This window comes from Lutra lutra, chromosome 9, assembly GCF_902655055.1.
Source record: "Lutra lutra chromosome 9, mLutLut1.2, whole genome shotgun sequence".
Lineage (NCBI taxonomy): Eukaryota > Metazoa > Chordata > Mammalia > Carnivora > Mustelidae > Lutra > Lutra lutra.
This window is the reverse complement of record NC_062286.1, coordinates 115,924,722-116,066,119: the sequence shown is the minus strand read 5'-3', so window position 1 is coordinate 116,066,119 and position 141,398 is coordinate 115,924,722. Positions and strand designations below refer to the sequence as shown.

Sequence of the window (141,398 nt, the reverse complement as noted above, 5' to 3'; positions counted from 1 at the left end):
TATAAGGATCGCCCAGTACATATCAATTACTGCTGTTTTAATTCTCACCCTTGGAAGTCAACAGGATGGTCCTACTTGTGGTTTAGGACCCTGAGATCAGAGACAAGAAGGGACATGTCCCAGGTCACTCATTGGGAAAGGAGATGGTGGATGTGGGACTCAAAACCAGGTCTGTCCAGTACCCAGGCTGATGTTCTTAACCATAATGCCACGTGGACCTCCAACGGCACAGGCTTGGGTGGGCCAGTGGAATTTGGGGTCCAGTTCTTAGACACAGAGCAGAGAAAAGTCAGACCCACTGACCAGGCCAAGCTCACTGTCCAGACCACTGTCTTCATCTGATTTGTGGAACCCTGGGCCTTTGAAAACTCCAGAGAGAGAAAACACCAAGGCTTCAGGGGAGATGGGATTGTCCAAGGCCATACAGGGAGAGACAGAGGTCAGGCTGGAACTCCCCATTCCCTGCCTCCTCAGATCCTCCTGCTTCACTGCCCTCCGCATAGGCATCTATCCCAGCACCCCCTCCTCTGAGAAGCTCTCCCAGACTGCCGCAGCCCATGTCCCCATGCCTTGCTCCCTGAAAGTTCTCCACACTCACTGGCATTTCAAACATGCTCTTTGGAGTCAGGCCGACCTTGGGTTTGAATCCTCCTTTGCCACTTTAACTATATAATCCTGGGTTCATTTTCCCCATCGCTGAGCCTCAGTGTCCTCACCTGTAAAATGGGCTTTTTACAAAAGCCCATCTCATGGGGTCAGCATCAAGTTTCAGGGGAGGTCAGGGCTGAGTACAACCTGGTACAGCATCCATCCCCTCCCTCCCTGCCTCTATGCAACATAACTACTTACATGAATAATCTGAAATAAAATGAATAAGGACAATGGGCAGAAAAGAAAAGCACAAAGTGAAAGCTTTTTATTGAACTACACACACATATATAATTGTGGCAGCGAAAACTAACAAACTAAACAAATAATACAAAATTATACTTCTGTAAATAGAAGAAGGAAACAGTAATGAATTAATACTTCTAAGCCACATTGTTGTTGTTGTTGTTGTTATTATTATTATTATTACAAAAGGAAAAAGAGCACATTAAGAAACACTTGCAGAAGAGCAGACCTGGGAGATTCAGAGCGTGTGATGCGTTCGAGCCAGAGTGAGGCTCCGGGAACCTGGCTTCTGCCTCTCGCAGTCACACAGCTGTCTCGCCATCGCACAGCTGGTGATGCTTGTCCCTCACCTGCTGTTAAATACAGGGCTATGGGGAGCACTGGACGGAGCATCAGAGGCCGAAATTGAGTTTAACCATTCCAAACGGTTACCAAACTTGTAGTAGTTGAGTCTGGACATGCTGGGAGCGGAGGGTACAATGAGGTTTTCTGGACGAACTTCCGTTTCAACCCCAGTGTTCATCATAGTTAACGTCACCTTTCGATGTGCAGATCTCTTAGTAACCTAACGGGAACGGCAGCAATTGTTCAGAACATGGGATAATGAAATATTTGGGCTGGGAGGAGTAATTTCCTCACCAGCTTTGGTGAGAAGGGCCAGTGCAGAGTGATAATATAAAGCAGACCGACTTTTAGAGGTTTCGTTACTGCTTTTAAACTCTGCAGACGCTGCTCCCCTCACTGCTTGCACGAGGCAGAACGACCTCTGCTCCCTGCCTCTGTCCTCCACTGTGCTCATCTCATGGTAAGTGTTATTTCGATGATCATAACATGATTTAATCACTGGGCATCCCCAGGAAGAGGTGAAGGAGGGAGGGAGGGAGGGAAGGAGGAAGGCAGCTTGGAACAGGGAGCAGTGGCTTCTGAGTCCTAGGCCTGACTCAGTTATAACATGCTGTGTGTCTTAGGGAAGTCACACCCTCTCTGGGCTTCAGACAGGATGGGGCATCCTTCCCCATCTTCCCTCAGCCTGGACAATAGAGATGCCAGGCCCAGGGACAGAAGCACACGACAAATGCATGCCTGGCTCTAAGCCTGGACCCCTCTTTCGGAGTCAGGCCCGCCTCCCCGGCTGCTACCCCTCCTGCCCCAGCTGCCTGGCTGTCCTTAGGCTGTGACTGCTCCACAGCGGCCCCTCACATGAAGGGGGCTGAGCTCCAGTGCTCTGCCCGCCCCTGACTCCCAGTGACCTCTATCACTAGAGTTACCTTGTGGTGGCCACTGCGGCCACCCCGTTTCCAGCCTATAAGGAAGGCCTTCCTAGTGTCCAGCTGTTGCAGAGGCCCCACTGCCCCAGGCTGGGGCCCCAGGCGACATCTCTCAATCCCGTCACTCAGCCGTCTTCTTTCCAGTGGGCTGCATTACGGTAGATCTTGGTTAGAAAGCAGCCTCCTTCCCTCCCTGGGACCTCTGCTCCCTGACCCACTGCAGAGCTGTGGGAACACTGGCCTGCCTGGAAGAGGACACACACTCCAACATACACCCCCATGTCACATCGATTTAGCCAAGGGCACATCTCATGGGAGCAAGGTGGCCACAGGGCAAGGTGGTGGCCCAGCTTCTCCAGGTCCTTCGGCTTCTCTGTGGGACCTCACAGCTGCTGGTTCTTTCTCTGAGTAGGTAGCTCCTTCCAAAACAGAGACAGAGCTGAGTTCTTGCTATGCTACCAAATCTTTTATACTCAGGTTTCATCATCGTCCAGGAGAACAGCCATTAACAATGTAGGCAGGTTCTCAAAAGGAATGTTGACCAAGGTCGAATTCCCTGGTTTCCGAGTCTGCATTTCCAGCCCTCCGGTGACCTTCAGAACTGTCTCCCCAAGCTCCCTGGCACTGAGGGATCCTCCATGTCTTTTTGTGGCTTGATAGCTCATTTCTTTTCATGGCTGGATAATACTCCATTGTCAGGATATAATGAAGTTTGTTACCCACTCGCGGATACAAGAACATCTGGGTCGTTTCTAGGTTTTGGTGATTATGAATAAAGCTGCTATAAACATACACGTTTTTCATGTAGATGTAACTTTTCTAACATTTTATTTATTATTTGAGAGAGACAGCGAGCACACTCATGTGGAGGGAGGCGCAGAGAAAGAGGGAGAGAAGGAATCCCAGACAGACTGCACTGAGCGTAGAGCCTGACACAGGGCTCGATCTCACGACCCTGAGAACATGACCTGAGCCAAAATCAAAAGTTGGACACTCAACCACCCAAGGCCCCCAGGTGCCCCTAGACATAACTTTTCAAAGCAATTGGGTATGTACGAGCGCAGCTGCTGGATTGCATGGTAAGAATGTTTACTTTTCTAAGAACTGCCAAATTGTCTTCCAAGATGGCTGTACTAGTTAGCATTCCCATCAGCAATGAATGAGAATTTCTATTGCTTTTTATCCTTGCCACTGTTTGATATTAAACGTTTTGTGGATATTAGCCATTCCAAAAGGTATGAAGTGATATTTTATTTTGCCATCCCCTAATGACATATGATGTTGAACATCTTATTTGCTTATTTGTCAAACCTGTCTATATTCTTTGGTGAAGTGTCTGTTCAGATCTTTTGCCCACTTTTGAATTTTTACTGTTGATTTTTAAATACTCTGTATTTTGGGGGTACCAGTCCTTCATCAGATATGTTTTGCAAATAGCCTCTGTCTGGAGAAGTGGCTTATCTTTTCTATCTAACTTTTTTTCACAAAGCTGAAGTTTTTTTAATAAAGTACAACGGAATCATTTTTTTTTCTTCTATGGATTGTGTTCTTAGTGTTAAATTAAAAAATTCATTGCCAAACCCAAAGTCACTTATATTTGCCCTTATGTTAGCTTCCATAGGTTCTATAGTTTTGTATTTTACATTTAAGTCTAAGATCCATTTTGAGTTTACTTTTGTAACAAGTGTAAGGGCTGAATCTAGCTTCACTGTTTTGCGTATGGATGCCCAATTGTTCTAGCATCATTGTTGAAAAGAATATCCTTTCTCCATTGAATTGCCTTTGCTTTTTCGTCAAAAAAAAAAAAAAGTTGACTTTTTGTTGACTGCATTTGTGTGGGTCTATTTCAGGGCTCTTTATTCTGTTCCACTGCTCAACCTGGGTATTGCTGTCTTGATTACTGTAGATCAATGGTTAGTCTTAAAGTCAGGTAGTGTGAATCCTCTGACTTCATTCTTCTTCCTCAGTATTGTGTTGGACTTTCTGCCTTTTCATATATAAAGTCAGCTTTTGCCTTTTCATATATAAAATCAGCTTGTCAATATTAAAAAAAAACTTGCTGGGTTTTGATTGGGATTTAGTTGAATTTATGGACGGAATTAGGGAGAATTGACATCTTAAAAATACTTAGTTTTCCTATCCACGCACATGAACTCTCTCTCCATTTATTTGTATCTTCTTTGGTTCCTTTCATTGGAGTTTTATAATTTTCTTCTTATAAAGCCTGTATCTGTTTTATTGGACTTATGCCTCCATATTTCATTATTTTTGCTGCTAATGTAAATGGTTTTGTTTCCAACTATTCATTGCTGGCAGTGGAAAGCAATTGACTTTTACATGCTAACTTTATATCCTGTGACCTTCCTATAATCACCTATTAGTTCCAAGAGTGTTTTTGGTCTAGTCTATGGAATTTTATACATAGACAGCCATGTCCTCTATGCACAAAGACAGCTTTATTTATCTTCTCCCCTCTCCATATGTATATCTTTCCTTTTCTTACAGCATTAACTAGGACTTCCAGTCCAATGTTGAATAGGAGTGGTGAGAGGGGATATCTTTTCATATTCCTAATTTAAGGGGAAAATGTCCACTGTCTCTCCATTAAGTATGATGTTAACCATAGGATTATGTTAAACACCCTTCATCATTAAGTTTGAGAATGTTCCCCATTATTCCTAAATTGTTCAGAGTTTTTATCATGAATGGGTATTGGATTTTGTCAAATGCTTTTTCTGCATCTACTGATATGATCATGATTTTTCTTCTTCAGCCTGTGGAGTGATGTGATGGATTATATTAACTGGTTTTAGAATGTCGAATCAGATTTCCATACCTAGAATAAGTCTCATTTGGTCATAGTGTATGTCTTTTTACACATTGTTGGATTTGATTTGCTAACATTTTTTGAGTATTTTTGCATCTACATTCATGAAAGGTATTGGTAATATTCCTCTCATAAATACCTTAATTTGGTTTTTCTCTATTTCTTTAGTAAGTGTTAAACTATTCAAATTATCTAATTCTCCTTTTGTGAGTTATGGTGGTTTGTATCTTTCAAGGAATTGGCCCACTTCATCTACGTTAACAAAGTTATGGGCATAAAGCTGTTCATAATATTCCTTTACTATCCTTTCAATGACTCCTCCTTTACGTCCAATATTTATAATTTCTTTTTTTTTTCTTGGTTATCTTGGAAGGCTTATAAATTTTTATGATATTTTTCCCCAAAGAACCAGTTTCCATTTTGTTGATCTCTGTTGATCTCCTATTTTCAATTTCATTGATTTCTGATTTAATTTTTTATTACTTCTTTTCTTCTGCTTATATTGCTCTTTTTTCTCTATTTTTTATTTAAATTCAAGTTAGTTAACCTATAGTGTAGTATTGGTTCCATACTATATAATACCCAGTGTTCATCACAGGTGCCCTCTTCAATGCCCATCTCCCACCCACCTCCCCTCCAGCAACCGTCAGTTTGTTCCGTATAGTGAAGTCTCATGGTTTGCTTCCCGCTCTGTTTGTATCCTATTTTATTTTTCCTTCCCTTCCCATATGTTCATCTAGTTTCTTAAACTCTGGTTCTTAAACTCTTAAACTCTGGTTTCTTAAACTCCACATATGAGTGAAATCATATTTCACAATCATATTTCACAAATCATATTTGTCTTTCTTTGACTTATTCTTATTTTGCTTAGCATAATACCCATGAGTTCTATCCATGCTGTTGCAAATGGCAAGGTTTCATTCTCTTTGATTGCTGAGTAACATATATATGTGTGTGTATGTATGTATGTGTGTGTGTGTGTGTGTGTGTGTGTGTATGTGTGTGATGAATAGCTAAAGAAGATGTGGGGTGTATTTACATATATGTGTATATATACATATATATGTGTATATATATGTATATACACCCCATATCTTCTTTAGCTAATCATCAGTTGATGGACCCTTCTAGTTTCTTATGTTGGAAGCTTATTGATTTTAGATTTTCTTTTCTGATATATATATTTAATGCAATAAATTTCCCTCTAGGCATGGCTTTTCATACATTTTGATAAGTTCTGTTTTCATTTTAACTCAAAATATTTGTAAATTTCTTGAGACTTCTTTGATCCATGAATTATTATCCAAATACATTGAGATTTTCCAGCTATCTTTCTGTTACTTATTTCCATTGTGGTCTAAGAGCAAACCTTATTTGACTTCTATTCTTTCAAATTTGGTCAGGTGTGTTTTATGGCCCAAAATGTGGTCTATTTTGATGAATGCTCCACATGAGCTTTCTAAGAATGTCTATTCTGCTGCTGCCCAGTATTCCATACATGTCCATTAGATCGAATTGAACTTTGGTGCTATTCAGTTCAACTATTTCCTTACTGACTTTCTGTCTGCTGGACCTGTGAATCACTGATTGAGAGGTGTTGATATCTTTAACTGGTAATAGTGAATTCATCTATTTCTCCTTGTAGTTCTAGCAGTCTTTGCCGTGCGTATTTTGTCGCTCTGCTGTTAAGCGCATGCAAACTAAGGATTTTCATTTCCATCTTTTATTATTATATAATGCCCCTCTTTATCCCTGAAAAATTTCCTTGCTCTGAAGTCGTCTTTGTCTGAAATCAGTACAGCTATTCCAGCTTTACTTTCATTAACATTAGCAATGGTATATACTTCTCCGGCCCTTTACTTTGTATCTACCTGTGACTTTGTAGTTAAAGTGGGCTTCTTGTAGACAACATGTCATTGAATCTTGTTTTTTATTCACTGTGACAAGGGATTTCAATTGATCTTTTCATTTAGACCATTCATATTTAAAGTAATTATTGATATAGTTGGATTAATTTCTATGTCTGTAACTCTTTTGTATTCATTACATTTTTTCTTTGTTCTTTGAATTCTTAAAACTCCCCGTCTGGCAGGTTTTCACTTTATATGTTTCTATTTTCTCTCCTTTTGGCCTATCAATCACTTCTTTAAAAAATTGTTAGTAGTTTCCCTAAAGTGTGCAATGTATGTTTACAACTAATCCAAGTCCACTTTTTAAAAACTGACATATAATTGACATACTAATTTCAGATATGTAACATAATGATTTGATTATCTGCATGTACGTACACTTCAAATAACACTATACCACTTCCTGGGGAGTGCAGGTGTCTTGTAACGGAGTAGCCCCAAATTCCTCCCTCCCATCCCTTGTAACATTGGCTGCCACTCCCTTCACTTACCCGTGTTATAATCACCCAGTTCGTTGTTGCTATCATTACTTTGAACAAAGAGTTATCTATATGATTAGGTAGGTATACAAATAGCAAAGATTTTTTTTTAAATTAGGCTCCATGCCCAATGTGGTCCTTAAACTCAGGACCCTGAGTTTAATTCAGGAGCCAGCCAGGTGCCCCTATTTTCTTGTAATTTGAATATGATACACATATGTGTAGATTTTTGATATTTGCTCTGCTTGGTATTTTCTGAGCTACCGGAGTTTGTGCTCTGGTGTCTATCATTAATTTTGGAAAATGGCCATTACCACTACTTCTGCTTTCTCCTTCTTCTCCTTCTAGTGTTTCCTGTTTTGTGTACATGACAATTTTTCTTCTTTACCATATAATTATTATTTTTAAAGATTTTATTTATTTGAGAGAAAGAGCACAAGCAGGGAGAGCAGCAGAGGGAGAAGGAGAAGTGAGCTCCCTACTGAGCAGGAAGCCAGACTCGGGGCTTGATCTCAAGACCCAAACAGTCACTTAACTGACTTGAGCCATCCAGGCACCTCTATATAATTATTTTTAATGTCCAGAGTTTACAATATGAGGGCCAGAACTTTCTCCCCAACTCAAGTTTATAAATACTCAATTGGCTTGTGAAGCCGGTAGGGATACTTTTTGTCTAATTTGATTTCCAGAAGACTTCATTCAGGTCCTCAGTGGTCATTGGATCACATGGAATTATGATCATTTTCTCTAGCTCTTTTTCATATTCCTCAATCTTGGCTTTTGAGAGAGACAAAAATTCAGCACAACTTTTCACGTCTTCTTTTTCTTTAGCATCCACCTGAACAGTATATTTCTCCTCTGGCAGAGGAAACTTCAGGGCATTAAACTTCTTCTCAAAGTCATCTCCCAAGATAGCCTTTGCCACACTGGCCTTGTAGTAAACCCAGCCAACAGCAGGTGGTTTCTCAGGGAGAGTAGCCCACCTGGAGGTAAAGGTCTCATTCCAGAATTTCAGAAGTTAGCAATGGGCTTCTGGTTTGGGGGTATGATTTCCCCAAAAGCTACTCAGTCAATGGCTTTTAGAGCAAGTTTTGCCCGGCCATCTTGAGATCCTTCACCAAACCCAGCAGCCCACAGTCCACCTATGTTACACTTTTTGTAAATGTCCCACAGTTCCTAGGTATTGTTCTAGGTTTCTTCATCATTTTTTCACTTTTTATTTTTTTCCAGCTTTATTGAGATATAACAGATAACACTGTGTAAACTTAGGGTGTACAATGTGATGATTTGGCATACTTATATATTGCAAAATGATGCCCACGGTTGGGTTAGTTAACACCTCCATCATGATTACTATTTCCTTCTTCTTCTTCTTTTTTTTTTTTCTGGTGAGAACATTTAAGATCTACTCTCTTAGCAACTTCCAGGTACGTTATACAGTATTGTTAACTATAGTCCCCTTGCTGTATGTTAGATCCCCAAAACTTGTTCCTCTTCTAACTGAAAGTTTGTAACATTTGACCAAATATCTTCCAGTTTTCTTCATCCCTCACCCTTGGAAACCACTCTTCTACTGTCTCTATGAATGTGGCTGTTAGTGCATACTATTTTAGGATTTTTAGGATTTCTTGGTTTGGGGTTCTTCCAGCTTCTTTAATCTGTAGGTTTATGTCTTTTGCCAAATTTGGGGAGCTTTTAGCCATTGTTTCAGTATATTTTCTGAACTGCACTTCTTTTCTTCCTATGGGATTCCTGTGACACACATGTATTTTGGTATTTTCCCACAGACCCGTGAAGTTGTACATTTTGTTCATTTGTTGTTTCTTTGTTCAAGTTGTAGAATTTTTAGTGGTCTATCTGCAAGGTCACTGCTTTCCTCTCTCATCTCCAGTGGGCCACAGTGCCCACCCAGTAAGTTTGTTGTTACTGCATTTTTCGGGTTTAGAATTTCCATCTGGTTTTTCTTTATATCTTCTTTTTCTCTGTTGAAATTTTCTTTTTCTGTTTCAGGTCTATTCATGGTTGCTCACAGAAGCTTTTCTTTTTTTTCCTTTCTTTCTTCTTTTTTGGGGATAGCTACTTTAAAATCCTTGTCAGATAATCCCAACATCTGTGCCATCTTAATGTTAGCATCAGTTGTTTTTTGTTTGTTTGGTTGGTTTTGTTTTGTGGTTATTTTTGTTTGCTTGTTTTTTTAATTAAGGGAAGCGCTGTGCCCAATGTGGGGCTCAAATTCATGGCCCTGAGATTAAGAGTCACTCACTGGGCTGACTGAACCAGCCAGGCACCAGCTGTTAGCCATCCCTTCATTGTCCTTTTTCATTCCAGTTCAGGCTTCTTCTGGCTTTTGGTATGACACATACTATTTGATTTTATCCTGGACTTTTTGGGTATTATATTAGGAGTCACTGGTTCCTTTTTAAAACTATGTTAGTATGTATTCAACTTGTTCAAGTTCAGAATGAGCACCATGGCTCACTTTTGTGGTCTGTGAACTGGAATGTCAGTTTAGCTTAAAATCAGTACGATTTTGGTCTGCTGTGCTGTGTGCTACCCGGAGGCTGTCCTGAAACAGTACGGTATTCCACATCGTAGTTGAGTTCTCAAGCTTTCACTATGTTAGTTCTGGTGGGTTGCACACATAGGTCACTTGTGGGTGGGTGTACCCTGCACTTCATATACAAATTGAAGCAATCTCTTTTTGTAGCTCCCTCTTGTCTGTAATCCTCCCCACATGCTCCAGCTGTGAGAGGGTGGGTGCTGCCTCTTTGTCACCTTTGCTTAGTGCAGTGCAAGGATGCCAACAAGGCCCTACCCTGCTGTCACAGCACTCCATGAGGATGGGAGGGAAAGGGGATTCTCGCTGATCACACTTGTGCAGAGTGGGGCTGACTGACAGAGCTCCACATCACAGTCATCACTAGAAAGGAGAGCGAGGACTACCCAGACAGTAGAGCACAGCTGGGATGGTGGGCAAGCTCCACACCACAGTCTCCCCAAAGCCTGCTGGAGAGGATGGGCTGTAGCTTATTTCATGGTGTTTGCCCAGAACAAAGCAAGCATTGTCAAAAAGTCTGTCTTTCACTGCTGTCCCTCCCAGCCCTTTGACCCCCTAGAAAGTGGGCTTTCCTTGGGACTTTGTGCTTTGGGGATGGTTTTGGGTTTGGCTTTCTCTGGTGCCCAGGCTGGGATCTAGTTAAGTAATAAAGCCCGCGAGGACTCCCAGCTGTGTCATCGCTTGAGACCCAAGTTGTCTACACAGTTCACCTTTTTCCTACCATCATGGAAGTCCGATAGTTACTTTATGTATTTTGTCAAGTTTTTGGTTGTAGTAAGTGGAAGGAATAGGGTAGAATCTACTGACTCATCTTGTCTGGAAATGGAAGCCCCATGTACTTTTTTAAAGTCAACTTTTTTTTTTTTAAAGATTTTATTTATTTATTTGACAGACAGAGATCACAAGTAGGCAGAGAGGCAGGCAGAGAGAGAGAGAGGAGAAAGCAGGCTCCCTGCTGAGCAGAGAGCCCGATGCGGGGCTCGATCCTAGGACCCTGGGATCATGACCTGAGCCGAAGGCAGAGGCTTTAACCCACTGAGCCACCCAGCGCCCCCTAAAGTCAACTTTTTGAGGTATAATGTACATGCAATAAAACATACCCATTTCAAGTGTACATTTCCTTGAGTTTCAACAAAGGTACATACCCATGTAACCACAGTCAAAATATAGAACATTCCCATCTCCCCAAAAGGTTCCCTTGTGCCCCTTCCCAAGCAATCCCCCCCATCCCAGGCCTCAGACAAACACTGATCGATGTCACTATGGATTAGACATGTCTTTTTCAGAGTTTCAGATAAAATCACACAGAATATTTTTTTTTAAGATTTATTTATTTGAGAGACAGTAACTGAGATACCAAGAGAGAGCACAAGCAGGGAGGAGAGGGAGACAACCAGGCTCCATCCCAGGACCCTGGGATCATGACCTGAGCTGAAGGCAGACGCTTAACTGACTGAGCCACCCAGGTGCCCCCAGAATGTATTTTTTTGATAAAAGTCTGCTGCCTTTTGTTCAGTTATCTTTGAGATTCATGTGTATCACCAAGTGTATCAGCAGTTCATTCCTTCTCATTGCTGAGTAGGGTTCCATGATATTTTTGTGTATGCTTTTCTTCAGATTGTCGCCCTCCTCTGCTCTAGAGACAATGGACCACAGTACCTCCCTGCCACAACCACTGCTGTGTTTCTGCTCTCAGAGCTCCTTCTCTTTGATCCAGGAGAGGAAAAGCTTGATGCATCACTTAGTACTTACTTTAAGGGATTGGTAGGATATTATTTCAGGATAAAAAGATAGTTTCTTCTGGATTTAGCTCCATTGATCTACTCTGTCATACACTTACTAATCACATGCTCAGACCAAAATATATGAAAACAGTCATTGTCCTGGCAGGGCATTTTAGGGGTTTGTAACTTTGGTCTTATATTGCTGTGTCCTCTGAATTAGTAATAGGAATATGGACATGCTTTTCATTTTATGTAAGGATAACTATCCGATCACAGTGATGCGTAACTAACGCCATCCCTCCATGTTGAATTCCTGGTGGCTTGTGATGAATTGGGTACCTCAGCAAACAAGTCTTATCAATATCCTCAGGTTCTCGGTTTTTCTGTGCAACCCATGCACTCATACAAATCCATAAAAGAAATTTGGTACTTTAGGCAATCAGCTGATTCACTTTGTGATGGCAAGGGACACAGTAGCTAAGGGATGATCTGTAACCTGATCTTGTAGATTTTCTCCTGGCTAGTTACATTTACAAAGTGGATACATGCTTTCTCTGATGGCTGTCTTCTCAAAATTCTGCATTCAGACTCACAAATGAAGTGCAAAGTGGTTTTTATTATATAAGAAAACAAGGCCAATTTTCTTTCCTACCAGGGCAAGTTTGGAAATATTCTTTTAAAAAAGATGACTGAATATTTCCCATTTAGCAAAGTCTTAAGGTAAATAGATGGTTACCAGGTTTCTAGTTACACTGGTTTCTGCACTATCTATCTGTTCAGGCACAAGCTCCTTTTAAAATGTGCCTAGTCAGAATTTCTTCATATACTGCAACCAAAACAACATATTGCAACAGATGGAATGCAGAAGTAGATGTGAGAACTCAGCTGTCTTCTATTAAGCCAGGCATTAAAGAGATTTGCAAAAAAAATGTAAAATAATGACACTCTTTTTTATTTTTTTAGAGAGTGGAGGGAGAAAGAGCATGGGTGGGGGGCACAGAGGGAGAGAGAGAATCTCAAGCAGGCTCCAGGCTCAGCACTGAGCCCAATACAGGTCTCAGTCTCCCAATCCTGAGATCATGACCTGAGCTGAAATCAAGAGTTGGACACTTAAGTGACTGAGCCACCCAGGCGCCCTATTGCTAGTCTTTACTAGGTTTTGTGAGAAAATATATTTGAGCTGTCAGAAAAATAATTCAAGAAAAACTTTCAAACTACATTTTCAGATTAAAGAGACTTTCTTTTTTAAATTTTTTTTAAAAGATTTTATTTATTTATTTAAGAGAGAATGAGTGAGAGAGAGCGTTTGAGAGGAGAAGGTCAGAGGGAGAAGCAGACTCCCCAAGGAGCTGGGAGCCTGATGAGGGACTCAATCCTGGAAGTCCGGGATCATGACCTGAGCTGAAGGCAGTCGCTCAACCAACTGAGCCACCCAGGTGCCCAAAGTGACTTTCTAAATGCTCAGTATAGTAAGTGCAAAAGAGGAGGAGATAAAGGAAAAAAAAAGAAGACCGACACATGGCCATATTATGAAATTTCATTATACCATAGATTAGCAGAAGATCCTGAAAGATTCAGAGGAATAAAAGCAATCACATATAAGGAAACAAATCAAAATGGCATCACCCTTTCCAACACCACCAGAAAGTAGAAGACAATGCAGAAATGCCTTCATTCTTAGGGAAAATAATAAGCAACCTACAATAATATTCTCAACTAAACTATCACTCAAGCATGAGGGTAGAAGAGAGACATTTTTGGATATCACGTGGTACAGTATGATAGTGATGGTCCCCAGCAAGTCACAACTCCCTTTTACCATACCCCTTTGTGATGTGACTTTGCTGTTCCTCCCGGTGACAGGAGTCTGTTTCTTCACCACTTGAGTCTGGTCTGGTCGAGTGACTTGTTTTAACCAACAGAACATGGCAGAAGTGATACTGTGTGAGTTCCACAGCCAAGGCTTTAAAGACGACTTCACGCATCCCCTCTCATCTTCTGGGTCAGAGATCACTGTGGAACTGACACCATGTTGGGAAGGTGGGGCACACCTACTGAGGATGAGGCCACATGAGAAGATATCTAAAAGTGAGGCATCAAGACAAAGCAGTCTAATGCGAAATTCTTAGAACACCTTAATGGTGTCTCCTAGTAGACTTTTACTTCAGAATTGTTTATATATTATGTATTATTTTATGTATTTATTTTGTTTTTTATTATAATTGTTTATATGTTATTATATATTTAATGTATGAGATTTTAATATTTTGCAAATATTTTCTCTTCATTATTTTGGTTATGGTGTCTTTCAGGATAGTTTTTTTTTATGGCATATCTATTAACCATATTCTTTGTCTTTATGTCCTTGCGATTTTTTTTTTTAACCTTATTTATTTGACAGAGAGCACTAGTAGGGGGAGCAGCAGGCAGAGGGAGAGGGAGAAGCAGGCTCCTCGATGAGTGGGGAGCCCAATGCTGGGCTCAACCCCAGGACTCTGGGATCATGACCTGAGCCAAAGGCAGATGCTTAACTGACTGAGCCACCCAGGTATCCTGTCTTTGGGCTTTTCAAAAAAGATTTATTTATTTATTTGATGGGGGTAGGGTGAGGACAGGCTGAGGGAGAGGGAGAGAATCCTCAAGCAGACTCCCAGCTGAGTGTGGAGCCTGAAACAGGACTCGATCCCAGGACCCCAAAATCGTACCTAAGCTGAAACCAAGAGTCTGCTGCTTAACTGACTGAGCCACGTAGGTGCCCCCATATTTTTCTTTTAAAGATTTATTTATTTTAGACCGACAGAGATTGAGAGAGTGGGGGGAGGGGCAGAGGGAGAATCTTTGAGCAGAATCCCCACTGAGCACAGAGACCAACGTAGGGTTTGATCCCACAACCCACGAGACCATGACCTGAGCCGAAACTGAGACTCAGATGGTTAATCAACTGAGCCACCCAGGCGTCCCTTTGTTTTTTGATCCTCACCACCACCACCAAACCCGTATAAGCAATTGGTGCAAAATGGTGGTCACTGTCAAAGAGAGAACAGAGAATTTTAAATAGTTGTTTCTAAGGAGTGGTCTGGAGTTAGGAGAGCCAGGCAAGGACTGCTGCTTTTCTACTGACTTTTCCCTCAGTCCAGGCTAAGTCACACTGACAAAGTGCACCCTGAACTGGACTACTGACTAGCCTCACTTCTTCCAGTCTGGTCAAGGCCTCTATTATCTCTGGCCTAAATGATCCCAACAACTGGCTCACTGGTGTCCTGCTTCCACCCCTGCCCCCATTTCAGTTATCCATTGCTAGGAAATGAACTACTTCAAGACCAGTTTATTAAATCTCATAATTCTTTGGTTTTCCTGAGCTGACAGAGGTGGTTCCTCTATTCATGTCATGTTGCTGGGGCTGTGGGCACTTGTGGGCAGAATATCCAAGTGGCTCACTCATCTTCTCTGGCAGTTGGTCCTGACAGATGGCTGGGTCCTCAGTGGGACTCTGGGCTGTGGGTCTCAATTCTCTTCCATGTGGCCTCTCTGTACAGAATATTCCTTCCACTGTCTTCTACACGTCAAAGCAGCCACAAGTAAGCCCAGAATCAAGGGGAATGGAGGAATCATTGGGGGCCATCTTTGGAGACAAGCTTTCATGATGCCCCCTTTAGTCTATTTTCCACTTTCCAGAGACATCTTTTTTTTTTTTTTTCTTAAAGATTTATTTATTTGAAAGAGGGAGAATGAGAGTGTGTGCATGTGCATGTGGCAGGGGCAGGAGGGAAGGGCAGAGAGAGACAGAATCTCAAGCAGCCTCCCCTCAGAGTGCGGAGCCCAACACAGGCCTTGATCCCATGACCTGTGAGATCAGGACCTGAGCCAAAACTAAGAGTCAGAAACCCAACCGACTGGGCCACCCAGGAGCCCCTCCAGAGACATCATTTAAAAACAGATAGACATCACTCCTCTGCTGAAACCCACCTAATGACATCATCATGCTCAGGATACCTGACACGTTTCATGCCCTGTCTTACCTGGGTCCTACCCAATCCTACCCATACTTCTGCTCTCCCCATATTTGGTCCTTACCATCTTCCCAGCACCCCTAACTCATCACCCTGAGCTTTTGTACTTGCTGTTCCATCAGCCTGGAACAGTTTTCCTCTAAGACTCACTTGGCTACTTCACTTCATAGTTGGGATACCTGACATTATTAACTTATTCATGCTTTGGGTCTCAGCTAGAATTTAAAGTCCTTGCTGGCAGTGCCTTTCTTGGTCCTATCCTGTATTTATTCCTCACACCTAGAAAAGCATTAATCATGGGGCTGCCATACCATAAACATAACCTGTAGTTAACTGAATTGATTTCCCTAAATCTTGAGGATGTACTGCCTTCAGAAATGTATGAATTAATTTTAAAATAGGCAAACTACAGTGGCAATTAGCACACGGATCCAATAGTGTACCCACTCTATATACCCACTGGCAAATATTTCTACCTTCCTAATGAAGCTGACAGCTGCCTTCTGTGTGCCGTGTGGGTCAGCTGCTACAGCAAGCCCAGTCTCTGAGAGGTCCGTCATCAATCCGCCCTGTGTGTGCATGGAACTCAGGGAACTCAAAGAGACTCATTAGACACACTGGGCAGAAGCCAGGGGAGGGCTACCGTCAGCATTTTTATTTTGATCCATTTTGGTGTCAGCTGTCCCATATTAATTCACTGAATTTAAGTAGAGGGTTGAATGAGAACCCTTCAACTATGGCATCTAAGTGACCACTGCAGTCCAATACTGTCAATCAAAGTGAACCCACATATATCCAGGAAGCAGGCATGTGTTACAGGGGGTATGCTTACAGACACACATCCCACATGTCAGAGATAAATCTAGGCCCAAAACAATACTAACAAAGCTTGTTTATTCAAGCAAGAGAACCCTTCTGCCATCACCCTTGTTTCAGCAGGCGTTCAAAGGTGTCAGGGAGTATATTTCATGGAATTAAAAGGAAATGCTGTCCCATTGAAAAGCATTCTGCAAGGGTAGGATTAGTGGAGTGAGGGAGACTCACTGGTCTTCCAGTACATTTGGCCATCTTTGGTTAGCTGCAAGGGGGCAAGTGAGAAGTTTGGGGACATTTCAAAAGAGGAAAGGGCGGAGGGTTTTCTGTGGCCAGCCATTTCCTGGAACAAGTAGGGGTCGACGAGATGCTTGTCTGTAGTCAAACTGTCATCATGGTTATGGGGCAGGGGGTGGCTGCTTTCCTGCAGAAAGTTTCTCATGTGATCATTCCATTTAAAATAATTATAATTTTAGAGTTGAACTTTGACTCACTACCCATGGTCCCACCCCCCCATGTCTATTCAATGAATGGAAAACCTCAGATACAGGGTAATTTGGTGTTTAAGCCTTAGTTAGCAATGGTCAGAAACAGAATCAGAAGTTTCCCTGAATCCTAGGGCTATGGATACAACCACCATGCTTCTCAAAAATAAAACAAGTAAAACAATGAAAATACAGTCAGCAGCAACAAAAACCAGTTCTAGCCAAGCTCAAGGATACCCTTGCTTCTGTAACAGAACCCTGACCCTGTCTGTTATGGAGTTCGGGGGCTCTGGTTTTCAGGGGATCCTAAGCCTCTCCCCAGTACTGGAAAGAGTCCTCAATCCGTCCAAGTCAGTCAGTTCTCCATGGATCTTTTTCGCCAGTGAACAGAAGGGAAAAGTGGGTGGGCGGGGGGTGGGGGTCAGGGGAACATCTGGAAAAGAAAGTTTGAGGGTTCTTAAGGACCCACAGAAGTGGTATTTTCTGCGGTGGGACATGGGTGGGGTTTGTTTTCCATGTGTGGGAGAAAGGTTCATACAATTTGGCAATGTTAATTGAAAGTCAGAATCTCTTTGACCCAACAATCCCCCTTCTAGTATGTTATCCTACACAATCAAGGCATTTAGGAAAGAAAAAAATTAACACATTCAAAGACATACTGGTTTTTTGTTCTAATAAAACCAAAGAATTGGAACTACCCCAAGCATCCAACAACAGGGCATCAGGAAACAGCGTGAGAGACTTTGAAACAAGTCCCCCCAACCTGCCGGCACTTAACAGAGTGCTTTTAAGCTACTTGATCATGATGCAAATCGAGGGAAACAGATCATGCAGGTGATTCCTGTCGATACATATGCAAGTTGCACCATGTAAAGTCCTAAATGTAACTGATTATTATTCAGTAGATACTGGCCGATTCTGCCAGCTATGTATCTACTAAAGCAAATTTTTCAGCATTCTTACTGGGCTAATTATATTTTTATTTGTTCTCTGGATTCTCCTTTGAACCAATTAAAACATCTTAACTTGTTCTCTCATTGATGAACAAATAATACCTTTAACATGTTTTGTATTTGAGTCATGATTTCATTTTCTAAAAACAGAACTTATCCTTCAGCGAGGTGGTTAAGTAAATTTAGTACATTCATTTGATCTTACCTACAGCCCTCTTCAAAACAGTTATAAAGACAATATAGCTGGGTGCCTGAGTGCCACAGGTGGTTAAGTGTTGGGCTCTTCGTTCAGCTCAGGTTGTGATCCTAGAGCTGTGGGATTGAGCCTCGTGTTCAGCTCTGCGTCAGTATGGAGTCTGCTAGAGATTCTCTCTCCCTCTGCCCTTCCTGCTTGCACTCTCTAAAATAAATAAATAAACCTTAAAAAACAAACAAAAAACTTATACATTAAAACTAAGAGAGGGGTACCTGATGGCTGGGTAGGTAGAGCCTACAACTCTTGATCTCATGGTTGTGAGTATGAGCCCCATGATGGATACAAAGATTAACTAAAAGTAATTTTTTTTTAAAAAGATTTTCTTTATTTATTTGAGTGACACACAGAGAGAGAGCATGAGCAAGAGGGAGAGAGAGAATCTTAAGCAGGATCCGCGCTAAGCGCGGAGCCTGATGTGGGACTCAATCCCAGGACCCTGAGATTATGACCTGAGCTGAAATCAAGCGTCAGATGCTTAACCAACTGGGTCACCCAGGTGCCCCTTCAAAATCTTAAAAAAATAATTTTTTTAAAAAACTTAAAGAGAAACAAAGGCTCCACATTAGTTTCCTCTTGTTGCTGTAACAAACTACTACAAAGTTCGTGGCTTAAAAACGACACACATTTATCATCTTCGTTCTAGAGGCTAGAAGTCCAAAATGGGTCTCACTGGGCTAAAACCAAAGTGTTAGCCAGGCTGGTTTCTTCCAGAGGCCCCGTGGGAGAAGTGTTTCCTTGTGTTTTCCAGCTTTTAGAGGCCACCACAGTTCTTGGCTTCTAGTCCCTTCTTCCATCCTCAAAGCCAGCAAGCAAGGCATCTTCAGATGTTTTTCAGGAGTCTTGTGATTATGCTGGACTCACACAATCCATGAAATCCAATCCTGAAATCATCTCCCCATTTCAGCGTCCACCACATAATCCTATCTGCAAAGTCCCTTTCTCCTTGTAACCTAGTCACAGTCCCACCTAACTTTAGTAAGTTTAGTGAGAACTAACAGCACCCCTGTGTTTCTGAGTGAAGGTATCACTCTGGGTGCTGAATGCAAGAGCTCCTAGTACAGAGATCTCCTTTAAATCTAATTCGGAAGTAACAGGCAATACCAGAGTAGGAAAACAGAACGACTGCTGACTCTGGGGAGCGAGTGGGGACTGAGAAAGGGCATAAAGGAATTCTCTGAGATAGTGGTCGTGGTCTCTATTCTGATAGTGTTGTAGGGTGCAAAGAGTATAAACAAATACTAAATTCTAACAGGTATTTAGAGGAAATTGTGATGTCTGCCGTCCTGAAATGTGCTATAGAAGGATTAGGGTTAAGGTTAGGGGGGTAAATAGGTGATAAGCAGGCACAGTAACATATTTATGGTAGAAGCTAGGTGGGGAGTACACAAGTGATCACTATAAAAATCTTGCGTTGTTTGACCATTTTTATAAAGGAGTTTTGGAAAAAAGGAGTGATGACTCCGCAATATCACTCCAGTGACTTAAATGAATAAAGGGATGGGTTGTGTTTTGACAGGTGCGGGAGTACTACTGACCATCTCCATCACAAGGAAGGAGGGGAGTATTACCAGCACACACAGGGTGGGGGCCAGAGAAGCTACCGGAACTAACTAGCCTGCCCACATGACAAAGAACTTCTACACCAATGGCACCAAGGAACACCAATTCAAAACCCCCATCTTCCCTGCGTAACCCTCTCAGTTTGCTGCAGCACATCTCCAACCGGGTAGCAGCTCATTTCTTGAGAGCCGGTTGCATCTCCCACTTCTTGCTAACTCCAGAGAACCCAGCAGAATGCTCTACCTAGAACGCACATTTGAAAAACATCTGATGATGGGGAGTGGGGGGCGGGCCTGATAGCTCCTCCACCAGAGAAGATGCAAACCCGCCCCACCCCGACCCCGCAGAAGGGCTCACAGGGAAGGACGTTCCTGCTACAGTTCGCTTGCCAAGCCGCAATCTCCGGCACGACATCCCCACTGACACAGCCCCTAGCCCACCCCTATACCAAATGGCCCCGGGGGGGCACCTGAAAGTAATCACGATCACACGGGGCTGAGAAAAGCCAGCATAAAGCACTTTTATTGCAATAATAAAACTTGAAACTCCTACGTAGTGCGGGGAGGTGGGGGAAGGCGGGTAGGCAGCAATAATTTCTCTCACCAAATCACTACACAGGACAGCAAAGGGGTGAGAGGGGGAGGAGGAGAAGCCAGGAAACTCTGATTATCAGCAGGGGGAGCCGAACATCAAAAACCAGAAGATGCTGAAGCTGTGATGACCAGCATCATTTTCTCAAGACAACACTCAAGGGTTTGTCATGATGGCTGGGCTTTCATCGGGTGTTAAGTGTCTACAAACAGCACCTTCAATTTAAACTTTCGATTAAAGTTCTTAAAATTTGGGAAGTGGAGCTTGGACAGCTATGAGATTACAAAAGTCCTGAATATCCATTAGAAAAACCACAGGATGGGGAGAGAAAAAAATAATAAAATAAAAGCCAGGCCACGAAGAAGGCTTCGGAGGTCCCTGCTGGCCTGGGGACAGATACCTGTAGTGTCCAACATTGCAGTGAGAACGATTTGCTTTCAAAAGGCAGAAGGTTTAAGGGGAGGCTGGGGCGGGGCAGTGGAGGCAAAAACTCTCCCCCCCGCCACCACTTCAGTTTTAGGTCGGGCTTTTAATACAACCCAAGGACATCTCTCAACTGGGAGAGTAATTCGGCCCTCGACAGCGCCTCAAATCTGCTATGGCTTTGCAGCGCAGCAGCAAGAATGTTTAATATATAATAGATAACAATTTCATCCAAAAAAAAAATAAAATAAAATAAAGATTCTTGCATTGACCCCCACCCCGACACCAATTCCTATTCTAAAGTTAACCCATTACTTGTGCTGTTAATACTTGACTAATACTTAAGTGGAAACCTAGATCCAAAAGATTGAAACTGAACCTTCACCCCAAAACAAAACAAAATAAAATGAGTAACTTGAGGTTTATGGCATATAGTTTAGGTCAACACACATACGAGGAAAAAGGGAAAGAGCAAAGCCGGGTGACAGAACACATTCAGTCGGGGTCGATGTTTAGACAAAGAGTGTAGTGGAACATCAGGAAAAGCTCCGTCCGGGTTCGCGTATGCACGTCTGAGGGCGCCACATCCCTCCGCAGCACATCTGTTGGGAACAGAAAATCCATCAGTTCCAGCAACACGGTGCTCTGTATGCACGCTGGGGATAGGCATGGGACGTCAGCCATTCCAAGTCCAGGGAGCTGCAAGGTCTCACCCGGAACAAGCCACCTCCGTTCCAGCTGGGGAGAGCCTGCTGGGCTTGGGCTGGCTTCCCAAAGCAGTCTCCTTTTTTAAGCTAAGGTGCCGTCTACCTTGCTGAGGAGAGCAGTGACGGTCCAGTTCCCCATTATCACCGCGTCTCCCAACGTGGCTGCACATAGGAATCACTTGGGGGCTTTAAAAGCATGTCCTGCTGGGCTCCCACTCCCAGTGGTTGTGGTTAACTGGTCCCAGGTGTGGCCCGGCCATCAGCAGTCTTTGAACTCAGTCTTCCTGCGTGACTTCTGTGTGCGTGGCACTAAGTTGGTACATCCCTCAGGTTGAAGAGATTTAGAAAGCGTCTGTGCTCTTCATTCATTTATTCAAACCTACGACTTTCTAGGTCTGGCCTTGGGCCTTCTCTTAAGACCTGTGCAAGAAGCTCTGAGATGTTCTTTGGCGATGTGGGGGGAGGCTTTGGCCAGAGTGACTTGTAGCCCTCTCTCCCTGCCTTCCCCTCCCTTCATCCTATCAGATTTACAGAATGCCTGTACCCAAATCAGCATAATTCCAAGGCTCCCTTCAAACAGTTTTATGTCCAGAGGATTCAGCTCTCAAAGCAGGAAAGAGGGTTTGGACTAGGTGTAGACCTTTGGGCAGACAGAGGCTCTGTAAAATGTCAAGAGGTCCCTCTTGGTGAGAATGACAAGCAGAGAAGCCAGGGCCATCAAACCTGACCCAGGTATATACGGTTCAAATCAGAGAAAGAAAAAACAGCTAAGAATTTAAAAAGCCCTTGTATTTAAAGAAGTCCGTAGCAGCACAAGGTTAGACTATAAGAGACAGGCCAGTGGCCACTTGTCACAGCTTTCAAACAAAAGCGTTCTCACCCAGCCCCTGGTTGTGAGTCCTCTGGTTCCAGGGCCAGGAGGGGGGCAAACCTAGAGGTCTGGGGCCAAGTGGAAAGAAGATGGCAGCATTCATGTGTTTTATGATACTGATACCCACACAAAAAGTTATGAGCCATTAAGCCACTGAGTTTGGCTTCCCAGAGAGGAGGGTAAAAGGACGGAAAACAAGTCCAGGAAGGGGAAGCAGGAGAGGGGTTCCAGTCCTAGTCCGCCACTGCCTGGAAGTGACCTCGAGTGACCTCAGGTCCCTCACCTGTTACACAGGAAGGCTGAGCAACCCCTCAGATCTCTTCTTAGGACTGAGGGCACCTCTATATTTCACAAGCGCCCCCCCCCCCCGCCTCACTCTTCCAGCCACAGACAGTAAGTGGGCCTCTGTGCTCCAGTGTCCTGGGCGTGGCCCCAAGGCAGCTGGCCCAGGTGACAGTGCCTCTCTCACAGCCCCTCAGGCAGTGGCCTCGCTCTACATGGTGAGGGGGCTGCATGCACTACGTCACTGCAGGCAGTCCTCAACAGCCTTTCTTCTAAAGAACTAAAACGCTGCCATTATAAATTCGGCCACAGTTCTGGTTCCCAACTCCGTTTTAGTTTCTAAGTTAAATATAAAACATCCTTCATTTAAACGGCTACCATCAGCTGCCCCATCCCAATGAGTTTTTGGAGACCATACGCCATCCCTTTCCATAGCGTGACCAACTTTTACATTCAAGATATACACTAATAACTCAAACTGAAAGTCTACCCAATTGAGCAAGAATGTAGGGGGGAAGAAAACCCATGGCATTTTTGGTTCTGCTACCCACCAAGCACTGGGTGTAACATGGGAGGTACAAAGGTAGGAAGAGACCCTTCACATTCACTGCCTTACCCAAGAATGGGGAGCTCATGGAGGAGGCCACTCCTGTCATTCCAGTTTCAGAAGCTCCACGTCAAAGACGAGAGTGGCATTTGGCGGGATGATGCCTGGGTGTCCAGTAGCACCGTAGGCGTAGTCTGGGGAGATGGTCAGTTTGGCTCTCTGACCCACACTCATCTGTGAAAATAAAAAGAAAGACTCAAGCGGACACACTCCCCAACTGTCTCTGTAAGAAGCAGGGCTGCTTATTGGGGTGTCCTTTAGCCAGCGTCCCAGGACTCAGACATGCCAGTGACTGTGTGGCTGGTCTGGGGGTGGGCACCTCCCAGTGCAGAACACGGAGGCTGGCCAGCAGGCTGCACAATCCCTGCATCTGGCTCTGCAGAGCCCAAGCCCGATGACACGCACCTTCCTGCACAGGCCTCCCTGACCTGACCCCAGGCAGCTGATACTGTGCCAGTGCCACCACTCAGGCCTTCAGCAGTCTGTCACTCAGAGCACGTGTTAAGTGGCATCCATGCTCTTAAAAAAGGAGTACTTTGACCAAAACTCCGCTTTAAAAGAAAACATATACACAGAAAGTAGCATTTGGGGTAGTCTACTCTTCTGTACTTTCCATATTTTATACTTATGCTCCTACAGAAAAACTTAAAAAAGACAGATTCTACAAAGTATCATGTATAGTAGGCTACCATTTGTATGAAAAAGAGGGAAACATTTATATATTTGCACCTGGCCTATATAAACAGAAAACACCTTTGGAAGGACACAATTCCAGCATTTTTCCATGGGGAGAATAGAGTACAGTGGCCAGGGTGGAGGGAAATACTTGACTTTTAAAATCCCATTTGTACTGGGGCTCCTGGGTGGCTCCGTCGGTTGGGCATCGGCTTCAGCTCATGTCATGATCTCAGGGTCCTGGGATCAAGCCCCATATGGGGCTCCCTGCTCAGCGGGGAGTCTGCTTCTCCCTCTCTTCCCCACTAATGCTCTCGAATAAATAAAATCTTTTAAAAAAAAATACATTTGTGCTTTTTCATTTCCTAATCAAATATATAAATACGTTTCCATATGTATTTTCTGAATGGTGAGCAGGCACTCTGCTGTGTGTCTGTCCTTCCAGCACTCTCTGCTCAGCCTCCTGCTGTGTGCTCCTGACTCTCTGACCTGGCCCCCTGACCTGGCCCCGGAGACAGCGGCTAAGACGGAGCCATAGGCTATGCTCAGAACATGATGTGACTTAGAACCTGTGCTCCCCACATCTCCTTTCAGAAAGCAGGACACACTGGACCAGGGTGGTAGGGCAGTTAAAAGCATATGACTTAATCTAATGAAATTCAAAACAGTCATGTCCTTTTACCCAGCAATTTCACAGGCCCATCTGCACCATGGGTCAGCCACCAGAAACAACACAGCAGCCTTAAGTGCACTAACATGGAAAGAAGGCGAAGACACAGAGGGGAAAGAAGCCAAGCAGCACCTGTGGCAGGACCACGCACCTGTAAACACGTAAGAGCAAAACAACAACGATATCAAAAGGAAGGGAAAAGGGGCACAAGACAAACCCCCTTCTTCCTGTGCTTTTAACTCACTCAAAGAAATATCCTGTGGAGTTTCAAAGGTGCTCTGTGCAGGTCTCAGACCACCCAGACTTCTCCCAAGTGACAGGCCTGGGACTGACCCCCAAGCACACTGGGTCCAGGGGTAGACTGGGCATCTCCCCAACACCCGGTCAGGCCTCGCCAAGCCTGGGATGTAAAATAGGCTGATAACACTATCTCGGTGGCCGCCAGATCTCTTGGAACACAACGCAGTTATTGTTCCAGTGTCGGAAGCGCCACAGAAGATGGCTATGGTGTGGACAATGGTTGGCACGGTCGTGGGGGATGGGCTACAGACCCAGAGCTAGCCAGACGCAGGCGGGGACAGAGGTTTCCAAAGGGAAATGAACCACAAAGATCCTCTCGTTCTTGTACTGCCAACCCTCTCCCCTGCAGGAACAGAAATCTAGACACTTGGGAGTGGGATGGCTTAAAGTTTCTGCAAGTTGAGCAGGTCACTGGGAGATAAATCGGTGATGGTTTCTAGAGGAAGCAGAGCAATGTGTATTCTGGAAATGAGAAAGACAGACCTCTTTCTCTCTACTTCGGTTACCCCTCAATTCTCTTCAGTGGGAGGGAAACAGACTGATGGCCCCTCACACAGGGCTGACTCTAAAGCCCCGCGTCTCAGGATGCCAGAACCTGGTCGGTGCCAGGAGAAAGCCTCCTGGGCTTGATGGAAGGCTGGAACCCAACTGGAATTTGGCACCCCTGGGTCCCCTGTTGTCCACTGGGAATTCTGTTGTGTTGGCAGAACAAAACCTGGTTACACACATGGGGAGGAAGGGCTGAGGAAACAGACGCAAGACAAACAAAATGCCTCTCTCCATGAGCATGAGCTCTCAGAAGGGGTCTGACACAGCATGGCCAGCAATTAGACAAACGCAAGTTAAGACCACATCAAGGTAACATTTTCCCCTCACTGTATTGTCCTGAATCCAAAAGTTGAACAAGACGCTGCTGGCGGGGCTGGGAGGAGACAAACACCCTCACAACACACCCACTGGTGGCAGCTCGGGGTCATCCCTAGGGATAGCGACTGGACAGTATGTCAAAACACAGTGCACATAGCTAGTGACTCGCTCACCCCTCCTTCTGAGAACCCGCCTGTGGCAAGACGTACACAAATGTAAAATTCAGTCCACATGAGACTCATCACTGCAGCACTGTTTATAATAGCAAAATACTGGAACTGACCATCAACAGGGTACTGTACCGATGAAACAAATAAAACACGCCCACCTAAGGGCGTGTGGGAGGAGAGTGTCCTCCTCTTATGTCCGGATATATAAAGTGTGAAAGATTAAATGAAAACGCAAAGTGTATAACACTGTGTGAGACTACAGCAAAAAAAGGGGAAAAGTATGCTTTCGTAGAATGCTTAAGGAAACTCTACCAAAAAAAAAAAAAAAATACCATGAGTTGCAGGGGGTGAGGGGACTGGCAAGACGGGGTGAGATGGAAGTGAAAATTTCCACTCGCACCTTTTATTTTGTTTGTTTCTGAACTGAATGAACGTCCTACCCACAAGCATCATTTAAAAGGCAGACACCAGGAAAGAAAACAAACAAATGAGAGCATACCTGGGCAACCCCTTCTTCCCAGCCTCGGATCACCTCCTGCTTGCCTAGCATAAACTTAAAGGGCTTGTTTCTGTCCCGGGAGGAATCAAATTTCTTTCCATCTTCAAGCATCCCTGTGAAAAAGGGCAGTTGTAACATGAGCAACAAGGAGTGATGACGTGAGGTGAGTCAGAAGCCGGCAGCAGAGCGCCCATCCCGGATGCTGGCGCTGAAGGGCCTAGCAGGGCTGCCGGAGGCCTGAGGAGGAAGTGCGGCGTCCAGGGAGGATTTCCTGTGTCCTCAGTGGCCCTCCACAGAGCGGGATAGTCCCTCTACCCCGGGGCTGTGAGTGTTCTGCCCGACTCCAGGCAGCAGGCTGACCACCAGAGGCGGGCAGCTGTCGACCCTGGTGTGAGAATGGGCAAGTGCGCACGCTCCCGACGTCGATTTCCAGCACGGTCCCAGGCCAAGAACAACTGTGGGCCCTTTAGGCACACGCAGCGGCTGGTAGTCACACGCGGCCCAGAAGCAACAGGCCCTCCTCAGTTCACCCATCCCCTTTTACAGAAACGTGGGGAGTGTCAGAACTGAACTGAACGGTTTGGACGTTCGGATGCCAGCTGGTATCAGAGAATCAGGGAAGGGACAACAGAAAAGATACTGAAAGTCTCTCCGCGGGGAACTCCCAACAACTCCAGCAGAACTGTGGGCCGGGCTGCCACTCAGAGTCAGGGACTTTCCATACATGAACCTACTCAGTCCTCCCCCAGCACCGTCCCCATTTCACAGAAGGAAGTGAGGCAGAGGGAAGTGAAGCAACCTGCCGAGTAGTGAAGCCAGACTATAAATCCAAAAGCCATGTTCGTCCAACTTCTCCAGTGTCCCAGGAGCCAGACAAAGCACAGGGGCAGCCTCTACTGAAAGGGGGACTTCCAGAGATGGAGATACCAGACGGTGAGTGCCACGAGAGAACAGATTCCTGCCACTCCTCGCTGAAAAAGGATTGTTGTGGTGGCTTCTCTGGAAGCCAGAGTCAGCCAGTCACAGCCGTCACTGAGGTCCTGAACTGTCAAACCACCGTCCCACACTGGAAGGGGTAAGCCAGGTGTCCACCTACAACTAACACAAAGCAGATTTCCCTGGAGGCGGAGGATGAGAGCCCACGATGGTTCTAAGTATCACTCGGAAGACCCAGCAAAACACAGAATTCTGTTGTGTTCGGATGTTTTTAGAGCAGGAGGGAAATCCTAACATAAACCCTAATGTGAAAAACAACGTCAAACTTGCAAGTGGGATGGGGAAGCATAGATCAACTGAGAGCTTTATCAGAGCCGCCAGAAGAGCTGAACTTTGACAAAATAGGAAATGGGCAGTGGCGGGGACGGGAACTGCTATCCTAACAGAACAGGAAGGCAGACAGATGTCCTGAGCAGAGTGGGTGCTGACGCCGCCTGAAGTCTGGAGCTGGGGGCCGAGGCCTGAGAGGTAGCCAGGAGGGCGGGGATCCACCCCTGCCAAGTCAGTGCAGAGCCAGGAACTGGTGCCCCACAACTAGTAAGCTGGCCAGTGTACATGGAGCTCATCTCTTTACCCGAATACAATCATGACCTGATAAAAGAAATGACAAATGGCAACACCTGAGTAGTTTTCTATAAACGAGCAGCTGGGAGAAAAACAGGTATCCGCCCTCCACAACTCTCACAGTAGTCCCTCCCCTACGAGCTCTACTGCCTACACTGAACCTGACCTTCTCGAACCCTGCATTAAGGGTGAGAGTAGGCCATGAGCAGTCCGGAGTCTGAGAATCCTTTCTCTGACCAGGCAGAAAGCCCTTCCAGCCACGCACCCAAGCCTGCTTAAAACAAAAATAAGGAAACCAATTCCAAGGCTTAGTTAACCTGCCCAAGGTCAGAGTCAGTGCATAGTGGGGCCTGGCTCTGGCAAAACAAAAAAACAAAAAAGCACCAAATAAAACACAAAACAAAAACCCTTCCATAAAAAGAGAGTGAAGAGACAGAGAAGCAACACCCACCACAGCTACAACATGGTTTCTGAGACATTGGTCACAGCAGTAAAGGAGAGCGATCCCTGAGGGGAAACTAACAAGGCCAGCCTGAGGACCGCCCAGCTTACACCCTTGGGCGTTTTCAGGGAGAGGGACCTGGATGGAGCTCAAGGGATCTGGAGTCCAAAGGACACAAACCAGGAAGGACAGAGGTGTAGAGTGAAATCCCCGGAGATGTGCAGAAGGTCCCTCTATTTAACAGAATACTAATCAGCACATGTGTCTGAGGAAACTACTTAAGGCCAGGAAAAGAACTATCCAAAATTAGAACAGTACCCAGTGCTTAAACAGAGCTGGGATCAATGACTGCTCCAACCAGGCAGACTGGAGAAAATCCTGGTTTATGAGGCACTGGGTAGGACACCCAGAAGATCTCATCTCAGCAGTGGGGACTAATCAGCCCCAAACTAAACACTGCTCCAGACCCACCTAACAAATCATAAAAGACCCAAAAGGATCAAACTGTTTCCAAGTAACTTATGTGCTTCCAATTACAAAGCTCAAGAAGATTTATAGGAATAAAAATATCCAGCACCCCAAAAGGTAAAATTCACAATGTCAAGCACCCAAAATTACCAAGCATGCAAACAGGAGGGAAAACACGACCCAAAATGAGGAGACTAATCAATCAACTGAAACCACCCTGAAACTGACAGAGAGGGAAGGACAGAAAGAGTCAGACCAAACGTGCAGACATGACAACTACACTGGGCTGCAACAACTGGATACCCACAGGCCAAAAGTAGAACCTTGGACCTGCACTTCGCATCATCATCAAATACCAACCCAAAGCAGGTAACAGACCTAAACATAAACATAAACCTATAAAACTTCTAGAAGAAAACACAGGGAAATAATGTCTGTGACTGTGGGTCAGGCAAAGACTTCTCCGATATGAGGCAAGAAAGCACAATCCGTAAAAGGATCAACTGAACTTTATCAAAGCTAACAACTTCAGCACTTTGAAAGATACTTTTAAGAGAATGAAAACTCGGGCCATAGACTGGGAGAAAATCTTTGCAAAAGCACCTATCTGATAAAGAATTTGTGTCCAGAATACAGGAAGAGCTCGCAAAACTCAACAACAAGGAAACAAATAGCTTAATTTAAAAAGGGCAAGAGATGTGAACAGATACTTCACTGAAAAAAATAGCCAAGTGGCAAGTAAGCACACGACGAGAAGACGCTCGACAGGACTAGTCATGATAAAAACGTGTATGAAACCACTAGGCGATACGACCACTACTTACTAGAATGAGTACAACTGAAAAGACTGAGCATATCACGCTCTGTGAGGATGTGTGGAGGAACTGGAGTTCTGACACGCTGCTGATAGGACTATAAAATGGAACGGCCGCTCTGGGAAAGAGGTTGGCCACCTAGGTTAAACAAATACCTTCCATATGACCTGACCGTTCCATTTATCCTGGATAAAGACCCAGGAGAAATGACAGCCATACAAAGACTTACATAGAGATGTTCACAGCAAACTCACTTGGAATAGCCAAAACTGGACCAACCCAAACATGTGCCAGCTGGTGAACATATAAACAAGTACACCCATACAACAGGAAACTATTCAGCAGTGAGAAAGAACGAACTACTGATAACACAGAACGACCTAAGAATCTCAAAATAATTATGCTGAGCAGAAGCAGCCAGACACAGGTCTATACACTGTACAATTCCACGTATACAAGCTTTTAGAAAACACAAACTCTGCTGAGAGAAAAGCCGGCCAGGGGTTGCGGAGGATGGAAAGAGGAGGTTTCAAAGAATGGCAAAGACACATATCAAAACTTAGGAAATTGTACCATTAAATATAAGCAGGCTATTGGATGTCAATTATGCCTCTACAAAACTGGGTTTTTGTTTTTTTTTTTTTTTTAAAGAGAAAAAAGTAAAAAAAGTGAGATTCACTAAAATCCTACACGTTTACCTCCTGCAGCCAACCCGGCAGTGGGCGGTGAGGTACTTCCTCTGTAAAGCGAGGGAGCAAGCGAAGCAGGTGGCCCGTCAAGTCTCAGCCACGGCTCCCACTTCAACTCCAGACATCTGTGTGCCAAGACCTGGAGCCCTTGAACAGCAAAACCACCTGCCAAGCTAGTGCCATCATTTCCTCGAGAAAGCACGCTCTGATGAGAGAAGGCAACATCTCAGTTATGTAATCTCATACAGTTCAGACACGACAGCTGACACTCCGAGCTCCGGAGGCCACTCTTAGCAAAACCCATCACCAGCGTGGCCCTCTGTCAGCGGCACGGATGGATTTCATTTCTGACCACACGCAAACCTGGGCCTCACGACCCACAGACTGCCTGGGACCGCTCTGTATTCTCCATTTTGAAAATGACTTTTTTGTCTCTCCTGACTGAACACAGCTTGAGGCCAGAGAGCGGGCCTCAGAGTCCAGCGGGCCTCAGAGTCCTGCGTCCCTGCAGCAGTCACCTCAACCCCAGCCCCCGCTGTGCTGGTGGCACTCGTGCCCACTTTGAGACGGGCTTTGCCTGCACGACTTGTAAGAACCAGCAGGACAGCATGAGGCTTCCATATTTAGACTTCTTCCGTGTGGTAGGAAGAATCGGAGGGGTAATCCCAGGCTGACAGTTTTCATTTTCAGCACCTTTAAATGACTAATCAGTGAGGAAAAAAATGTGAAAACTTGAGGGCCTCTAGCTAAAAGCACAAGGACCATAAGCTATGGTTGCGCGAGGGACTGTGAAGCAGCCTCTGGCGGCGAGACCATGGATGTCACCTTCCTCTGAGTTGCCTCCCCAATAATTCAGCTGTTCTTCTGGGGAAGAATCAGACTCCAATCCTCGGAGAGGGAGAAAAAAAAAAAAAAGATGTGGAGAAGAATCTCAAGTTCACCTCCCCCACAGTAGCCTACTCCTTCCTGCTCGCTCAGAAGGAACCAGCAAAGGCAGACCTAGCCAGGGGATGCTGAGCAAAGCACCCATGGCCTATGCTCCTGGTACTTGGTCCAAGTCACAGAAGTAGTGGTGAAGACCCAAAGGCAGGTTCTGGAGACTGAAGAGGACCACGGGGTTATGATTTCACTAAGAATGCAACAGCGCATCATGGAAGGCAGAGAGCCCCGTTCCCTCTCCAGCGTAGGGAGGGAGACCACAGATGGACCTGTCCTGAGGGCTTCACACCTGCATCTGTGGCACCTCCAGTTTCTGACTCACAGTTTCTGACTCACGCTGTGGTTTTCAGTTGCTGATGGAATCTCTGCAGGTGGTTTTCACAAGCAGCATTTTACAGGGTTCAAGCTACCAAGAATCTTAAAGACAAAAAGCCCAAACCTAAATCCAACAATGACAACAACAAAACAGAACATCCCACACTCTAAACTTGCCAAAGCTTTTGCTATTTACAGCTGAAAGGAGGAGAAAGGACTTCTGCTTTCCACTCAACAGGTATTTTCTTAAGTACAATGATTGAATGGAGGAGGGGGAACCAAAGTGAAAGTCCCCGATCTTTCTAAAGATTTACACTTTAAGCCACTTGGAATACTCCCAAATGGATGTGCTGACCCAGGTGCAAATGGGCATAGTGACCCAGGCCGGGCTGTTTCCCTTCCTCCTTATCACATACAGAAGCTCCCTCAACCTTTCACCCAACTGCCTCGCCAAAGACTCCTACAAACCACAGCCTGCACAGCTCCAGCCCAGCAAATGAGCCTTCAGTCCTGTCTCCAGTACCCGGATTCTTCTTGCCCGTGTGCATTGTATCCTTACCAAGGGCTGGTCAGCTATGTTTACTCTCAGACTCATTTATGTCAGTTATACTTACTGAGTACAGAAACAGAAATAGTGGGCGCCTGGGTGGCTCAGTGGGTTAAAGCCTCTGCTTTCGGCTCAGGTCATGATCCCAGGGTCCTGGGATCGAGCCCCGCATCGGGCTCTCTGCTCGGCAGGGAGCCTGCTTCCTCCTCTCTCTCTGCCTGCCTCTCTTCTGCCTACTTGTGATCTCTGTCAAATGAAATGAATAAAATCTTTAAAAAAAAAAAAAAGAAACAGAAATAGTATGCAAAGGAATGAAGTAGGAGTGTAAACAGAGAAAAGAGTGGTCCTAGCTGGCCCTTTGGAAAGACTCAACAAAGGCAAGTCACAAAAAATACTGCTAATGAATAAATGTGTGTCAATGAGACTAATGTATGTTTGAAGAAAGAAATCTTTTTTGGGGCACCCGGGTGGCTCTGCTGGTTGAGAGTCTGACTTGATTTCGGCTCAGGTCATGGTCTTAGAGTCCTGGGACTGAGCCCCACGCTGGGCTTCTCATCTACTTGAGGATTTTTCTCTCTCTCCCCCTCTGCCCCACCCTCCGCGGTCTCTAAAATAAATAAATAAATAAGTAAGTAAGTAAATCCTAAAAAAAAAAAAAAAAACAAAAAAAAAAACCCAGAATGGTTTGGCACCGATATGACCTCATAATAGTCCTTACCGTCTTGACTTTAAAATAATATAAAATTAGATTTTTGCAAGAACTCTGATAGGAAACGCTACGAGAAGAGCCATCCTACAAGAAAGACATGGCCTTTAGCAAGTGATTCATGTTTGGATTTGAAATAAAATGAAATAAAATGTTTAGAGAAGCCATATCACTTTTATGATCAGCTATCCATTTGTCCCCGTCATGATGACCTGGAAAGAGATTTTCCACCCTGCGGGAGCTAAGACATACATATCCAAAGCTTATGTCTATGCTCCATTTCCTGGCCTCTGTGGTTGCATTCCCTGGGCAACCTTCCTCAATTGGGAGTTCTGAGAACCCCATGCACGTGGTATGACCAGAGGTCAAGTGCCTACCCAAAGAGGGAGCCCACTTCTTTCTCCTCATCTCACAAACCGAGTGCAAGAACATAGCCCACCTCTTACCTGGAAATGCTCCTAACCTTTTGCTAAATCTTTTTCGATTCTGTGACCAAAAGTGCATTTTCAAAGGATGTCCCATGAGGGTAAGAACGCATGGGATCCCAGAACACAAACCAGAATGCATGACCTTGTGGGCATACCTTGCCATTTCCCACTTTATCACAATACAAATAAAAGGACAGCCACATTATACGTCATGGGGTTGGGGTGGGGCAGGGAGGGAGACCCACAGAGGAAAACAATACTTAATAGTGGCTATGTGGTAATGGTAGAAATATGCATGATCTTTCGCTTTTCTTTTTTCCTGTTTTCCAGAAAATGCAGAGGCGGGAAGCCATCAGGTATAATGGGTAAAAGCATGAGTTCTGGGGCTTGGCTCCAGATGATTATAGTAATCCCCTCCCTGGTGGTCCTGCTTCTGCCCTCTTTCTCTTACAGTTTAAACTTGGCACAGCAGCTAGAAGGACATTCTTCTAAAATACAAGTCAGACCCTATTACTCCCCTCTGCTTCAGACCCTCCCATGACCCCCTATCTTACTCAGAATAGAATCCAAAGTCCTAAAAATGGCCTAGAAGCCCTGGAGAGGCTGCCACCCCACACTGGCATGCCGCTGACTTCATCCCTGATTACTCTCACACTTTCCACTCCAAGAACACGGTTTCCTTCTGTTCTCTGTAGACACCGGTAGAGTTACTCCCACCACAGGGCTTTTGTCCCTATTGGTCCCTCTGCCTAAATGCTCTTACGGTAGAGCCACGTGGATTACTCCCTTACCTCCTTCATGTCTTATCTTAAGTATTAGTTTCTCATTGAGGTCCATCTAAAATCTCAGACTTCTCCTGCCCCCTCCTTTGCACTTACTAGCTTATGTACAATATATTTTTGCTTATTAATCTATCTGTTATCTGTCTTTCCAACTACAGTGTAAGATCTGTGAGGACAGGGACTGTGATATGTCTTCTTCATTCCTATACTCTTGGTGCTCAGAACAGTGCCTTGCACAAGATGGTCAATAAGGACTTGCAGAAAAACCAAAGGTACCCTTTCCCCCTCCGGGCCTTTGCACACACTTAGCCAGCTCTTTCCTCCCCAGCCTGAGGCATACACGTCCAAGACCATGTGGCACTTCTACCCCAGGTGTGGGCTGCTCAAGGCACCTGTCTTGTAAAAGCAGGCACAGGGGAAGGCACTCCCTTAAGGTAAGCACCTCAAGGGCAAGGCCAAGGCTTTCCCCAGTTCCTAACACATCTGTTGAATGACTGAGGGAAGGGCTTGGTATGCTGGCCTGTGTGTGTAGTAGGTGTGAGAGGAAGTAGACGTAATATTATAAATCCACAGTGATGGGGGCAAAGTCCAAAACATAAAAATTCTCATTCTTATTCTAACTTAAAACGAAACAGAAATATTATACCAAATATAACATGAATGTGGGCTTTGTTCACCTCTGCTAGAGTCCTGAGTGACTCCATGCCAGGCACTGATGCGGGGGGCAGAGATCCTGGAGACCACCACCAGTGTGAGTCTGGTCTCCGGAGGCCTGCAGTCTGCTGGGGAAAGAGTAGAGACAACCAGTCGTCCACAGCCTGACTGCAAGGAAGGCCACAAAGGAAAGGGACGGGCACTCTGCTGGACAATCAGAGGCATGCGCTGTGAGCATGTCTGAAGAATCACTTTAGTCAAGGGCCAGTCAGGGGACACTCAATGAGGGGCGCCCTGGATGCTGTGAGAGAGAAGAGCCTGCCTGTGGCAGGGAGCGGTGGCCCTGTGGGAGCTGCTCCGCACAGGGCCAGAGAGCAACCTCCTGGGAGGGGAAGAGTAAAGGCAGTGAGAGCAGAGCAGGCAGCACCCAGGAGTGGATTATCCCCCACCCCATCCTCCTCCTCCTCCTCCTCATGACAAAGTTAAAGGGAGCTGGGGAAGGAATACAAGGACTCAGCTGAGTTCTTCAGTAGGTAAAAGAACAGGAGAGGAAAAAAGAAATAAAACACAAACATCACCATGAGCACCAAAGGGAGAACTGGATGGTACACGCCTAAGTTATCCAAAATACCCCTGGCCTTTTCCAGGGGAATAGCAGTTGACAATATTATTTTTGGAGAAAATCCCAAGGCAGACAGGTGATCCCTAGTTTACAGCTACAATGAACCCATCAGCACTTCATAAAACCAGTTTGTTTTTAAGTAGGTCTCCACACCCAACATGGGGCTTACCACTACACCAACATGAAGAGTCGTATCCTCTACCGCCAGGCGTCCCACAAAATCAGTTTTTAACCACCAAAAACATTCAAGTTAAAAAGCCTCTGGATGAATGGGTAAATTTTATGGTATATAAATTATATCCAATAAAGCTATTAATGAAAAATTTTAAAAAGTCCATGAGACCCACTGAAAGGAACCAGAGCTTTCTGGAGAGACGACTGAGGCCAGGACCACAGTAGGGGAACCAAGGAACTGATTAAGGAATAAGGGAGCCTATCAAAAAGGTACTGGAGGCAGCCCAAAGGGGCTCCTACTGGCCAAATCTGGGACAATGTGAGTATTAGAAAGAATAAGGAATATCAGTTATTTTAAGCCCTGAGGGAATTTATAAGTCCCCAACATACTAACAACAAAAAACAAACAAGTTGATGGGGGTGGGGAAAGCCATTTGTCACCACTGGGGAAGATGACAAAACAGATTTCTCACTTTAACATCTGATAATTGAAGGAAAAGAATTAAGCTTTTACCCTATTTTACAGAACAGCAGCTGATAAATGTAGAAGGTATAAAGGAATTTTAAAACTGCCGGTCTGTAAATGCCAATGAAATGGTGTCTTCCGGCAAGAATGATCAGCAGTGTCAACGCCAGAGGTGGAAGGTAGATGAGGATCAGGCACACGGAGAAGGCCCAAGAACCCCAGAAATGGCCAGCTTCCTGCAAAGGGGAAAAGGCGCCTTTACAGAAAAGATCCAAACAGGGGTGTTCAGCACAGCGTGCTGGGCATCACATGAAGCATGGAAGCCGTCCCCAGGCACGGGAGGGAGTCCCACAACACTGGGAGCAAACCATGGGACAAACCAGGGGACAGATCAGGGGACAGACAGTGGACATTCAGATGGTAACAAGCCCGCTCTCTTTGAACACCCAGGGTCATTAAGAAAGAAAACCAGTGTGAGGATTCTGCTAGGTTGATACCAGACACAATATCCAACTGCAATGAGTAAACCTTGAAAGAATTCTGGCTACAAAAAAATAAACACTTTAACGACATCTGGGGTGGTTTCAAGATGAATTTGGCTTTAGCTACTATTAAATCATTTCAAGTTTTCTTAGATGGACCAGTAGGAGGGTAAGGAGGATACTCTCCTTCTCAGAGCACGCTCGAGTGTTCAGAGGTACGCGTCCAGCCATCTGCAGCTGGACTGACTTATGAACAACCCAGAGACTGTGCGCACACGTGTGTCCCCTCTGTGAGAAGACAGAAACGCCCAACAGGATGAAACGCCATACATCAGAGAATCCAGGTCGTGGGTACAGGGGTATTGATTTTTATTTTTCTCTACATCTGAAAAGTTCACAAGTAAGAGTCACACATACAAACATGCTATGGGGTCTTCAGTTCGCTCAAGCGAGCCTTCCGCTCTCACCTGTGCAAGGAGAGAACAGGACACCTGCGTGACTGCGTATGCTGCTGATCACAACCCCAGAGGAGAGAAAAGAATGCTTCCACAGCAAAATCTATTTCCAAAATGTTAGAACCCCATTTTGTTCAGGAAGCTTGAGGAGAAAAGAATGGACGCCGCCGGACGGCAGCGCTGCCAGCGGGGGACCCAGTGTAAAGCACAGACTTGCTCAGTCGCTGTGCTGTACACCTGAAACCAATGAAATGCACGTCAGCGATGCTTCAACTAAAAAAAAAAAAGGACCGGCACCTCGACTTACACAGCCAGGCTCTCTTGTGCCCACTAAGAAACAAGAAAAGGGAAACAAATGCTAACTACCTCCCTCGGTAGGTACAATTAGCATATCAGCTGCAACTTTCTTAGCCAGTATGTTTTATTCTGTAGGTAACGTGCAGGCCTGTTTGAACATGAACCTTCACTCAGACGTGTCTCTTATCAGTGTCTATTTCCCTACGGGTGAAGGAATGGAGGCTGGGGCTTGGCCCCAACCCTGTCCTGCGTCAGCCTGGGCCACTCCAGGAGCTGAGTGCTGACACCTCTCTCCCACTCTAGGCATCCCAGGTGATGCCGGCTGGCCAAAGGACCGGCAGGGACACATCACCCCGTGCCTCAGGCACAAGCAGCCCCGTGAACGTACTCGCCCCTAGAAGGCGGTTACTCCCATTTGAGGATGGCACACGGAAGCTGAGACAAGTGCAACAATTTGCCCAAGCTCTCCTGATCTGTTACATGGCAGAGGCAAGATCTGAAACCCAGCAAAGAACCTCACATCCCCTTTGGGGTTCACTGTCCACCTAACCCCACCTGTTCCCTCCTGGCCAGGCTGGCACACCGCACACCCAGGATACAACCAGAACCCTGTTTCTCACCCTGCCCTCAAAAGTTCCATGATCACACAGCAGCCAGAAGGGAGGGGGCCTGTGAAAACGCAAGTCAGCTCCTGACCCTCTAACGGCTGCTGCCTCACTCAGAGAGAAAGCCGATGCTCTTCCAGCAATCTGCAAGGCCCCACCATCACCCCCTTCTCCCACCGCTTTCCTCTCCCAACATCCAGTCCAGCCACCCTGGTCTCCTTGCTGTTCCCCAAGCACAGCAAGCATGCCCCAGCCTCAGGCCCTCCATCTGGAAGACTCTTCCCCTGGGCAGCACACTGCTAGTGTGTGCCACTTAAAATGCCACTTTGTCAGAGGCCTTTGCCAACCACCCTCTCAAAAGCAGCACCCCCTCCGCAGGCCTGCACTCTGCTTTCACCTCTCCCCAGGGCTTCTCGCCACCTGACACACCTGAGAGCCAGCAGCCTCGTCACCCCAGGGAAGCCCCGCCAGATCTAGCCTTTGCCTCTGTAGTTCGCTGGCCATGGCCCCCGTGCCTGGCTCGCTGCTGCTGCTCCATAAACACCTGCTGCGGGAAGGAAAAGGAACAGGACAGCCAGTCTGACTGAAGACACCGTGGCGTGGGGGTGGGACCAGACCCGCCTGAGGAGCCTCTGCTGGGCGTGAGCCTCCTCCCAACACCGGATCAGCCAAGAAATGCGCAGCAGCGGGGTGCGTGGAATAAAGCCGAGAGGGGAGGGGACAGAGAAGTGAAAGAAACGCAAGGGGTTGGAGACGGGGCTGCAGAAGAATGGCCCCCTCAGCTGCCCTCCAAGGGAACCCTCTGAGGAGGTGAGGCTGAGGGACGCCTGGTTTTTTCTCATTTAGAAGCCAGGCTACTGACAACTTAAACCCAATCCCAAGGGCGAAATGTCAACTATCTTTTAAGAGGATAAAAAAAGAATTCCTTCAATCCACTTGAGGTTGCTCTGACAATGGCAGGCATGTGGCCTGCTGACAGGAGCAAAAGGGACATAAGCCTAGCTGTGTGTCGGGACAAGCTTGACAATAACAATGACGGAGCTACCGGAGGCCAGGAAGGAGCTGTGGAAATCCACTTGATCCTCAAGGCACATACTTGGCAGGCTATCCCTCCACCTCCTTCCTCCCACCTCAGTGCCTGTCATGCTACTAGGAGGTCCTTGGCTGGGGACAGCAAAAGTTTTCGCTTTCCCTTCTGGCACCACAGAGAGGTGAGGCAGGCCTTTCTCTGAGGCCATGTGCGTGATGTGCTCTGCTAGAGGCCACAGAAGGCACCAGAGGGAGCCTTGAGAGTGGCCTCAAGGCTATGACCGGCAGCCACCAGCAGCACTTAAAAGGTCCATGTGGTGAAAGTCGGCCTGTGCTATGCCCACCTCCGGCGGCTGAGAGGGGACTTTGGCTACCTTCCTTCCACTGTTGTTTCTTTGGACCTGCCCCGGGAATCAGCAGCAGTGGACAGCAGGCCAGAGCAGGCCGGATCAACACTGTTTGACCCAAACCTGGGTCAGTCAGATTCTCCCTTCTAGGAATTGTAATCACTGGAGTCACACGGCCAAGCAATGTGAGAAACCGGGCATGGGGGTGGAAGGGCACGCAGGGGACTTCCAACATCTACCACTTGGGAAAAGGCAGAGAGAAAGAAGTCTGACAAGGGAATACTGACACAGCCAGGCAGAGAAAAACAGGGATGAAAACTAGGAGCGTTATGAGAATGTCTTCTTGTTCTTGAGGCCCAGTGGGCTTCCGGCCGTTGAAGACCCTCAAGTCCTTCTGGTGCTCCCCCACCCCCGTCATGTTGCCCCAAGATGAATTCTGTTCCCACGGGCTTGAAAGCCTTTGCTGCTACAGATGAAATCTCAAAGCGCCTACCCATTCCTCTCACGCCCCCACAGGTCTCAAACAGGTTCTTCCTGGGAGGCTGGTGGCAAAGACCCGCAGGAACAAAGCCGCCTGCCCAAGAACAGCCTATTCTGTGAGCAAGAGGCAGAGCTGGCTTCTCACTGAGGCGCCTTTGTAGAGCTTATCAAAAATGAAATGAAAAAGAAAGCTTTTGTCCCAATGCATGCCAGGGTCCTGCTGCTGTTCTGGGAGCGTGTGGGTGGGTGCCACCCTCAAGGAAAACACAGACTTGAAGAGGCACTGGGAGCCCTGATGGTGTTCTGGGTCCCACGACCAGCTGTTCTCTTAGGAAAGGCTCCAGACATGCTGTGTGGGGACGTTTCACCAAAAAGCACAGTGAAACATGGTTCAGGCTATGGATCCAATCCTGCCGTCAGCACCATTAGATGGGCAAGCCAAGGATGAGGGGCACAGACTCAGGAGTGAGAAAGATATAACCAATTATCCTCATGTGGCTACTTATCAAATGGGGGTGGGAGAAGTCACCTCCTCACCCGTGTCCCAGTGTCTGCCCCAAGTGGCTGTGGGAACTAAAAGAACTGCCCACTCACCCCAGCACTGTAAAAGGCAACGCTTACTCTTTTCATCCCACTGATCAAAAGCAACCAAACTGACAAGATTTCCTCCATTAGAGCTCCTAGGCTCAGGTGCTGACCATGGCCTACAAAGAGAGCCATTTAAAATGTCAAAAGCACTTTCCAGTTTCATCTCACAGGCATGAGAAAGTTCCCTAAGAAGATGGGTTTCAATACTTCCTCCTCGGGTAGCCTTTTAAAAGGTTCTAGTCCTTAACTCCCTCTACCCCCTGCCCCCATTTCTGCCCCTGGAGAAGAGCCAGAGAAATAATACAGCCAAATAAGTAAAAGGGCATGGGAAGGGAGATGTTAGGTGTCATTCCCTTCCTTCCCTATGAAAGTCATTTCCCTTAACAGAGGGCTCCCCCCCATAATCTGGGAGAGAAGGGTAGGAGCTTATCCCTCAGCAGCCTGGTCCTAACTGCTCACAGCTTACTACCCAGGAGGAGGAGGAGGAGGAGAAAGAGGAAAAGGGAGGGAAGGAGAAGAAACAGAGGAAGGGGGAGGAGGAACAGAGGAAAGGGTGGGAAGGGGGAGAAAGGGGAAGGAGGAGGGGGAGGGAAGGTTATTCATATCAACAACTGTGGCTACACCAATCACCACCCCCCCCCACCTCCAGCCCACAGCCACGGAGTCTCCGCCTGCTCAGCCTCCACCTCCCCCCTCCTCCCCAATACAACCCAGGAGGACCTTGTAAGGGCATGGAGTAAAAGATGGTCTCAAGGCATCCACTCTGAAGTCTGAATTCCGGCAAAGTCTAATTCTGGCTGAAGGTCTACAGGCTCCTTTGGTTTACATTACTGTTTGTTACTCTAACTGAGCCTCAGTTTCTTTCTCTTTAAAATGGGCGGGAGAAAGCCTAGTTGTGGGCAGGGGAGGCTAAATTACACGTTCAGTCAGCCTGGGCCGTCACCGCCACTGAGGCTTGGATTTCTAAGTAGCTCAAAAGTCAGAAGAGGAAGGAGACCGTGCGGATCTAGCTCCTCCAAGGCCAGGCTGAGCCAAAGCAGCGCCTTAGGAACCCGGGCGTTTCTCCAGCCGCGGCGGAGGTACGAATCTCGACTTCGAAAGAAGCAGCTCCAAAGAGTGGAAATTACTTCGCCCTTCTTATCTCCATCCAAGGGAGAGCCGGAAGGATAGGCAGGGTGTCACTCGGGGCACAGAAATGGTACAAATCCTTTCTCATGGTCCCTGGCCAGGGCGCTGCCCGTTCTGGAGCATGTGACCTTGCGCCAGCAACTTCACCTCCCCAAAGCCTCAGTTTCCCCATCTGTGCAGTGGGCACAGGACTGCTCCGAAAGCGCGAAAGCGCCGGCTCAGGCCGTCCCGGGTCCGGCAGGCCAGAGGTCGTCCCCTCCGGGGCGCTGCCACCGCCCAGGCCTCCGCCTTGGGCCACGCGGGCCCCGCCGCCGCCACCACGCCCCGGGCCTTTGCCCCCAAGGCCGCCGTGGCCAGCCGCCCCGAGCCGAGACCTCCCACCCCGCGAGCCCGCCGACTCACCCGTGTAGTGCACCACGCAGGTCTGGCCGCGCTTCGGGAAGGTGCGCCCTAAGGAGACAGACAGGACAGACAGACAGACAGACGGGAGCGGTGAGCGGATGCGCGCGGCGGCAGGGGCACTCCGGGCCCGCCGAGCGCGCCTACTCACCGTCTCCGGGTGAGATGGTCTCCACCTGCACTCCCATGGCGGCGGAGACGGAGGCGGCGGCGGAGACGGAGGTGGCGGCGGCAGGGGACGCTGGGCGCGCGAGCGGGCGGGCTGCACGGCGGGCGGCGTGGACCCACAGAGGACCTGGCAGCGCTTCCCCGACTCTGCCTCGGCCCTCGGCGCCTCGCCTGCGCACGCGCGCGCCCCCGCACGCCCCGCCCTGCGTGCGCGCCCCACACGGCGCGCACGTCCCCGCAGCCCGGTCGGCGGGCTGGGGGACCGGAAGCCCGGCGGCCGGGAGGCCTCCGGATGCAGGCGTTTGGAGGGCGGTCCTGGTTTCCCCCCACCTTTCCCTTCCCATGCTCCCCGCCTGATGGGCCTCCCTCTCCCCAGGTTTCCGCATCTGGGAAATGGGATTAATGAGTGGGGGCCGGCCGCTTACCGGCTAGGTGACTTTGAGCAGGTTCCCACTTTGAAGTACACGCTTGCGTAAACAGCAGGGTTGTGGGAGGTCGGCGCCTCTGTGCACTCACGTTAGCGTGCACCGCATGGCTCACGATTCTGAGCTTTGCTTTTCTTCGTGGGAAGAGGAGTCGGTATTTACACTGTCGGTATTTACACTATTTACACTGTCGGAATTTCACTCATTCATTCATTCACTCATTCATTCATTCGTTGCTTACATCCTTAGGTTCTTAACAAACGCCTACAGTATGCGGTGCACTAGGCGCTGGGGAAGCAACAGTTGAAGGAGACAGATTCGATCTCTGACCTCGCAGAACTTAAGAGTCTGGTGAGGGAGAGACCATCAAATTGTCAGAGATCAATGTAAAGTTTCAAATTTGTTCGTGCTGTCGTGCTGTCGTTGATCCATGGAGTTATGCTCCGAAGCACGTACAACAGAGATGGCTCACTTAGTCTGGGGTCTGTGTGTGTGTCTGTGTACCTTCCGTGAGGTAGCCAGGTTTAGCCAAGGTCTGAAGGAATTGACCCACTGTGTGTTTGCTGGGAAAGAAGGAACATGCAAAGGCACTGTGGCCCCAGGGAACATCGTGACACCACACAGGGTGGGAAGGCGGCAGATCTGTATAATCCATCTCTGGGTCTTCATGTACGTGCTCCTGAGATATTTTAAACATGACCTCAAAGTTCTTGGACACTTCCCATCATTTGTGTCCCCTTCCCTAGAATCTCAGGAAGAGGGATGCCTGGGTGGCTCAGTCGGTTAAGCATCTGCCTTTGGCTCTAGCCATGATCCCTCTGTCATTGGATCCAGTCCTGCATCAGTTCTCTGCCTGCCACTCCCCCTGCTTATGTGCTATGTCTCTCTCTCTCTCTCTCTGACAAATAACTAAAATCTTTTTTTTTTTTAGATTTTTAAAAATTTATTTATTTGACAGACAGAGACCACAAGTAGGCAGAGAGGCAGGCAGAGAGAGAGAGGAAGGGAAGCAGGCTCCCTGCTGAGCAGAGAGCCCGATGCGGGGGGGCTCAATCCCAGGACCCTGGGATCATGACCTGAGCCGAAGGTAGAGGCTCTATCCCACTGAGCCACCCAGGCGCCCCCCCCCCCCTTTTTAAGAAGAATCTCAGGACGTTTGTGATAGCTTTGATAATTTTTGTATTATTTTGGATATGGGCTTTAACAGAAACCAAAGTAACAGTGCCTGAAAGGAGACCAAAATTGTTGCCTCTCTCTTCTAACAGTCCAGAGGCAGGCAGTTCAGCTTCACAGGCTGATCCTCCTACTTGTGCCTCTCCATCCCTAGGATCCTACTCCCCGATGCATGACCCAGGTTTCTCTACAGAATGTTTACGTCCCAACCAGTGGCAAGGGGGAAAAAAATGGAATGAAGGCAATGTCTCCCTCCTGTAAATACATGATCTAGAAGTTGCATGCATCTGTTCCCTCACACCTCATTGGCTACTACATAGGGAAGAATGTATATTAAGAGACAAAAATGGGGCGCCTGGGTGGTTCAGTTGGTTAAGCACCAACTCTTGATCTCAGCTCAGGTCTTGATCTCAGGGTCATTAGTTCAAGCCCTATGTTGGGCTCCACCTACTTAAAAAAAAAAAAGACAAAATTAAAAAGGGAGAGCTCACCAGTGGCCAGGACTGCCCCCCTACCCCACCCTGCCACCTCCACAACCACCTGAAGAAAGTCAGACTGCAGAGTTCCCGGCCAAGCCCACCCTGAAGCCCAGCAGCCTGTGGCTTCTCTCATTTTCATTCTGTGATCTGATGGTTCTCTTGTGGCTCTGGACTGGGCATCAGTTCAGAACATAGACCGGTCTTTGAAACAATGTCCATCCCAATCCACAGACAAAAGAATTTGTTTACCTTTTCATTAGGGAATTTGCCAAAAATCTCAGGTTTGCACCCCTTCTCCTTCACTGTTTTGGGGAATAGAAACATGTGACTATATTTCAGCACTTTGTAGTCCTGAGATGAATTGGCCACCAGGGCAGATGTGTGCTAGGTAACACAAGGGACACTTATTAAATATTTGTAAGACTTTTAAAATCACTGGGAGAGTTCCTTTCCAACCTGGATTTTTTTTTTCTTTTTTACTGAAGTAGAGTTGCACAGGATGTTCCTTGAGTTTCAGACATACAACGTAGTGAACCGACCAGTCTACACATTATGCTGTGCTTGCCACACAGGTAGCTGCCACCGGCCACCACATAATACTATTACAATACTGTTGTCTGTATTGCCCATGCTGTACCTTTCCTTCCTGTGACCTATTCATCCCATAATCAGAAGCCTGTACCTCCCACTCCCTTTCACCCATTTTCCCATTGGCCTGCCCCCTCCCCTCTGGTAACAATAGGTATGTTCTCTGTATGGGGCTGTCTCTGGTTTTTTTGATTTATTCATTTATTTTGTGTTTTAGATTCCACATATAAGTGAAATTGTATGGCATTTGTCTTACACAGTCTGACTTAGTTACTCAGCGTAATACCCTCTAGGTCCATCCATGTCACAAAAAACAAGGTCTCATCCCTTTTTATGGCTGAGTAATATTCCACTGTATATGTATATCACATCTTCTTTATCCCTTCATCTATTGATACACACTTGCTTCTATATCTTGACAGTTGCAAATAATGCTACAATAAACATAAGGATGCATACATATTTTCTAATTAGTTTTGTTGTTGTTGTTGTTGTTGTTTTCTTTGGTTAAAAAAAAATACCCAGTAGTGGAATTATTGGATGGTATGGTATTTCTATTTTTAATTATTTGAGGAACCTCCATACTGTTTTCCCCAGTGACTGCACCAATTTAGATTCCCAGCAACAGCACAAGCTGGTTCCTTTCACTCTACATTTTTGTCAATGCTTGTTATTTCTTGTCTTTTTTATTCTAGTCATCCTGACAGGTGTAAGGTGCTATCTCATTATAGTTCTATTACAATTCCCTGATGATGACTGATGTTGAGCATCTTTTCATGTGTCTGTTGGCCATCTGGATGTCTTCTTTGGGAAAATGTCTATTCATGTCATCTATCCGTTTTTAATTGGATTTTTTTTTTTTTTTTTTTTGGTGTTGAGTTCCAAGTTGGTTTTGGTTCTATGTTCATACATAGCCTAGTTATTACTTTTTTTTTTTTTTTACAAAATTGTTATTTTCTTGTAAGACTTAATTGGTTAGCTTAAGTCTAGTTATTCATTGATAAAAATGTTGTGTTCAAATCCTTTATTTTTTTTAGTGTTTTAAAAAGATTTATTTATACTAGAGAGAGAGTGGGGGAGGGACAGAGGGAGAGGGACAGAAAGAATCTCAAGCAGACTCCCTGCTGAGCGCTGAGCCCAACACAGGGCTTGATCCCACAACCCTCAGATCATGACCGGAGCCAAAATCAAGAGTCAAATGCTTAACTAACTGAACCACCCAGGCATCCCAGTGTTCAAATCTTTTAAAATCAAACTTCGGCAGCCAGAAGACCTTAAAACAGAAATAGTGAGTGACTCTAAGAGGTGGGACTAGGAGAAAGGCAGATTAAACTTTTCATTTAATGTCATCCTGAACTGACTGAATTTACTGTAATCTCTGTGTGTATTATTTTCATGGTTTATAAAGGACACATGAGGTCATTTAAGTCTCAAGTTATAAGCATCCCTGATGACAGGAGAGGTGAACATTCCTTGGCGCTCCGAAATCTGAAAAATGGGGCTTAGATTTCTTTAGGATTATCCTGTTTGTATTTCATTCATCTTCTTGAATGTGTGTGTTTATATCTTTCACCAGATATGGGAAGTTTTCAGCCATTATTTTTTCAAATGTTTTTCTGCACCACTATTTCTCCTGTTCTTCCCAGATTCTGATGACATAAACATTCACTCTCTTGGAATTGTCCCACCAGTTCCTGAAGTTCTGTTCATTTCCTCCCAATCTTTCTCTGTGTTGTTCAGATCGGATAAATTTTTTTCTTTTTTAAGATTTTATTTATTTATTTGAGAGAGAGAGAGAGACCATGAGGGGGGAAGTTCAAAGAGAGAAGCAAGCCCCTGCTAAGCAGGGACCCCAATGCGGGACTCAATCCCAGGACTCCAGGATCATGACCTGAGCTGAAGGCAGTCACTCAACCAACTGAGCCATCCAGGTGCCCAATTTTTTCTTTCTTTTGAGAAAGAGAGAGAGAGAGAGCATGCACACACAAGTTGGAGGGAGTGGCAGAGGGAAATGGAGAGGGAGAATCGTAAGTAGACTCCACGCTCAGTGTGGAGCCTGGCATAGGGCTCGATCTCACAGGGCTGAGATCATGACCTGAGCTGAAATCAAGAGTAGGAAGCTTAACCAACTGAGCCACCCAGGTGCCTCCAAATTGGATAATTTCTATTTTTCTGTCATCAAGATCATTGACTTGTTCCTCCACCATCTCCTTTCTGCTAGGCACCCATTCAAAGAGCTTTTAAGTTTTTGCTTATTTTATTTTTCAGTTCTAAGATTTTCATTTTGTTCTTTATATGTTCTATTTATTTGCTTAAAATTTCTATCTGTCCATTTGTTTCTAGATTGTTTGCTCTTATTTGCTGGGGCATTTTTATAGTAGCTGCTTGATTTAAAAAAAAAAAAGATTTTATTTATTTATTAGAGAGAGTGAGAGAGTACAAGATGGGGAAGGGACAGAAGGAGAAGCAGGCTCCCCACTGAGCAGGAAGCCTGACACAGGGCTCGATCCCAGGAACCCAGGATCAGGACCTGAGCCAAAGACAGATGTTTAACTGACTGAGCCACCCAGGCACCCCTATAGTAGCTGATTTAAAGACTGTCAGATAATTCCAACAGCTGTGCCATCTCAGCATTGGCATCTCTAGATGGTCTTCTCCATTCAGGTTTCTTCATATGTCAGGTCATTCTGGACTGTATGTAGACTTTCAGAAAATCATCTTATAATACTCAGAGTCTTTTAAAAATCATATGGAGAATGTTGATATTTTCTTCTAACAGGTGATTGACCAGATTGGTTCAGGCTATCGGTTCCAACCAGCATCTTGTGGGTTATAGCTTCGGGGTCATTTCTATTTTCAAAAGCCTCTCCCATGGCATTTGAATCCATCCTATGTGTGCACGACTTGGTGGTCTGTCTAGGACCTGGGCAGTAGTCAATCCTATAGTAAATTCTTAAAGTCTAGGTCAACTGTTTAGTGTTTAATTCATGTACCTGAAACAGGGGAATGGGCCCAGAAGTTTATAAACAACTTTTTAGGTTGCTTTCCTGAGCTCTTCCCTGTCTGTGATTGCATCAATAAATTTTTTATTTGCTGGGGTTCCTCTTTTAGGTCCTCCAATCAGAAATCTGGGAACTTATTTGCTTCGTTCATACTTATATGTGGCCTCTTCAAAGGCCATTTGGCTTCCTTACCATGTGGTGGCTGGATTCCAACAGGGGGTGCCCCAAGAGAAGCAGGTGGACTCCCTATCACATTTTAGGACCTAATTCTGGAAGTCACATCACATTACTTATTCCATAGTTAGCCCTACCCTCACACCAGATTAAAGGAAAGGAAACTTAGACCTCACTTCTCAATGGGAGGAGAGTAAAAGTCACATCATGAAGAAGAGCAGGTGGGATGGAAAACTCTGTCATAGCCATTGATGGGACATACAATCCACCACAAAGATCTTGGTAATTATTAAATATTAAAATATCTCCAAAACAGTTACTAGATAGCAGTGCCCCCTGTCCCCTGTTGCCTTTCTCCCTTCTCTTCTCTGGGGCACCATTTTCTCAGACCTCTCTGTAATCTAACAATTGAAGAGTTGATAACTTGGCACAACAGGGACCTCCAGGAACCTGTTTCAACCTGGGGCCAGTCTCGTGATCGGTATTGTCCTACTAGTTGTTAACTCTTTCGAGTATCACCTCTGGCACTGAGGTCCCCCACTCTGGCAGCTTCCTCAGCCTGATCTAGAAGTATGGGGAACTTCAGGGAACCTTGTAAGCCTCACCTAAGATGTGGGGTTTTATCTTCAGGTGTGACCTTCTCCAGTGCTTTTGACTTTCCCTTTAACCTAGTTAGCTCTACCTTTTGCAGGATTTGTGCCCTCAATGGGAAGCCAGTGCACACAGATTTCTACCTACCTGCCTCCCCCCCCACCCCACTTTGTGACCCCATCCTTCACCCATGGTGGCATCTTTTTTCCCATCTAGCATGGCAACAGGTGGCTGACCCCATAATACCAGATGAACCAAACTGACCAAAATCATATAGCAAAGGCTCTAACATCTAAACTGTCATTGGAACCGCAGTCCACAAAAATGGTCCAGGACCTGAATGTTAGACCTAAGCTGAGTGCCTGCCTGCTGAAGTAAAGGGCTTCAATGGGACTTGGCATTTCCAAATATAATAAATAAAATGCCCAGAAGACAACTGAAGATCACCTGTCCTAATAAGAACCAAGAACATCACAATTTGAACGAGAAAAACAATCACCTGACTCCAGCACTGAGATGAATCTGATGTTAGAATTATCTAAGAAGGTCTGAAAGCAGCCATCATAAAAATGCTTCAACAATCAATTGCAAATTCCCATGAAATGAAGGAGAAAAATAGATAATCTGAGCAATGAAATAGACCTTATAAGAAAGAGCTGTAAAAAGAGCTGTCAGTAAGAACTATGTTAAATTAAATATAGATACAGATGGTTACATACAGAAATATTTATGGATATGTGTATATTACAGATTAGTATATACACATGTATTTCTTTGCTCTGTTGGCTGTCAGGGACTAAAAGAAAGACATGCAAAGAGCAAGGAGCCCACTTAGCACCCAGATCTCAGTTTCTAATATCATTCTCCAATAAAAGGAACCAGGACTCCTTGAAGAAATAGCCAATCTAGGATCGGGGTAGGAAATATACAAGATGAGCCTGAAGCATCTTGTAGTGATAGGAAATAAGAAAGCGCTCAAAGAACAAGCAAGCAACTAACCAACCAACCGACAGTCCAAGGATCCTGCCAAGGAAGCTGGGAGGGACAGGTGGTTGAAAGCAGGGTCTCTGGAAGCCCTGAGGGGCCAGTGGACACTCTATGGAGGCTACTGGGAGGACAAGGGGCCAGATAGTGGTGGTCTGGAGATGTTGGTGGCCTTGACAGAGCAAAAAGGCAAGAGAAAAAACAATTCTCACATCTGGGCTGCTCCATCCACACCAGAGCAAAGTGACTCTGGCAAGGCTGGTCTCCATTCTGCCACCCTTCTGGGGTTCAACCAAGTTCAGGGTAGGACTGAGCCTCACTTAAATATTCTGGTGACACTTCTTCTCTGTCTGGGTATCCCCACAATCTCGTGCTTGGGTCCCTAGGGTGTGAGATCACTCCCATGCTCTTAAACCCATTAGCTGCCTTACATCCTTCCTGCTTCCTTACGGGACTGTCCCTTCACCCCCAGAACCAGCACCAGGCAGGAGAGGCAGCAGAAAGCACCCAGCCAGCATGGGCATTCTCCGAGAGGGAACAAAAGGAGAGAAGCCCACTTAGGCCCCTGCGCTCAGTCCCACCTCCTTACCTCTGTGCAATGAGTCCTGCCTGGAGAGCCTTTTCTCCCACCTCTCCAAATCCCACCCCGTCTTTGAGTCCTGGCTCCAGGCCTGCTTCCTCTCTCAGGCCTTCTCTGCCCCCCAACACTGATTGCTGTCTGCTCTGAGAAACTTTGGGGCCACAGGGATATCAGCGGAAAGAGTGACCACTTCTGCCTCCCTATGGAGCCTAATAATGATAATCACAACCATAACAATAAGTGCTAATAATTACTGAACAGCTGCTATTCTATTAGCTCACTTCATTTTTTAAAACATTTTATTTATTTATTTAAAATTTTTTTAAAAATTTATTTGACAGAGGGAGAGAGAGATCACAAGTAGGCAGAGAGGAAGGCAGAGAGAGGAAGGGAAGCAGGCTCCCTGCTGAGCAGAGAGCCCGATGTGGGGCTCAATCCCAGGACCCTGGGATCATGACCTGAGCCGAAGGCAGAGGCTTTAACCTACTGAGCCACCCAGGTGTCCCCCTCCTTTTTTTAAATGAATCTCTACACCCGACATGGGGGTCAAACTTGAACCTGAGATCAAGAGTCCGATGCCCTACCAGCTGAGCCAGCCAGGCACTTCGAGCTCATTTCATTTTTGCAACAGCCCACGTGGTGGGCTCTATGATCAGTTTTACAGATGGGAGGAGGACTGAGGCTCAGAAAAGTTAAGGACTGAGCCACAGGGCTCATAAATGGAGCCAGGATAGAGGCCAGCTGTTAGGAGTCAATGGCATAAAGTCTGTTTCCCGAGGGTGTCCGTTCCGCGAGGGTGGAGCTTGTGTCTGTCTTTTCCTTGCTGCAGCCCTAGTACTCAGAAGAGTACCTAGCACACCCCAGGGCCTTGTTAAATTTGGGCTGAGTGGGTGAGTGAATACGGCTGGTAGTAAAAATCGTTCCGAAGCAAAACAAAGCTGGTTGAAGGGGGTAGGGTCAGGGAGGCCTTCCAGGAGGTGGCATTTGATCGGACACCTGCAGAGTGTGTGTGTGTGTGTGTGTGTGTGTGTGTGTGTGTGTGTGCGTGTGTGTGTGTCTGGGCCATGTAAAGATCTGGAAGGGTGTTCCAGGCAGATGGAAAAGCATGTGCAAAGGCTGGGGGTGGGGCGTGCCAGGCAGGCCTGAGGAACAGCAAGGAGCCCTGTGTGGGGAAAAGGGTGGAGATGAGAGCATGACAACTCACCTTATATTCTCCGTGCCTCAGTTTCTTCACCTGTAAAATGGAGGGAAAAAATGATACACACTTCATAAGGTTGTTTTGAGAATTACATTTATAAATCTGTCGTGGAAAGTTTTCATTTGAAGCATTCCAAGCTGGGTTTGGCAGGAAGTACGCACTCAGTGATTATTCACCGTCATCCTGGAAGTCAGGAAGGATTGGCATTCAATGATGTCATTCTCTTGGGTGGTGATGGTGGATAATGGAGGACAGTAACTTTTGTTTTATTTATTTATTTATTTGACAGAGGTCACAAGTAGGCAGAGAGGCAGGCAGGGGGTGGGGGAAGCAGGCTCCCTGCTGAGCAGAGAGCCCCACGCGGGGCTCTATCCCAGGACCCCGAGATCATGATCTGAGCGAAAGGCCGAGGCTTTAATCCACTGAGCTACCCAGGCGCCCCAACTTTTGCTGTTTTAGATGTTTCAAATGATCGGATATAATCAGAAAAAATTCCTGGTAATATCTTTCCTTTAAAAAAGATGTTTTCCCTGTGCAGTGGGCCTTCTCAGATAGCTTGAGTTTGGAAGAAGCAGGGGTGAAGGAGATGGAAAGAGGGGAGGAGGAGGCGAGGGGAGAGGTGAGGAAGACCAGGCTGCTGGAATGGGTGGTGGAGGCTGCCGTGGCGGTCGTGGCGGGGCAGCAGCTGGAGGACCGGTAACTGTGGGCGTGGTGGAAGGGCAGCAGGTTGGAGTGGGGAATGCTAGGGCAGCAGGGAGTAGAACACCGTGGAGATGGGGGAGGACAGGGTGTGCCGGCAGTCTGGTGTTGTGGTTAGGTGCCCTGCATCTCATGCCCCTGGGAAACAGACACCTTGTTATGGGATCCTCTGACTTTCCAAGAAGGGGGCAGATTTGAGGCTCTGTAGGAAGACTACAGGAAGCTTCTCTGTGAAACTTCAGTTTCCTCAGACCTCAACCAGCTAGAGCTGCCAGGTTCCATCACGCCCCCAGGGCTCCGTGGATAAAGCTTAGAGGGAACAAGGCTGTTTTTCCTGACCAGATAGGTTCCCAGTGAGTAGGAGTCCTCCTGGAAGAACTCCATGTTGGACTTTGTGAAATCAAAGATTCTAGATTTTTCATCTGAACCAGGACACAGCCAACCATTTCTTGGAATGACATCTGACCTGCACATCTCCCAGGTACCACAAAAGCCTGCTCCTTCTGCTCCCCCCAGGCCTGTGCCTGCAACCAGCATCTCCCTGGGACCAGCATCTCTCTGGCCCCACCATAAGCTGGGCGCCCTCCTGGCTTCTCAGGCTCCCTCCCTGCCCCGCTCCTCAGCCCCTCTCTAACCCACCGTCAGCACTCCAGGCAGGCCCCAGCTTGCTCATCTCTCACCTTGACAGTTGCCAATGCCTCCTGGCTAGTGCTTCATTCTGGAAGCCTTTTATTCATAGGTGACATGCATACAGATAATTCAATGTCAAAAGTGTGATCTCGATGAATTATCATGGACTGAACACACTTAAGAAACCATCACCCAATTCAAGGAATGGCACACTACCAGCCCCCGAGAAGTCCCACTGAGCCCTTCCATTTGCTCCTTCCCCCTCTCCTAAGGGTACCCTTGATCCTGACTTCTGACAGATCACTGGAATAATATGGTATGTGCTCCTTTGTGTCTGGATTCTTTGGATGAATGTTGTGTCCGTGGAATGCATCAGCGTGTTTGTGCAGTGGTCCCCTGTTCGTTTGCCTTGCTGTGTGGTGGTCATACATTATGTAACTAGACACGTGGATTTGTATATTCTACCATTCATGGGAACTTTGGTTGTTTCTTGTTTGGGGGTATTGAAATGCCTTTTTTGACCTAGGCACTCATTTCTCTTGGGTTTACATCTGAGAAAATTCATTTTCCAAGGTAGTCCTAACAAGGTACACTCCATACAAAGCATACATGTTGTGAACCCATCCTCTTCCGCCAGCCAGCAGGATCTTTAGTAGGCACTAAAAGTGCATGATACAGGGGCGCCTGGGCGGCTCAGTGGGTTAAGGCCTCTGCCTTCGGCTCGGGTGATGATCCCAGGGTCCTGGGATTGAGCCCCGCATTGGGCTCTCGGAGTGGCGGGAAGCCTGCTTCCTCCTCTTTCTCTCTGCCTACTTGTGATCTCTGTCAAATAAATAAATAAAATCTTTAAAAGTGCATGATACGAAATTCTAAAAAAAAAAAAAAAAAAAAGCATTAAATAATCCCCCTTCCACACCATCCCTCAGCCACCCAGACGCCCCAGCTTCTGGCACCCACGATTACTGTTCAGTGTGTCTTTCCAGAGTGGAGGGGTCTCTCTAGATATAATCAAATCTGTATTTATAACCATTTTATTTTATATGGATGGAAGTGAAGGAAACCAGAATGTGTCATCCCCAAATATGTTCTTTGACATAAAAATTATTTTGAGCTGAAGGCAATTAAGAAGGAGCAAACCCAGAAAAAGCTCCCTCTTCGCTGCCTAAAGGCAGGTATAAATTCTCTTTTTATTGGAGACAGATAAATCTAGAGATGACACCAGAGGAATTTGCAAACAAATGTTCCTCCATTCGTTCCCTCCCGTGTATTTACCTTTCCACAGTCTGTTGCCCTCTGAAGCCCGAAGTCATTTCCCTTTGTCCTGTCATTTCTCAGCAAATGTACTGTTCTTTGTAGAAGATGCTGTCTGGGTTGGAATTCTAAGCTGCCATTTTGAGTGGCTTTTCAGTAGGTTTCTCCAAGTAATGTGTGCTGCATGAATTAATCCAAGTGTTTTCTCTTGTTAATCTAACTTTTGTTAAGAGTCCCAGCTGAAAACCTAAGATGGGTAGCAGTGACGTTTTGCCTCCCCTACAGAGGCAAACTACACAATTCTGAAGGAGGGAGGGGAAATGGTCCAGCAGAGATGCTGGATGCAGTCCCCGAATTCAAATCCTGCCTCCCCCACCTGCTGACTGAGTGACTTGGAACAAGTAACCTATGTTTCATGTTTCTCTTTTCTTTCTCCCGAATGGGGTTGGTGTGAGGATCACAAATTAACTTTCATCGAGTGCTTAGAACAGTGTCTGGCACATGGCGAGTCCTATTCCTGGAAATGACTTACCAGGTATCTTGGAGAACATCCATTTTCATGCATGGAGAACTCATTCTTTACAAATGGCTGCACTGAATTTACTAAGTGACTGTATCCAGAATGTACTTGACCATCTGGGTGAATGGACATTTAAAATTCATTTGGAAATGTCTTATATTACAAAGACTGATCCAAAGCCATTCATTCATTCATGTGTGCATGCATGTCTCCCTCCCAGAATGCACCACACTCTTTTGAGCTAACCGGCCTTTGTGCCTTCTGTCCCTCATCCCAGAACGTTCTCCACCTACTCTCTGACCACTTGGTTGGTATCTGCAACATCCAGTTTTTGGCTCCAAAGTTCCCTCCTTGGAGAAGATTCCTGGCCCCCGACATGGGGCCCGTGAGAAGCTCCCAGGGTTGGTCTCTCCCCTACCATCCTTGCTGTCCTTTCGTTACCACCCTTCTCTACAGACTCTACATGGGGTGGGACATTGGACAAACCTGGTGGCTCACCATGAACCCCAGGGTCTGGCACCAAGCAGGTGCTCACCAACCCTTGTTGGCTACATGGGCTACAATTTCTTTCACTTGTTTAACTTTTTAAAAATTATTTATTTTTAAAAAAGATTTTATTTTATTTTATTTTTTTTTAAGATTTTTATTTATTTATTTGACAGACAGAGATCACAAGTAGGCAGAGAGGCAGGCAGAGAGAGAGGGGGAAGCAGGCTCCCCGCTGAGCAGAGAGCCCGATGCGGGACTCAAACCCAGGACCCTGAGATCACGACCTGAGCCGAAGGCAGAGGCTTTAACCCACTGAGCCACCCAGGCGCCCAAAAAGATTTTATTTTTTAAAAGATCTTTTTTTTTTTTTTTTTTAAGGATTTTGTTTATTTGACAGAGACCGACATAAAAGAGAGAGGGAACACAAGCAGGGGGAGCGGGAGAGGGAGAAGTAGGCTTCCTGGCAAGCAGGGAGCCCGATGCGGAGCTCCATTCCAGGACCCTGGGATCATGACCTGAGCCGAAGGCAGACGCTCAAGGACTGAGCCACCCAGGCACCCCTACAGATTTTATTGATTTGATAGAACACAACCAGGCAGAGGGCAGGCAGGAGAGGGAGAGGGAGAAACAGGCTTCCCACTGACCAAGGAGCCTGTTGTGGGGCTCGATCCTAGAACCCTGGGATCATGACCTGAGCGGAAGGCAGATGCTTAACCGACTGAGCCACCCAGGCACCCCTCTCTCACTTGTTTTCATATTCTAAATCTTTGAGAGACCTGGATTTTACAAAGTGCACTTTCTTGTACTCAAGATCTCAGCTGCAAACAGAGAGCTCAAGACAGATAGCAGTTAGCAAGCTCACTTGTCTACCTCTTGCCCTGACCAAGTAACACCAGATGCTTGAGTGTGAGCCTCTATGGATTACTTCACTTCATTCACTGTCTTCCTTTAGAAATGAGGGCATTAAGGCTCAGAGAGGGGGAGCAGCTGGTCCCAGGACACACAGTCAGTTAAGGGGTGGGGTGAAATTTAAATTCAGGTCCAGCTCAGGGCCCTGGGAAAATTGTCTCTTGGTTACTTCTACGTGAGCCTTTGGGGCTTCAGGGACTTGGTTTGGATAATTGTGAGGCCTCTGTGACAGCTCTTGTCCCCAGAGAACCTCCCCCACCCCAGCCCCGCAACTATAGATCTCTGTCATCTGGCTGGAGAGCTGAGAGTGTTTGGAGTTCAAAGTCTTTTGAAATCTGGCCACCCCTGGGGATTTGGGCACCTGTCTGGTCTGCCTGGAGGGGAAGCGGTCTCATCTTCTTGGGACCGATGATCACTGATAAGCCGCCTGGTCAAAGCCTTCTGGGTCTCAGGGGATTGGGACCTTGACTTTCAGGTTCTTGGCTGAAAACCAAGCGGGAAAGGGCAAACCCTGGGCCCAGCAAGAGACAGTGCAAAGGTCACTCAAGCTGACCAGCCACCTTATCAGTCTGAAATCTTCCGATAAGCCCTATCACCTGTGGGGAGTTAGTTGTCCCAAATCTGCCCTGGAGGCTGGAGCGTGGTTTTCAAAATCAACAGTACTGGATGATCTAGGGACACAGGAACTCAGAGGTCTGGGAAACTGTTACTGAAAACTCAGGGCACTGGGCTAAGAGCATTCGGTGTGTTGATTCCTTTAATTCTGCAGACAAACCACTTTACAAATGGGAAAACTGGAGCAGAGAGAGGGGAGTTGAGGAGGAAGGGCTTGGACCCCAGGTTCTGGGGTCCATTTCTGGTTTCATCAGTTTGCTCTCATCTCACAAGTCTGATGGGGGACTTACTCTTGTCTCTCAGTGAGGGAGCCAATGCCAGGGACAGCATCTGGTCCCTTACCAGTTGCTGTCCCTGGCAATGGCTCCCTCTCAGAGCCTAGAGGTCCCCCAGATCTGCTTCCCCCACACCTTCATACATCCTTTGGGTTTGTCTCTTAAGGAAGGGATATCTTCTTGCCTCTTTCTCAAAGAACCAACCCTTGATCATCTTTCATAGTCCATAGTGCCCTCTTCTGAGAAGCTCTCCCTGATTTCGCCCTGACCCAGTCACCTCTCCTGCCTCTGTCCTTGGGCCTTTTTCACAGCAATAGTTTGGTGGTCAAGGGCTGTGGCTTTGGTCAGGCAGCTGGGATTAAAATCTTGGTTCTGCCTTTTTCTCAGTGTGGGACTTCAGGTTAGTCCCCTTTCCATGCCAAGACTCAGTGTCTTTCTCCATTAAACGAGCATAGTACCTCTGGTTGCTGTCAGCCTGCAGGGGGTAAGGTACATACAGGGCCTACACAAAGTATTGCATGCCACTGTTAGCATCAGTCATAGCTGAAGACCTGGTCTTGACATCGAAGGCCTCAGGTGCTCAAGAAGAGGGTAACTGGCCCTTAATAAGCATCCTTGTCCAGCTCAGTCAGGGCCAGGAAAGGCCTGCAGGGCATTCCCTTCACACCCTGCTCCCCCTCCCTAATACACCGGGGTTTTTAGCTCCACCTTCTCAGTGCCTTTGCTGGAAGCAACAGGTGCCCTTTGGGATGATGACCCCCTGTGGCTGAATGAGAACCTATTTTGGGGAGAAGGCAGGGCCTGCAGTTATGGTAGCACAACCACATGGGGCATGTGCTGGGCATGTGCTGGGCAGGGTGGTCATCACCCTTGAGCTGAGAGAGGGAGGTCTTCTCTCTTTCGCAGGTTCATCCAACCAGTTATTGGTGGAGGACCTGCCGAGTCAGGCACTGTGCCGGGGGTTCAGGGTACCAGAGTGAAGAACACAAAAGCCCTGTCTTCATGGAGCTTATCATCTAGTGGAGGGATGAAGGAAACAGACACTGAGAATATGTAACACACCAGAGGGAGGTCAGAGGAGAAGGGAAATAAAGGACAAAGGGATATGAGTGACAGGCAGGGGCCAGAGCTCTCCAGAACTCAATGAGCAGTTTCCAGGGGTAAAGCGGGGGGCACACCTGAGGGCTTTAAAGGAAGTGATGGGTGTGGTCCCTGTTTGTGAAGAGACTGTCGGGGTAAGGGCAGAAGCAGGGATCAGCGAGGTCAGTGCGGTGGTCGCCAGCAGAGACGTGGAAGCTGGGCTGAGAGACCACAGGGGAGGGACCAGTGGCTTGATCTGCGATGCACGTGCCTGGGAAGGAGAAGTCCTGAAGCAGTGCCCCCCCGAACGTGCTGGTGGCTAGGGCGGAGGGTGCAAAGCAGCAAACCCACCTTTCCGCACCAGCTGCTTCCCGCCCCCCCGTGAGCTCCAAGTCAGCTTTAAGGGGTTCCCGGCAGGCATGGGAAGGGGCGCTGCGGCCCTGGAGGGCACTTTGGCAATGCCAGCCGAAGCCCTAGAGCTATGCTCCACTGCCACCCCACATGCTTGCTTCTTCCTGTGGCCACCTCCTGAGGAAGCGACCAGATAGACCCCAGACCGTATCTACAGGGCTTGGCACGGTATAGTTTGCAAGACCAAACAAACAAAAAAAATACACGTGTGGCCTGGGAGAAAACAGTTTAAATTGAACTTGGTGAGGCATCACCATCACAGTTAACTTGTGTTGTTCACTCAGTGACATATCGTTCCATCAGAGAAGGTCCCATGTTTTCCAATATATCCTTGGCCCACGCAATGCTAGGAGGGTCCCTTACCAACCAACCAATTCTGGGGATGACTCAAAATCCTCCTCCCAGATGAACTGAATGTTTGGTTGGGAACAACTGCCCTGAATTCAGAAGCCCCAGAACCAGCGACTGTAGTTTTTTCTTAAAAAACCTGTGGTGGACTTTTCCATCTGAGCCACCCAGAGCAGAAAGCTGGGGCTGAAAACATCCTTGCCTGGGCTGGATCCAGACCAGTGTGAGCTCTGGCTCGGTGGCTGGCAATCCCTCTGACCTTGGGCTAGACACTCGCTCTGTCTGAACTGCCGTGGCTGACAACAGTCAGACCTGCTGCCTTACCTACTTCCCCAGGCGAGGTGGGAATGTGAAGAGCCCTTTTTAAGTTCTTCCAGATGATGCAGGTTCTAAGTGGTGTTTTTATGATCTCTCCGGTACGTACTAATTAATGCAGAATGAACATAAGCAGAGTGTATGCAAACAGGGCTAGGGGTTGGGGGATGGAGTGTACACAGACCCAGGGCACAGAGGTTAAGGGCGCAAGCTCTGGAGGCAGGCAGACAGCACCTCATCACTTACCAGCCATGACCTGGGCTTTAGGGTTTGCATTGCAGTAGCTACTGTTATTATACTCCTTCAGAGCAACCCATTAAAAAGTACAAAACTCTGCTGTCCTCGTTCTGGTTTTTAATGGTCAAGGTGACAACAATTTACAAAGTTTTTCCAGACCCGCATTTCGTTTCCGTGGTCACCTCTGCCTGCCAGACGTGCCGAGGACCTTGCTGCCCTGGCAGGCTCCTGCCAGTTTGGGATCAGAAATACCAAGCCACATCCCCGTCTCAGGATGGGTACCGGGGGAAACCCCAAGCCCTTCCCTAGCTCTGGGGTTGGGAAGCCGTATTCCTGTCTTGCCGCAGGGGTGAAGCAGGAAAGAGCAAGTGTGTGGTGAGCAGTGTCTGGGAAGGGGACTGAGGCACATTATGATTCAAAACCAGGAGACTCTGAGTCAGTGCTGATTCAGTCTGTGGTTCAGCTATTAGGGTGGTGGAAGGACTTCCACCTGAGACCCCTGTGACCCTCCTCTGCCAAACTTGCACAGGAAGCACATTGCTGGGAGGAGGCCTTTATCAGGGGGAGCTCGTGCCTGTGCTGTGACAGTCAGAGGGCGGCAGGGCAGAGAACTGCGCACAGGACCTGCACACTAAAGCTGGGGACGCTGCACTAGCCCTTGAAATGGACTCAGCAGGAGCCTCTTGCAAATGCTCACACAGTGGAAGGGGCTCGTGGCACAGGGAAGGCCTCCCTTCGTCACCATCTGATTTGCCCTGCGCCGTGAGTGGAGAGCGCAGGGACAGTCGGATTCCCTTCCTCTCCTAGGCCGAGAGCTCTACTCTGCACTCACTTGGGTTGGCAGGAGCTGCTTCCCAATGAGAAAACACCCTATCTTGTCTCCCAGGTACAGATCTATGCACACGGAGTAAATAAGGCAATGGCAGAACGGCTGAGAAAATCAGGGTGCGAGTAGCCCAGACAGGGGAGGAAAGGGCTGGGGCAGGTGGAGGGCAACAAAATCCCAACTGTCCCAGGTCCAAGGAGCTCGAATTTCCCAGGATTTGAGTGGAAGAGCACAGGGAAGTATTTATTCTCACCTGAAGGGCTCGTGGGCATCTAGATCTAACCTCACACTTCAGGCACTCCTGCTGCTGCCCAGCTTGATCCAGTCAAGAGGTTTGTTCTCGGGAGCAAGTGGCTACAAAGCCTCTTTCTTCAAGTGCCGGACTCCCTTCCCAACAAAGGGGAACCCTCCACTAGTCATCTCAGGGACGGTGGGTGGATGCTAGCGGATGCAGTTGTGGGCCACAAGCCATTTTCAAGCAGCAATCATGGAAGGGAGGCTCCTCCCCACACACCCTGGAAATTAATGTGATTTTAAAGCAATCAAAGGCGGCTTCAGTGGGAGAGGTTCCGTACAACATGCTGGTGATAGTCCTTCAATTTTTTTGGTTATTTTTATTTTTTTCTTTAAAGTCCATTGATCGTTCACAAAAACCCAGGAAATGCAACTAAGGAGAAAACAAATGTCCAACCGAGATCTAAGAACCCAGAGCTACGGAAGAGACGTGGCACTGGACTGCTGGGTGTGCGGGAGGGGGGGTTGGAGGGGTGGTCCCCGCGGGGCAGCTGGCCGTGGAGGACGCAGGAGGGAGATGAGGCTGCCAGCCAGGCGGGCGGCTATGTTAACCGCTGCACGATGACGGCGTTGAGGAGGTTGGCTTCCTTCAGGGTCTGGCTCTCATCAGCCAGCTCTTTGTTCGGGAAGGTAGTCATGAGGACAAAGCTGGTGGCAGCCATGGCCGGCCGGGCGTCCACAATGAAGAGTCGGATATCGCTGATCCTGGTGGAGCGGGGGTGAGTGGGGAGGTGGGTGAGCAGGGCCCTTCTCTGCTGTCCACAACCCCCGGCCATCCTTCTCCACAGGGCAGCCAAAACACTCACTTGGAAGCATATCAGATCATGTCACTCCCTTGCTTAACACCTTCACGGCTGCTCCCCGTTTCTTGGGATAAACACCGACCAACTTACTGTGATCCCTGCCTACTTTGATACCACCCTCCTTCCCTTCATTCTCTATCTTCCTCCTCCTAGATTTTCAACATGCCCGGCTTCCAGCCCACATTCGGGTCCCTCCTCCTAGAGGCTCCGCTTCCTGACCCACATGAGACCCCTGTCAGCACGAACGGACTGTCAAGCCATTCCCTGGGCCCCACATGTGCTTTTGGTTTAGTCGGTCTATGGCTAATGAAATTCAGATAGGACTATTCCAGAAAAAGGAGTTGCCAAATACCTATAATACTAGTAACAGTCCTTCTCTGCTAATCTCTTCAATCTTTCTGTGCCTCAGTTTCCCCATCTTTAAAATGGGGTTGGCACAGTTTGCTTTAATCCAGCCCAGATGATCTGAAACAGTAGAGCAGGTATTCTAGTATTCTCAAAGGGCGTATCTAGCAGAGACTTTGACAGCCCAGTGGTTTTCAGAGATCCCCTGGAGGTGGGTGGGTAGAGAAAGCCAATTGGAGGGGATGATGGCCCTGTGCCCTCCCCTCCTCCCATCAACCACAGTAGTTTTTATTCTTCTGTACTTGGGCTTTACCATGAAATCTTCTGTGAACAAATGCTGTGGGTGCTAAAAAGACCCTGAGAATTCCAATCCCCTAATTTTACAGGTGAGGAGTGAGACCCACAGCAGGGAAAAAGCAGTTACTGGCCACACTTAATGCAAGAGCAGGGACTAGAACCAAAGGCTTTTGACCTGTAGACCTTCCCATCCCACTATCGCCTCCGGGGTGGCATGGAGTGCCTGCTGGTGTTCAGGGGGCCCTCCCAGGATAAGCAAGGCCAGACGGCGCAAGGCACCTGTGGCTGTGGTTGAACTTCTGCACCAGCCTCCCGCCGTCGGCGAGACGTATTTGGATGTTTGTGGTGGGCTGTGACTCGTCGATTGAGACGGAAGAGCTGGCTTTGGCTTCGTTTTCTGCCTGTTGGGCTGGAGAGCCGGTATTCAACACCTGGGGGGCCGTGCTGAGGAAAGAGGAGCATGTCAGGCCGCACATAGAAACAAGTCCCCTGGAGGAAGCAAGCCCGCCTCAGAGTTGGCCTGAGCACTCATTGTATCCGGGACTAGGCTTGCTGCTGCCACCACAGGGAGCGACGGAGACATGTCTGACCTCATGGAACCTACCTACAGGCCCAGCAGGATGCGCTCAAGCCCTGAGTCGCTGCTATCTTCCTCACTCCTGAGTAACTGGGGCAAGTGACTCACCCCCTTCTTCCTTGGTGTCCTTAAAGCAGTACGCAAGACAGCCCACAGCAGGACCAGACCGGGCTGAGTTTAAGCCTCAACGAGAGAGGGCAGTCTGCAGTAGAGGGGGCCTGACACAGCCTGGCAGGTGACTGCTGGGATGTAGGGACCAGTCCAGACTCCTCCTCTGTCACAGAATTTTCTGGCCTACATTCCCTAGTACAACCTTACTCGTGTGCACATTTATTCTCCTGTGTCAACTATCAGAAGGGGGCAGAGATTTCCCACAGGCCAACCAAGTACCCCATACCACAGGGATTAGTTACACATTACAAACAGGACGTGGTATCTGCTGCAGTGTTTAGAGCTCAGATCTTAGATCAGATGGACTGGGGTCTGAATTCACCTATTAGCTATGTGGTGCTGGGCAAGTTACTCAAACTCCCTTAGTTTCAACAAGGGTAGTAACGAGGATCTTGAACAAGGGTTAAGGCTATGTGTCTTACTCCGTTTGTTAGGGATAAAGGGGACAATTACATACAGCACAGACAGGTACAAAATGACATATACAATTCTCGGGGTGCCTGAGTGGCTCAGTCAGTTCAGTGTCCTAATTCCTGATTTCTGCTCAGGTCATGATCTCAGGGTTGTGGGACTGAGCCCCAAATTGGGCTCCGTGCTCAGTGTGGAGTCTGCTTGTCCCTTTCCCTCTGTTCCTCTCTGCTAGTATGCACGTTCACTCTCAAACAAAATCTTAAAAACAAAAGAAAACACCTCCCAATTCTTGACAACTGTTGGGAGGTTTCACTTCTCTTCTGTAAACACCTGTGCATCATTTCCCAGCCTTTCTCTTAGCAGACACCCTAGCCCAGACCCATGCAGAGAAAAGTCCATGAGATGTCCGCTTGCTTTCTTTCCTAAGGCTCTAATGACATTAGTTTTTAAACCTCTCCTTTCGCCCTGGATCTTTATAAGCTTAAAACAGTACCCATAGCAAATCTAACAGAAAGTACTTTCCCAAGTGTGTTTTCTGAGATCCAGTCCCTCCATCACCCAGGAAGGTTATAGAAATGCCACAAAACAAACTGGCAGCATCGGAAGCCACTTGCATATTAAACGTCTTGAGAGACTGTGCAGTTAAGGCAAGCTTACTTGACCACCACATGCTTTGCATGTGGGACTCAAATGTGAGCCAGGGCATACAGAGAAACCACAACACCCCAGACTTCAAGAGATGCTCACGAAGTTCAACATTACCCCTGTAAATGCCTAAGACTGACTTGGTTTTGCTTGGGAATTCCGTGGGCATTAGGCCAACTGTCTAATTAGACTGTAGGTGGCCTGTCCCTCAACTGTTCATGTAACACTTCCAAGGACAGAACAGGTACTCAGTGAAGCTACTGCTTGCCAGAAAGGGAACTTTCACATCTTCAGTCAGGCCTACAACGAGAGAAGCTATTCCAAGAGAGCCCAGAGTATCCATACGGGCAAGGGTGGGGAATGCAGGGAAATGGGAATGGCGTTCACTTTGTGCACGTGCTGTCTTTGTGGGGGGGTTTGATAGCCACAGCCTCATGACTCATCACAACTGTCCTCTGAGACGGTATGGTCTCCATTTCATGGGTGGGAAAACAGAACTGCATGCTGTAGGGCAGTTTTTCAACTTTTAAAAAACTTACGTTAACGAACAAGCTTTCTCTCCCTACATTCTGTGTGTTCCTACCAGCCAGGACTTGGTCAAGCTTCACATTCTATGGTTTACTTTAAGAAACAAATAGCTACATTAAAATTGCTTTCTCAAACCTGTCCCCTGCTCCCAGAGAATCTGATACACCTCTCACTCATGAGCTAGGGGACCCTCAGCAATTAGTGAACATCTGGGCCTCTCCATTTCCTTTTCTGTAAAAGGGGAACACTATCCCTATGCCACCTCCATACCCCTTAGGGCAGGCAGTCCACTACATGGCAGCCGTTCCCATGAAGGAGAGTCAGCGTGATGCTGGAGAAACAGCACAGGACGGGCCATCAGCAAGCTGGGCCGAGGCGGAGTATGTCATGCACAGCAGTTCTTTTAATCCTCAGTGGTGTATGAGGTAGGAATTCATCATTACTTTTTAGGTGAGGAAACTGAGGCACAATGGGATTAAGCAATGTACACCAGGTCCCAGGGTTATTTTGAGGTGAAGCTAGGACACAAGCCAAGCTACCTGGCTCTTGTCCTGTGCTCTAACACCTGCCATACTCTCCCACCAAGCCTTGGAGTCAGGCAGACCTAGACCTGGACTTATGGAACACTGTCCCAAGACAGTTTGCTCATCAATAACATGGGAGTTAAATGAAATTTCTGGTTGAGATAACTGCTAAAAATAATGCACTGTATCCAGCATAGACTAGGAACACAAACAAAGACCTATGTCTATGTAAGAACATCTCCGATGCAATACAGCATGGGAGGTAAGAGCAGAGACTGGAGGGAACCCATCTCGGCACTAACCAGCAGTGTGACCTTGGGTGTGACCTGACCTCTGCAAGGCTGAGTCTTCATCTGTAGCCTAGGGATTGAAACAGTATTAAAGGTGGTAACACATATGAAATGCTTACTCCAGTGCTTTGCTAACAGCAGAAAAACACTCTAAAAGCTGATTACTACCATTCCTCAAGGTCCTGCCCCACTTATATTTGTCTACATTCTGGACCCAAATCATCTGGAGATGCTACTGCCTGGCCATGGGCTGTAACTGAAGGTCACCTAAGGGGCACTCCCAACCTACACAGCCCTCAAGGAGGGTAAGGACTGGAGTAGGAGGAACCTCCACACCAGATCTTACGGTTCTTATTTGTAGCAAGACACTCAAAAAGTAGTAGGTGCAAATAGCTCTAGTTGTTTACGAGAGCCACATGCATTGGTTCAAGGGAATGAAGCCTTGGGTCTGGTGTTTCTGGAGAACTGCTGGCACTTGAGCCATACCTCGCAAGGAGTGGCTGGGTCATCTGAGGCAGAGAAGGCACTTCACCCAGGGACGGGAATGGTCAGATCAGACATCCGGAAGTTTCTTTACTATCTCCCTGCAAATACCATACAACTCACAGGGCAATAGTGCCTCACCCAGATCGAGAGCCTGAATCACCCAATTGCTCATTTCCTTTGTAGTCAGGAATTAACTGGACACTAAGGTGCTTTGCTGTCACAATTATAAGCGCTGACAACTTTGCCGTCTCTTTACAAAATGACCACTGCAGAAAGAATGGTGAGCAGCCGAAACCCAATCCCGGTAGCGGCAAACCCACACCCTCCCAGCGCGTTCTTGGTGTTTTCTATTCATAATCAAATAGAGGCAGTCTTTCCTGGACCTTCAGATTAGTTCTCATCCAAACAAACAGACGTAAAACCTAAAACAATGAAGTTTAATACAACTTTAAGAGTTTTCTCAAGTTTTTGAACTGAGAACAAGTTATTCATTCAGATAACTGGAGAAAAAACCCAGGACTGACTGAATTTTTTTTTAATTTGACAGAGAGAGATCACGAGTAGGCAGAGAGGCAGGCAGAGAGAGAGAGAGAGATAAAGAGAGAGAGGAGGAAGCAGGCTCCCTGTCGAGCAGAGAGCCTGACGCAGTACTCGATCCCAGGACCCTGAGATCATGACCTGAGCTGAGGGCAGAGGCTCAACCCACTGAGCCACCCAGGCGCCCAGACTGACTGATTTTTTAGGCAAACCTGAGAACATTTTCTTACTTTTGGCTCTTGATCATTTTAGTTGACAAGATGACAATGTAAAATGATGCAAAATTTATGGGAAAAACTAGAAAAAGCTGTCCATCTGGTTTAGACTGAAAAGCTAAAACCTTACTTAGCTTACCAAACCTCATTTAGCTGTATAAAACCTGTCTTTTGCTCATTTTTCATAGAAAGCCAAAATGAAATTAAATGAAAGTGGCACTGGCAAAGAATATTTATTTAGACAAAATCAAGCTCTGTCAAACACCTGATTATCAAAATCTGTCTCAACTTGTTGGATTCATCCTCCACACTAATAAAATTATTTATTCCCCTCTTGCTAAAAGAGACATTTTAATTTTGGGGGGCACCTGGGTGGCTTAGTAATCTGCATTCAGCTCAGGTTATTACCTCAGAGTCCTGGGATTGAGCCCCACATCAGGCTCTCTGCTCAGCAGGGAGTCTGCTTCTCCCTTTGACCCTCACCCTGCTCATGCTCTCTCTCTCTCCTTCAAGTTAAATAAAATCTTAAAAAAAATTTCTAAAAATTTTTTGAGATGTGGAGTCTTGCACAAATAATATAGACTTTCCAGTAATAGCACTTCCCCTCAATATCATGAAGCCAAAACAAGCCCAACTGTACGGTTTTCTGGGTCCTTCCTTACAATAGCTGGTGGGAAAAAATGGATACATCCTTTCTGGAGGACAATTTGACACCATCTTAAAAATATGAAGACCTTGTGAGCCAGCAATTTTACTTCCAGCCCAAGATTAGAGGGTATACAAAGATTTAATTAGAGATATCCATTGCAATGTGGTTCGTAATACTGGCAACTGCCTAAATGGTTCACAGCGGGGACTGGTTAAACTATAGCACATCCTTAATATCAAAAGTTATGTTAGTATTAGAAATAAGATTGTAGAAATACATTTACTGGTGTAGGTAGCCATATTAGCTTCATTAAGCAAAACAACAAGTGATAGAACAGCATTCCCAATTTACACACATACACACCCACACATATAGGACTAGAATGATACTAACTGGATATACCTGGGTATTAGATTGTTTTTATTCTTGATCTGTATTTTCTATTATTTCTTAAAAGATAAATATATTTTATTTTAATAATTAAAGAAGAATTATCTAGCACTCTACAAAGGTTACCATGGCTGGCAGGGAAGCCACAGACAGGACCACTCCGAGGACAGCGGTCTTGGGACTAACCCACAGGCCCAATGTGGTGGACGAAATGAGAGCAGGGTAGACTTCCTATTTTGGTCTTGGGAGATTAGCCCATTGGTCTCTAATGTCCTGAGCTATCACCTTAGCTCCTGATAAGGCATAATGGCCAACAGGGAGGCAGGAGTCCAGGAGGGCCCAGCTGAAGCTCAAAGGGCACAGCCACTGGCAGATCACACTCTGATCCCTACAGATGGTGATGAGGTGAGCACGGGCAGTGCCTAGCTCAAGAGCTGTCAGGTCTAGATCAGAGAGGGTGCTCACTGTACAGGTGTGGGAAGAAATGCCAGTCAGAAGGCCAGGGTTCCAATCCTGGTTCCACCACATACCAGTCATGTCTCCAAGGATAACCCTTAGAGTCCAAGAATCTCAGCACTCCTTCTGTAAAATAATGCTTTAATATCAGCAGGGAGGCTCACTATTCCAAGTGCCTCTTCTGGGCACAGCTCTCTCTGAAGAACACTGACCAAGTGACTCCATGGACAGAGCTGAATGGGCCTCTGAGGGAAGGCAGCCCGAGTATGGGTTGGCCAAGGTCTGGTGGGAGAACTCTACCTATCAAAGGCAACAGTGATTTCGACCAATCAGATCCTATCGGGTCTGAATGCAAGATGGAGGCAGTGGCAGAGGACACAAGGCTGAAAAAGTCACAGGAAGTGACAGTGAGTATCAGGCAGGGCCAAAGGAGAGATAAGGGCCACCACAATGGTAGAGCAGCCACCTGCACAGGGCAATAATGTCCCTGAGCTTCCTTGGATCCTGAACAAAGCTGCTGTAATCTTGGCTGGGTGGGAAAGTCCAGGATTTCTCATCCCTCCAAAACCCCATTTCCCGGTGACCCAAGAAAATGTGTGTCTGTTTCAGCCAAAAGCCATGAAGGAGGTTACTACTGCTGCGAACAGGATAGATTACTGAACCAAAGCAGCAACATACTGCCCTTCCTGCTTACTGGCTGCTCACTGTGGGGCAGCGCTCTGGGTTCCTCAGTCGCTAAGGAGGTAAGGACTCTCATCAGTCCCATTTCATACTTGGGCAAACTGAGATTATACAGTCGGAGGTCATATGGCTAGAAAGTGAAGAAGAGATTTTTAAACTCAGGTCTTTTAATACCAAAGCCCATGGTCTCCACACTCTTCCTCCCATACAAATGAAATGTGCAATGGTCTTAACGGTGAAGAGCTACATGTCAAGTGATTGAGATGCAGGGTCTGCAGGGGCGGGGAGAGCGACCGGCACATCCCGCTTCTGCCTGTGCTGCTCTTACCTGCCCAGTTTCTGACCCTCTCCAGTGAAGGCTTTGAAGGCTCCCTTGGGCTTCACAAAATCCTCATCCCGATGGTCTTCCATGTCCAAATTCACCTGCCCACCGTGAGCTAACCTCCGCAGCTCTGCTGGCACCTCCCTGCAGGAGAAAAGGCAATGCTGGGGTCCACAGGGAGCAGCATGGGAATGATGGGTGCAAAGGGAGGAGAAACATCCTAGTTCCAAATGTGAAAGTCGCTGGGTCCCCACAGGGAGCAGCTACTTCAGTGGCTATTGTCTGCCTCCCACGTGTCTCTCGCTTGCTCAAAGTCACAACTGAGACCTCTATCTTATTTGGTCACTTGGTTGTGTCCCAGGCCCAGAAGGGAAAAACAGACACTCAAGGTTTTAGATCTGTAAATCTGTATTTTAACCATGTTAAATCTGCTTAAAATTTTTTTCACTGCTTGGGGCACCTGGGTAGCTCAGGGAGTTGAGAGTCCAACTCTTGATTTTGGACTCATGATCTCAGGGTCCTGAGAACGAACCCTTCATTGGGCTCTGCACTGAGTATGAACCTGCTTGAGGTTCTCTCTCCCTCTGCCCCTCCCCATGCTCACATATGCGCACACATGCATTCTCTCAAAATAAATAAAATTTTTTAAATATGGGGGGGCGGGGAGGGCTGCCGGGGTGGCCCAGCCAGTTAAGCATCAACTCTTGGCTGCAGCTTGGGTCGTGATCTCAGGGTCATGGGATCAAACCCCACATCAGGCTTCGTGCTCAGCGCAGTCTGCCTGAGATTCTCTCTGTCTCACTGTCCCTCCCCAATGCACTGCCCTACTCTAAAATAAATAAATAAATAAATAAATCTTTTTACTTCTGAAATAATAAACATTTCTATCAGCCCCTTCTTTTCCATCTTCCATTCCACTCACTGACATGGAACCCAGAGGAGGGCTTCTCGTCTCACCCTCTGCGGATAGACTCCAAAAACTGGGCATTGGATGGGTCTTGGTAGCTTCTGAGTTCACCATTGTCCAGGCTGAACCCACTCTTCCAGAGCTTCAATACTACATGAACCTGTGACAAAAGAAGGTAAGCAGTCCATACACCGTCAGGAAACTGACAAGCATACTAATGTGACCCTGCAAATTAGCAGGATCTTACTATTTTCCTGTGTCATTATCAAAACATAGACAGACACGCCACACACATGCATGCATTAGAAAATCCAATCAACCACCAAGTATTAACCTAAAAGAAAGTGATATGGCAACAGATTAAGAGCATGGACTTTGATTTAAGCAGATCTGGGTCTGCATCTCGATTTTGCACTCACTAGCTAAGTGCTTCTGAGCAAGTGACTAAGTCGAAGCTGTGGCTTATCCGTAGGGTTGCCAGTGTGCTTGGCCTGTAGCTCGTGCTCAACTCAACTGCCATGGCAAATTTACTCATGGGACTATTTTGCAGTTATTACAAATGCTATCTCTGTTAATTCCCCATACATATTCACAGTAAAGGGTCAAGGCTACAAACCAACATATTAGCAGCTGCTGCCTCAGGTGCATACGGTTTTTATTTTCCTCTTGCTTAACTTTATTTTGGAATAAAACCCAAAAATGATTAAAAACAAATACATTATAGAAACTAATGGTCACAAGGCCAAACATCTGTTTACGGCACAATATTAAATTCACAAACCTCAAGATTACTGATATAGTAGGAGACGCTTATTGGAGAGGGGACCCTAAACACAGAAAAGGACTGAACAGTAGTAAGGAAAATATTTTCAAAGTTGTGTTCTAAGCCTCCTTGGGTGGACTGAAGCCGAAGTTCTTTAGCCATGTCCATACCACCAGAAAACCCTAGAATCATCCCTCTGCCCAAGGTTCACAGAATGCTCAGGAAACTCCTTCATTTATCCATCTCCTCTGCTCACCCCTTCTCACGAGTGCCCCTGCCCGTCAGATAATCCTCTTCATTCAAGGCCACAGTAACGGCACTGCCTCTTCCCTTTCAGAGGCTGTTGGTACAAATAACATGTGACCAACTGCCTCTGAAAAACGGCAGAACAGTCTATGAGCTTCCCAAAGAATGTAAATGCACTCACATCCTGGCCGGAATGCCGCCTCCTTTCTCCTGCCACGTAGGCAGACTCTTCCTCCGGTGCTGCCCCCAGGCGATAGCCACCCCCTGCAAATGGCTACAGAACACAAGTTCATAAACATTTGAGGAGAGGGGCAATGGTGATGGGTCACTCAGATACAATGACATACCTCAAGCTTCTTACCTACTAGGTGCACTTGCTCTGGTACTGAACTCAGGGCCACAGGGCCAGGCAGTATGGTAGATGAATGAAGTGACCAGGATGGTGGTGGGGGGGCGCAGAGGCACTGCTTGGCTAAAGGGAAGAGCTGCTACTAAGCTCTAGTTAATTATGGTCATGCAGGAATCTGGGTGTAAGATAATACTGAAGACTTTCTGACTTTTCCAAAGATGACAGAAATCTAGAATTTATGTAACGTAGGTGCTACTAATTTAATTAAAACAAAAACGGTAAAACACTGAGTAAATCAAGTTGGCCAAATAAAACAGTATATAGGACCTGTTCTAGCCCACAGGCCGAGATTTGAAAACTGCCTCAAATCTTGATTTCATGTTAAAAGGTGAGAGAAACTACACTGCTCTTGCACATGTAAGAGCAAGTGAGCAGTGAAAGACAAAACAAAACAAATTCAGTCACTACTGGAGTGAGAAAGGGCTCCCCCCAGCCCCCAAAACCAGAGGTCTATGGCCACAGACAACAACCCTTATGCTCACTTTTGGTTTACTGGTTTCTCCAGGGCTCTTGGTCACTCGCTCCACAGCTACAGCTCCATGTTCCTTGGCACCTTTAAAGAGATCATCCACCAGCTCGTTGGGACTTTTCTTCCTGGGAGGGCCGACAATCTGTTGTCCACTTCTCTCTGAGCCCCCAGCATAAAACCTGCATAGAAAATACATGTCTAACACTAAGCATACTTGGAAAACATGAATAGAGTAGGTGTCAGGCTCTGGGCTAGGTGCTAGGCACACTGAATTAAAGGGTGCAATGTCCATCTTTAAGGAATTTACTGTCTAGTTGGGGAAACAGGTTAAGTAGGCAGGCAGGCATAATGCAGTGTGATCAGCAATGCAGGTCAGTAAGGGGTACTCTGGAGCACTGAGCTGGGGAGGATAATCACGGCTTCCTAGAATATCTTCTGGGCTGAGTCCTGAGGATGAGGATACATTTTATCAGGTGAAGAAACCAGGGAAGGGCATTCCAGGCATGCATGACAACATGCCAGGTCCAAAAATAGTCCCAAATGGGAATTATCCATCCGGTGGCTAGCACCTCTCTAGGAGACAGCAGCTATGGTCATAGGCAGAAGCAGCTACCACTAGCAGCTCTAGGTTAACAGAGGCAGCGGTGTGGTTAGCACGAGCAGCTAGGCTCCAGTGTTGGCTCTGCCGCTGAGTGACCCTGGGCAAACCAATGTATTGCCCTGTATCTTATTTTCCTTATCTCTGAAATGGGAGGGAAGGACCACATGCCCTACCTACCTGCTCCTTAAGTCAGGGCCATGAGGTTCAAATCAGCAGATGTATGCAAAAGAACAAGCACAGAGTAATGCACACATGTGAGGTGGTGTGATACAGCACCAGAGCTCACCCAAGCTTCACCTCACCTTGCTATTCTGGTGATACCCTCTGGGGCATTGAGAAGAGGGTACTGAAGAAGGTCAGGGAAAGCCAAATAAAAGCCCCAAGATACCCACACCAGGCTCTGCAATGGGCCAAACGTGGCTTGATATGAAGCTAGCAGTTTTTAATCTGGTTCTAAAAACCAGTACTCATGTAGCCCGGCTAGCTACCTGCTTGTCGCTTCTATTCACTGCTAGGTCAACAGTGTGTCTCCCCGTGGGGAGAGCTGAGAACCTATAAAATTAGTCCCAGCTTTCTATTTCCTGACATTCCCCACTGAATGCAAGGCAAGCCACAGGCCTTGACAAGGACGACAGCACCAATGTCATCAGGTCTGAAATGCTGAGGGGCTGAGGATGTAATCAGGATGTGAAATAAAGGAAGGTCATCACCTGGAGGATGTGACAGGACAGGAAAAGGAGGCAGCGGCCATTTAGAAGTTGGGCATTCACATACTTGATGGCATTGCCTTTCACTCAAGGAATGTAAAACTCTGAACCTTGAATGTATCTAAAAAGAAGGCTGTGAGGCAGTGTAAAGGTCACTATATGGATGAAAACAGAGAACAGAACACATGTAATTTCTCAGCCCGCTTCCCAAAGAGTGACCATCATGAGATTATTAAATTTCCGTAAGGGTTACTATAATGATCGTTAAGAACGTCTGACAGACTGAGGCAGGGTCCGTGGGGAACTCAAAGCTGTGAAATGAGGCTGCAGATGACGTTCTGCTCAGCGGACTGAAAAGTCTTTATAATGGAATCTCAAAGCCTTGGCTTGTGAACTAAGAGCCTGTGATCAAGTGATTAAAAATATTCATTCCCTCAACCTGAGCTTTCATTTCTAGAAACTACCCCAAGAAAATAATCTGAAATGTAACCTAAGATTAATACACAGAGATGTTCACAACAATGATATTTACAGTGGTAAAAAACCATCAAAAACTTAAATGTTGGACAACCCGTATGATGAATTATTACTGTGAAAACACTAATGAATCCCAATGGTACAGAGAAATACTGAATAAATAGCATTAATCCAACAAAAACAAGAAACAAAATTATTTGACTATCACCATGTAAAATATAATACCAAACAAAGTACATTTATATACAGAGCAAAGACTGAATAGAAATATGCCAAAACATTAACTCTAGTTACTAAAGGGTGTGTAACTGTTACATTTTCTCAGTATACTATTCCATCTTCCACAATGGACACTATTTTTATTATAGCATTCCTAATGGTTAAAAACAGACAGACAAATAGTATGTATGTGTTGCACTGGGAGAATACACACTGATATAAGCCTTTAATTCTGTTTATAATGTGATATATTGCCTTTTCAATTAAAAAGAAAAACCGAAAACAAAACAAAACAAAACAAAAAAACAAAAAAAAAAACCACCCTGGAAAGATATACACCCAAAATAACTGATACCTGGTGACCACTGGAAGACCAGGTATTATGAATAACTTTTTTCCTTCTTACTGATTTGTTTCCCTTCCCCAACACTCCTCAACAAATACATCTTATTTTAATAATTAAAAAAAAGAAAAACCCAGAATACCCCAAAAGAAAAAAATAGTAACAGGGGAAAGGGATGACTTCTAAGCTAGAGGGACTGGGAGACTGTTTCTGGAATATAACCCACCCAGACTAGGCCACAGTAGTAATGGCTAATGATAACTGAGCACATTATCCTTCTAGGTCCTTCTAGATGGCTTACACATTATCAAGGACATTCCGATGGACTCTGCACCCCTCAGCAAAGACTCACCTCTGGCCCTCTTCCTCCTCCTCCTCCTCGTCTTGGTCATGAATGAGGTCTCTGAAGGATGTCACCCTATTATCACTGGAGACACAGAAAGGAGCAAAAAGATACCGGGAAGAGTTAAAAGTAGCCCCATTATCAGCTGCTAAGGAGTTGAAGACACAGGGGTTTAATTTTTTTGGTGGGGTAGAAGAGGATCTACATGAAAGAGGGCTAACCTTTCTATCAAAATATATGTGGAATTTTTCTTCAAGGTAACACAGGACTGCAAATAAATTAGGAAGGGCTATTGTGAAATAAAATGGAGTCCATTTAAGCTCTCCTATAGGGAGGAAAGAGGAACAGTATAGGGTGTGTACTACTTTAAAAACTTATGACCGGATAGCTATTTTCATCACTTAATTCTTATTACTTTTTAACAGATTTTTATTATTTTTAAATAATCTCCATACCCAACATCGGGCTCGAACCTACAATCCTGAGATCAAGAGTCACATGCTCCACTGACCGAGTCAGTCAGGCACTCCTCTTCATTTAATTTTTAAAAACTGAACTGGACACCAGGTCTATAAAGATGCCCAGACACAGCTCTTATTCTTCAGTTGCCATAGGCTCATGGCCCCTGTTAAATACTGTGTAGTATGGGTTGTAGCAGAGGGAAGCACATGGCACATGTTGGTACAGAATGTCTTGTCCTTCACGGGGTGGGGATAGGGGAACATCGAGAAAGTTTTCCCAGGAAAATGCAACATTTGAACTGTGTGCCAAAGAATGAGTGGACTGCCAGTCAGGTAGAGAAAGGGTGGGAGGCTGGTGGGTAAGGGAGCAGCAAGGCACAGCAGGAAAGGGGTGTACACACAAACACAAAGTAACACTTTCCAGGAAGGGCAAGCTATCAACAAGTGAAAATGAAATGAGTATGTGGCTGAGGATATCTGTGCTTCTGCTGCAGGTCAGTCAAGAACAAGTCTTTACTGGCGTTTAGGAAGAAAGCAGAGCTGTGTGTGGAGCTGGAGAGGGCACAGAAGAGTCACCTCTGACATGAAGAGTCACCTTCCTCCTCTGACACTGTTTTAAACTGTCACTTTTTTTCTAGTTTAGATTGTCTTCAAGGAATTCAGAAATCATGAGACACATTTTATAAAATGTATTTCTTAGGGGAACAAGTAAGTTCTCTACAATATGGGGGTGGGGAGAAGAGGATAATATAGGTTTACAGGGGCTAGACTGAGAAGGCTCAAGGAATTGTTTTCTACAGAGAAAGCTGCAGTTCAATCTTAAAGATTTATATCAAGGAGACAATCAGAGGATGGAACAGGCTTTGAAGTGCCATCAACTAGAAAGGAGAGAACAAAGACCAATTAATGTAGCAAATGCACTGCCTGCTTGAGTTAGCAGAGAGCAATGACCTGGGCATTCCTGGATCTCTATATGACACAGTTCAAAAGGATCCAAGCGACAGATGTGTACTCTGGCCCTGAAAGGCTAATTTCACTCATTCATCTTCCCAGGGGGAGTTTTCCACAGATGTTCAGCCTTGCATCCATGGGAAAAAAGCCCTCTCTCTGTTGTTAAACACCTTTAAATACCACGTGTACATGTGCTTGAGCAAACCACTTGTTCGGGCTGCAGATTTGAGTCTTTCTCCAGAAGTTCTCCCATCCAGACTCTGACACTATCTGACACAGACTCTGGTGTCCATATATCTGGTTCTAATCCAGAGTGAGCCCACCCAGGGATCTGGGGCATGCTAATGAAGTTCTCAAAGTCTTTGTATTCTCAGGTGCCACTGGGACCAATCACAGCACCAAGCCCTCGGGCTTCCGTGAGCTGTCGGAGCACTGATGCCTGGTGCAGCACATTACAAGTGCTTCTCAAAGTGCTAGTCCTCAGACCGAGAGCATCAGCAGTATCTGCGAGACTGAGAAATGCCAGTCCCCAGGCCTGCCTTAGAGTCCCTGAGTCAGACACTCTGGGAGGAATGCCCAGTGCCCTGCACTTGAGAAGCTCTCCAAGTAATTCTGACACATGGTCAGATCTGAGAGCTGCTCTGGGGTAGTGCTCTGAGATTACCTTATGGCACGGATGACCAGGGGACATCACCAATTTTAGAACAATTTGTCCTTTGTCCTCCACAAAGTGGCAAAATGTCTCAGAAATTTCCATTTTTTCAGCATCGAAACTCTATCTCCCAGGTACCCCGGCACCCTGAAGTGCACAAAAGTCCTTTGTCAGATCCATTTTTCATAGTGATGGAAATGTTCCTGTGCTGTCCAGTATGGAAGTCATAGTCACAGGTGACTACTGAGTTTCTGAAATGTGCTTAGGATGAATGGGGCGCCTGGGTGGCTCAGTGGGTTAAAGCCTCTGCCTTCGGCTCGGGTCGTGATCTCAGGGTCCTGGGATCGAGCCCTGCATTGGGCTCTCTGCTCAGCGGGGAGCCTGCTTCCCTTCCTCTCTCTCTGCCTGCCTCTATGCCTGCTTGTGATCTCTGTCAAATGAATAAATAAAATTAAAAAAAAAATTTACTCTCCCCCAACTTCCCCATTCCCCTTATTAAAAAAAAATTTTTTTTAAATTTATTTAATTTTTAATTAATTTTAATTTATTTTTAAAAAATTTTTACTATTTAACTAATTTTAAATTTAATTTAACTTAAACTAATTTAAACAGCCACATGAGGCTATAGGCTCCTAAACTGGATAGTACAGTTTTAGAGAATCAGAAAACGGCAGTCCCTGACATCCTAAGAAAGTATAGTTAAGCTGGATGAAAGAAGAAAAGGAAGAAACTCACTGCTACCTTCTGCTCTACCCTGTGCTAGGTACAGAGTGGGAGGTGCTGGACAGGGCGGGTAGCACGTGGCAGAAGCAGCTCTTTCTATACATAGACTTGGGCTTGAATCTGCCGTAACAGCAGCTGTGAGTCCTTCAATCTTTCTAAGACCCAGCACCCTACCTACTTCCCAAGTTGTTGAGGCATAACAACCTAGGTAAGAGTATCTGGCAGAACCAGGCAGATGATGGGTGCTCCTGAAATCTTAGCCCTCCCACTTCCAGGAATTTACAATTTACTGAGGGAGAAAACGTGAAGTTAAGTATCAGAAGAGTTCAAGATGACTCACAAGAGATGTCACCAAGTAGTATGTGGACACAGGTCAAGAAGCAAACGAATTATAGGTGACTAGATTTCTGAGTAACAAGACCATGGCATGCTGCCTATGGGGTGGGGACAACACACTCAAAAGAGAAGGTAGGGACTGAGCTAAACCTGGAAGGACCCATGGGAACTGGACAGAAAAGAGAGCAGGCATGGCCGGTTAGGTGAGAGGCTCAAACAAAAGCAGGAAAACCAAAAATGAGGCAAAATTGAGATATCAATGAAATCCGTTTGGTGGGACTAAAGATCTGAGAGACAAGGAAAAGGGGTAAGATTAGGATGGCTGGTTTAGGACCAGCTCTGGAGGACCCTGTATGTCCACGAAGGGAGGCAGTACATCATTCTGGCTGAGAGCTGAATGCTGGAAACAGAAACAGATCCGCATTTAAATCCCTGTTTTACCAGCTGTGTACCATGGGAAGACACCCAGCTTCAGTAGCTTCATCTGTAAAAAGGGTAGAGTAACAGTACCCATACATAGGGTTGTAGTGAGGACTAAAGACATGTACATGTAAAGGTTTAACCCAGGGTCTGGCACCTGGCAAGTGTTCAAAAAATGACAGCTGTAATGACTGAGGAGTTTAGACTATCTTTTAGCAATGGTTAACTTTATGTTCCAAAGACCTTGGAAAATCTGATAAAAGCTATGTATTTTCTTGCCAAAAAAGAAAACATACACACAAAATTCTGCCCGCAACTTCAGGTCATTTATAAACCTTCTCCCATTCCAGATTCTAGAATCAATGGAGGACCTCACTAACAGAGTGCTGTTACAACACTGCTCTGCAGCAACAGTAAGGACATGAAACAGCAGGTAAGGAGAGGACAGCAGGGGCAGCGTGGGGCACGTGGCAGCAGGCCAGGTGTCCTGCATGTGGCAGTCCAGTCCCTCAGGGTGGCAGCAGAGACAGGTTGCACACGCAACTCCTCTGAGGGGCTAGTACAAGTGTGGCCTCTCCTGAGAATGCACTCCGTCTTTTCCTTCCAGGCAAGGACAATGATGTAACAGACTGTGTCCTCCCTCTCCATTTTTCTTGGCTTCACCCAAGCTGAGTACCAGGTCTGAGGCTTACCCGAAGCAACAAAGCAAGGCCTTTAGGCCTGCACATGTGTTCAGTCCCTGTTGGCCTTAACACTAAACTCTATTTCCTCGATTCTTTTACTTATAGGTCTATTTTTTACTATGTATTCGTTGTGGAAAGAGACAGAGGACACACAGAAAAAGAATGGGGATGATGAAAACCAATGCTGATAACAATAAAAGGAGAATGGCTAACATGTGCTGAGTTCTACACGCTTTGTAAGTTATAGTCTTTTAATCTTTCATGTTATAGGCACTGCCCATTTACCAGGTGAGGAAAACCGAGGCACTGAGATGTTCAGTAAACATCCAAGGACACAGAGCTCCCAAGTAGCAGAGCTGGGATTTGAATGTAGGCAGTTGGGCTCGTAAGCCTATGCTCCAATAAACCACTGCCTTGATAGGGCTTTAAGGCTACTAGCAGAGAGAAGCGCAAACTTGTGACTGATATCAGGCTACATTTCAACTCCCCCCGCCCCCTCATGTCTGACACGCCAATATCCCCACAGTAACCGGGGGTACCTATTAAAGACTCACCCAGGAAATCAGATGGAACATCTCCCTAACAACCATGTTCCGGTAGTAACAACCAGATGAGCCATCACCCATACCTCGTAGGTCAGTCCCTAATTAATAATTAAAAGATCAACTGCCAACTACCTCTTTTCTCTGGACACGGGAGACAGGGAAAGAAGTTAGGAAGGAACAAAATCTGGGGTTAGTGCTCCTTCTTCAAAGGGCAGAAATGTAATTTAAAGCTTGGATGCCCTTAGGGAGAAACATAATTTACACTCCACTGGCAAAGAAACACTCTATCTGTATTCTGAAGTTGATTTAAAAACCAAACAATTTTTTCTGATGAAAACATAAACCAGAGGGTAGAAAACAAATCAGGCTAGAGCAGAGCAGAGTTGTAGTTCAGACACCTTTGTAGGAAGAGGCCCTGCCTGTCTCCTGGAGGACCAGTAGTGTCTCACTCCGCAGATCACAGCAGTGACCTGCCATGGGAACCTTAGGTGGCTGTGACAGGGGATGTAAATTGGATCATAAAGGTTAACTCTGTTTCATTTAATCAATCTGGGGAAGAGTGGGTTACACAGGTTTATTTTCTCTAAGACTATACAGAGTATAAGACTATACAGGCATCCTAAAATATCAAAAGAGCCTTTCTAAAGTCATCTAGTCCAATCTTTTACACCTATAGCCCCCAGAAAGGAAGTCCTTTGGTTTCTACTTAAAAACTTCGAGAGACGGAGAGATCACTCCTCACATTCATAAATAAAAGACCCTTAAACATCTTAAAAGCAGGTTCTGTGGTTCCCCCTAGGACTGGGCCGTAAACCACAGTCAGGTAAGAGTGTCTACCGCAGTGTGCTGTGCCTCTCTACAGGAGAGGAACATGTCATGTGAGGAACTAGTATCCACCAGTTAATCTAACTTTCTTACTCCAACCCACTGGTCTGTATCCTCACGATTAATCCTCCGTTAAGTCAGGAAACTGGTCTTCCTCACTGTTGGTAGCACACCTAAGTAGCAATAATTGAAGTTGGCCCTTACCTGGGGGCTGTGCCTCTGGACACTGAACTGGGAGTTGCCTGCGAAATGGTCACAATGTCTTCGTCCCCTCCATCCTCATAAAAGCTCGCTAGGGCGATCTGCAACAGAGACGTAGTAACTTGGGATTCTTAAACAGGCCTTCATTTAACACATATTTCCTTTGAGTGCAAAAAAGCAAAGTCACGAAGATACGGCTCACACTTAGAAGGTGGTCTCTATCTGGGGACCACAGAAAATGAGATAAAAAGATAGCAAGCATCTCTCTTCTTATCACCTGAAACAAATTCCATCCACTAAGGGAAATAATAGAAGGCAAGAAGGCAGGCTAGTATGGAGAAACTCCTCATTCTCATTTTACTAGGAAATGTGGTCCAGTAAAAGCAGTGTACATTTATTGAGCGTTTGTTTATGTGCCACGTTGTTCTGAACATAACTCTACATGTGTTAACTCATTTAATCCTCGAAGAACCATATGTAATTGGTGTTATTGTCTCATTCTATAGCTGATACAGAAACACTGAGAAATTAAGAAAATTCCCGAAGTTAAGCAGTTGGTAAGGACTAGAGCCACGTTCCATCCCAGGCAGTCTGCTCAGGCCCTTACTCTCAGCTTTTATGAGACAGCCAGGAGTCTGGAACAGGGAGACTGGTACAAAATGCTTTGTTTACTTTATCTCTAAGGCCCAGTTTCCTCATCTATGCAACGCAGACACCTGTCCCACCAACTCTGTGCAATGAATGAGAGGACCCAATAACATTCCTGCACAGTCATGCCTTAGCTCTCTACATACAGCAGGTATATGGGAGTCTTTTGGCCATTTGTGTTTGGTTGTTCTCTCACTGACTTAACAGTTAGGTATTTACGAATCACTTTAAACAAGTAAGAAAGAGCACTGAGGTCTACGGAGATGAAAAAGATATGGTTCCTGTCCTCAAGACCACCAGCCTTAGAGTAGGCAATGAGCCCCTGTGGGACGTAATCAGCCAGTCAGGAGTATACCTTCATGGGATATAACTAGTCCTCTGGAGGCAGTGTGCTGTCATAGGACATGCACTGAAATTGAGGGGGGGCCTACATTCCAGTCCTGGCCCTGGCAGGCACGTCATGTCACATGCACGAGCCTCAGTTTCCCTACCTGTAGTGTGAGGAGACTGGGACTGATGACCTGGCAACTGGGTAACACTGTGAGCTCCTAGGTTTTCCAGGCCGTGGCTGCATTTTGTATTTCTGCCCTGCACAGGGCTGCATGCTGTGTGTACAGGCGTGACTCTATGCCTAACTCTTGCTCTGCGGAAGCAATTTAAATGGTGGAGTCAGCAGACCCACTTTAAATCCCAACCTCACTATCTACTGGCTGTGGGATCTGGGACATATCACTTGCCTTCTCACCGTCTAACTGCTCACCTATACAGCGGAGCTAGTTTTCTTTACCTCACTCTTGTTAGGATTAAACAAATCATCACCTGGAAAGTGCCTGGCACTTGGTGCTTCAGTGCTCTGGAATCAGAACTGACTTCTAAGGCTATCTTTTCCAGTCTATAGCTAGTGATGCCTTGAGCAAGTTTCTTAACCTCCCTAAACCTCAGCGGCAAATTGCAAAGATTAAATAACTTTAAAGATACGTAAAGGAGTTAGAATAGCACCTGGCTCATGGTAGGGAATCAAGAAATACTAATCACTGTCATCCACCTAAGACGCAGGCAGACCAAGACCATTTACACAATTTCTTTCTCCAATTAATTACTGGGTGCCCATTATGAGCCGGGAGCTGTTCTGGGCACGGGAGATTCAACAATTTACAAAAATCCCTCCCACGTGTAGCTCCTGTTAATGCCTTAATTAACAAGTACTTAATGAATACGTAATACGTGCCAGTACACTGGACGATAAACTCCACGAGCCTCCCATTTTACAGAAGACTTAACCAGGAAAAACGAATAGGCTCCAAGGTTGCGCCATCACCCTGGAGGGAGTCTCCCCCAGGAACAGGGTAGAAGGGGGCGTGGGCCAATGTCTGGGCCGGGGTGCTCCCTCAACCCGCAGCAGGGGCGGCGTGAAGGGAAATAAACGGATCACCTACTCCCCCGCGCAGCTCCACCTCGGACCTGGTCATTCCCGCCGGCCCGGTCCTAGCCAAGCCTCGGCGCGGCCGCCACGCCCCCCGGCTCCCTCTCCACGCGGGTCGCGGCAGTGCCCAAAGTCTCGCTGGCCCCGCGAGCGGACGAGGCGGAGGGGGGACCCGAAACCCAGCAGAGGAGGGCCCGCCCGGGGCTGGCCCGCGTTTTCCCACACCCAGCCGAGGGGGCGACGCGTGGCAAGCGGCCTCAGAACCCTGAGGCCTGGGTCGGGCCGCAGCCCGGCGGGATGACTGTGCGCTTCGGCCACCGCGGGCTTGATGCGCCGGACGCCCGCCTCCCGCAGCCCCCGGCCGGCCCGACGTAGCCGGCCCCGCGCCGCTACCTGCAGGTCCCAGCCGGCCGACTCGAGGAAGAAGCGGGCCCGGTCCTCTTCGGCCCCAGTCACCGCCACGAACTCCCTCAGCGCGTCCTGTCGCTCCGCCGCCATCTTCGCTCTGTGCGCCGGCCGAACCGCTCCGGCCACCGCCGCACAGCCTCAGCCCCGCAGCCGCGTTCCGCCCGCCGGTCGACCAGACCCAGCCGAGAGGCGCCCGCCCGAAGGCCCCGCCCCATGCGGTGCCTCACGCAAAGCCCTCCGTGCGGGAAACGCCCCCTGCTCCGCGCCCTCTGGCGGCCGCGGCGCGGATCTGCAGCCTAAGGGCGGGGGTGGAAGCCGGGCGGTGGAGAGGCGGAGCCGGTCTTCCTGGCACCTGTGGACTGAAGGATCTCTGGAGGAGTCAGATACGTAATTATTCATTGACTCAGTCCTTCATTTCATTCATTTATTTATTCGTCCATTCACTTCCTTGTTCACAGATTTACTGAATGCGATCAAAGAACCTGGTGCTCTTCCAGGGATGGGGACAGGCAAAGAGCAAAACGAATTCCCTGCCCTCTTGCTCACATTCTAGGGTAGAAAATAGACCTGGAACAACAGGTCCCTCCTCTGCTCTCAACACTAACCCCCGTAGCAGACAGAATCTCCTGGCCGGCAAGACCGGTGTGAAATATGCCCGCCCCTCCATCTCATCTCCTAGGCTTCCCTAAATTCCTCTTCTGCTCCCTACTTGCTGCCAAGCGTGCATTTGCATCAGAGCCTTTTGCCAGCGGCGGCAATTCCCTTTTTCTTTACCAGTGGGCAAGGTGTTCCCCGGCTTTCTTCAGGCTCCTGCTCCAAGGGCACCTTCTGAGACCCAATCCTGTCTTTTAGGTCCTCAGCTTCTTTGCCCTCTTGTCTCTTGCCATCCTGCCTGGGATTCTCTTCTCTTCCTCTTCCCTTTGTCAGCTTCTGCACATCCCCTCCCTTCAGTTTAGGTATTCCCTCTTCAAGGAGGCCTTTCTGCATCCCTGGGCTCTCCATCAGATATCCTGTGCACTCCCTGTGATGCCATGTTAAGTGTCACCCTTCCCCAAGGGCCACCATTCCCGTGACAGCAGAGGCTGTGGCTGTCTCAGGCACAATATGGCTTATCAGCACTTACTCTGGACTCAGCCTGGGGTTGAAACCCAAACATGAAGCCGATTACCTTTAGCCTCAGTATCCTGATGGGTAAATGGAGCCCCTTATAGTACTTCAGAGGGAGGTGTGAGGATCCAGTGCGAACTGTTCAGAGATATGCTTGACACTTACTAAGCCCTCTGCAAATGTTAGTTGTCATTTTATTTCCTGGAACCTGTAGTCACTGGTATAAAATATTCACTTAATGATCTTTTGCTGAATTAATGAAGGAGTGAATGAATGAGACCAAGTATCTGAGCAGCCAGATGAGAAATTCAAGGTCACAATCTGAGAACAAGGATGCAGGGCAGGTACCTGGCCCCCTGATGAGTGGTGAGCTGATTCTGGGATATGATCCAATTTCAATAAATAAAACTTGTCCTTTTCCATAAAACAGGTGCCTTCGTGGTGGGGAGAAATGGCCTGAGTCTGCCGATCCATAAACATGCCTTCCCCAAGTGAGGTGGCTGCAGAGACACTGCCCTCAGTATTCATTGTAGATGCAGGCTGGGCTCTCAGGGACAAGCTGGTTGGTGAGGGCGGGCCTCTGCCATCTCTGGGCCTCAGGGCCTGCTTTTAAACAAGGAGAGGGGATGGAAGCTGGGCCAGTCCAGTGTTCACAGCCTCCTCAGATCCACATCCCCTTTTTCATAAAAAACACTTCTATCACCCCTTTGCTACCTTAAATGGAATTCAGATATAATAAAACTGACCTACACATGTTGAAAAAATCAGCATTGTGCCCTAACTGGAGAAATAATTTGGAGTAAAATGATCTGTATTTCAATTCTCAGGGATAAATATAATGCAAGACAAAATGAACAATTTAGGGGCTTGCCTCTATGTACAGGGCTGTTTTTTGTTTGTTTGCTTGTTTAAGTACGTTCCACACCGAGTGTGGAGCCTAACATGGGACTTGAACTCACAAACCCTGAGATCAATACCTGAGCTGAGATGAAGAGTGGGACACCTGTACAGGCACCCCTGTACAGGGCTGTTTGATGCATGATTAAAATATTATAAGTGGGGGCACCTGGGTGGCTCAGTGGGTTAAGCCGCTGCCTTCAGCTCAGGTCATGATCTCAGGGTCCTGGGATCGAGTCCCGCATCGGGCTCTCTACTCAGCGGGGAGCCTGCTTCCCTCTCTCTCTCTCTCTCTCTCTCTTTGCCTGCCTCTCTGTCTGCTTGTGATCTCTCTCTGTCAAATAAATAAAAATCTAGAAAAAAAATATTATAAGTGTGTTGCTGTGGGTGACATAATTTTTCAAAATGGTAAGGAAAAAAAAACCTTGTTAAGCTGTGAACAACACAAAGTTCAGTCTTCCCTCTGGTGACAGTAGTTTCATTCCTGGGAAACTTGGTATATCTTTAAAACCATGCAAAAAAGTACTTTTAGTTCATACGTCAAATGAGTTAGGGTCTAAGTTCGGGTTATTAAAAGTGGGTTTTCAGCTCTGTGAGGTCCTGGAAGGACATGTGGGTGGAGGGACCTTCCTTTGCGATGCTAAGGCGTCAGAACACAACTTGGCAAACCTAGTGGAGTGGAAGAATCACGAAACCTAGATCCCCCGCCAACTCCACTTGTGGGTGTTCACCCCACGTAAATGCTGGCACGCACATACCAGGAGACACGATGACATTGTTTCTGTGGGCGATAGTGAGAGGATGGAACAAGTCAGGTCTCCAGCATCAAGAGAATCACAAATGTGATGGATTGCTACAGGGGGGTTGCCATATGACCATGAAGATGCATGACTTAGAGTTACAGGTGATCAACCTGGAGAAATCTCAAATGTTGAGCCAAAGAACAAGGCAGGGAATGACATGTGGGATAAAGTGCCATTATATAGTACCATCTAGATGGTTTAGAAACGTGTAATATCATGCTTGACTTAGGCCTGGCACCCCCTCCTCCCACTGCCCCACTCCCGGCCCAGTGACCCAGGTGCACTCTGGGCTCTGTGTGTTTTATGAGTCATAGTGGGGTATACTTGATCGGACCTGGTACCCCCTCTTGCCCCATTCCAACACAGAACCCTCAAGGCTGCCATCATCAGGGTGGTGGGATACAGGAAGCCTCTGTCTATCCCTCCCCTTCCTCTTGCTCTAGGCCTTCTCTGCAGGAGCAAGTGGGGGCCCTGGAGGCCTGAGCAGAGTGATGTGAACAGACCCATCTCTCTCATTAGGAGCTGCCACAGAGGCCAAACCTGGGGAGGTTCGATGGGGCTTTTCGGGGAAGACGGAGGAGAGGGCAAGAACCATTGGTGGGGAAGGAAGGAGAGAAAGAAGAGGAGCAGAAAAGGAGAAAACAGAAGAACAGGTGGGAAGAAGCAGATGCTCTGATTCAGAGAGACTTGGAGGACAGCCACTGACCTCCAGAGGTCCAGATCCTGAGACTCAAGTAGGATGAGCCAGTGTTGGGAGCTGTGGCTCAGGGCCCACTCCCTTCTCTGTCTTTGGTGGGTCATCTTGCCTGTGCAGGGCTCTGGGCCTTAAAGCAGGGGAGGAGCTGGACTGAGCAGCTCTGACTCCAGTTCCTCCCCCACTCTTTCAGTCTGTCAATGGCAGGTTTTCCCAAGTGCCCACCAAGGTTCCCTGAGTTACCCATGGTTTGTTTTATCTGCTAGCACCTTCTCTACCTCTTCTGGGGTCTGCTCCCACCCGCACACCCACTGGGGCTGGCACAGTTAATGTCTTACATGCACCAATGCATTTCAGCGTCAAAATTACCTAAGAAGGGAAATGATAATATCATTACCAGTTTATGGATAAGAAAACCAAGACACTTGGAGAGAACTCACCCAAGAGATGAATAGAGAACAGGAATTTGAGTAGATTCCCAAGATTGTGGATTTTATCTCTACTGTCTACACCCCCTATAGGGGTCTAATATGTGCCAAGCACCTGCTTGGTACTGATACTTCATGTGCCATGCCAGGTATACTCCTGCCTCAGGGCCTTTGCACTTGCTGTTAATTTTGCCTATTATACTACCCCCCCCCCATAGCTACAAGTCTGTCTATTCACTCCATTCAAGTCTCTGCTCAAATGTCACTTTACCTCTAAGGACCCTCCTGACCTCCCTAAATAAAACGTATCTCCTCTCCCTTGCTCTAGCAAGCACCCTCCCGCCCCAGATTCTGCCTTATTATTCCTTTAGCACTCACCACCATGTGACATGTTACTTATCTATATTTACTGGCTCATTGTCTGTCTTCCCCCAGTAGTCGGGATGCCCTGAGAGAACAGACTTTTCTCTTTAATTCTCAGCACACTGATTAGTGCCTGGCTTATTGTCCACCTTCAACTACTTTTTATGACTGAGTTTTTATGACTTTTTATGAATGGTGAAAAGTGAGGCCCCTGCCCTCAGAAAGCTCAAATTCTAGAGGAGACAACTGGCCCTCATGAAGGAAATAGACCCATGTTTATTTCAGGCAGCAGTGAATGCTGGGAAGAACACGTCCGCTGCGTGAGGGCAATGAGAGGGATGGAGATGTCATGGTGGATGGAGCCATCTGGGAGCCCTCATGAAGGACACAGTTGAGCAGGGACACTTGGATGAGTTCAGGAATGTGGTGTGGCCAATGCCCAGGTGGGTGTCAGGGCAGAGTCAGTTTACGGGGTGGTAATGGGATATGTAATTGGGGAGGGGGTTGGTTTGCAGGGACTGAATTGTGCAAGGCCCTGCAAAGTCCAGGAGGTTTTGGGGGCAAAACAGTTCTTCCAGAGGCTTGGTTCCATGTTTCCTTCCTTGCTGTTCATTTCCTGGGGCTGCTGTGACAAACGACCACAAACCTGGTGCTTTAGAGCAGCAGAAACTTATTGTCTCATCATTTCCCAGACAAAAAGTCTGAAATCAATATCATTGGGCAGGAGTCAAGGTGTCAGGGGGCCCTCCTCCCTCCAGAGGCTCTGTGGAGAAGATGTTCTGGCTTCTTCCAGCTTCTGGGCGCTCCTGGCTTTCTTCAATTTGTGGCCACATCACTCCCATCTCTGCCCCTGTGGTCAAGTTGCTGTCTTCTCCTCCATGTCAAATCTCCTTCCTGTCTCTTCCTTATCAGGATACTTGTGACTGCATTTTGAGCCCACCTGGATAATCCGGGACCCATTCCCATCTCAAGGTCTTTAATTCCAGCCGCAAAGTCCCTTTTTGCCATATGAGGTCCTGGTCACAGGTTCCAGATATTACGGTGTGGATATCTTCTGGCAGGAGGCTATCATTCTAATGGCCATTCAATGTTTTAGGCAATTCTCAGGCTAAATTACTGTCTCCCTTGGCTGAGGTTTTGAGAGCTGTTTTTACTATTGTCGTCATGAAAAACAGCAAGGCTAATGCAGTTCCCCACAGAGCAGCTGCTAGTAAATGATCACGTGGAAAGCAAAAAGGGAGCTCACAAATACTGAGTGTACATGGTGCACACAGCACATATGAAGCCCACAGTAAATGAATCAAATTAGTTCAGAGAAGTCCACATTATGATCTGTGTCTGCATTATTATCCATGAGGGTCCAAGACGTGAAGCAACTAACTAGTCACTAGGGGCACACAGTGAGGGAGTGGGGACTTCGGGATTGAGAGCCAGGCATGTCATACTTCCCCCTGGCTTCTTGGCCTCGGCGCTACTGATGCTTTGGACCAGACAACTCTTTGTTGTGCAGGCTGCCCTGTGCATTTTAGGATGTCTAGCAACATCCCTGACCTCTACTCACTAGATGGTGATAGCCAGTTGTGACAACCCCCAAGTTGTCACAACCCCAAAACTGTGACAATCAAAAGTGTCTCTAGATATAGCCAAATGTACACTGGGGAGAAAACATCCTCTTCTTGAGCACTACTGTTCTCGCTTATACTCCCTATGGCAGTTGGTGGTACAAAGATGTGCTTTTTCAGCTGGGAATTGAACTCAGAGCAAGGAAGCAGCTGCCTCTTGCCACTGAGGTGGACATTATTGGTTATCTACTGACTTTGGTCTTTGGTTCCTTTAGTGAAGAATGACAGCTGGGCACAGGGCTGCCAGAATAAAGACTACATTTCCCAGCCCTCCTTGCAGCTAGTTGTGAGCATGTGACCACATTCCAGCCAATTAGAGGTGATGTGGGCAAGTTCCCAGCTGCGCCCTTGAAGGGGAGAGTACTACTCTCCTTCCCTGCCTTCCTCCCCAGACTTGCTGCCTGGGATGTAGACCTAGTAGCCACAAGAGGAAGGAATCCCCTATTGCCTGGCCTGCCTATGCTTGGTTATTACTAGAGAAATCAATTTTCTTCTGGCTTAAGCCACTGTGACTTAAGAGTTTTATAAAAGTTGCCAAACCTGTGTTTAACTATTATAGCCACCTAAGCCAGCCATGGTGGGGAAGGAAAGAAGACGGGAAATGGAGAGAGAAGGATGTAACTGGAGGGACCTGGGCAGTCTTGCTCTGCAAGCTCAGAGATGCTTAGGAAAACCTTCCAGAAAGTCTCGGAGTTGGATCTTGCAGCATGAGAAAATGTGGAGAGGGGAAGATGGGAGCAGCCAGCCAGAAGGGGCTCCAGAAGGGGCTGTAGCAGGAACAAGGGCCCTGAGAAGAGAGCCAGGCAAAGCCCTGAAGGACAAGGAGGGCTTGCATGGGCTGCAAAGGGAGAACGCACACCAGAAGGGAGCCCAGTCAGTGCTCAGTGGAGAACTTCACCAGGTGAGTGGAAACCAGATATGGAGATCCTGGAGTTTGGCATGAGACCTGGGGATCATCTAGAGGTTGAGATCAGAGGCAGAGAAATGGCTGGGGAGCTCTGGCCTCTCTCCCGACTCAGAGGAGCCACTCTGGGGCTGACCTCTCACCCATGGCCCACGCCCCAAGGGGGGCTCTGTCCTGCTGGGCCTGGGGTCTTGATGTCTTCTTGCTGGGGCCTCCTCCGGCAGGCAGCCAAGGCCAGCAGGAGTGCAGCCAAGATCACTGTCTTCAGCTGCAGGATCAAAGTGTGAGCATAGACAGGAGGTCTGGAGGACGGAGGGGAGAGCTTAGGAAGGACCCTGGGTGAAGCCCCAATAGTCCAGACCTCAGTGTCCTCACAGGGAAATCTGGCCCAGCTGTTACAAACCACGGAGCCACATTCTCTCTACACTGAGAGAGGAGATCTAAGACCTCCCCTCCTTCTGTCCTGGATCTGAAGAGGCTTTGCCCAATATCCTACCTGTACGCTTAATCATCTTGACAGCATTCCTGACTTCCGACAGTCATAGAAAACTGTGTTCATTCATTGGTTGCTCAGCTCCTCTCCCCCAGACCTTGAGCTAAGCATTTCCTAATTGCCTAATATAATCCTTAAACTTACCTTGCAAGGTAGGACAATAATGTATTGGTACAGATAAGGAGGCAGACTTAGAGAAGGGATATGATTTGCTTAGGGACATATATGTCAGAGAAATGATGGGACCAGGTGGTCTCGCTCCCAAGAATGTCAGGAACAGGGCTGAGCAATAGGGAGCATCCGGGGCTGCTACCCCAAGTCTCACCCTCAACCTCACCCCAGTCCCAAGTGCCCCTGAGTGTTAAGAGGTGATGTGACATGCATGGTTCTGGGCACTTGGCATGTGTAAATCTTATCAGATCTACATACAACCTTGTGAGGTAGGCTCTCTGATTCTTATCCTTTCTCCCCTCTAGTACGCAGAGCAGGACAACAGCCATTTAAGGAGTGAGGCAACCTGCCCACAATCACACAGCTAGAAAGAGGCTCAACCCAGAATGCTTGTCTACAAAGCCATGTTCTCCACTGCTGTGTTATGTAGTTTCATGCTGTATCCTTGCCCTGGCTCACGGGGAGCTCACTACCTCTCAAGCAAGACTGCCCTCTGAACAGCGAGCACTGGTTGTTAGAGAGTCCTTTCTATGACTGAGCTTCAACATGGGTCTCTGGTTTCCTGGTTCTGCAGTTGAGAAGAAGTCCTGGGACTATTTTCTTGGTGGCAGATAACCCTAGAAGTCAGGGACTGCTCCCTTCCCACAGCCAAGCCATGTTTGACTGCCCTTGTCTGTGGGGACTGGTTACCTTCACAGCAGGTAGGTACATTTACCTGATAGAAACATCCTGTCTACATGCTCATTGGTGAATTCTGTCTCTTGGGGAGAAGTGCGGTTTGCTGCAAGGAAGGGAGACAGTCTCTCATTCCCATTTCTTTTCTGTCCTGCCACTTCCCGAGCCCCTACGCTATGACTTGGGGTCATCGAGATGAGTCTTCCTGGGATTGGGGGCTAGAAGTCAAACCCTGCAACTATGAGGGACTATAGTTAGACCCGTGGGAGCATCTCTGGGGTAGGGACAATGTCTGATTCATTGCAGGATCTATAACACCTAGTAGAGTGCAAGGTAGTGAAGAGAGGAAGTTAAATCATTGATGGTCTATATACAAAGTTTTGTGGAGCCCAGCATGGCAAGAAATTAACTCTGCCTAGGAGAAACAGAAGGTTTCACAGAGGAGGGGTTATTTGTGCTGGGCCTTGAAGGACGAGTAGGAGTTCTCCAGAGAGAGGGAGAAAGAATTCCAGGCAGAGGAAATGGCTTGTGTAAGGTTGGAGGCTGAGAACAGCTGGCTTATTTGGGATGTGACGGAAAGTTCCCTGTGGACCACCTCCCCCTCACCCCTGATGCCTCCTAAACCACCTGTCTCACCTTTTACTCTCAGCCTGGTGCCCTGTCCAGACAGGTATTGTCCGTTGAGTAACCTCTGAAACTTGACACAGTAGTAGTTGCCTACCTATCCAGTGGAGGCACCTTGCAGAAGAATGCTAAAATCCCTCCTGGAGTCCTGGACTGCTGTCATGTTGGGGTGGAAGATACCTTCAAAGTTGTAAATGGCCTCCCGGCTCAGGCCAGCCCCCCGAAACCACCTAATGGGTTCTGGGGGACTATCTCCAAGCACTGTGCTGTTCAGGAATACAGTGTCTTTAGTGGTTGCCAATACCAACCCCGGGGCTGGATGATCCAGAGGTCTGGGTCTGGGTCCCCGGCTCCTGAAGCCAAAGAGAGGGGCCTTGCTGTATTCTGTTTCTTCCTCCGCTGTCCGCTCATGACGTCCCTCATATCTTCCCTCTCTCCCCTCTTCCCTGATTTCTCAACTCAGCGACTTCCTCTGTATCCTGCCATTACTCTCAAGTAGATTCACTCATTAGAGAAGTTCTCAGTACCTCTTATGTGCTGATGTTAAGATCTGGAAAAATGAAGCTCAGCAGGGCACACAGATACCCTGCTAGGAGGAACAGATACCCTGCTGAGAGGAAGTTCTCAGTCTGGTGGTGGAGATGGCCCAGAAAATCCCCCTGAGATCAGAAACCTAGATGACTGTAGGACCAAGAGAAGGCTCCTGTCTCAGCTTGGAAGGAGCCCAGGAAGCCCTTCAGACATGCTTGCGCCAAGTTAAAATGCACCATTTCCCCTGCCTCCAGCCACCTGCCACAGGTATTCTGCCTGTCAGCCGTCTACAGGGTAGTTCCACAAACATCCATTCTTCTAGTTCATCACCCGAATGACCTTCAGTGTAGGAATGTCACTTATTCTGCAAGTTAAGCATTGAATTATATGGAATTGAAGTGATCAATTTAAGAACATACTCTCATTGAATGGCAGACCCAGGATTTGAGTACCCAGGTCATAGCTGCTGGACTTAGAGATATCATGACTGATAACGTGGGGAGTGCAGTAGATGAAATTATCAGCCCTAGTTCTTGACTGTCCTGGCGGTATGGTGCATTCCTACTCTTGTCAGGGTCTTGAGGTGGGAAGAAGGTTATATATCATGATCTCTTGACTTTGAGCTTAGCCACGTGACTTGCTTTAGCCAATGGGCTGTTAGTAGACATGATGTGATTAGAAGCCAGAAACATGCTTGGGGTATTGGGACTTGTCCTCTTTGCTCCTGCCATCTCCACGACACAGATGTACTCTGGATAGCTGCAAAAAGACATGGCCCTGGAACGAGGCACATGGGGCAGAACCCTTCCCGCTGCCTGTACACATGTGAGTGCGACACACTTATTTCATGTGCCACTGGGATTCGTGTGCACAGCATGGCTGTGAGTAAAGGGACGCAGATCAGAAACGGGTGCTTGGACCTGTAGAGCCTGCTACTCAACATTCACAAGCATGGAGGTGCCCTCCTCCAGGACCTTTTCTGATTTCTCACTCAAGTCACTAACCCCCACACAGTGGTAGCTTCCAGCATGCTTGCTGGGGACACTGTGGATATAGATGGAATATTTACAACCAAGTGGCTCCAGTGTCTGCTGGATCACTGGTGTCACCCCAGGAAAGCAGCCATGTTTGAAGTTACAAATCTCCTGCCAGTGCTGATGGCTCACCTTGACCCATTTAAGGATGTCATTGGTGTCGGAGCCATCCACCATCCACCACAGTAGGAGTGCCTTACCTTCTGCACCAGCACGGGGCCCTTGGGCTGTAGCACCTGCTGCTCACTCCCGTTGCTCCTACAACAGAAGAAGAAAGTCTTTGTGCTGAGCAGGAAGAACCTGGAGCCCTCAGAGGGGAGCTTGACCCCATCTAGGCATTAGCTGACCAGGAACAATTGATCAGGATGATGGAGGGATATTGTCAGGGGAGGAAAGTGCAAAAGATGGGGAGGTTGGCTGGAGAGACAGAATGGAGGTATTAGATGGAGAACATAAAAATTATAGATGGCACTTAAGTGCCCACCATGTGCCAAGCCCTACATGTATTACCATTTATTCTTCCCAATGCTCCTGTGATGTGGGCAGCCATATTACTATCCTCCCAAATGGTTAGGTAAGTTTCCCAGGATCACTACTTATGGGCTGAATGGCCAAATTCACGGTGGAGTCCTAACCCCCAGTACCTCTGAATGTGGTTGCATTTGCAGACAGGGTCTTTAAAGAGGCAATTCAGTTAAAATGAGAGCATGAGGGTGGACCCCTAATCCTGTATAATGGGTGTCCTTATAAGAAGAGGAGATGAGGACACAGATACACATAGAGGGAGGCCCGCGTGGAGGCACAGAGAGAAGATGGCAGATGGCTGCCAATCCAGCTGATACCTTCATCTAGACTCCTAGCTTCCAGAAGGAAGAGAAAATGCATTCCTGTTGTTCAAACTACCAGTCTGTGGCCCTTTGTTATGGTCACCCAAACTAACAGTTCATCCAATAAGAAGGGGACAGTCTGTTTCTGGAGCTCCTGCTCTCAGCCCTCAAATATATCACACAAAATGCGTGTGCTGGGATATTCAGTGTAAACATCCTCTCTGCTTCCTGTGACTTCTTTTTTTTTTTCCAAGTGAGAATATTGTCTTATATGACATTTTCTTTTTTTGTTTGTTTGTTTTTTGTTAATTTTTTATTTCTTTTCAGCGTAACCGTATTCATTGTTTTTGTACCACACCCAGTGCTCCATGCAATCCGAGCCCTCTCTCATACCCACTACCTGGTTCCCCCAACCTCCCACCCCCTGCCCCTTCAAAACCCTCAGATTGTTTTTCAGAGTCCATAGTCTCTCATGGTTCACCTCCCCTTCCAATTTCCCTCAACTCCCTTCTCCTCTCCATCTCCCCTTGTCCTCCAAAATTTGTAATTTTTGGATTTTCTTATTTTTAAGTAATCTCTATGCCCAACATGGGCTTGAACTCACAATCCTGAGACCAAGAGTCACCTGTTCTACAAACTGAGCCACCTAGGTGCCTCCCCCCAGCCCCATGAATTCATTTCTTTTTCAGATTTTATTTATTTATTTGACAGACAGAGATCACAGGTGGGCAGGGAGGCAGTCAGAGAGAGAGGGGAAGCAGGCTCCCCACTGAGCAGAGAGCCCAATGTGGGCTCAATCCCAGGACCCTGAGACCACAACCTGAGTCGAAGACAGAGGCCCAACCCACTAAGCCACCCAGGCACCCCTCTCTTTTTTAAAAAAACTACCTTATTGAAGTATTATTTACATACAGTAAATACCAGAAATTGTACTATATACAGTTCTAAAACTTTAAAAACATTTTTTTAAAATTTGAAGTACAGTTGACATATAATATTATATTTATTTTCAGGGGTCAACCACTTTGGGAGTTGAACTGCTGAGTTTGTCCTCAAAATGGATATCGAGAAAGAGGGCTGAGGCCTCTCATGCAAGTTCTTTCACAGCTGGGTTATGAACATCATCTCAGGTGCTCCTCTCAAGAACTCCCTGAGGTAGGTATTATTCTTGTTACCACCATTTTCCAGATGAGAAAACTGATGGGGGCAGAAACATGAGGGGACCATATATTCAGTTGGCATCATGAGCAGGATCTGGACTCAGATCAGGTGACTTAAAGTTCTGCTCAATGTAGGTCATCAGCTTTGTGCCCCAACTTTCCCCTTGATGTATGTGACCATCAGACGGATGACTCTATCTCACCTTAAGACATATTTGCAGGATATCACAGTGTTTCTCCATTGCAAGTGAGGTGGGGGAGTAGGGAGGTGAGGCAGATGTTTCCTTCTAAGAGGATCTGGGGAGGGGATGTGGAATTCTAAAAACCTTTCCCACCTGTCCTTGGCTAGGCCTGGGCTAGGAGCCCAGGAACCGCCTCACAGTTGTGACTAAGTCATACCTCATGTTCAGTCCTAGGGATTGCTTTTGTCTATGGAGTCCTTAGTTCCAAGAAGTTCAGCAGCATCTGCCCTCAAACACCATGATGTGAGCCAGTCAGGTCTGTTCACTCTAATCCTTTCTGGTGGTTTGTTCCCTGGCCTCAGGTCGTTTCCCCGCATCTCACACACAAGCATGGAAAGATGCCCTCCCCTCAGCACAGGGCTGAGAATAGTGCCTGTTTCCACCAGCCAAACTGGAATACCTCATGATTGACAAGCAATGGGTAGAACACATAGAAGGGAGTACTCATAGAGAAGTGCTCTGTTTCCATCTAGCAAAGCTGAACAGCAAGACCCTGAAATGATAAAAACAGATAACATTCTATTGTGAGGCTTTGACATATGTTTAAGTAAATTTATGACAACAGTAGAAATAAGACTGGGCAGTGGGGGAGACACTAGAATCCCTTCGAAGGTTTCCTAACCTGTGTGGTTAATGGTGTGCTGTCATTTAAAGGTAGATGGTGATAAATTATAGACGAATACTGTAAACCTTAAAGCAACCACTAAACAACAAAATGAAGAGTTATAGCTAATAAGCCAATGAAGGAGACAAAAGAGCATTATAAAAATATTTGTCAATCAAAAGAAGACAGAAAAAGAGAAAAAAGGGAACAAAGGACAAATAGGACAAATAGGAAGGTAATAAGATATAAACCTAATCCTGTAAAAGGTCATCTTGAATGTAAATGGTTTAAATACACCATGTAAAAATGAGAGATTGTTGGATTGGATTAAAAAAAGTAAAACTTAACTATCTGTTGCCTACAAGAAAGCACTTTATTTATTTATTTATTTATTTATTTATTTATTTATTTGACAGAGAGAAATCACAAGTAAGCAGAGAGGCAGGCAGAGAGAGAGGAGGAAGCAGGCTCCCTGCTGAGCAGAAAGCCCGATGTGGGGCTCAAACCCAGGACCTGGGATCATGACCTGAGCCGAAGGCAGCGGCTTAACCCACTGAGCCACCCAGGCGCCCCAAGAAAGCACTTTAAATATTGAAGTTGCATGTATGTTAAAAGGAAAATGATGGGAAAAGATATAGCCTATGAATACTAATCAAAGGAAAGCTGGAGTGTCTATCTTAATATCAGGTAAAGTAGACATCAGAGCAAAGAATATCTCTAGGAAGAAAGAATGTTATTTCATAATGATAAAGGAGCAAATTAATCAAGAAGACTTACAAATCCCAAATATTTGTGCACCAGATAATAGGACTTCAAAGTATATGAAACAAAACCCAGTAGAATGGAAGGGGGAATCAGAGAAATTCACAGCTATACTTTGAGATATCAATATCCTTCTTTTCACAGTTGATAGAACATGTAGGCAGAAAGTCAGAAAGAGTACAGAAGACTTGAAAAGCACTGTCAACTAACTTAGTCTAATTGACATTTGTCGAACACTATGACCCCTATATTGGAGGATACACAGTTCTTTTCAAGTGCACAAAGAACATTTGCCAACATGGAGCATATTCTGAGTCATAAAAATGGTCTCAACAAGTTAAGAAGAATTCAAGCATACTCTTTAACCACAGTGTAATTAAATTAGGATCAGTAACAGATGCCTAGGAAACCCTGAGATATTCACAAGCTGAATAACATACTTTCCAATAACACATGCATTAAAGACAGAATGAAAGGGAAATTAGAAGGTATTTTTATCCAAATAAAAATGAAAACACAATATTAAAATTTGTGGGATGCGTCAGGAAATTTATAGCATTTAATGACTATATTAAGAAAGAAGAAAAGACTTAAATAAATGACCATAGTTACTATCTTAAGAAACAGGGAGGGGCACCTGGTTGACTTAGTTGGTTGGGTGCCCAACTCCTGATCTGGGCTTGGGTCATGATCTCAGGGTCCTGGGGGTAGAGCCCTGCATCAGACTCTGTGCTCAGTGTGGGGCCTGCTTGGGATTTTCTCTGTCCCTCTCACTCTGCCCCTCCCCAACCACCCACGCGTTCATCTCTTAAAAAAAAAAAAGAATAAAAAAGGGAAGAAACAGGAAAAAAAGAGCAAATTAAATTCAAAGTAAGTAGAAGAAAGGAAGCCACAAATATCTGTATGAAAATCAACAAACTAAAAAACAAAAAACGATAGAGAAAAGTCAATAAAAATGAAATCTTTGAGAAGATCATTATAATTGATAAACCTGTAGCCATACTGGAAAGAGAGAAAGAGAGACTCAGATTATTAATCAGGAATGAGAGAGGTGACACCAGTACAGACTTTACAGATAAAACCACAATGAGCTATTTCTACACACCTGTGAGAATGACTAAAATGAAAAAGATTGACCATAACAATGTTGGTGAGCATGGAGAGGAAATATCATCTTCATACATAAAGACTCATTAATACTGAAGCCTCTGAGGTCCTTGAACCTGACTTTCTGCTATTTGCAACATGTCCTGTCCTGTGGCTTGGTTGGCCTTTCTCATTTCCTTTTCCTGTTTTATGTCAAATCCCGTGACATGCTGGTTGGTGTTGTTTGAAGGTTTTTTTCTGATGTATGACACACATAATACTGTAGGCAAGTGCACAAGGATTACCTGGGACTCACTGAATTTTTAGACTTTTGGTATCTGTATATGCCTGTATAATCACCACCATGAGCCAGAGAGGGTTCCTTCTTGTTCCTTCCCCTTCAATCTCTGTGTAAGGCCCCGACAGTTGTGTGGGGGAAGCAAACTGTGTCCTGCCTCATCTTACAAGGGCACTAATCCCATTCCTGAGGACTCCCCCCTCACGACCTTGATACGTCCCAAAGGCTCTACCTCCTAACACCATCATGCTGAAGGGGGCATGTATGCTTCAACATAAGAAGTTGAGGGGGACACAGACATTGTGTCCATGGCCAATGGCAGTGCCGTGGGGGTGTGAGCCATCCATGCGGACAGTGGGTGTGTTTTTCCAAGATGTTGGGGAAGGTCATGGAAAAGCCGTGAGCTGAACCTGGGGACTGGGAAGCTCCACATCTCCTCCTGTCCTCCAAACAGGGGCTCCATGTGCCTTTCCCACACCCAAAGGCTGTTCCAGGGACGTGGCCTGGAGATAGTGATGTGGTGTTAACATTTGGATGGTATATATGACTGAACCCAGTTAAGGCCACTATAGAAATGTTTAAACTTTGGCAGTGGAGCGGGGGGAGCCATTCCTCTTGCTGCCACCCAAAACAAACTTTGTATGTAAGTTCCTTTTGATTTAGCACGGGGATCCTGCTTAAGATTCTCTCTCCCTCTGCCCCATCCCCCGCCTTTTGTTCTCTCTCTCTAAATAAATAAATACACAAATAAAACTGCTGTCGATCAGACTGGAGTGGCTGACCTGTTTCTTTGATCTTTGGGGGGGGGGCAGTGTCTCAGGGGGCCAGTTTTAGATTACACGCAGGAAGTTCCCTAGGAGGGCTGTGAACTGACAGTTGTTGCCTTTTTTCTTTTTTGTAATGCAAGTGCCTGACTTAAGCTTTGATGGCCAAGGCATGCATTTCAAGGAGGCATCCACTTCTCACAAATGAACACCAGGACTGCCCCCAGCTTGGATAAAGAGCCAGTCTTGACCTGCTGCTGCTCCTTCGTTTCAGAGATCTTGGTTAATTTCTGTAACTGACCATTTGGTCCTCTTGCCTTTTTCTCTTCCCAAGCTTTAAATTTCTGCTACCCTGTTTTAAATTCAGCAATAAAGAGTGAGCCCAGGAAACCCTAGCCCCCTACCTTTGACTCCAATAAAAACAGAACCCCATGCCCATGCACACTCACTCTCTTCCTGTGACCTTGCTGTGTGGCTCCAGGTTTCCTGTGTGATTTCCAAGTCTCATAAGTAATAATTCTTTATTTCTTTTTAAAGTTTCCTGATGGTTGTTGCTGAAGGGCATCTTGGAATCATAAGAAGAACCACAAGGGCAGGTCCTACCTCAGTTGTGGTTATTAATAGGCTCAAAACTCCGACCTCATGGATAACCATCAATCTGATTTCTATTACCATAGACCAGTTTTGCTTTGTTCTTGAATTTCATATAAATAGAGTCATACAGTGACTGGTGGTGTCTGGCTTCTTTCATTCATCTCAAAGCTTTGTATGTGTACTTGTGTTCTTTTTTCCGTATTGTTGTAAAAAACAAAACCAAAACTGTAACATTAAGTTTACTTTCTTAACCATTTTTAGGTGTACAGTTCAGTAGTGTTAAGCATATTTAAGTGGTTGTACAACAGATGACTAGAACTTTTTCATCTTGCAAAACTGAAATTCTATACCCCTCAAACACTAATTCCCCCTCCCTTCTCCCTTCAGCCCTTGGCTACTATCTTTCCACTTTCTGTCTCTATGATTTTGACTATTTTAGAATACTTAATATAAATGGAATCATATAGTATTTGTCCGTTTGTGGCTGGTTTATTTTGCTTAGCGTGATTTCCTCGAGGTTCATGCATATTGTAGCCTGTGATGGGATTGCCTTCTTCTTAAAGGCTGAATGGGGTGCCCTGGTGGCCCAGTTGCTTAAGTGTCTCTCTCTCTTTTTTAAATGATTTTATTTACTTATTCGACAGAGAGAGAGAGAGATCACAAGTAGACAGAGAGGCAGGCTAAGCAGAAAGCCTGATGTGGGGCTCGATTCCAGGACTCTGAGATCATGACCTGAGCGGAAGACAGAGCCTTAATCCACTGAGTCACCCAGGTGCCCCTGACTCTCTCTCTCTCTCTCCTTTTTTTTTAAAGATTTCATTTATTTATTTGACAGGGAGAGTGCACAAGCAGGGGGAGCAGCAGGCAGAGGGAGAAGCAGGCTCCCCCCTGAGCAAGGAGCCCACAGGACTCAGTCCTAGGACCCTGGAATCATGGCCTGAGCCAAAGGCAGATGCTTAACTGTCTAAGCTACCCAGGTGTTCCTTTTTTTTTTTTTAAGATAGATAGATAGAGCGAGCTCACCAAGCAGGGGGGAGGCGCAGAGGGAGAGGGAGAGAGAGAATTTTAAGCAGGTTCCATGCTCACTATAGCCCTAAGCAGGGCTCCATCTCAGGACCCTGAGATCATGACCTAAGCTGAAATCAATACCCAACTTTTGTATCAACATGGACAGAACTGGAGGAGATTATGCTAAGTGAAATAAGTCAAGCAGAGAGAGTCAATTATCATATGGTTTCACTTACTTGTAGAGCATAAGGAATAACATGGAGGACATTAGGAGAAGGAAAGGAAAAGTAAATTGGGGGAAATCAGAGGGGGAGACGAAGCATGAGAGACTGTGGACTCTGAGAAACAAACTGAGGGTTTTGGAAGTAGAGGGGTAGGGGGTTGGGTGAACCTGGTGGTGGGTATTACGGAGGGCACTGCATGGAGCATGGGGTGTGGTGCATAAACAATGAATCTTTGAACATTGAAAAAATAAAAAGATTAAAAAAAAGTTGGAAACTTAACTGACGGATCCAACCAGGCACCCCAGCGTCTGACTCTTGATTTTTCATTTCATTTCTTTTCTTTTTTTTAATTACTTTATTTATTTTTTAAATTTAATTTTAGTTTTTCAGTGTTGATTTTGCATTTCTGCTTGGAGAGGCTGACCATCTATTTTCATATGCTTGTTGGCTATTTGTAGGTCTTCTTTAGAGAGGTGTTTGTTTATTCAAATCCTCACCCATTTTTTATCAGGTTCTTTTTGTTGTTGATTTGTGGAGGTTTCTTGTCTGTTCTAGATATTAATCCCTTATAGATACATGACTTACAAGTATTTTCTCCCATTCCATAGGTTGCCTTTACTTCATGTTGATGTTTTCTTTGATGCAGTTTTTTTTTTCTTAATGTTAAATAATGTTTTTCTCTAGTAGAAGTTTCTAGTTTTAAGTCATATAGTTAGGTCTTAAATCTATTTTTGGTTAATTTTTGTCATACCTGCCTGATGATTTGATTCTTTTGTCACTATATAATAACCTTCTTTATTTCTTGTGACTTTTTTTTCCCCTGAAAGTCTGTTTTATCTGCTATGAGTAATGGCCACCCCTTACTGTCTTTAGGTTTCCATTTGCATGGAATATTTTTTTTTACATCCTGTCACTTTAAGCCTACCTATATCCCTAGAATTAAAGTGAGGTTGTTTTTTTTAGACAATATATAGTTGGAGGGGGCGTGTGGGGGAGACAGGCAATATATAATAAAGTAAATAAGTAAGTCATGCAGTATGTTAGAAAAGTTAACATTCTTATGAAAAAAAAAAATAGGGGGATGAGGAGAGACGGTGGTGAGAAGTCACGGGGGCCAAGGTAAGGACTTTGGCGTTTTCTGTCAGTGATATGACCACCTATTGCAAGGTTTTGGAGCAGAGGAAGGACAAGATCTAACTATTGTTTTGAAGGGCTCCTCTGCTGGCTACATCGAGAATGGATGGGGGAGGCGAGGGCAGAAGCAGGGAGGTCAGTGAGGAGCTAATTGCAGCAATCCAGGAAAGAGGACGGTGGATGAATTCAGGGAGTGGAGATGGAGAGATGTGGTCGTTTCTGGATACATTTCAAAGCAGAGATAACACGGTTTCCTGATAGAAAGGATGTGAGATGAGAGAGGAGAGTCAAGGATGCCTCCTAGATTTTTGGCTCAAACGCCTGGAGGAGTGAAGTTCCCATGACCTGAAATAGGGAAGTCTGTGGGTGGGGCAGGTTTTTGGGGGATGAATAGAAGGTCAGTTTTTGAAATGCTGAGTGTGAGGTGTTTTTGTGCATCCAAGTAGAGCTACAGAGGAAGCAGTTAGATATAATATCTAAGGGAGAGGGCCCAGATGGAGAATAAAATTTGGGAGATTCAGCCCCTGGAGCTGGATCTTCATTGGACCACATCAGTTATGGAGTCCCACCTCCTGGCCAGTGATTGGCTGAGGGACAGACTGGTTGAGGGACAGACGTTGAGATTTTGGCCAATCGGATGTGAAAGGAAGAGTATGGCCGCCTGGGGGTTGGGGGCAGAATTCTTCTAGATTTCTCTGTGCATAGATGGTGGATTTTTAAGAAACCTGTATGGATGAGTCTAATACTTACCATTATTAAAGCATCGTAGAAACTATGGGCAGGACATTCAGAGCTCTAGGTTCTGAAAACCAGTTAATATATCCCGGTTTGATATTATATCCCTGTCTGAATTATATCCCGGTTTGATTAATATATCCCTGTCTGAATTTGCCTTCCACATGACTTTTTTTTTTCTTTTTTCTGCCAAGCCTGAAATCAATTCCATCCAAGAATCAGGGGAAAAATGAGGTTTCCAAATGATTTTCATGAAACTCATTATTTTCTTTCTTCCCACATTGTAATAATGGAGGAGTGTTGGAAAGTTGAGAACAAGGCATACACAGATTTGATGTTTTGTGTAGTTGAGAGAATTAGTGTTTTATGTGGTTGGATGCATTAGATATTCTCCTCCAAAGTCAAATTGATGTTTATTAAGACAAGAAAATAAATAACTTTATATAATACCCCCACGTTGTTGCAACCTTTTAATCTTTTTTATAGATTTATTGAGATGCAACTCACTGGGCCTAAAATTCACCGTTTAAAGTGTGCAGTTCAATGGTACATTCAGAGTTGAGATGCATTGGGCTTTAGAAAGCATAGACTTCTGACAGGTAATTATAAAATGTGCCTGCTGGTGTCACTGCCCAGCTCTGCAGCCTAGTTTTTACAGATGCCTTTCTCTCCAGTGTTCTGTGCTTTGCCGTGGCCAGGTTAGGGAGAAGATAAATGTAATGCATCTGTCCCAGGGGAGATTGTATAGAGTATAAATGCATCTTTGAGTTTCAAAGGCTGAGCTCCAGATGAAAGATGCGGAAGTTTGGAAAAACAGTCTCCTGTAAAGGCAGTTTCTCTCTCTCTTTTCCCTCCCATTCCCTTAAATACACTTCTGAGACTAGGCAACATTGCCCCATCTGTTGGGGAGAAAGGGAGCTAGAGGGAACCAGCACTGGTGGAGCCCTGAGAAGGGTCCTGTAACTTGCTCCTCCTGCAAACCCTAGCTCCCATTTGGAGGGATTGGAGAGTCAGGACTTGGACCTTCCTTCTTGGTGACATGACCTGTGGAGTTCCTGCCCCCAGTCTGGCCCCGCAATAGAACAGATCTGGATATGGGCTCTGCCTGGGTGGAGAGGACCTGAGACCACCCTGCAGAGTTTCCTGGGATCCCAAGTTAGCCAGATTTTCCAATGTGCTTAGGAGGATTGTGAGAAAAGCTGAAAGTGAACAAATGGAGGGAAGGTTTGAGATCAGGAAGGTGTTAATTCTAACACCACTGGTGTGGATCTAAAGTTAAAGGCAAGACAGGGTGATGGACATGCTAGCTCATACCTGCAAGACTGATGTCACAGAGACAACTTGGACACTACTGGGGATGGAGAGACTGGGGGAGCCCTGATTTGACTGAGGATAACCTGAAGGTCAAGTTTAAGTCCCTGAAAGGGTGCTTAAAATAAAAATTATGTTAAGTCATAGAAAAGTAAAAAAAAAAGTAATACTTAAAAAAAAGATTTTATTTATTTGAGAGAGAGAGATGGAAAGATCATGAGAGGGAGAGGAGCAAACAGATTCCCTGCTGAGCATGGAGCCTGAGGTTGGGCTCAATTCTAGGACACTGAGGTCATGACCTGAGCCAAAGTCATGGTTAATCAGCTGAGCCACCCAGGCATCCCACAAAATGTAATACTTTTGGCATACCTGGATTGGTGGTTTGAGAGTTGCATCAAGGTTTGGTTGCATTAGGTTAATCATGTCACCTAATTTCTCCAAGACACAACTTCGCTATTTGTCAGCAGGGTCTGGGAAAGAAGGGTTGGACTAGGTGTATCAGGTGACATGACCAGCTCAACTTGACCAGGACGTGAAAGTGTCAGCATTTCTCAGGTGTTTAACTGCCCACTTGTGAACATTTTTCTTATAGGTCACCCTCTTTGCAGTCCTCTCCCCCGTGTCCAGTGAGACTACAGAGAATCACCAGGATAGCCCAGGGTGACAGGAGAGAAGGGGGACATTCTCAGTCCCTGCAGAGATCATATGAATATGCAAGAGAAAAAAATATATACACTCATACTGTCATGATAGGTGGAAACATTTTGTCCTTCTGCTTCCCTTTCCAAGCCATGCCTACAGAAATACCTCTTTGGTACCAGAGCCAGAGTCTGCATTATGTCCAAGGGCTTTTGGAAGGCAAGAAGGATGAAGAAGGAAAAACTGCCCTAGCCACCAGCTTTCCAGACCCTATAACTCTAAAAATCTCTCTCCAGCTCTGACCGTTCTCCTGAGCTCCAGACCTGAATGTTCATCAGCCTACTCAACATTGGCACTTGGATGATGAACAAACATTATATGTATCATGTTCAAAACTGAACCCTTAGTTCCCTCCACCAAACCTATTCTTCCACCTGTCCTCCCCATCTCATCCATTGCTTAGCCTAGCCAGGAAGCCATTCCCAATGACTTCCTCTTCGTTACATTCCACCTTCAGTCTTCAAACAGGTACCCTTCACATTAGTCAATTTCCCTTCCTTCCATTGGCACTACCATAACTCAGCCACCCTCCTTGTCCCCAGTTTACTGCAGTAACCTTCCAACTGAATTTTCCGATTACTTGCTTTCCTCTAATCTACTTACGTCCCAGGAGTCATGGTGATTTCTAAAAATGTATATCTGATTTTGTAATTTATTCTGTGGATTCAAACTCTCTACTATCTTTCCATCCTTCTTTGAGTGAAATCCAAACTTCCCACCATGGCCAACAGCCCTCCATGATTGTTTCCTGCCCATCTCTTCAGCACTGTTCCATATCTACTATTCTCCAGTGCCAGCCTCAATGGCCCCCTTCCTCTTCCTCGAAGGTTCAAAATTCCATCATACCTTAGGTCTGGCTCATTGGGTTCATGTAACAGGAGTATCTTTCCCCAGGCTCTTGCAGCTTTCAGTTAGCAGCTCAAATACTCCCTTTTCAGAAAGGCTTTCTCTACTGTTCTTCCTAGATAGCTGTCATTTAATTCCTGATTCCATGGAACTCTGTCATTGCAATCTGCAGTATCTTGCGTCTTTTATTTTCTTCAGGACACGTATCACTTTCTTTTTTCTTCCTCCCTCCCTCCCTGTCTCCTTCCCTCTTTTCTTTCTTTAGTATCTGTCCTCCTCAGACTGTAAACTCCACAAGGGTAAGGACCATCCCTATCAGTGTTTACCAATGTTTCCTTGGTGCCTAAACCATGCCTGTTACAGAGTATAAACTCAGTAATATTTGTGGAATAAATGAAGGCATTAACTTCTTTGCAATGAGCCATTATTTGTGTGGAGGGTTTGGGCTTGATCAGAACATGAGCTTTCTCCTAAAGGGAGGAGCCATCTTTATGTCCAAGCTGGGACTCTTCTGACTGCTTCATTTTCCCTCTGGTGTCAAGGTATGGGACACCTTGGGATAGTCGCTATCATCTTCTTGAGTATGACTTAGGGACTGAGAAACTACCTGAAGTTTTTTTGTTTTGTTTTGTTGTTTTACAACAACATGTTTGGAAAAGACCATTCTGAGGTCTGCGTCGTGTATGGGTTGGAGACTCCAGAGTGAGAATCATGGGGAGGCTATTAGTGTGATGGAGGAACATGCTGGTCAGGGTCTGAGCAACCATGAAGATGAACAGGAGGGAGCAGCAAAGTCAGGGGACTTGGACACCTAGGACGTCTAGGAGACAAAATATGATGTGGCAAGTCCTTGTTGTTCTTGCTCAACCCGGAGAGAGTGTCTCTCTAAATTTTCTCCCTAGGCATGGCCTAGGGATGAGGCTGGCCTCATCCCTCTCCTGGCCCTGCTTCTGAGGGGAAGCGTTGGGGAGGGAGGCCAGGGCAACCCCAGGCTCCCAGCATGGGAGACTGGGGACGGGAATGTTGAAGCGGAAGCCGCTCTACTGCAAGTAGAAAATGTTGAAGAGGAAATTCATATCTGAGGGGGTAATGGAGTTTGGGCTCAGTACCCCCATCTTTGTAACTACAAAGGTTCAAGGGCACAGTGAGACAAACACAGTAGGATGCCTGTTTCCCTTGGGCATATTTTTCCTTCTACAGAGAACCCTTCTCCAGGACTTGGCCTACACTACCTCCCCCAAATCTTTACCAGGGCTATTTTGGGGCTCAGGACTAATCCTAGATCTACTCCACAACTAGAAAAGTGCATGTGTTCTTCCCTTCTGCTCCCCATTCAGAGACACAGAGTGGGCTTTCATGTAGAACAAAAGGCCTGAGACATTGGGAAGCAGTAGAATGAGGATGAGTCACGTTCTCCCCACCTGTCCATAGGCAGTAGGCCATGTGACTCCCTGGAAAACACTGAGCAGAACTGGGTTTGAATCTGGGTTTTTTTGGTTCCACCACTTGATATCTGAGTGACACCGAGCAGGTTCCTTCAGATTCCTCACCTGCAAAGTGGGGAATGGTGTCCACCTTGTGGGATTGGTATGAGGATGAAATAAGATACTGCTTGTGAAGTGCTAGACCCGTGGTGATACCCATTAACAACGCGTTCCTTCTAATGTGGATTTGTAAATGTCATCATAGGAAGGGAACTTGGGGGTTCCTTAGGGATTGTCCTTCTATTTATTTTTCCTTGGATCTTAAGTATGCAGAATTGTACCTATCACAATTCTTGCTTCATCACACCCTCATCATTGATCCATGCATGACCCTCTTTTATTAATCTACTTATCCATCCATCCATTCATCCATCCATCCTTCCATTCATCCATCCATCCATCCACCCTCCTTCTTTCCCTCCTTTCCTTCCAATAATCTACACATGTATCTACCTATCGACATATCTACTTATCAGTCTTATATTGTTATTCTTTCTATTTTTAACTTATAGTGATAAAAACATTCATGAAACCACCACCCAGCATGGCAGCTAGAACCCTGATATTAACTTCCATCTACACATGCCCACCCTTCTCATCCTTTTCCCTTCACCCACCTCAGGCAACCACCATTAAAATCTTGAGTTCATCCTTTCAGAAAAGATATGGGTTTATCATATTTATATGTATGCCTAAAAACCATTTATTAGCTGTTTTTAGCTTTATGAACATGATATCATGCTGTATGATGGGGACTTACTCACTCCTAGTATTTTTTTTGCTAAGATTTATCCATATTATTGTGTATAGCTGTAGTTCACCCATTTTTATTGCTGTATAACATTCCATTCTGGGATTGTACTAAATTTTTTGCTCATAACCCTGTGGCTATGTATTTGGATTTTCTCTCAGGTTTTTCTAATTTGAAACCATGCTACCATGGGTATACTTGAATATATCTCCTGGAGCACATGTGAAGAGTTTCTTTGGGGTATATATGACTCAAAGGCAGAAATAACAGGTTATGGAGTACATGAATGTTCAAGTTCAAAGTTTCCAAACTGTCTTCCCAAGTAGCTGTGCCAAGTTACATACCTATCAGCAACATAAGAAAGAGCCAGTTGCTTCTTTATTTTTCCTATTGGAATAGGGACAAAATGGCACCTCAGTGTGGTTTCGCTTTGGCTTTTCCTGATTACTGATGAGACTGAACATCTCTTCATGTGTTTATTGGCCATAAGAGTTTCTTTTAATCCCATTTTAACGATGGCGCTGTCAAGGTTTCCTGAGAGTTTGGGTGCCCACTGTGGGCTTTCCTTGAGGAGTAGGGAGGAGCCTTCAGAATTGCAGATCTGTGTTCCTCCTTGCGTAGGAGCTTGTTTTGCTCTGCTGAGTTTCTTGCTCAGGGTCATGGACTTTGTGTCCAGAATCCCTAGAGAAGCTTCTTTTCTTTCATACGATGTGAGAGCCTACCTCTCCCAACTAACCCTCAAGGTCCAGGTTCTCACTTTCTCTGGGGGCTGCAGGAAACAGCGAGTGACAGCCAGTGCAGAAGGTCTCAGAAGGCTCACGAGGCAGGAGAAGCTTTGGGAGTCACCACAGACTTCATGGCCAGGGCCTCTCCTGGATCAGTCCTCCTATATAAAACAGGAGGGGACTGAGGGTTCTGTGTCCCTGAGGAGGGCCTTGTGGTGCCTGTGACCTGCAGGGGATGCAGGAAGCTGGGACAAAGCCCTTGTTCTCAGACTTCTCCTCACAGACCACCTCAAGAGTGCTGTCTCCATATTAATTTCCCCCCCTTCAGTGCTCCCCCTGCCTAGACCAGGGAGCCTGCATCTTTGTGTATCTTCAGACTGGAGCTGTGAGGGGCAGAGGGGAAAGCTGAAGAGATTGGGGTGTGGATCTTAGGGGCCCTTTGGTTTCCACATGCCTTCAAGGTTGGTGGGAAATGGGAGTGATGCGTGGCTTCTCCTCACAGTGCCCCCTGTTGGCCTGGAGTCTCCCAGCCCCTGGGGAAGCCCAACCCCTCTCTGAGGTCCCCCTTACTGGGAAGGGAATCTCCTCTTGAGGACATAGATGATGCAAAGTGCCGTCAGGGGAAACAACTTCCAGCCAAGCAGGATGGTGGTTCCAGAGAAGGAGCTGGATGCTCTGGCATCTGGAAAGATATTAGGATGGACGTGGCTTCCATTTCCCACCACTCAGCCCCTAGGCAGGCCCAGCCTCCCTCCTGACTTAGGTACCAAGACTAAGCTTGGACTGAGAGGGAATCCCCTCACCTCTCTAAGCCTCAGTTTCCTGATCTTTAAAGTGGGGATGATAACGTATACCTTAGAACATTTCTGTATCACATGAGAACACCCCAATGACATACCTAATGGGTACTCAGTAATTGTTGAATCTGCGGGGCTTTGTGTGGGGGGGGTGGATGGGGGATCATAGCTCATAAAAACTTAGTTATTTGCTGGAAGAGCTGGTGGCGTGGGTGCATGGTCTGGATCCTGCTGTGTGACAGAAGTGGTACTTCCTGCTCTTTGGTCCCTAAGGCAGCACACTCCGCAGAGGTAGCTCTAATTGCTGTCCCGTTTTATAGAAGAAGGAACTGAGGTACAGAAAGGGGAAGTGACTTCCTCAAGGTCACACATGACAAACATGGCAGAGCCAGCATGTGAACCTGGCCTGTCTGTGTCCAGGTCTGAACCTTTACTGGCTTCCCCCCACCGGTTATTACCCCATCCACCTCCACCCCACTCCCCCAGTCACCCAAACATGCTGGCTCTTCTCTGAACTCACTCAGTGGCACGCTGGCCTGGATCAGTGGCTGGGCCTCTTGCTCTACTTGGCAGGTGAACGGTGCTCTGTCCTCTGAGGTGTAAACCCAGATACGACTGTCTTGGTTGAATGTGCCATCAGGGTCCTTGGTAGGGGTGGAAGTCTCATAGGCCTTAACACTTCTGTTCAACTCCAGCCAAGTGATTTGTATGACTTCAGGGTAGAACCTTTGCACATGGCAGATGAGGATGGCCAGCTGGAGGCTTGGGACCCGGTGGACGGATATGGTCACTGTGGGTATAACTGAAACAATAGCCCTTCCTTAGTTCCTTCATTCCCTCCAGCAAAAGATGCTCAAGGAGCCTCCTTACCTTTATAGGCCCTGCCCTTGGTTCTGGGGTAGAGCAGTGAGCACGACAGACAGAGTCCCTGCCTAACAGAGCTCCTGTTCTGGTGGGGAGGATAGGGCAGAAGAAGAGCAGTCACATGATCCTCATAGGGGTTCTGAGAACCTACATGGGGGCAACTGATCTGGTCTGGAGTTAAGGCAGGTTAGGGAAGAGTTTCTGGAAGAAGTGACCTTTCAGCAGGAGTATGACACATGAATAGGAGTTAAATATGTGTGGCAGATTGTATTTTCTAAAAATGACCACGGCAAGTTCCCAGATGTCTTCCAGAACCTTGCCTCTCCCCACCAGAAGGGGAGTGGACTTCTCTGGAACCTGGTTGGGACTTTGTGGCTGCCTGGTGAAGAGAGTACAGTAGAGGTGACACTGTACCTTCTAAAGGTTGGTCATCAAAGTTCATGAGACTTCCCCTTGGGATATTCACTTTTGGAACATAGCCACCAATCTACAAGGATGCTCAGACTAGCCTGTGGGGAAAGATGATCAGGAGAGGCTGATGTCAAGAAGAACTGAAGTCCCAAGCCCATAGCCAGCACCAATGACCAGACATGTTAGTGAGGCAGCTTTGTGATAACCTCAGCCTTGGAGTCCTTCAGGTGAGGTCTCAGACATCATGGGGCAGAGACAGGCCATCCCTGCCAGGCCCTCTCCAAATTCCTGCCCCACAGAATATGTGAGCATAATAATTTGGGAGATTTGGAGTAAGTTTAGAGCATTGGAATATGTTTGGGGAAAATTTGTTATGCAGTCCTGGTCACTGGAACACTAAGCAAAGGGGTTGGTGGAGGGCCAGAGGAAGGAAGGCTCTGGGAGAGGCCAGGTAGGTGTGGGGAAGGGTGTCTCAGGCAGAGGGAAGGGCATGGGTAGAGGTCCTGAGGTGAAGCCTAGCGTATCCTCGGACAGAAAGATGATCAGAGTGAGTGGGGGGGAGCATGGGCAAGATGAAGCCAAATTCACAGCCAGTGGCCATGAAGACTGTCTGTATTTATGGTGCTACACTTATTCCTGGGGGCACATAAGGACATCCTAAGGAATCCATACATTGGTAGTTTAATACAGTCAATTTCCAGATCCCGAGCCCTCATATGATTCTTTCCTGAAACTGATCTGCCTGAGGATGCCTACTCCTTCCTCCTGCTCCTCAGTCCTTCTCCCAACCTTATAGAGGGAAGGTCTTCCTCCCACACATCCCGAATCTAGTTATGGTGCAGTGCCCTTGGTGTAAAGACTCTGGGACACAAAATAAAAGGACAGTTCAAAATTGGATTACATTTTAATGGTTATTTTGATAATTATTTATCAGAATTTTTCAGATATTTTGATTGTTTTGATCAATTGTGTAATTCAATCCAAATGAAATTTTTTTAACACTTAGAACCTAGGGTCATAACCAAAAGTTTTAAAAATTCAATTTATGTGTATTGAATATTATATATAAGTTATATATAATATAAAATTCAATACATATATATTTACTGTAGTTCTCTGTTTTCTCATAGTTCTCTATGAATGTGTGATGATGTGGTCAGTAAGGGCTTTCTTAAGATTTTATTTATTTATTTGACAGAGAGAGAGATCACAAGAAGGCAGAGAGGCAGTCAGAGAGACAGGAAGGGAAGCAGGCTCCCCTCTGAGCAGAGAGCCTGATGCAGGGCTCGATCCCAGGACCCCGGGATCATGACCTGAGCTGAAGGCAGAGGCTTTAACCCACTGAGCCATCCAAGTGCCCCAGGATTTTCAAATGTAAAATAAATTCACAGTAGGATAGATTTCTCCCCAGGAAATTAGAATGGAAATACAAATTTAAGAGGAAAAAGGAATGTTATAAAATTTCTGTTTATTTAAGAAGAGCTCATTTATGTTTGTTTTAATGGATGATGGTGGAAATCAAATCAGTATGACCTTATTTTTCCTTTGAACATTTCAGAGAGATGTAACATTTGTTATGCTCCAGGGGTTCTGGCCTGTGCAACCATTAAAGTCTGTGATGAACAATTCTGGATGTTAACTTTTAAAAATATGAGGAACCACAGAGTTCTTCACAATTACCTCAGGGCTTTATGAACAAAAATGTTTGAAGATTGCTGTTGAATGCCTGATAAGGATTTTATTTTGTTTTGTTTTTTATAAGAGCAGCGGTAAGCCCCTGAAAGGTTTTTAAAGAAAGGAGACGGAGTTCCGTGTTGGGCTCCATTATCGGTGGGGAGTCTGCTTGGGATTTCCCTCTCCCTCTGCTCCTCCTCCCTGCACTCTCTCTCTCTCTCTCAAATAAATAAATCTTTAAAAAAATTAGAACTGTATGGGGCGCCTGGGTGGCTCAGTGGGTTGAGCCGCTGCCTTAGGCTCAGGTCATGATCTCAGGGTCCTGGGATTGAGTCCCGCGTCGGGCTCTCTGCTTAGCAGGGAGCCTGCTTCCTCCTCTCTTTCCGCCTGCCTCTCTGTCTACTTGTGATCTCTCTCTGTCAAATAAATAAATAAAATCTTAAAAAAAAATTAGAACTGTATAGTTGGTTTTCTTTAAAAAGATTTTATTTATTTATTTGACAGAGAGAGATCACAAGTAGGTAGAGAGGCAGTTAGAGAGAGAGGAGGAAGCAGGCTCCCCGCTGAGCAGAGAGCCTGATTTGGGGCTTGATCCCAGGACCCTGAGATCATGACCTGAGCCAAAGGCAGAGGCTTAACCCACTGAGCCACCCAGGCACCCCTAGAACTGTATATTTTTTGCATCTTGTTGATGGGGTTCATGTGACTGTGAGCTCAGTGGAGCACAACTAGGTTTGTTCTGTTTACCACGGAATCCCCAGCACCTAGAATAATTCTGCCACATATGACTTGTTCAATAAACACTTGTTGAATGAATGAATGAACTTCTACCTCCCAAATACAAGAGAGCGAAGGGAACTCTGAACGCCAAGGACCCAACTATGGCATCTTGTAAGAAGAGGATGGATAAGATAGGGAACTTTGCACCCATCTCACAGGGGATTTAAGGAAGAATAAATGGGAGGAGGCAGGTGAAGTCCTCCAATTAGGGAACAAGTGGTGGTCACCAAGTGTTGGCCACTTGGCTGGGGAGGCCTCTTACCTTGGAAGAATCTGGAGATGTTCACGTGGCTACTGAGGGGGCTGTGCAATGTACTGTGAGTCACTTGGCAGGTGACCTGGGAGTGGAGTAAGGATAAGTCAAGGGTCACCAGCACTGTGCTGAAGATGGTATAGGATCTGGCATCTCCAGGCGGGAAGACGAGGGTCTGAAAGGCTGGAAGCTCCACATCCTTTTCAAACCATTTCAACTGTATGTTTTTGGGAAAGAAGCCAGTTGATGTGCAGGTGAGATTCATTATCTGGCCTGGGCTGGCCCTGCTGGAGGGGCCATAAATTTCTGGAAGAGAGGGCTTAGCTTTGGCCAAAGTGAAGTTGAGAGAGAAGAGAGAAAAATGAAGATGGCAAGTTAGTTTCCAGTGTGATATCCGCCCTTATCGTTCCCCCAGCTAGACTTATCCCATCTCTCATTTCCAGTTTTCTCCTCCGTGTAATTTTTATTATGACCCTTCTTACCATAACAGCTTGCCAACTGGCCTCATCGATTGCTTCTCAACACTTGCCATCGGCACTCGACACCAGACCATGGTGATCATGTTAAAATATAGATTGGAATTTGTCATTCCCCTTCCCTCTCTTTCCTCCTTCCTGAAATACATTGTTTAAAAAGTCATATAACTTACGGAACTAAAAACATCACGTCCCTTGCTTCCTCTCCTAGGAAAAAAATATGGACCAACCACTTAATTATTTTAGCTGATTCATTGGACATTTCTCGTCATGTTTCTATCTTCTTTTTTCTTCTCTCTCTCTCTCTCTTTTTTGAGAGAGAGTGCATGAGCATGAGCAAGGAGGGACAGAGGGAGGAGAGAATCTTAAGCAGGCTCCAAACAGCATGGAGCCCAATGTGGGGTTCAGTCCCACAACTCTGAGATCATGACCTGAGCTGAAATCAAGAATTGGACGCTTAACCAACTGAGTTACCCAGGTGCCCCCCTCTCTGTGTTTCTAAATAAGGTGCCTATATAATTATCTCCTTTTTTTCAGTTTTATATATTTTGAATAGACCTACTACTATGGAAGATGATGGCTTAACTCTTATCTTCCTTCACATGCCATTGACACTTCCTTTCCTTACATCCTCTTATCATAGACACATCAGAGTCTTTTATTTTTTTTAGTAGTCAGTATTTATATTATAATGACCAACGAAACATTTTTCACAACTGGGCCATGCAATATATCATGCTTACATTTCCTTTCTTGTACACTTTTTGTTTTCCCAGTTTTTAATAGTCTCTCTCTCTCTCTTTTAAAGTTTTTATTTATTTAAGTAATTTCCACACCCAATGTGGGGCTTGAACTCATGACCCTGAAATCAAGAGTCACATGCCTTTCTGACTGAGCCAGCTGGGTGCCCCTAATTGCCTTATTCTTTTTATTTGCTTAGTTTTTATGAACCTAGGACAAATTCACTCCTAAACTTTCTGCCAATGGGTATAACTCCTCCCAGACTGCTGGATACTGCTAAGTACTGTAGTGACTTCAATTTAGGGTACCTGAACCCCCTGGGAATGCAGAAAGAGTTTTCTGGAAGTATACAGGCTTGGGTTAAGACAAACCCTTTATAACACACCTTAAAAATATGGAATACACAGGTGCCTGGGTGGCTCAGTCAGTTAAGCTTCCAGCTCTTGATTATGGCTCAGTTCGTGATCTCAGGGTGATGAGATCAAGTCCCAGGTCGGGCTCCATGCTGGGCGTGGATCCTGCTTAACACTCTCTCATCCTTCCCCTCACCCTCCCCTGCTGCTCACACCTCTTTGCTCTCTCTCTCAAAAGAAAAATACAAAGTACTCATCCTGGGACTTTGGCAATTATCAACAAATGTTTCATTTATATGTCTACCATCCACTGTGTTATTTTAAAGCAAAACTAGACACTGTCATTTCATTCACAACCACCTCAGCATGTATATGTTAAGAATTAAGAAGTAACTGTAATCCTCTGTGCTTTTATTCCTCTTTCAAAATAAGATAACCAAATGTGGACATGCTTGTATTTCCCACTCTTCTTAACATAAAAGATTGTCTGCTCCACCCACTCTTCCTCACACTACTTTTCTTGTTTAATGATATCCTGTGGGTCATGCTGAAGCCAAGTGCCGACTTCTTCTCGTGCATTTTTAAAGTTACAGTATTCCATTGTGTGATTCTACCATAATTTATTTAACCATCTGTCTTTTATTCTTACACATAGTGTTGTAATCAAGAGCCTAATCATAAATCATTTTACATTTGTGTTAGTATGTCTTTAGGATAAGTTTCTAGAAGTGAGATTGTTAGGTCACAGGGTAATGTATATATGTCTATGTAATAGGTAATTTGGCTAAATATTGCCAAATCCACTTCCTTACAACTTCCATTATTTTTAAATTCTACATACAAAATATGGAAATATCAATTCCCCCACAGCTCCTCCAACAGAAAGTGTTGTCAAACTTTGGGATTTTTGGCCAAGCAGATAGGTGAGAGGTTGTGTCCCAGTGTAGTTTTAAATTGCATATCCTTTCATGTGAGTGTGATTGAACACACTCATATATATAGAAGATGTTTCTATTTCACTTTCTATAAATTGCCTTCTCATATTTACTGCCCATAATTCTATAAAATTGCTTGTTGTAAAATTTTAGAAGCTCTCGGGGCGCCTGGGTGGCTCAGTGGGTTAAGTCTCTGCCTTCAGCTCAGGTCATGATCTCAGGGTCCTGGGATCGAGCCCTGCATTGGGCTCTCTGCTGGGCAGGGAGCCTGCCTCCCCTTTTCTCTCTGCCAGCCTCTCTGCCTGCTTGTGATCTCTGTCTGTCAAATAAATAAATAAAATCTTTAAAAAAAATTTTAGAAGCTCTCTTTGTATGTTAGGGGTGAATCTTTGTATTATAAGTCACAAAATAGTGTATGCACACACACTTCCATACACAAGTTTCTTTTTGTACAATATGATCAAATTGTCATTTTTTTCTCTTTTTGTTTCTGCATTTTGAATTATAGTTGGGAAGGTTTTCCCCACTTCCGGGTTACAAAAGAATCCAGACATGACTGCTTCTCATACTTGCACAGTTTCATTATTTAAATATCTGATCCATGTGGGATTACTTTTGGCTTGTGGTGGGAGGAGTGGTTCTGGATTTTTTATTCTTTTCCATTGGTTTGCTTACTAATGTTCCATTCGATCCTCCACTATTGTTGAAGACTTCTTTCTCCATGAGATTGCCTTTAGTTTTTGTTGTTGTTGTTGTTGTTGTTTTTAAGAAATCAGTTGACCGCATGTATGGTATTGTTTCTGGAATCCATTCTTTTCATTGATCTATTTGTCTATCTTTTGTTTAAGTTCATTTATTTTTAGTAATCTCTATACCCAATGTGGGGCTCAAACTCATGACCCCAAGATCAAGAGTTGCATGCTCCTCTGACTGAGCCAGCCAGGCTCCCCATCTATTAGTTTATCTTGAAGCCAATACTACATTGTATGATTTTTGTAGCTTTATAATAATTCTATGTTTATGAGGGATCTTAGACTCAAGTTTTCTTTATCTGGTTTTAGTATCACAGTAATGCTGGTTTTAAGGATTGATTGGGAAGCATCACTCCAATTTGCTGGAATAATTTGTGTAGAATTGTTAGCATTTCTTTCTTCAGTGCTTGGTAGAGTTCTCAGTGAAGTCGTCTGAGCCTGGACAATTGTTTGTGGGAAGCTTTTTAAACTACCAAATTCAATTTCTTTAATAAATATAGAAATAATCAGGCTATTGACATTTGGAGTGAGCTTTGGTAGCCCATGCCTTCCAAGGAATTTGTGCAGTTCCTCTAAGTTTTTGAGTTTATAGGTATAAAATTTTTCACAAAGTTTCCTTATAATCTTTTTAATATCTGTGGAAAATGTGGGGATGTTACCTCTCTCATCCTTTTTTTTTTAAGTTTGTTTATTTATTTATTTATTTATTTATTTATTTATTTATAATCTCTACACATCTAAGGTGGGGCTCAAACTTATGACCCTGAACTCAGTAGTCACATGCTTTTCCAACTTAGCCAGCCTAGTGCCCCATCTCTCAGTTTTGATATTGGTAATTTGTGCACTCTTTCTTTTTTCTTGACTGACTGCGATCCCACAATTCTATATATTATTCTGTGCTCACCATGATAGCTGTAGTTACCATCTGTCAGCTTGGTAGCTATAAGCTGTGAATTTTCCTTTGTTTGGTGTTGGATATTTTGTAATCCTCTAAATATGCTTGAACTTGTTTTGGGACCTGGTTAAATTACCTGGAAACAGTTTGATGGTTCTGCCTCAGTAAGAGGTAAAAAAGAAAAAAAGAGCTCCTGGGTGGCTCAGTCAGTTAAGCGGCTGCCTTCAGCTCAGGTCGTGATCCCAGGGTCCTGGGATCGAGCCCCGCATTAGGCTCCCTGCTCAGCAGGAAGCCTGCTTCTCCCTTTCCCTCTGCTTGCTGCTCTGTCTACTAGCTTCTCCCTAGCTCTTTCAAATAAATAAAATCTTTTTTTTTAATTGTTAAAAAAGAAAAAAAAGTTAGCCCTTGACCAAATGATGCTCCGGTCCTGCATCGCAAAGCTTAAATACAACACATGAAAACATCAAACTGTTTCCAGTTCACTATATCATCATAGTGATGATATACGCTAACACAATAATTATGTTACAGGTGCTCTTCTAAGTGTTTCACATTTATAAACTCATTTACGTTTGTACTCCTCATAACAAGTCTACGAGGTGAGTACTATTATTATCCCTACCTCACAGATGAGAAAATGGAGGCACTGAGAATTTAAGAAAGTCACTGAAGCCACACAGCTTGAAAATGGCAGAATTAGAAGTTGAATCGAGGCCCTTTGGTCCTGGTGTCTGTAATTTTACTCACTCTGATTTCCGATCTATTTTGTGGCCTTTGAAAATGTAAGATTATAAAGGGTAGGACTCTATTGCTAGGAGCCCTGGGATCATGTTTCACCCTGCTCCTGTGCTATGATTTCTCACTATCCCCATCTTCTATCCTCAACTTTAACACAAGCGCTGACAAAGAGGGAGCCTTGGGCTGAGAGCCTGAAGCTTGTGATCTGTCTTTAGAACAATCAGGCTGGGTCTTTCAGGGATCTGGACTTACCATGTACAAACATCCTGGTGCCTGGTCCAGACTTAAACTCCACATCAGGGGCCCCTTTCTGGAACTTCACACAGTAGTAGGTTCCGGTGTCTGCTGGGGTGATGTTACTGATGATGATGGAAAAGTCTGTGCTGTTTCTCCTTGTGGCGTCTGAAGCATTTGTTACTCGGGGGAAGTGGCCTCCTTTGAAACTGAAGATTAACTCCCGACCTGGCCCTGTCCCCCTGAACCACTGAACTGGCCCTGTGGGGAGCAGGAAGGTCAGGGTGCAGCGCAGAGTGGTTGTCTGTCCGGCTGCGACAGACACTGACTTGTCAGGCTGGATCACCTGCAGCCCCGCCTCACCAGCCACACCTGGAGGGAAATACAAGTGAGCTCCACATGTCCCCTGCCTGGCCCAGGGGGTTTCTCTTATGGCTTTGTTGTGAGACTGAATCTAAAAACCACTGAAAAACACTCAGGGGACTATGCCCGAAGGACCCGGAGTGTGTGGACCTGGAGTCAGGCTGATGTGGGGTCAAAGCCCGACTCCAGCTCAGACAAGCCTGTTGCTGTTTGGGCCAAGCCCCTCCCTCCCTCCGCTTTTGGTGGTTTCCTCGGTCAAGCAGGATTGATCAAGCCTTTCTCCATCAGTGTTGTGAATTTTCAAGGAAGACAGGGGTTGTCAAGGACATGAGTAAGTGCTGTAATGGCCAGATTCAGCAGGACCTTTCTGAGGTGTTTGCATTTGCATTTGCATTCACTAAACACTAAAAGGATTTGACAGCGAGTTTCCATAGACGTTAACTGACTCGTTCAATTCCCACCACTACTCTGTGAGAATGGCATTATTATTATTCATCCCTGTTTCCAGACAAAAAAATGAGACACAGAGAAATTCATAACTTGTTCCAAGCCAAATAAAGTATAAGTGATGAACTTGGATTTGAACTCTGGATTTTCAAAAAATATCTGTCCTTTTTTTTTTTTTTTAAAGATTTTTATTTATTTATTTGACAGACAGAGATCATAAGTAGGCAGAGAGAGAGAGGGAGAGAGAGGAGGAAGCAGGCTTCCCCCTGAGCAGAAAGCCCGACACAGGGCTCGGCTCGATCCCAGGACCCTGAGATCATGACCTGAGCCGAAGGCAGAGGCTTTAACCCACTGAGCCACCCAGGCGCCTCCCCCTTTTGTTTTTTTTAAATATCTGTGCTTTTAACCACTTTCCTGGACAGCCTCTCAACTGAGATGTCAACCCGCTGGGAAGGAGAGGGGGCATTTCATCTGTCTGTGGGTCCAGGGTCAGCTCTGGGGAGAAGGGAGCAGACAGGCAGGGCTAACTCCCAATGAAGAATAGATAAATTAAAAAAAAAAAAACAGATAAGTCAAAAAATGGGTGGAAGACAGGAGCAGATACTTCTCCAAAGAAGACATACAAATAGTTAACAGACAAATGAAAAAGTGCTCATCATCATCAGCCATCAGGGAAATTCAACTCGAAATCACACTGAGATACCACCTTACACCAGTTGGAATGGCAAAAATTAACAAGGCCAGAAATAACAAGTGTTGGAGAGGATGTGGAGAAAGGGGGACCCTCTTACACTGTTGTGGGAATGCAAGTTGGTGCAGCCACTTTGGAAAACAGTGTGGAGATTCCTTAAGAAATTAAAAATAGAGCTACCCTCTGACTCTGCAATTACACTACTGGGTATTTACCCCAAAGATACAGATGTAATGAAAAGAAGGGCCATCTGTACCCCAATGTTCATAGCAGCATTGGCCACAATCGCCAAATTGTGGAAAGAGCCGAAATGCCCTTCAACAGATGAATGGATAAAAAAGATGTGGTCCATATATGCAATGGAATATTACTCAACCATCAGAGAGGATGAACACCCAACTTTTGCATCAATATGGATGGGACGGGAGGAGATTATGCTGAGTGAAATAAGTCAAACAGAGAAAGACAGTTGTCATATGGTTTCACTTATTTGTGGAACATAAGGAATAACATGGAGGACATTAAGAGAGGGAAGGGAAAAATGAAAGAGGAGAAATCAGAGGGGAAGACAAACCATGAGAGACTGTGGACTCCGGGAATCAAACGGAGAGTTTTAGAGGGGAGGATGATGGGGGGACAGGTGAGCCCAGTGATTAAGAAGGGCATGGATAGCATGGAGCACTTCGTGTTAGATGCAAACAATGAATCATGGAACACTCTATCAAAACTAATGATGTACTGTATGGTGACTAATGTAACACAATAATAATAAAAAAAAAGAATATAATTTTAGAATGCAGAGATTTTGGGGGACTTAATAGTCTAAAAAGCACCACTTATCAGTTTTCTAATCTCTCTGCATGGCAGGTGGAGTACTTGTGATCTATCTATCTACCTACCTATAGAGATCTCCATCTGAATTAGGGCGGCTCTGACTCCCAGACTCTAGGGTTTTCAGCAGGAGTCTGACACTGCACCCCTACCTCCTCCCAGAGGATGGGCCCAGGTCCTGCATGTCAAACCACAGGGGATCATGGAGGCTTCACAGGGTGACAGGAGGGTGGGAAGTGAGGCGGGATTGGGAACTCCTGGCACTGAGAAACGCCTGGTTGGGTGAATCCTGTCGACCTGAGTGGGAGAGGAAAGGAGCCCTCTGAGGAATAAACTCTGGGAGCATTCGTTTGGGAGGGCCATGTTGTAAAAGAAAACATTTAGAGAAGTGTCTTCAAGAGGAAGCCACAGTAAGAAAGAGGACTTGGAACCGAGATCCCTCCTCTCTACTGCCAGTGGGGAAGCCCTGCCCCTGGGCCACACTCAGGTGAGTTCCTTGCATGGGGCTCCCCGAGGGAGGGCGGCACTCACCTGTGAGGCTCAGCAGCAGAGGCAGCAGCAGGGATGGCCTGGGCAGCTGGGGTGGGGAGGCAGGTGCGGGCATCCTGGTGGCCTGGAGCCCCGCTCTGGGTGAATGTTGCCCGGCAGAGGCCTCGGGACTCCGCTCTGCGATGAGAGGGGAAGTCTCATGTCCCTCACATAAGAGGAAGTGACTGTGATGGGTGGAACGAGCTATGGGGTTTTCACAGTTTCTGCTTCTAGATTGTGAAATAGGAATCAGAACCAGCTGGGAAATTACCGACAGAAGGCTCCCAAGATGATTGGAGAGTTGTGGCAGGCCCCCTTAGGGCCGGGGCTATGTCCCCAGGCCCCTTGGCTCCAGGTCTGAGGCCCTGCTGTCCCTTTCTCACCCCAGAGCACAAAGGTACACGGCCCGTCATAGTGGAGGGTGTGTTCCATCTTTGGGAACCGTGCAACACCCTGGGCTCAGTGAACTGCCAGCTGTCCAGGAGGAAGGCTCCTGGGAATACAGCCTCCAGGGAGGGGGAGCCCTGTTTTCCCCATTTCAGAGGGATCAGTGGTAAACATGAGCCCTTGGGCGCTCATGGGCGCCCCTGGGTTTGAGGGTACACTTGCAGGGGAAGGGGCTTCCGGTGAATGAAGAGTTAGGTCTTTGGAGGGGGAGGATGGCTTCTGTTTTAGAGGGTGGAGGAGGCCTGCGTGGGGAAGGGATGTCAGCATGTTCATCCTGCAGGGACAACACACCCCACGCCCAGGAGGAGGAGGAGGGGTGCCTCTTCTGTTTCCCCAGCTCTGGGGCCAGCTCTGGGCAGAGGGGGTGCATGAAGAGGAGAAACCTGATATCAAAAGCGCACCCCCTCTTTTGTCCTGAGCACCAACAGCCAGCACACAAGACTGTGTCCTGAGCCCAAGAAGCTGGGAGCTCCTCACTTCTGTGGGGCCCACACTGGACCCTGCCTTCTGTGACTTAGTTTCCCCACGGTTCCCAGCCCTCACCTCCATCCCAGCCACTGACTTGGATGTTGGTGACGCTAAATGGAAGAACCCAAAAGGGAGTCAGAGATGGGATTTGATTGTTCTGTCATAGAACGCGTTTCCTCTTTCCCTGAGATGCTGTTATTGTTCTAGCTTTTTATTTTTTCCTCCCTGAGAGAGCTTGACTGTGGGACCCTTGAGAAGGCACTGGCCTGAGTGTTCCTTTTAGCTCCATTATTCCAACCCAGTGGTGACAGATTATATTTTCCAGAGCTGAAGGCAGCTATAGCCTTTCTCATGCTCTTTGACATGCCTCCCATTGAGAAGTGGGTAAATATTTCTTCCCCCTCGGTAGGCTTGTGATAACACAGGTAGTGAGGTAACTTCCAAAGCTTGACCATAAAATTCCCTGTACTTTTCCCCTGCTCTCCTGGGAAGCTCCTTTTGGAATCTTGCTGCAGGGCTAGGAGGAAGCCCAAACTAGCTCACACACAAAGACCACACTGTAGGGACGCACGTAGGAGTCCTAGCTAAAAGCCCAGCACAGAGTCCAGCCAGTAGCCAGCATCAATCATTAGACATGTAAATGAAGAAGCTTCTGGATGGTTCCAGACCCTAGAAGTTGTTACCCCTAGCCAAGGCCCCAGACATCATACAGAGGAGACAAGCCATTCTTATACCCTGTCTGAATTTCGGATCGCAGGATCACTGATCACAATGAAATCGTTGTTGTGGCACCTGGGGGCTCAGTCAGTTAAGTGTCTGCCCTCGGCTCAGGTCCTGATCTCAGGGTCCTGGGATCCAGCCCCTGTGTCAGGTTCCCTGCTCAGTGGAGAGCCTGCTTCTCACTTTCTCGCTCCTTCTGCCTCTTTCCCTGCTCGTGCTCTTTCTCTCTCTTTCTCAAATAAATAAATAAAATATTTTAAAAAATAATGAAATGGTTGTTTACCACCCCTAAGTTTTGGGGTGTTTTGTTACACAGCAAAAGTGACTCCAACATTGCCCTTGGCAACCTTGTTCCCCATCCCTCCTCATTAGTGTCTACCTTCTTTACTGGGCTTGGTGCCCTTGCTGGCAGGGACCATTGAACCCGGCCTTAGGAGACAGGCTTAGGGGCCTAAAGGACGTTGGTTGGAATCCTGGGCCCACCTGGTCTCTGCACGACTGTGGCCAAGTCACCTCCATGCCCATATCGTACTGCTTGCTCGGCACCCCAAACCGTTCTCATCACGCACTCCCCATCGGGCTCTCTGTCTGTGTCCCCATTTCAGTGTTTGACACCCCCAGTGAGCCACTTACTTCAGCTGGAGACGTTGATGTCATTTTTGGTGACACCCTCTCCCCCTCCCCCCGACATGCTTTCATCTAAACCCATCCTAAATCCTCCCGTGTATGTCTCTCCATGGTCACATCTGCCTGTCAGTTCGCCTCCTTCTCTGTTCCCCTGTTGCATGCGGTCTTCTCCTCACACTGGAGCCGGAGTGCTGCTTTTAAATGAGACATCTGAGCTTGTCACTCTCTTTAAATGGCTTCTCAGGGTTCTTAGGGTCACCTGGGATTCTCCTCATGTGCCTGACTGATCTAACTGCTCTGTCAGACTCACTTCCTTGCTCTTCCCTCATGTTTGGGCTCCTCTGCACTGGCCTTTCACGGGGACTCAGGCGCCTTGCTCCTCCCTCTGTTCCGTGTTCTGGGGATGCCCACCTACTTCTCCTCTTCATTATGGACAAACCCAGAGCATGACCTCTCAGAATTTGTAATCATGTAGTTCTTTTCACTGTTTGTCTTGCCCACTAGAGTGTATGCATCAGAGAGAGCAGGGGTTGGGTCTGCTCTGTGTCCCGTTGAGGATACTCAACAGGTGTTTTTAAACTCAGGAGGGAATGGCGGATTCATGGTAAGCATGTGTGCAGTGACCCCGAATGGTGGCCTCTGGTCTGGTTCTTTCCAGAAGCGGTAGAGCCACAGGACCCTGGCCTTCTTGGGCATCTTACAGTTGCTTTCTCCTCCTATGTTCCTTCTTGGTCTCCTCCATCCCTGGAAACCCTTGGAGCCTGACACTCACGGAGTAAATCACAGTGGTGGCTTCACAGCTATTTCATTCTGGACCCCACTTGGTCAAGGCTGGGCTCTCCTCTTCATGTTGGAAGCTCCCCTGGGTGGATGTTATCAGGGAACAAAAAGGCAGCCTTCTTGGGCCTCTGTTTTGGTGCCTAGCTCTCCTGGTAGGTATCACAGAAAGGAAAGGGGAGGTAAGCCTTATTATGCCTGTGGGGTGGGATAAATCTTGGGATGTTAACACAGAAGACCCCCACCCAAAATTTCCATGCAACGTGTATACAGACCGTTCCCCCAAGCTCCCATTAGGATTAGGCCATGAGACTCAGGCCCCATAAGTTAGGGTGTTAAGAACAAAGAGTTGGTTGAGTTCCTGGATGGGTCTTTTAAACTCAAAGCCAAGACAGTAGAATGTAGAGCTAAGGCTTTTGAGTGTGAGAAACAAGTGACTTGTGAACAGTTTTTGGTTTCCAGCAATTTTACATTGAAAAAAGTAACCAAAGTTCTTTGAAAAAAATTTTTTTAATTAAGTAAACTCTGCCCCCAATGTGGCACTCAAACTCACGACCCTGAGACCAAGAGTCACATCTTCTTTTGACTGAGCCAGACAGGCACCGCCCCCAAATAACCAAAACTCTTAGGAAGCACCCGGTCATTCACGCAACAAGTCTTTATTGAGCATCTAGTTGGGTCTAGCCACTCTTATAGGCACTGGGGATAGAACAGTGAGAAAGAACAAAGGTGACACCCTTGTCCCCAAGGAACTCACATGCATGTGAGTGGGTCACATAATAATCACCAACTGCATGCATAGACTGTCAGATGGTAAGAATGCTACCCGAGTTATATGACTGTATATTGAGGAACGGGGTGCTCGGCTTACAAGAAGATGGTTTATATAGGGCAGTCAGAGCCTTTTATTTTTTTTATTTTTAAATTATCATCACTTTCAAGACTTCCTTTTTAAGCAATCTCTACATCCAATGAGGTGCTTGAACTCACAATCCTGAGATCAAGTGTTGCTGCTCCACTGACTGAGCCAGCCAGGCAAGTTTAGGACAGTCAGAATCTTTTTAGAAAATAACATGATGTTTGGGAGAGATTTGAAAGAAGTGAAGGAGTGGCTACAAGATACCTGGAGAAGAGTGTTCCATGAAGACAGGAGAACAAAGGCAAAGTTCTTGAGGAGGACTGTGAAGGTCAAGGGTCCGCTGTGGCGAGAGCCCAGTGTGCAAATGGGAACATGACAGGAGTTGGGTGGGGCAGCTTGGACAGGGGCTGGTAGGCCATCATGGACTCCCCTTGGCTTTCTTTCAGATCGGCAGGCACTGACGGATTGGAGGAATGATGGGATCCCTTGCTGCTCTGAGGGGAAGAGGCTGAGGTATGCAAGGGTAGGAGCAGGGAGATCAGAGTTAGCAATAATTATAATAAAAAATATGATAATAATTATAGCAATAATCCAGGTGGGTAGACACTGACATGGACCAAGGCGGTACTTTGGAGGTGGTGGGGTGACTGAATTCTGGGTCTGTTTTGAACATAGAGATCGTAAGATGTGGAGTGTGACTTGGACATGAGGTATGAGGGAAAAGAAGATCAAGAATCATTCCAGGATTTTTGACATATGTGGTGGACAGCTTGCAAAATGGCTCCCAGTGATCCCCGCCTTCTGGAATTCATAACTAAGTGCAGTCTCTTTCCCTTGGGTGCAGGCTGCACCTAGCGACTCAGTTCTCAATGAATAGAATACGGAAAAAGTGATGGGATATCACTTCCAAAATTAGGTCTCAAACAGTCTGTGATTCCTGTCTTGCTTATCCTCTCTCTCTCACTACCCTAAGGAAAATCAGCTGTCCTGTTGTAAGCTGCCCGAGGGGGAGATCCATGAGGATCTTCCTGAGGATCTTCAGTCTCAGTCAGGGTCTTTAGTCAGTGGCCAGCAAGAGTGTGAGCCTTGTTCAACCGGAAGTGAGCTTGGAAGCACTTACCCCGCCCCCTGCGTCCCCGCCCCCCGCCCCGCCCCAGGCAAGCCCTGAGTTGACAGTAGCTCCTGACTTCACCTGAGCCAGGGGACCCAGTTACGCTGCACTCAGATTCCTGACCCAGATAAACTGTGAGACAATGTTTGTTGTTTTAAGCCCTGAGTTGCGGAGTAATTATTTTTTTTTAATGCAGCAATGGAAAACTAAAACAGCATGCAAGAGCATTTATACTTTAAAAACAGTGTTAGGGCGTGCCTGGGTGTCTCAGTCGTTAAGTGTCTGCCTTCGGCTCAGGTCATGATCCCAGGGTCCTGGGATCGAGCCCCATATCAGGCTCCCTGCTCAGGGGGAAGCCTGCTTCTCCCTCTCCCACTCCCCCTGCTTCTGTTCCCTCTCTGTCTCTCTCTTTGTCAAATAAATAAAAAAATCTAAAAAAAAAAAAATGGGGTTAGAAAGAATGCCATAAAATGTTTCTGCCCTTTATACAGATTTAACCCCCCTCCCTGCCAAGGTGGAGAAGTTGGAGCTGGGCTGAGAAGGAAATGAGCAGAGCTCAGGAGAACTTAGATAGGAGAGTGGGACTCAGGACCCCTTGTTCTCCCTCCCTGGGGAGGTGGGATGAGTGTCCCCCTCAGGTCTCCTACTCAGCTGCTCCAGCCCTTGTCCTGAGACCCCCCCCGCCCCGGGGGGCTGTGGGGTGGACAGGTGCGTGGAGGGCAGGTGCCCAGGGAGTGGGGGTATGTGTCGTTCCTCAGACCTCCATGGCTTTTCCTGGGGGAGTTCCTCCAGAGGGAAGGGGACAACAGAGACTGAAGTTCCCCCAGTGTCAGGAAGGGAGCAGCCGTGGGAAGCACATCCATGTGTCTGTTCAGTCAGTGCAGGTTTTCCAAGTGTTCACTTGTGCCAGCATCTGTGCTCTGCTTGGGGAGGAACGGGGGCCTCAATAGTTGACCCCATGAGATCAGACACAGCCCTCTTCCCTGGGCCCTTCCTTATCTCCTACACTGTTCCTCAGACATCTTTTGCAAACCTCCAGTTTTGTATTTTTCACTTCATGGAGCCATGCTTTCTTGGTTCTTTGTATGCTTTTTGCTTTTTAAAAAAAATTTATTTTAGATTTGGGCATTTGAAAAAAACATGTTTGCATCCTACCCCAGATTCATTTGTTGAACTCCCCAGAGATTGTGGTATTAGTAGGTGGGGATTTTAGGAGGTCTTCAGGTCATGAGAATGGATCCCTTATGAATGAGATTAATGCCTTATAAAAGACCCCAGAGAGCTCTGCAGACCCTTTTAAAAAATAAACATATAATGTATTATTTGTTTCAGGGGTACACAATTCACCGCACTCACCATAGCATATATCCTCCCCCATGTCCATCCCCCAGCCACCCCATCCTTCCGACCCCCCTCCCCTCCAGCAACTCTTAGTTTGTTTCCTGAGATGAAGAGTCTCTTATGGTTTTTCTCTCCCTATGGTTTCATCTTGTTTCATTTTCCCCTCCTCTCCTATGATTCTCTGTCTTGAGTTTCAAATTCCTCAGATCAGTGAGATAATAGAATTGTCTTTCTCTGACTTATTTCACTTATAAGCATAATACTGTCTAGTTCCATCCACATCATGGCAAATTGTAAGATTTTGCGTTTTTTGATGGCTGCATAGTATTCCATTGTATATATATCACATCTTCTTTATCCATTCATCTGTTGATGGACATCTAGCTTCTTTCCACAGTTTGGCTATGATGGACATTGCTGCTATAAACATTGGGGTGCTCGTGCCCCTTCGGATCACTACATTTGTATCTTTAGGATAAATACACAGTAGTGTAATTGCTGGGTGTTAGGGTAGCTCTATTTTCAACTTTTTGAGGAATCTGCATGCTGTTTTCCAGAGTGGCTGCACCACCTTGCATCCCCGCCAAGTAAGAGGGTTCCCCTTTCTCCACATCCTTGCCGACGTTTCTTGTTCCGTCTTGTTAGTTTTAGCCATTCTGACTGGTGTGAGGTGGTATCTCAAAGTGATTTGGATTTGAATCTCCCTGATGGTTACTGGAATATTTTTCATGTGTCTGTTGGCCATTTGTATGTCTTCTTTGGAGAAGTGTCTGCTCATGTTTTCTGCCCATTTTTTGACTGGAGTATTTGTTTTTTGGGTGTTGAGAGTTTGAGAAGTTCTTTATAGAACCTGGGTACCAGCCCTTTGTCTGTAGTGTCATTTGAAAATATCTTCTCCCATCCCATGGGTTGCTTTTTAGTTTTGTTGACCGTTTCCTAAAATTCAAGTTAGTTAATGTATGGTCTAGTATTGGTTTTACAAGTAGAATTTAGTGATTCATCAATTACATATCACACCAATGCTCATCCCAAGAAATACCCTCCTTACTGCCCATTATCCATTTAACCCATCCTCCCACTCACCTCCCCTCCAGCAATCCTCAGTTTGTGCTCTATAGCTAAGAGTCTCTTGTGGTTTGCCTCCCTTTCTGTTTTTATCTTATTTTATTTTCCCTTCCCTTCCTGTGTTCATCTGTTTTTTTTTTCTTAAATTCCACATGAGTGAAGTAATATATTTGTCTTTCTCTGACTTATTTCGCTTAGCATAATACCCTCTAGGTATTACCTTTCCCATTCTATTGGTTGCCTTTTAGGTTTGTTGATTGTTTCCTTCACTGTGCAGGAGCTTTTTATCTTAATAATGTCCCAATAGTTCATTTTTGCTCTTGTTTTCCTTGCCTCCAGAGACATGTCTAGTAAGAAGTTGCTGTAGCTGAGGTCAAAGAGGTGGCTAGCTTGTTTTCTCCCCTAGGATTTTGATGGTTTCCTGGCTTACATTTAGGTCTTTCATCCATTTTGAATTTATTTTTGTGTATGGTGTAAGAAGGTGGTCCGGTTTCATCCTTCTGCATGTTGTCCAGTTTTCCCTACACCATTTGTTGAAGATACGGTCTTTGTGTGTGTATTTTAATTTTTTAATTTAAATTCAATTAGCCAAGGTATCGTACATCATTAGTTTTTGATATAATGTTCAATGCGTATTTTTTTTTTTTTTTTTTTAGCTGTCTCAAATTCCTAAGAAGCTTGCATTTTCTTCGCAGGAGATCGCAATCTCTTATGCCCCCTGGTGCCATCTTTTGGAACTGCATAATATCTATAGCTCTGAGCCACTACAACAGAGGTCTCTGTTTTCAGCATTTTTTTAAATTCTTTTTTTTTATTAAGAGTACATCATTAGTCTTTGATGTAGTGTTCCATGATTCATTATTTGCACTTCTAAACTCTGCTGTTCTCACTAGTGCTCTGAATCATGAGACAGAAACCATCCCCTCAGGCAGTCCCCAGACAATCCAGATTGATGCACAGTCTGTTCTGTTTCTATCTTGAGGAGGGAGCAGGTATGAGAGGTTTCCTCCTAATTGTGCCAGTACACCAGGCTGGGGGTGACATATGAGTGTACAAAGCTCTGCGAACTTTCCTGCAGCTTTCACTGGAATCCCTGCCTGGTTTTCCATCGGGCTAGGTACCACTGCTTCTCAGTTGGTTTCTAGCATTCTTACAGAGGTATTTTGGTCCACAGATGGTTGTCATTTGGTTGTCTCCATGGAAGAAGGGTTGGGGACTTCTTAGTCTGTCATTTTACTGATGTCACTACTCTAAGTGATATGAAAACAATAATTTTCGCCAGTATCTGGGAGTAGACACATGGAAGTTCTCTCACTGTCATACCATCTGCATTGGACCATTCCAGTTATAAACCCCAAAGTTTGTGACAATTAGTTACAGTAACCATAGCAAACACACTTAGCTCAGTATTTTAAACGATATGTATATATGCCTTTTATTCATTATGTAGAAATGGTATAAATTTAATACATTTCTTACTCTTTGGTCTTTAACAGGGAAATGGAACTTATTCACAATATTTTCCCTCTAATTCATCTTCATGTACCTCCACACCCCCAACTCTAACTAGAGTCTTCTCATTAGGAGGACAAAGCCATAAACCCAAGGATTATGGGAATAAGAGATCTGAGTTCTATTATCCATTCTCTGTGTAACTTGAGGCAAACCCAATCTCTGGGTCTCAACTTCCTCATATGTTACCTGAAGGGTTGGACCGTGGGGTGGACACCATATTGTTTTTAGTCTGTTGAACATTTGTGGCATTGGGTTGGTGGATTCCCTACCAAGCACTTCCTCTCCCTTATAATAATGAGTAAGTGAAAGGCATAGGAAAGGCAATTTCAAGTGACTCTCTGGGATTCATTTTTGGAGGCTGGGAATAAGAAGCTCTCTCTCCGTCCTGACTGCTAAGATGAGGTAATGAATGTCAACATTTCCTGTACTTACCTCTTCCATTATATGGATGAGGCCTAAATGCAGCAAATGCCAGGTAGAGATGAATAGAGATGAGAGAATTTCAAAGAATAAGAGTCTTGGTGGCCCTGGGACCTTAGTCCTAAAACTCTGTGTTGGATGCTGTGAGGAATCTAGAATCCTCCTCAGCTACAGGATCCCATTATACTAATATTTTTCATTTTTATCCCTTGTAAGGAAAGGTTCTTCACTAATATATAGAGCATGCTGGAGAGAGCCCAGACCAACTTTTCCACTTTCTCCTAGTATCTGTCCCCCTAAATTCCCTTGAGCCTCAGTTTCTTCATTCATATGATAAGGATAATCATTCTTATACTCAAATTGCTATGCCAGTAAATACAATGATATGGGAGAAGGAGATGCTTCGTGTACAGGAGATGCCCAACAAATAGTAGTATTGTAGTATCATGAATTTAATCATTTCTCAAGCTGGGTATTGCTCAGAATTCAGAAGTTATAACAAAATAGAAAAATTGAATAAGTAAGGCTTTAGGAACAGAAAAAAAATGGTTGGAAATTGTACTTCAGTGCTCTGTGGATATGGGAACTTTATCACCTGGCATCCCTTAGGACAATGCTGACTTTAAGAAAACTGGCTTGACAAGGAGATGTTTTCTCTCCTATTATTGGAGCTCCAGAAGTGGGGTGGGAACCAGGAACAATATGGCCGTGTAATGTTGTCAACCCACATTCTCTACATCTTTGCACTTCTCTACAGCAGATTTTTCCTCAGCTTGGTTCCCCTCATGGTCATTAGATGTTTCTCTGGAGCACCTGGGGCAAACTTATTGCCTGTTCCTAGCCAGCAGGAGAGAGAATTGCATTAGTTTCCCAGATTTTTCTGCAAGTCTGTCCTTTTCACTTATGGACACAAATTGGCTTAAGCCAGTCTCCTGTCTGAGTTAACTATGAGTAGGGAGTCATGAAGTGATCTGGTTTCATCTAGCTCTTGGGGGCTGGTTATTGAATATTGGAATGTCAACCAAAATATCCCTCATCATTCAATTGACCTTTCTGAGTTTGTTTCTCCTCCTGTAAATCACTTAACTCACAGGTTGCTGAGAGATGAAATGTACAATGCATCTTCAATAATAGCCTAATCTAGTAATTCAGTGAGTAGAGGATTGGTTAACTGAAATGATAGCCCATAATTGGGGGTGGAGGAGACAAACTCACTAGTCACAAACACCTTGGTGCCCGGACCTGACTGGAACTCCATGTTAGGTTTCCCCTCCTTGAACTTCACGCAGTAGTAAGTGCCGGCGTCTGCAAGAGAGATTTCACTGATGTGGATGGAAAAGTCTGTGTTGCCAACTTTGGTGGGGTGTCCAATTTCTTTTACTCTGGGAAAGAAACCTTCTTTGAAATTGTAGATTAATTCCCGGTTTGGCCCATTTCCCTTGAACCATAAGACGGGTCCTTTTGGGAATGAATCTGGTACACTGCAACTCAAGGTGATTGTCTCTCCAACTGATACAGTCTGTGTCATCTCAGCTTGTTGCACCTGGAATATCTCATGTGTGGTTCCTGCAAAGAAATGCAAAATCATTTCCCATTTCCCATGCTCTAGCCCAGGCGGGACTGAAGAACTTGGATCCAGATCGTGGGTGAGCCTCATTCATTACTTATTTTAATGATGTGAGTCAGTGCAGTGGACAAAAATGTATCACCTCTCCCATTCCATGTCCCAGCCCCTAACCAGGGAAAGAAGAGGACAGGGAGGGAGAGGACTGGGATTATGCGTGGATAGTGTTTATAGAGAGAGACTAGTCCCTCTCCCATCTAGATGCCAAAAATCACTCAACACATTTGGAGATGGGTCCAAGTGTCCTCTGCTGACCTCATAGCTATAGGGAGTTTGGGATTGACCTTCATCTCTTCTGAAGGGTAAGCAGCTAACTGAATTTGTGGAGATATTAGTGTTGAGAGGTGTGGAGAAAGGGCAAGTCAAGAGATAGCAAACCTAGAGAATGGGGAGCCATTTAGGACTACTGTGTTCATGTAGGCAGAGTGTGGCTCCTCTGCTTATCTGTCGGTGGGGGGGGGGAGAAAGAGACAGTTTCCTCTTCTAAATAAAAGAGAATAGAACCTCAAGGGACCTTATCAATTTTGGAGAGCCTACAAACTGATCTCCAACACCCACTACCACCAACATCACTACCCCATATTAGTCAGGTCCTGGTAATCTCTCTCCTTTTCAGGCAAACCATCAAAAGCAAAGATGGGCTAAGGTGTGGGTTAGAGAAACAAAATCTTGGCTGGTGAGGCTGGGAGAAAATGGAGGGTAAGCTGCCTATGCTCACAGTTTTTAGCTTGAGGGATCTTATGTAAATTTTCCGTGGCCCATTGGGTATGATGGAATGTGGCTGGACTTGAAGAGAACATCACAGAGGAAGACTAGTTTTCCCAGAAGAACAGATAGACACACTAATCTCACATATTGAATGTCATTAATCCACAGAGTGGCAAGAAGTAGCAAACACTGGTTGTCCTCAGAGAAGAGAACAACAGAGCTGGGGTTAGACTAGGTCAGGGCAGTTCAGGGAAAGATCCAAGAGCCAGGAGAGTGACTGAACTCCTCCAGGACAGCTTTTCCAAACAAGATGTGGGGGTGGGTGATATCAATCCCCATCCTTCTGGCTCCCTAGAATCCATAGTAGGAGACCACACTCACTCATTGATTTCCTGTGGGGAATGGGGTCCCTGAGTGCCCTGTGGTGGCCCTTCAGGGACCTGCCACCAGGCCTCAATCACGTTCCAGTTAGAAATGGCTGAGTGGATTTGGGCAAGTTTGTAGAGATTCTGCTTACCTGTGGATCCCTTCACTTTGGCTCAGGAAGTATTGGGCTTAGGGGGCAAACTCTAACCTGTGTTACAATTTAATCCTGAACCTATAAGATAAGATGTGGCTACAAGAGACAGTGAATGGAAATTGGGTCTCAGAACATAGGTTAGAAGATACTCAATGGAGAGCTCTTATTCCAGAATTGTCCGCCAGACCTTAGAAAAGCCAGCAGGCCACATAGGTCTCAATATTCTCACTTTTTGGATCATAAAGTGCACACTTGTAGTTGTATTATATCTACTTGGTGCCTTTTTATGTGAGAGTTTCCCTTGCCATATGTCATCACTGGCTTGGTGGAGTTGGCCGTCAGGGCAGGGCATGGCCTGTCAACATGGCTTAATTCAGTAGTAGGCATGGGACCACAGAATGGTTAATTAATAGGGCCATCTGCAGAACCTAACTTATAGGGTGGTTTGTGATTGAAGGGACACAGAATCTAGTGTGTAGTGATGATTTGGTACGTTTCAGATTTTAAAAAATTTATTTATACAGACCAAGGGGATGGAGTTTGTCAAGCTGTACTCACCATTCACAGATACAACGGTGCCTGAACCAGATACATACGACATGTCAGGGTGCGCTATGGTTAGTTTCACACAGTAATAGGTGCCCACATCTTTGGGCGACACGTTACTGATGCGGATGGAATAGTCTGTCTGGTTGAACTCTGTGTTTTCCACTTGGGTTACTCGGGGGAATTTGCCTCCGTTGAAATTGTAAATTAACTTTCGTTCTTGCCCATTCTCCCTGAACCACAAGACAGGCCCTGCTGGGGAACGAGCAGACACGTTGCAGCCCAGTGTCAAGATCTCTCCAGCTCTGACTGAAACTGAACTCTCAGGCTGGGTCACCTGGAATTCTTGATCCGAAGTTCCTGGAAAGAAAATTGGCTTCATTTCTCATGTTCTTTGTCTTAGCCCAGGATGTTCTGAGAGTGTGGTTCTAGGTCAAAGTGGGGACTCATTACACACTCTTTTAGCAACATGTACTGGTGCGAAGGTATGAAAATTACAAACTGGGTTGTCATAGGGGGTGAGGGGAAGAGGACTCCATGGCCTGGAGCATAGTAGATACTGTATAAACAGGGGAACTTGCTGCATAACAAATTACTGCAAACTTAATAGTTTAAGAAAACACATATTATTTCATAGTTCCTGTGGACCAGGAGTTCAGGCACAGCTCAGCTTAGCTGTCATACACAGAGGGAAGATGATGTGAAGACACAGGGGGAATGCTGTGTACAATCTGAGGATGGTCTGAGGCTACCAGAAGCTAGGAGAGAGGCCTGGAACAGATTTCTCCTCATAGTTTATACCAGCTTCAGTTATAATTGCCAAGCTTGAAAGCAACCAAGATGACCTTCAGTAGGTGAATGGATATAGAAATTGTGGTACATTCAGACAGTGGAATATTATCCAGTGCTAAAAGAAATGAGATAGTAAGCCCTGAAAAGATATGGAAGAAACTTAGTCTAAAGGAGACACCTGCATACTGCAGAATATCATATTCCCAGAATTTGATATTCTGGGAAAGGCAAAACTACGGATACTGGGAATATATCAGCTATTGCCAGTGTTAGGTGGAAAAAGATAAATACGCAGAATACAGAGGATTTTTAGGGCAGTGAAGCTACTCTGTATAATGCTATAAAAGTGGATATCACTATACATTTGTCCAACCCCATAGACTATACAATACCAAGGGTAAAACAGAATGTGAATTATGGACTTTGGGTGTTAATGACATACTAGTGTAGGTTCATCATTTGTAATAAATGTACCACTCTGGTGGAGGATATTGGTAAGGGGAGAGACTGATGTGTGGGGACAGGGAGTGGTATGGGAAATCTTTGCACCTTCTGCTCCATTCTGGTGTGAGCCTAAAACAGTTTTAAAATATGAGGTCTATTTATAAAAAAGTCATTTCCATATCAAAGGTCATCTAGATTTTCTTCTATGATATTTTGAAGGAATTTTATAGTTTTGTGTTTTACATTTGAGTTATTTTTATGAAAGTTTTTAGGTCTGTGTCTAGAATCAATTTTTTTTTTTTTTGCACGTGGATGTCAGGATGTCCAATTGCTCCAGCAACTCTGTTGAAAAGACTCTGTTGCTCCTATCCCGAAGATCAGTTGGCTATATTTATGTGTGTGTATTTCTGGACTTTCTATTCTGTTGCATTGATCTGTGTGTTGATTCTTTCATCAATGCCACTGTTTCAATTACTGTAGCTTTCTAGTAAGTCTTATTCTCTGACTTTGTTCTTCTCCAACATTGAGTTGGCTATTCTGGATCTTTAAATTCTCCACATGAACTTTAGAATCAGTTTGTCAATATCCATCAAATACTTTGTTCTTACATTGATTGGGATTGCATTTAATCCTTAGATGAAGTTGGGCAGAATGGGTATCCTGACAATATTGAGTCCTCCCATCCATGAACATGGGATGTATCTTTATTTGTTTAGTTCTTCTTTGATTTAAAACTGATTGCTTTAATCGGTTTTATAGCTTTCTTTATATAGATCTTATACATATAATAGGAGATTTATACCTATTTTTCTTTTTTGAGGGGTGATAATGTACTTGGTCACATGTGTTTTTAGTATATAGAAACATAACTGATTTTTTAAAAGAAAAGTGTGGAATTTAATCTTTATTTACAGGACACTGCAAGATAGGAGATTCCACATAGAAATAAGAAACCCACTGAGAGGAGGAGCTTCATACAGTTTGTACAGTTTGGAACTGGTCAAGTAGAGTTTTGTTGTAAAAAGTGCTACAATAAAAAAAAAAAACACATTTGAAAAGAGTTCTTAGTAGAGAAACAGTAAGATAAACTTCTACCAGAGTACACAACAAACAACTTTCTGCCTAAGCTGTATAATCTAAAAGTTAAAGGTCCCAGGAGTGCCATCCTGAACCTGGAACGTATAGCCTTCAGAGGTAGTTTCTGGACAACATTTTGATCTTCCTCTTCCTCTACAGAGAAATACTTCTCAATCAAGTTTAATGAAGCTTTGTATACAGACTCATTTTCATGGTTTTGTAGAGCCTCTATTTTGTCCAAATCTTCACATTCTTCAATCATTATACTAAGTTTCTCAGTTTCACCTAGTTTCTCAGCAGCCTAAATGGTGTTTGAAACAGCATCCAGAATAACCAGAATAATTTTGGTATCCTTTGCAGTTAAGAGGTTCATCAATGGTTCTATTATGCCACAATGAACAAGGTATACAATCTGTTCAACTGTCCCACCACTTGTATAGTTGGTCACAGCCCAGACAGCTTCCTTTTGTGTCTTAAAGTCTGCCTTAGAGAGAACACCAATGAAGAATGGGACTAACCCATGATTCACAACTTGCTGTATCTGGTCGTGGCGGCCAGCTGTGATGTTTGATGTTGTCCACGTGGCTTCCTTCTGAATATTAGTTTTGGGGTTCATTAGCAGGCTGGGAAAGATAGCAAGTGCCCCTGCATCTATTCAACCTGAGTCTGTTCATCTGTCCCAGTGACAATATTTCCTATGGCTCTTAGTGCAGAAGTCACAATGGGCAATTCAGTAGCTCCTAGAAGCTTCACAAGCTGGGGCACAATTCCTGTTTTCACAACCATTTCAGTCCATTCATTTGGACCATCAGTAAGGTAGGAAATGGCCCAGGTATCTGGCAAGACTTCTGGATCATCGTGATGCAGGAGAATTAGGAAGGTAGGAAGGTAGAAAGTATCTGCTAAGGTAGATAGGTAAAGAACTAAGGTAGGAAGAATCTGCTTGACAGCATCTAACGGGGGTGCAGGATTCTTGTGACAAAGGTTTGAAAGTGTCCAAGTAAGGTTACGTAAGTAGCCACATGCTAACGATGACATATCAGGAACCACAAGGAGAGCCAAAAGCGGATCAGCTGCACTGTACTTGATAACCAAGTCTCGAAAAACTGAACCGTCACCTTCAATGTTTCCTAGAGCCCATACAGCTTGTTCACTGATGTGGGCATGGGAAGATGCCAACAGAGAAATGAATGCTGGGCTAGCACCTCCATCTACCACAGCCTTGGTCTGTTCTGATGTCCCAGAAGCAACGTTAGTGAGAGCCCAAGCAGATTCAAACTGAATGGGACTACAGTCTGTTCTGCCCAAGAAGGACACAAATTTTGGAATCAAACCAGTCCAGATTATGTTGTCTATGGGGGTGCTGCTTTTCTTGAGAAGGCAGTTTCCTAGCAGTTTGAGTAGCCTGGAGCTGGCTTTCCAAATTGTTGCTATTTATGCCTTTGACAATGTCATCAACAGACCAATTTACAGTGCCCTGGTTGTTGCGGTTTTCCGGCAGTGGAGAGGTAGCATCATTGGGAAATGAGCTTATGTTTCTCCTTTTCAGCATCTGGTCATCCTTCTTAACTTTCCTCAGCTCCACATTAGCTTCTATTTGACGCCACCTCATTTCTGTACTGTCTTTCCCCTTGTTCTTGAATCTGTTAAGGCGGGCAGTTGGTGAATTAGCATTCTCGTTGGTGGACATGGTTATGAGACAAAGGGAGAAAGCTACACGGCTGGCTCAGGCTTCTAGGGGAGGCAGTCTGGGATGCGCAGGCTGCGGGTCAGCTGCCCTCAAAACATCCACCATGGATCACCCATAATTGATTTTTTAATGTTGATTTTGTATCCTTGCTGAACATGCTTATTAACCCAGAGGTTTTTTTTTTTTTTTTAAGTAGATTCTTTGGGATTTTCTATGTAGACAGTCACATCTGCAAATAAGGGAAGTTCTTTTTCTTCCTTTTAAACTTCCTTCCGTTCCCTTCCCTTCCCTTCCGTTCCCTTCCCTTCCCTTCCCTTCTCTTCTCTTCCCTTCCCTTTCTCCTTCTGTCCCTTCCATTCCATTCCTTTCTTCCTGTCCCTCTCTCTCCTACAATTTCTAGTACTATGTTGAATAAGAGTTGTGAGTAGGGACATCCTGCCTCCATCCTTACCTTACGAAAAAAAAAATCAATCTTTCACCACTAATGGTGGTATAATAATGGTGGTATAATAATGATAGCTACAGGGTTTTTTGTAAATGTTCTTCATCAAATTGAAGAAGTTGCCTCCTATTTCTAGTTTGCTGTGAGTTTGCATCATGAATGGGTGTTAGATTTGTCAAATGACTTTTCTGCATCACTTGATATGCTCATGCAATTTTTCTTCTTTAATTTGTTGATGTGATGGATTACAGTGATTGTTTTTCAAATGTTGAAACAGCTTTGCATGCCTGGAATAAACCCTTCTTAGTCATGGTATATAACTTTACATGTTTGAAATTCTATTTGCCAAATTTTGCTCAGGATTCTTGCATTTAGATTCACGAGACATATTGGTCTGTAGTTTTTTTTTTTTAATGTACAATCTATCTGGTTTTGTTATCAAGGTAATAATGGCCTCATCAAATGAGCAGGGAAGCGTTTCTTCTACTATTTTCTGGAAAAGATTTTTATGAGCTTGGTATTCCCATTAAAATGTGTTTGCTAACATTCTCTAGTGGGTGTGCTACTCATATATTTTACCTTTTCCTAAAACATCCAAGCTTTCTTCCTCCTTGCTTATACTCAGATAAAGGTCTTGGGTTCCTCTTTCATCTGATCTAAATCCCTTGAGCCGTCTTCTGTGACAATTGGGACTCAAAGCCTCTGCCAACATGGACCAATGGCTTTGGGAAAGAGACTCCACATGCTTCTTTAGCTTTTTCAGCAAGCAAAGGCAGAACTGCCTAGTTCTCTTAGAGACCCTGCAGGGTTCAGCTTCCCTCACTGACCCAGAGAGATCTCTAGTTGACCACTTCTGGTCAATATTCCATGAGCATGCAAACCTCTGCAAATTTTTAACAGTGATTATCTTAGGATGAAAACATTGTGAATTGTTTTCTTGCTTTAAAATTTCATGTTCTCCAACATGATTTTCTTCATTGAGAAGTTGTATCTTTGTGGTGGCAATAAATTGGAATGACAGGTTCTTTGTTCCTAAGGGATGGGGGAGGAGCGCTCTAATGTGTGCTGTGCTCAGCCCTGTGACTATTAGCATGTGCCCATTCCCCGAACAAAAGGGTGTGGAACAGACTAGGCCACTAGGAGATTTTGGGAACTGGGAACCATTCCAATCTAGTTCTACAAATTCTGGATGGGATAGAGAAAACCCTCCCCCAGGAAATTCTAGGTAAACGGGTAAGGTCAACACAGTAAACTAGCATAGGGGGTCCTCGTCACACATCCTTGAGCCCCAGCTCACCTGTGAATTTCAGTAGCAGAGTCAGCAGCAGGGATGGCAGTGGTGGGCAGGATCGGGAGGCAGGGACAGGCATCATGGTGGCCCTGGAGCCTTCTCTGTCCGAATGTTGTCCTGGAGAGGCCCAGGACACTCTGCTCTGAGGAGAGAAGACACTCCCTGCCTCCATGATGCCAGAGGAAGGGGATGATGATGAGAGGAAAGACCATGGGATTTTAACAGTTTTTCTTTGAGATTATCAAATAGACAGGCAAGGTGAACACAAGCTGAGAAGTTGCTGCTAGAAATGATTAGTTTTCCAGAGTTAAGGGCATGTCATAGACTTGTGCTCATTCCTGAGCCTCGTCCCAACTGTGGTCTCACCAGGCTGCACCCCGGCTGATGTAGAAGCCCAGAGACATGGTGTGGGAAAGAGGTTAGAATTTTGGAGGTGGTGATGATTTGTGTCTTAAAGATTTTTTTTTATTTATTTGACAGACAGATCACAAGTAGGCAGAGAGGCAGGCAGAGAGAGAGAGGATGAGGAGGCAGGCTCCCTGCTGAGCAGAGAGCCGGATGTGGGACTCGATCCCAGGATCCTGAGATCATGACCTGAGCCAAAGGCAGAGGCTTTAACCACTGAGCCACCCAGGCGCCCCTGATTTGTGTCTTAGAGGATGGAAGGGGCTACAGGGAGGGTAGGGCTGGGAGAACACACTGCAAGAAGGAAAGTAACACACCTAGAAACACACCTGGAAGGTTAGGGCTGCCTCTGTTGTCTGTGCTTGGTCTGGGGCCAGCTCTGGGGGAAAAGAGTAGAGGGACAGAAGAAATACTCTTAGAAAGAGAAAGGAACCAGTATGCTGGCTTCTTTCTTTCTCACCTCTGCAATGGGCTCTACCCAAGCACAAAGGCTGTGTTGGAACTCTCAGTCTATACTCAGCTGGTGACACTTTAGTGTCTCCGAGTCCATAGTCAGGCACTGACTATTAGGGTGATTTTCCTGTTGCTTCCTTGTGAGCTGTGCCTCCTCAGGGATCAATAGGATGTTAAGGCCAGGAGAGGTGTTAGAACAAGAGGAGAGTCCACAGCAGGCCCAAACTGCATATAGGAGATGAGAAGACTCCTTTCCCCTTGTGATGTCACCATCCTATCACATTGTTCTGGAATGATGAATTCCATGCAGGGGTGCCATCCATGGCCTCTGGTGAGGGCTATACAGGAACTTTCCTCCAGGTCCAGTATCCTATACTTCTTCTCACCTTCAGCAGACTTCACATCTCCCATCAGACTCTAAACTCTACAGATCCCAGATGCCTTGATGGTCAAGATCATTGGCTTTGCAACCAGATGTAGTTTAGGTTCCAATCCTGAATCCACTTCTTGGTGGCTAACCTACATATCCTTTGACCATGAAATTTTCATTTGTATAGCTGAAATACTCACAAGTGAGTTCTTATTCGGCCCTCGGACATTTTCTTCTCCCCTTCAGCATGTGGCACATCCTCTACCCATTTGGCCAAACCAAGAAGGACCCATGTTCTACATCCTCAATTGTCCACTCATGTCTACACATTCCCAGACCCTGTTAGTTTTACCTCCCAAACACTTCTTGAATCTATTTCTCCATCTCCATTGTCATCTCTGTGTGAATGAAAACTATTAATTCCCAATATGCTATCTCTAAATCTTCTGCCCACTGTTAAGCTCTACCTTCTACTTTATCTAGGGTCTTCTACAACACAGATCTGAGTAAACTCCTTTTTTGTGTAAATCATTTTGTAGATTCTCATTGCCCTTGTATATTAAGACTGCTGTATGGTGTTTGGTCTATGGCATATACTATGTGGTATATCTTACGTTGTATGTGGTATATGATGTATGGTGTATGGTATGTGGTATTTGGCAATGGCATATTGTATATGCCATGTGGTATATGATATGTGGTATACAGTATATTGTATATGGCATATAGTGTGGTACATGGTATGTGGTATATGGTATATTATGTGGGCATACATGTCTGGTATGTGGTGTATAATATACTGTAAGTATAGTGTAAACAATCCATCCTTTCTTGACTTGCTTGGTCCTTAGAGACAAAAGAATCCCCACATTTTCTGGTCCCCCCACAGCCTCTCCCCTTCACATTGAGTTCCCTGGGAAACAGGTGCTGAGATGAATATTAAGCAGATCATTTCCAGGGAGTGCTTTAGGATCCAATGGTGGCTAGGAGAAGGGAGCAGAATTGTATAGAAGAAGTTGAGTTGCAGTAAGGTCCCAAAGAAGACCTCAGCTGATCTCCCGTGGAGCTCTGGTGCTAGGATGTTCCTTCAGAGTTCTCCTGAGCTGGGTTGAGAGGTTGGACCTTTACATCCCTGTTGATGAGCCACTGGATGTGGCAAG

The 141,398-nt window shown here is 46.0% G+C and overlaps 5 protein-coding genes and 2 pseudogenes across 16 annotated transcripts; all 7 read right to left on the bottom strand.

The window, feature by feature from the left end:
- Nucleotides 1-7,960: 7,960 nt before the first annotated feature.
- LOC125109881 (ATP synthase subunit d, mitochondrial-like) lies at nt 7,961-9,968 on the bottom strand (annotated as a pseudogene).
- A 10,264-nt stretch (nt 9,969-20,232) lies between these two features.
- On the bottom strand, nt 20,233-42,169 carry FKBP1A (FKBP prolyl isomerase 1A). 3 transcript variants are annotated; one of them, XM_047745091.1, is made up of 5 exons: nt 41,967-42,169; nt 41,819-41,866; nt 26,399-26,511; nt 23,222-23,391; nt 20,233-21,352 (listed from the first exon to the last, which is right to left on the bottom strand). In XM_047745091.1, exons 1-4 carry the CDS (start codon nt 42,001-42,003, stop codon nt 23,263-23,265), a joined length of 327 nt encoding a protein of 108 aa, XP_047601047.1. In that variant the 5' UTR covers nt 42,004-42,169; the 3' UTR covers nt 20,233-21,352; nt 23,222-23,262. The 3 variants fall into 3 exon arrangements, with proteins under 3 accessions (XP_047601047.1, XP_047601046.1, XP_047601048.1); XM_047745090.1 differs by having other exon boundaries at nt 23,227-23,391; nt 41,967-42,163; XM_047745092.1 differs by lacking the exon at nt 41,819-41,866 and having other exon boundaries at nt 23,227-23,391; nt 41,967-42,166.
- An 18,204-nt stretch (nt 42,170-60,373) lies between these two features.
- On the bottom strand, nt 60,374-82,306 carry NSFL1C (NSFL1 cofactor). Of its 2 annotated transcripts, XM_047743632.1 has the most exons (10): nt 82,149-82,306; nt 79,688-79,785; nt 73,897-73,971; nt 71,976-71,981; nt 71,211-71,376; nt 70,501-70,593; nt 69,361-69,470; nt 68,410-68,547; nt 61,801-61,965; nt 60,374-60,781 (listed from the first exon to the last, which is right to left on the bottom strand). In XM_047743632.1, exons 1-10 carry the CDS (start codon nt 82,251-82,253, stop codon nt 60,619-60,621), a joined length of 1,119 nt encoding a protein of 372 aa, XP_047599588.1. In that variant the 5' UTR covers nt 82,254-82,306; the 3' UTR covers nt 60,374-60,618. The 2 variants fall into 2 exon arrangements, with proteins under 2 accessions (XP_047599588.1, XP_047599589.1); XM_047743633.1 differs by lacking the exon at nt 71,976-71,981.
- Nucleotides 82,307-89,120: 6,814 nt separating this feature from the next.
- On the bottom strand, nt 89,121-94,900 carry SIRPB2 (signal regulatory protein beta 2). Its single transcript, XM_053447880.1, is given in 9 exon segments — nt 89,121-89,283; nt 90,181-90,263; nt 90,265-90,342; nt 90,344-90,426; nt 90,957-91,253; nt 91,256-91,299; nt 92,418-92,718; nt 92,721-92,767; nt 94,896-94,900. Coding segments are annotated over 9 exon segments (1,101 nt in total).
- Nucleotides 94,901-107,466: 12,566 nt separating this feature from the next.
- LOC125108185 (signal-regulatory protein beta-1-like) lies at nt 107,467-120,682 on the bottom strand. Of its 3 annotated transcripts, XM_047743629.1 has the most exons (7): nt 120,530-120,631; nt 120,067-120,176; nt 117,685-118,038; nt 112,552-112,866; nt 109,081-109,362; nt 108,334-108,445; nt 107,467-107,989 (listed from the first exon to the last, which is right to left on the bottom strand). In XM_047743629.1, the coding sequence occupies exons 2-7, from the start codon at nt 120,080-120,082 to the stop codon at nt 107,893-107,895; spliced, it is 1,176 nt and encodes a 391-aa protein (XP_047599585.1). In that variant the 5' UTR covers nt 120,083-120,176; nt 120,530-120,631; the 3' UTR covers nt 107,467-107,892. The 3 variants fall into 3 exon arrangements, with proteins under 3 accessions (XP_047599585.1, XP_047599583.1, XP_047599584.1); XM_047743627.1 differs by lacking the exon at nt 120,067-120,176 and having other exon boundaries at nt 120,530-120,682; XM_047743628.1 differs by lacking the exon at nt 120,067-120,176 and having other exon boundaries at nt 107,467-107,924; nt 120,530-120,682.
- Nucleotides 120,683-120,715: 33 nt separating this feature from the next.
- LOC125108190 (signal-regulatory protein delta-like) lies at nt 120,716-140,110 on the bottom strand. 7 transcript variants are annotated; one of them, XM_047743640.1, is made up of 6 exons: nt 139,876-140,110; nt 139,017-139,176; nt 133,287-133,634; nt 131,272-131,442; nt 131,092-131,181; nt 129,825-130,707 (listed from the first exon to the last, which is right to left on the bottom strand). In XM_047743640.1, the coding sequence occupies exons 2-6, from the start codon at nt 139,090-139,092 to the stop codon at nt 130,628-130,630; spliced, it is 765 nt and encodes a 254-aa protein (XP_047599596.1). In that variant the 5' UTR covers nt 139,093-139,176; nt 139,876-140,110; the 3' UTR covers nt 129,825-130,627. The 7 variants fall into 7 exon arrangements, with proteins under 7 accessions (XP_047599595.1, XP_047599596.1, XP_047599590.1 ...); XM_047743639.1 differs by lacking the exon at nt 129,825-130,707 and adding an exon at nt 120,716-120,756 and having other exon boundaries at nt 131,092-131,442; XM_047743634.1 differs by having other exon boundaries at nt 131,092-131,442.
- On the bottom strand, nt 135,647-137,292 carry LOC125108189 (importin subunit alpha-1-like; annotated as a pseudogene).
- Nucleotides 140,111-141,398: the final 1,288 nt, after the last annotated feature.

Excerpts from the sequence above, each read along its gene's own strand:
- LOC125108190 (XM_047743634.1), bottom strand. The coding sequence starts at position 139,092 with ATGATGCCTGTCCCTGCCTCCCGATCCTGCCCACCACTGCCATCCCTG. Across the intron at positions 133,635-139,016 it reads TCTGCTACTGAAATTCACAG|GAACTTCGGATCAAGAATTC; the intron begins GTGAGCTGGGGC and ends TTTTCTTTCCAG. Across the intron at positions 131,443-133,286 it reads CACCGTTGTATCTGTGAATG|GAACCACACATGAGATATTC; the intron begins GTGAGTACAGCT and ends ATTTCTTTGCAG.
- LOC125108185 (XM_047743627.1), bottom strand. The coding sequence starts at position 120,602 with ATGCCCGCACCTGCCTCCCCACCCCAGCTGCCCAGGCCATCCCTGCTG. Across the intron at positions 112,867-117,684 it reads CACCAGGATGTTTGTACATG|CTAAGCCCTCTCTTCCAGAA; the intron begins GTAAGTCCAGAT and ends CTTTGGCCAAAG. Across the intron at positions 107,990-108,333 it reads AAGAGGAGATTCCCTTCCCA|GTCACAGGCACCACAAGGCC; the intron begins GTAAGGGGGACC and ends CATCCCCTGCAG.
- FKBP1A (XM_047745091.1), bottom strand. The coding sequence starts at position 42,003 with ATGGGAGTGCAGGTGGAGACCATCTCACCCGGAGACG. Across the intron at positions 41,867-41,966 it reads GACCATCTCACCCGGAGACG|GGCGCACCTTCCCGAAGCGC; the intron begins GTGAGTAGGCGC and ends CTGTCTCCTTAG. Across the intron at positions 26,512-41,818 it reads CTGCGTGGTGCACTACACGG|GGATGCTTGAAGATGGAAAG; the intron begins GTGAGTCGGCGG and ends CCTTTTTCACAG.
- NSFL1C (XM_047743632.1), bottom strand. The coding sequence starts at position 82,253 with ATGGCGGCGGAGCGACAGGACGCGCTGAGGGAGTTCGTGGCGGTGACT. Across the intron at positions 70,594-71,210 it reads GAGAAACCAGTAAACCAAAA|CCATTTGCAGGGGGTGGCTA; the intron begins GTGAGCATAAGG and ends TGTGTTCTGTAG. Across the intron at positions 68,548-69,360 it reads TTGGAGTCTATCCGCAGAGG|GGAGGTGCCAGCAGAGCTGC; the intron begins GTGAGACGAGAA and ends TTTCTCCTGCAG.